General features: G+C 44.8%; 1 protein-coding gene across 1 annotated transcript; it reads left to right on the top strand.

The window, feature by feature from the left end:
- The first annotated feature begins 12,829 nt into the window (after window positions 1–12,829).
- vps37c (VPS37C subunit of ESCRT-I) lies at window positions 12,830–98,438 on the top strand. Its single transcript, XM_061679883.1, has 5 exons — window positions 12,830–13,234; window positions 31,027–31,136; window positions 39,574–39,745; window positions 60,936–61,018; window positions 97,312–98,438. The coding sequence occupies exons 2-5, from the start codon at window positions 31,044–31,046 to the stop codon at window positions 97,927–97,929; spliced, it is 966 nt and encodes a 321-aa protein (XP_061535867.1). The 5' UTR covers window positions 12,830–13,234; window positions 31,027–31,043; the 3' UTR covers window positions 97,930–98,438.
- Window positions 98,439–118,722: the final 20,284 nt, after the last annotated feature.

Raw genomic sequence — 118,722 nt, 5'->3', positions numbered from 1 at the left:
CTGTAAGAACCTATGGGTTGATATGTTCATATAACCTGTGTTGTTATTAGTGATTCTAGCACAAGTAATTAAAGTCTATAGTGTTTTATCGAACTTATTAGTGAATGAACACCATATCACATGCATGTTAGTCAAGTGGTGTACGGCACATCGAGAAAAGGTGAGTCTGCCTCCCCCTCGCCCCCTACCCACAAGGTGAGAGGGCCGAGTTAGCGAGCCCGTCCAGCAGGGGACCCAACCAGGGGGACACCACCAACCACCCAGGACCCAGGGAGGTCTCGAGCCCGACCGAAGCGCCCTGACCAGTCCCAAGAGGAGGGGCATGGGAACCGGACAACCACGCCCAACTTCCACCACCCACCCAGCGAGCCCCACCGCTGCCACCGCCCCCATCAACCCCGGAGAGCATGGGGGCCCCAGCCACCAACAGGGCCCAACACAGGAGCCAGCCGCCACCAAAAAACAAACAAACAAAAAAAACGGTCATAGTGAGCCCAAGTTAAGCGCCCGTCGTGAGAAGGGTTGGGCATCGAGAATCAAGAACTGTAACACCGACGAGTGCCTGCGACACCGCGAGACAACGCCCCTACGAACCCCGTCACAACCCACTGCAACGCAAAGCCACCACTGCAAAGCACCAGGTCAATGCCAAGTGCCCCCTGCCGGCCCAAAGACCAAAACAAACCGAAGAAAACCAGAGCGTGCCAGATGACCCCCGGAGTGGAGTCACTGGAGTTCACACAACAACAAGTAAAAGAACTAAGATTAAATAATACTGCTCTTCGATCAAACATAATGTCAACGTCAGCGGAACTCCAAACTCTTAGACTGGAATATACAATCATGAAAGAAACTACGTTGGCCATTCAATCACGAAGCCTGCACGACAATCTCATTTTCTCGGGCATTCCAGAAAATGCCCCGGAAGACCCAGAGGTGCAGATTAAAAAGTTCATGCTGTCCGCGCTCAAGCTACAGCGAGATACAGTCGATAAGATTACCTTTCACCGTGTCCACCGATTGGGAGGCCCTCTCCCAGGAAACCGACCACGTTCCCTCATTGCAAAGTTTCAGCAAAAAGTGTTCGTGAAATCAAAAGGTCGTGAGCTCAAAGGGACTTCGTTTGGAATGAACGACCAGTTCCCCAAGGAAATCAACGAGAGGCGTAAAATCTTGTACCCATTGATGAAGAATCACCCTGAGAAAGGCAAACGAGTGTGGCTAGTTGTCGACAAGCTATATGTCGATGGCCAACTGTTTCGTGATGCCAACGTCATGCCCTGGCTCTTCTAGATAAGTACTTCTTTCAATCTGTTGTCGTTATGAATTGTCAAAAGTGTATTGTAGTTTGTGTCATTCTTTCCACTTTTGCGAAGATACAAAAAAAAAAAAAAAAACTGAATCACGCATGCCACCAGCATGAATTCTCACTCCTATCTATTTGCTTTCCTGCTGTGCTTGTTTCCACACACACTAAACACACAAGTCGCTCAAAACTCTTCTTGTGCACTACAAACAACCATTTCATTTTTCAACACCGCTTATCCTGGTTAGGGTTGCGGGACGCTGGAGCCTATCCCAGCTGACTTCGGGCGAAAGGCGGACTACACCCTGAACTGGTCGCCAGTCAGTCACAGGGCACATATAGACACAGACAACCATTCACAATCACATTCACACCATCACTGAGTGGGAACTGAACCCACGCTGCCTGCACCAAAGTCAGGCGAGTGTACCACGACACCATCAGTGACTACAAACAACCACCACACACCATATTATCCCCTTGTTACTGTTTGTTTTCTATGTTCAGTGTTTGTTCGTTACCTTTCTTTGTACCCTGGCTTTGCTGTACTTAAATATAGCATCTTTATCACCCTCTCGAAATAACATTTGTCAACATCAAAAAATCTCCCGAAAACTGTCAAAAAAAAACAACAACAAAGAATACACAGTACCCAATCTATTTAAAATGATGATACACGTACCCATTATATGTCACGCTTAACTTTTGTGTCATGGAATGTCAATGGCATCCGATCGCAGGCAAAGAGAATTAAGATCATGGAAACTTAAAACAGACCTCCTTCTATTGCAAGAAACGTAACTTATTAAGTCAGAATAAAAATGCCTCATTGACTCTAATTTCACTCAGGCTATCTCTGGCTTTTATAACAGTCGACAGAGGACTCTCAATACTAGTCCATAAACGGCTACTTTTTACAATAAATAGTACAGTAGCAGATCCAGAAGGCCGATACATAATTATACAGGCTACAATATTTAACAAACTTTATACAAACTTTATCAATGTATATGCTCCTAATAAAGATGATCCTGCCGTTTTTCAGATGGTCTTTTCACACTTGTTATACTTGTCAGGTAATTCTACAATTATCATAGGAGGTGATTTTAACTTCATGCTAAATCCCATAATAGATTGCTAATATCTAAAAACTAGCAATCAGCCACAATGCCCTAATATACTAGAGGAGTATATGGACGAATTTGGTCTTGTAGACATATGGAGGCTGAAAAACCGTACTAAAAGAGAATACACAGTTTTCTCGTCGTTTCACCGCTCTTTCTCAAGAATAGATTTTTTTCTTCAAAAATAATTCGGCAGCTCAAAGAATTACTCCCAAAATACATCCAATCATCATCAGCGACCATGCACCAATTTCTCTCAATCTAAAAACTGAGTCAAGTTTGGGAGCTCCACCAACATGGCGCTTCAACACGTCCCTGTTGAAGATATAGATTATTTCATGAGGAAGGAACTGGATGAGTTTTTTTAAATTCAACGACTCCCCAACCATATCCCCATCTCTGCTGTGGGAAACCCAGAAAGCTGTATTGAGAGGGTTATCCTCTCCTTGAGCCGTCATCTTATCATGGTGGAGGGGTCTGTATGTCCCAATGATCCTAGGAGCTAAGTTGTCTGGGACTTCACGCCTCTGGTAGAATCACCCATGGCAAACAGGTCCTAGATGAGGGACCAGACAAAGCACGGCTCCAAAACCCCCTATGACGAACAAAATGTATGGATCTAGGTTTCCCTTGCCCGGACGGGGGTCACTAGGGCCCCCCTCTGGAGCCAGGGCTGGAGGTGGAGCTCGAAGGTGAGCGCCTCGTGGCCGGGCCTGCACCCATGGGGCCTGGCCGGGCACAGCCTGAAAGGATAACGTGGGTCCCCCATCCCATGGGCTCACCACCTGTGGGAGGGGCCATAGGGGTTGAGTGCAGTGTGAGGTGGGCGGTAGCCGAAGGCGGGGACCTTAGCGAGCCGATCCCCGGATACAGAAGCTGGCTCTAGGAACGTGGAATGTCACCTCTCTGGCAGGAAAGGAGCCCGGGCTGGTGTGTGAGGTTAAGAAGTTCAGAGTAGATATAGTCTGGCTTGCCTCCACACACGGCTTGGGCTCTGGTACCAGTCGTCTTGAGAGGGGTTGGACTCTTTTCCACTCTGGAGTTGCCTACAGTGAGAGGCGCCGAGCTGCTGTGGGTATACTTATTGCCGCCCGGCTCGGCGCCTGTACGTTGGGGTTCACCCCGGTGGATGAGAGGGTAGCCTCCCTCCGCCTTGGGGAACGGGTCCTGACTGTTGTTTGTGCCTATTCACCAAACAGCAGTTCAGAGTACCCACCCTTCTTGGTGTCCTTAGAGGGGGTGCTGGAGAGTGCTCCTGCTGGGGACTCCATCGTTCTGCTGGGGGACTTCAATGCTCACGTGGGCAATGACAGTGAGACCTGGAAGGGCGTGATTGGGAGGAACGGTCCCCCCGATCAGAACCCGAGTGGTGTTCTGTTATTGGACTTATGTGCTCACCACGGATAGTCCATAACGAACACCATGTTCAAGCATAAGGGTGTCCACACGTGCACTTGGCATCGGGATACACTAGGTCGCCGTTCGATGATCGACTTTGTGGTCGTGTCATCGGACTTGCGGCCACATGTCTCGGGTGAAGAGAGGGGCGGAGCTATCAACTGATCACCACATGGTGGTGAGTTGGTTAGGGTTAGATGTCGGTCCGACGTGGCAGGCCCAAACGTATTGTGAGGGTATGGTGGGAACGTCTGGCAGAATCCCCTGTCAGAAGGAGTTTCAAATCCCACCTCCGACAGAACTTAACCCACATCCTGGGGGAGGCGGGGGATATTGAGTCCAAGTGGACCATATTCTGCGCCTCTATTGCCGAGGCGACCGACCGGAGCTGTGGCCATAAGGGAGTCGGTGCCTGTCAGGCTGTGCCCGGCCAGGCCCCATGGGTGCAGGCCCGGCCACGAGGCGCTCGCCTTCAAGCTCCCCCTCCAGCCCTGGCTCCAGAGGGGGGCCCCAGTGACCCCCGTCCGGGCAAGGGAAACACTGTGTATCGTCGGGATGGGGCGCTGCTGACCTCGACTCAGGACGTTGTGAATCGGTGGGGAGAATACTTCAAAGACCTCCTCAATTCCATTGACATGCCTTCCCATGAGGAAGCAGAGTCTGGGGTAACTGGGGCGGGCTCTCCTATCTCTGGGGTTGAGGTCACCGAGGTGGTTAAAAAGCTCCTCGGTGGCAAGGTCCCAGGGGTGGATGAGATTCGCCCAGAGTTTCTCAAGGGTCTGGATGTTGTGGGGCTGTCGTGGTTGACACGCCTCTACAACATCGCGTGGACATCAGGGACAGTGCTTCTGGGTTGGCAGACTGGTGTGTTCCAACTACAGGGGGATCACACTCTTCAGCCTCCCTGGTAATTCAGGGGTGCTGGAGAGGAGGGTCCATCGGGAAGTCGAACGTCAGATTTAGGAGGAGCAGTGTGGTTTTCGTCCTGGCCATGGACCAGTGGACCAGCTCTTCACTCTTCATCAGATGATGTAGTTCTGTTGGCTTCATCAGGCTGTGATCTCCAACTCTCACTGGATCGGTTCGCAGCCGATTGTGAAGCGGCTGGGATGAGAATCAGCACCTCTAAATCTGAGACCATGGTCCTTAGTCGGAAAAGGGTGGAGAGCCCTCTCCAGGTCGGGGATGAGATCCTTCCCCAAGTGCAGGAGTTTAAATATCTTGGGGTCTTGTTCACGAGTGAGGGAAGAATGGAACGGGAGAACGACAGGCGGATTGGTTCAGCGTCTGCAGTGATGCAGACTTTGTATCGGGCCATTGTGGTGAAGAAGGAGCTAAGCCGAAAGGCGAAGCTCTCGATTTACCGGTCGATCCACGTTCCTACCCTCACCTATGGTCACGAGCTGTGGGTCGTGACTGAAAGAACAAGCGGCGGAAATGAGTTTTCTCCGCAGGGTGTCCGGGCTCCCCTTAGAGGTAATGTAAGAAGCTCGGCCATCCGGGAGGGGCTCAGAGTAGAGCCGCTGCTCCTCCGCATTGAGAGGAGCCAGATGAGGTGGCTCGGGCATCTGTTTAGAATGCCTCCTTGACACCTGCCTGGTGAGGTGTTCCGGACTCGTCCCACCGGGAGGAGACCCCGGGGACGGCCCAGGATACGCTGGAGAGACTACGTCGCTCGGCTTGCCTGGGAACGCCTCGGGATTCCCTCGGAAGAGCTAGAGGAAGTGGCTGGGGAGAGGGAAGTCGGGGCTTCCCTGCTGAGGCTGCTGCCCCTGCGACCTGACCTCAGATAAGCGGAAGACATTGGTTGGATGGACGGCTGTTTTGAGAGGTCGAATCAGATCATACACTTCGTATAAGAAAAAACAAGAACAAAAATTGAAAAATGGAATTGAGGAAAAAATTAAACACCTCACAGAAGAATATGCAATTAATCCAACAACCACGCTTAGAAACCAAAGGCAAAACAATTAGACGTTATCTTATCAAAAAGAACAGATTTTCTACAACAGTTAAGATACACGAACTTTGAGTACAATAATAAATCAGTAAAATTCCTTGCAAACCAACTTCAGCGCAATAAAGAAAGTCATTAATTACAGCCATTCAAGATTCAAAGGGCAACTGCACACAGTCACCGCTAGAAAAAAATAGAAATATTTTACAATTGTTATGGCAGTTTATACATATCTTCAAACATCCCAGACCAAAAAGAAATTGAAACTTTTATTAAGGATCTAAACATTCCTCAATTAAATACACAAATTAAAGACAGCCTTGATGTTCCTTTACCATCACAGAATTACATAACGCATAAAAAAATATGTCACTGATGGTGTAGTGGTACACTCGCCTGACTTTGGTGCAGGCAGCGTGAGTTCAGTTCCCACTCAGTGATGGTGTGAATGTGAGTGCGAATGGTTGTCAGTGTCTATATGTGCCCTGCGACTGACTGCCGACCAGTTCAAGGTGTAGTCCGCCTTTCGCCCGAAGTCAGCTGGGATAGGCTCCAGCGTCCCGCGACCCTAACGAGGATAATCGGTGTTGAAAATGGATGGATTAAAAAAATGCGATCAGGACGAGCGCCTGGCCCGAACAGAATCTCCGTTGAATTCATTCAACGTTTCTGGCCAATACTAGCGCCTCTATTTTTCAGAACAGTCAAGGAGATAAACGATAAAGGTCAAATTAATAGCCATATGAACACAGCTTCAATTAAATCATTACTAAAATCAAGCAAAGACCCCACTCTCCTGGCTAATTATCGGCCCTTATCACTGATTAATGTAGATATCAAGATTATCTCGAAAGCCCTTGCAGCGAGACTTGAAAATGTACTCCCGTCGATAATCCACTATGAGCAGACAGGCTTCATTAAAGGTAGATGTTCCACAAATAATGTCAGACATCTGTTAAATTTAAGAAGCATGTCAAAGCGTAAAAATCTAAACGCAATCATCATGTCACTTGACGCAGAGATAGCTTTCGATCAAGTTAACTGTTTGCAGTACTTACAAAATTTGGCTTTGGAGATTCATTTATACATTGAATAGAAACATTATACAATTCGCCGAAAGTGACAGTCACCACAAATAGGATTATTTCACAAAGTTTTACTTTACAAAGAGGAACTAGGCAAGGATGTCCACTCTCACCAATGCTATTTGCAATATTCATCAAACCTCTTGCTGCCGCTATACGTCAGAATGCTAATAGTAAAGGTGTCTCCTTGCGAGTGACAGAACACAAAATCAATCTGTATGCTGATGATATTCTTCTTTATTTACAGGAACCCAAGTCATCTCTTCAGGCAGTCTTCAATCTCATTAAAACATTTTCACAAATATCAGATTACGCTATCAACTGGACAAACTCAACAGTACTCCCAATAACAGCAAACTCATGGACTCCTGCAGATCAAATCCCAGATTACCCTATTGCTATAGGAAACATTAAGTATTTAGGTGTTAACATTTCACCAAAACTCACAGACCAAATCAATCTAAATTCCACATCACTTCTGGAAAAAAATCTCATCTGATTTAAAACGCTGGAATAACCTATATCACAACTGGGAAGAATAGCCACAATAAAAATTCAAACCTTACCTCAAATAAATTATTTATTCTCAATGATTCCATTGAAACCCACATTTAAATGGTTTCAAAAATGAAATTCTGCTTTAATAAATTTTCATTCAAAAAATAAGAAAAATAGAATTAGTCTATCCACTCTTCAGAAAAGTAAACAGGAGGGAGGCCTAAATGCTCCCAACTTTAAACACTATTTTTAGCTAACCAATTACAATACATCATCAAATGGTTGCACCACAATGAGGAGTGTGATTCTTGGCCAGAATTGGAACAAACAGATTGCAACAATATCAAACTACCAACACTCCCATTTATTTCTACTAGTCTTAAACGCCATAAATCTTTCAAGAATCCAATAATCGCATCCACCTTAACGGCTTGGTGGCAGGGTTTAGAATCGACATGATCTCAATTAGCTCCCAGTATGCTCTCCCCAATCTGTCATAATCCAGATTTCGAAAATCAATAATATACCCCTTCATTTTAGCACATGGGAACAACATGGAATTGACCACCTACAAAAACTATTTAACAATAATGTTTTTAGGACACGTGATGAACTGTTCCAAGAATTCCAAATAACAGGCAGAAACTTTCTTTAAAACAATCAATTAACTCATTCCCTGCCAGCCTTCCCAGTTAATGTGGCTATTTGATTTCTAAAGCCGTCAATGGCAGTGAATGTGTTAAATATATTTTAGTAGTTATCATTTAGATATATTTTAGTAGTTATCATTTATTTGCTTAGCTTGCATTAGTATTTTGCATTAGTAGCTTGCATTAGTATTTTGCATTAGTAGCTTGCATTAGTATTATGGACAATATTTAGATAGAAAGATGTCTCGCCTTCAAGAAGATGACTCAGCAACATTTGATAAATCCAACAAGCAGCAATTAAAAAAAGAATACCAACATGCCCTAATTCAATGCACTTGCCAATCAATAAATGGGAAGAAGACCTTTCCATGTCCGCTGACCGTAACTACTGGATACAGATATGTAACAATACGTTTAGAATGACAAAAAAACATAAATTTACAGCTTATACAGTATAAAGTTCTCCATAGAACACACTTTACTCAGTACACTATGCATAAAATGGGTTTCTCTCCATCTAATATATGCGTGCAATGCACCAAACATACCCCAGACACCTATTTTCATGCTATATGGGAATGCACACCAATTCAATGCTTTTGGTCTTCGGTAACACAAAAATTCTCTTATATTTTGAATTTCAGGATTCCACTTTCCACTTTGTAAAGTGAAACTTTGTGATGTGACCCCATTTCAGAATCAGAATCAGAATCATCTTTATTTGACAAGTATGTCCAAAACACACAAGGAATTTGTCTCCGGTAGTTGGAGCCGCTCTAGTACAACAGACAGTCAATTTACAGAACACTTTGGGGACATCAAGACAAAAAACAATTGTGCAAAAAGATGCAGAGTCCTCTAGCACTTAGAGCAGTTCGAACGACTAATATTGCAATAGTCCGGTGCAATGACCATTGTGCAAAGGGCGCTGAGACTTCAAGGAGTGTATGCGGTTTAAAGTGACGAGTAGTGCGATCATCTGGGACAATGTTGGTTGTGCAAATGTTACAGATACTCCTCAATCAATGTGCAAATGGGGCAGATACTACTCTGGCATGAGTGGCCAGTATATGCAAATAGTGCAGCATGGCGAGACAACTACAGTGAGTGCACGAGTAATACATAATTGGCCCCACAGAAATGTGACAACGAACTCAAGTAAAAAAATTTCCAGCTTGTTGTAATGGAATTATAGGTCAGGTGTTTAAGAAGTTGTGGTGACAGTTGCTTTGGGAGAGTTGTCTAACGAATATATGAGTCAACGAAGCCAAATTTGTGAAGTACATCAAAAAGAAGAGACCAGTTTGTCAAAAGCTTTTTCTGCATCTAGTGACAAGACAATCATCTTTAGGTTATTACGCTTAGACCTACTTTTTAGGTTTATCAGTCGCCTGACATTATTGGTGGAGCTCCGTCCTTTCATGAAACCTGTTTGGTCAGAATGTATTAACGACGGGAGAATTTTTTCTAGTCTGTTGGCTGAAGCCTTAGATATGAGTTTGATGACTTTTTATTAATCAGTGACAGCGGTTGTTACTTAGCTGGAAGAGTGGGGTCTTTCCCTGGTTTCGGTAGTAATTTTATTGCCGCTGTATTCATATGACCTCTAAACAGGCCTTTATCTTTTATCTCTATCACCATTCTGAAAAACAGTGGTTTTAGTATACACCAGAAATGTTTATAGAACTCAGTGGAAAAACCATCATTGCCTGAAGCTCTTCCTGTTGGCATATCGTTTAAACCCTTATGTAACTGAGGGTTAATGGGGCATCTAAAAACGTTTTACTTTCTCAAGTTAATTGAGGGATGTTTAGGTTATTGAAAAATATCAATGTCATTTTTATTCAGCTTATTATGGGACGAATATAAACTACTGTAGTAGTTGTAAAATGTCTCAATAATATCCTGTGGTGATTGAGTAAATTTACCATTTGAATTTTGGACGGATGTAATTCGTGTTTTTCTTTATTACGTTGAAGTTGGTTTGGGTTGAAATTTTCCTGATTTATTATTGTGCTCGAAATTAGTGTATCTAAACTGTTGTAGTAGGAACTCCGTTCTTTTTGATAATAATCAAGTTGTTGTTTAGCATTATAAAGTTGGTTCCTAAATTGGTCTGTCAGAACTTTGCTCATGTTCCGGGGGAGGCGGGGGACATCGAGTCCGAGTGGACCATGTTTCGCGCCTCCATTGCTGAGGCGGCCGACCGGAGCTTTGGCCGTAAGGTGGTCGGTGCCTGTCCTGGTGGCAATCCCCGAACCCTTTGGTGGACACCAACGGTGAGGGATGCTGTCAAGCTGAAGAAGGAGTCCTATCGGGCCTTTTTGGCATGTGGGACTCCTGAGGAAGCTGATGGGAACAGGCTGGCCAAGCGGAATGCAGGTTTGGTGGTCGCTGATGCAAAAACCCAGGCATGGGAGGAGTTTGGTGAGGCCATGGAGAAAGACTTCCGGATGGCTTCGAGGAAATTCTGGTCCACCATGCAGCGTCTCAGGAGGGGGAAGCAGTGCACCATCAACACTGTGTATAGTGGGGATGGGGCGCTGCTGACCTCGACTTGGGACGTTGTGAGGCGGTGGGGAGAATACTTCGAAGATCTCCTCAATTCCAACGACACGCCCACCCATGAGGGAGCAGAGTCTGGGTTCTCTGAGGCGGGCTCTCCTATCTCTGGGGTTGAGGTCCCCGAGGTGGTTAAAAAGCTCCTCGGTGGCAAGGCCCCGGGTGTGGATGAGATTCGCCCGGAGTTCCTCAAAGCTCTGGATGTTGTAGGGCTGTCCTGGTTGACACGCCTCTGCAAAGACAGTGTCTCTGGATTGGCAGACTGGGGTGGTGGTTCCCTCCTTTTTTAAAAATGGGGACCGGAGGGTGTGTTCCAACTACGGGGGGATCACACTCCTCAGCCTCCCTGGTAAGGTCTATTCAGGGCTGCTAGAGAGGAGGGTCGGTCGGGAAGTTGAATCTCAGATTCAGGAGGAGCAGTGTAGTTTTTGTCCTGGCCGTGGAACAGTGGACCAGCTCTTGGCAGGGTCCTTGAGGGTTCATGGGAGTTCGCCCCAACCAGTCTACATGTGTTTTGTGGACTTGGAGAAGGTGTTCGACCGTGTCCCTCGGGGGGTCCTGTGGGGGGTGCTTCGGGAGTATGGGGTACCGAATCCCCTGATACGAGCTGTTCGGTCCCTGTACGACCCGAGTCAGAGTTTGGTCCGCATATCCGGCAGTAAGTCGGACTCGTTTCCGGTGAGGGTTGGACCCCGCCAAGGCTTCCCTTTGTCACCGATTCTGTTCATAACTTTTATGGACAGAATTTCTAGGCACAGCCGAGGCGTAGAGGGGGTACGGTTTGTTGGCCTCAGTATTGCATCTCTGCTTTTTGCTGATGATGTGGTTCTGTTGGCTTCATCAAGCCGTGACCTCCAACTCTCACTGGAGCAGTTCGCAGCCAAGTGTGAAGCGGCTGGGATGAGAAACAGCACCTCCAAATCTGAGACCATGGTCCTCAGTCGGAAAAGGGTGGCGTGCCCTCTCCAGGTCAGGGATGAGATCCTGCCCCAAGTGGAGGGGGGGGGGGGGGGGGAGTATCTTGGGGTCTTGTTCAGGAGTGAGGGAAGAATGGAACGGGAGATTGACAGGCGGATCGTTGCAGCGTCTGCAGTGATGCAGACTTTGTATCGATCCGTTGTGGTAAAGAAGGAGCTAAGCCGAAAGGCGAAGCTCTCGGTTTACCGGTCGATCTACGGTTCCACCCTCACCTACGGTCACGAGCTGTGGGTCGTGACCACTGCTCCTTCGCATCGAGTGGAGCCAGATGAGCTGGCTAGGGCATCTGATTCGGATGCCTCCTGGACGCCTCCCCTGTGAGGTTTTCCGGGCACGTCCCACCGGGAGGAGACCCCGGGCACGACCCAGGACACGCTGGAGAGACTACGTCCTTCGGCTGGCCTGGGAACGCCTCTGGATCACCCCGGAAGAGCTGGATGAAGTGGCTGGGCAGAGGGAAGTCTTGGGCGTCCCTGTTAAAGCTACTGCCCCCGCGACCCGACTTCGGACAAGCGGTAGAAAATGGATGGATGGATATATATCCATCCCATCCATCCATTATCTGAGCCGCTTATCCTCACAAGGGTCGCGGGAGCGCTGGAGCCTATCCCAGCTATCATCGGGCAGGCGGCGGGTTACACCCTGAATTGGTTGCCAGCCAATCGCAGGGCACACATAAACAAACAACCATACGCACATCACATTCACACATACGGGCAATGTAGATTCTTCAGTGAACCTACCATGCATGTTTTTGGGATGTGGGAGGAAACCGGAGTGCCCGGAGAAAACCCACGCAGGCACGGGGAGAACATGCAAACTCCACACAGTCGGGATTGAACCCGGGTCCTCAGAACTGTGAGGCTGACGCTCTAACCAGTCGCCCACCTTGCCGCTTTTTTATATATATATATATATATATATATACACACACACACACACACACACACTTTTTATGGAATTTTCTAATTATGTTTGGTTTTTTTTGGTGGCTCTTCCTTGGCTCTGTTTTGTTTCGCCTCCCTTTTCTATAAAGTTATGTCGAGGGAAAAAACGCACAGGACTGTACCAATATTATTTCGGTAAAAGAATAAAAAACAATAGCACACCTTAAAACAATAACTTTTGCAAGTGTGTCAATACAAAAGCTTACAAAATCATGTAAACACGAACTGCCACTCATGATTGCTTTCCATTTCTGTTTCTGAAAGCCTTTCGAACACACCCCCATGTACACAGGAACATGGATTATTCTTAATATGGCCGCGGTTTCTGTTGATGTGGAGCGAAAGTTTCCGTTTTGATCAAATAGCGTGACATTGCCAGAATCGTTCCAAGTCGGGCATCCTTTGATCCGAAGCAGTCGTATACGGACACTCCCAAGCTTCAAACTGATTGTCGGGAACAAGCAGCGTTTTTTTTGGGGCTCCCCATTGATCACCCAACCTCGGGCTTCCTTCTAAGTTGATGGTCGCAGTCACTGACATTGCTGAAATTTTATTGGTGAAATCGGACATGACTTGATTCGTCAACCAGGTTGCCGCATCAGAAACGTGGAAAGCGCTTGTTTCAGTCAGGACAGAACGGCGTTCATGTGAACTTGCCTGACTGGGACTCTCTGGTGTTGGATGTCACTCCCAGTCAGTATACGGCGGAATTTGCTTTCCTAGCACCGTGTAAGTACTGTACCAACATTTTATATCGCTCTCGATTACCCACGACTAAAGCTGTTCTCAAGATATAGTCTACATTCTGTCTTGAAACCTTGTCTTAAGTCGATTTGGACATTTTTAAAGACTTCAAAAATTGAGCATCAATACGAAAGAGCAGAGCCGCTTACCAACAATGTGATCATTCTTTTCTGGTCCCTGGACAGTGGGAGGTATGTGACCCATTTGGAAATTCTGCACAAATACAGATGCAGAAAATGTCGTCTGATCGTCATCTAAATAAGAAGAGAATAAAACATCAAGAATAAAGAATAAACAACCAGTGGCTCATTAAATGAATACCACACAAATAATTATGTTTTCATATTTTTATACAGGTACATCTCAATAAATTAGAATAGGGTGGAAAAGTTCATTTATTTTAGTACTGATACGTTATATAGGTTCATTAAACACTTGGGAAAATACATTTCAAAAGGCAAATTCTTGCCAAATTTCTATATTACAAATCGTTGCCATTGTTTCTTGATTGTTTTGTAATATCTGGTTTCTAGAGATGCTCAATTTTAGGTTTTCGTTTGGTGTAAGCTATAATCATCAAAATTATACTTAAAAAAAAACAAATCATGAAATATTTAACTCCCTGTGTGTAGTAGTGCATTGCTATCATGAGTTTCACTTTTTGAATTGGACTACCTAATCAAATTAAGCTTTTGACACTATGCTAATGTATTGAGATGTACATGCAAACATGCATAACATGCAAACATTCACAGGGCAGGGAGGAAAAATTAAGTGAACACTTTGTTTGAATAACTGGTTGACCCTCATTTGGCAGCAATAACCTCAACCAAACATCTCCTGTAGTTGCAGATCATACATGCACACTGATCTGGATGAATTTTGTACCATTCATCTTTCCAAAACTGTTGCAGTTCAGCAAGATTCTTAAGGTGTCTGGGGTCAATAGCTCTTTTGCGGTCATGCCACAGCATCTCAATCGGGTTGATGTCAGAACTTTGACTGCGCCACTCTAGTATTTCTTCTTCTGAAGCCATTCTCCTTGTTAATATGCTTCTGTGTTTTGGTTAATTGTCCTGTTGCAACACTCGTCCTCATATGAGTGTCAACTGTTGGACAGATGGCCTCAAGTTCTTCCACAAAATGTCAATGAACTTGTGAATAGGGCTGGGCGATATGGCTGAAAAATTTATCCACAATTGTATTTCATAGTCTATTGATAATTGATATATATATTTTTTTTCAAAATAAGGAACCAGAGAAAATGGCTGAATTTAAAATCCAAAACCAAAGCATTATGATATGAGTTTTTTAAAAATCTTTTTTTTTTTTTTTTTTTTTAAAAGAACGTGTGTGCTTGTACGTACAATTCCAATGAAGTTGGGACATTGTGTTAAACAAATAAAAACAGAATACAATGATTTGCAAATCATGTTCAACCTATATTTAATTGAATACACTACAAAGCCAAGATATTTAATGTTCAAACTGATAAACCTGATTGTTTTTAGCAAATAATCATTAACTTAGAATTTTATGGCTGCAACACGTTCCAAAAAAGTGTCCTCAGTTCCCAAACATATATTGAATGTTGTGAAAAGAAAAGGTGATGTAGCACAGTGGTAAACATGACTCTGTCCCAGCTTTTTTGGAACGTGTTGCAGCCATAAAATTCTAAGAGGCAGAGAGGTTGTGATGAACAGTTTATTGAAACAAAGGGAAATGTAGATGGTCCTTGAGGTGCGCTGGCGGGTTGTTGAGGCAGAGAATGCGTGGCAGGCGGTGACGAGGACAGGCGGCTGGCTTGGCGGTGTAGGTGCAAGAATTCACTTGGTGAGGAACACAGAGGGAACACACTTGAAGAAGCTGCAATATTCTGGCGAGGATTTCTGAGTTCAGGCAGGCCTAAAAGCAGGTGGTAATGAGGGCTGATTGGTGACAGGTGCGTGGCCGAGGAAGGTGCTGGAAAGAGAGAGGGTGTAAAGCGCCACCCAGGCTCCAACACTAGTACTTCAGGGCAGCTCATGACAGTCCCACTAAAAGCATTTTACCTGAAGAATACAAAAGCTTAATTTGATTATTAATTATAATTTTGGTTTATTATCAAGAAAACCATGGAAAATGGCTTGAGCAAGATAGCAGAGCTTTATTAAACTCTTGAGCTTTTTTTCGTTGTCAAGAAACTGAAGAAGCAAGGGGTATAAGATTTTTTTCCATGGCTATATTATTTATTTCTGTATTTATATGTACTGTACTCAACTTCTCAACTTCTTACATCAAGCCTTCAAGCTTTTTATTCAAGCTTTTATGATGCAGTATTATTGCATATGACTGCATTTGAGTTCTCCCATTGTAAACAATACATGTGCACCTACTCAGTGGCCGGCGATGACTTCTAGTCGTTGTATACGGCGCTACGACACTTTGAAAAAGTAGACCTTTATCCTCCACTTAGATAATAAGTGGTTTTCCTTTTGCATTCGGTGGATCTTCTCAAACTCCCCGATTTCCGGAGTGGTCTCCGACGAGGAGTTAACCCTGTATCCGGGTTAGAGCTGGGCTTCCGTGTGGTGCGCACCCGTGCTAAGTCCTCCCACGTTATCGATGCCATCGATCTCCTGCTGGAAACACTGACACTCGTGTGCATGGAATGAAAAGTTTCCCTAACAGCACAGGAGAATCCACTGCATATAACATAATTTTTTCTCACATAGCCTTGTGAGCTGCAGACTCTGAGGTTACGTCCTGGTGGATAACGCTAATGCTTGCTAAGGTGACTATAGGAGGCAGGAGCTAGTCGGCAGTTTGATGCCATTTCATTCTCCCGGGTCCCACACACTCGGGCGCACACAACTTGTTGGAAGGCAGGCAGTCATTGGCTGACTATCGACTTTTTGGGCACTGTCCTTTTAAGACAGCATTTGAATTCAGCGCTGTTGGGTAAGTTATTATTTTTTTGAACTACCGGTACTCCAAAAAATGGTACCGTGCTATTTTTTTATGTATTTATTTTTATTATGTCAAAATACCTTGGTATGGTACTGGTACACTGTCAGAATTAAGGTGCTAAATTTGTACCTTTGAGGGTCTAATGGCTTGTCACTGTGGCAGTATCCTCAACGGTACACCTATTGACCCCTTAACCAGGGTACATATTGGGACCCTTACGATTTGTACCCTTAGAGTACATATTTGTCTATCTTCTTCTTGTTTTCCTTTGAGCTTGTCCCGTTCGGGGTCGCCACAGCGCGTCATCCTTTTCCCTGTAAGCCTATCTCCTGCATCCTCCTCTCGAACACCAACTGCCATCGTGTCTTCCCTCACGACATCCATCAACCTTCTCTTTGGTCTTCCTCTAGCTCTCTTGCCTGGCAGCTCCATCCTCATCATCCTTCTACCAATATACTCACTATTTCTCCTCTGGACGTGTCCAAACCATCGAAGTCTCCGCTCTCTAACTTTGTCTTCAAAACATCAAACCTCGGCTGTCCCTTCTCACGCACTAGAATTCTATTGAACAAGCTGGTCAAAAACTCCACAGCCACCTCTCCTAGATGCTTCCATACCTCCACAGGAACGTCATCAGGACCAACTGCCTTTCCATTTTTCATCCTCTTTAGTGCCTTTCTAACTTCTCCCTTACTAATCATTGCCACTTCCTAGTCCACCACACTTGCCTCTTCTACTCTCCCTTCTCTCTCATTTTCCTCATTCATCAACTCCTCAAAGTATTCTTTCCATCTAGCTAGCACACTGCTGGCACCAGTCAACATATTTCCATTTCTATCCTTAATCACCCTAACCTGCTGCACATCCTTCCCATCTCTATCCCTCTGTCTGGCCAGCCTGTATAGATCCTTTTCTCCTTCTTTAGTGTCCAACCTGCCATACATGTCATCATATGCCTCTTGTTTGGCCTTTGCCACCTCTACCTTTGCCCTGTGTCGCATCTCAATGTATTCCTTTCGCCTCTCCTCGGTCCTCTCAGTGTCCCACTTCTTCTTAGCTAACCTTTTTCCTTGTATGATTTCCTGTACTGTGAGGTTCCACCACCAAGTCTCCTTCGCTCCTTTCCTGCCAGAAGATACACCAAGTACTCTCCTGCCTGCCTCTCTGATCACCTTGGCTGCAGTGGTCCAGTCTTCTAGAAGCTCCTCCCGTCCACCGAGAGCCTGTCTCACCTCTTCCCGAAAAGCTGCACAACACTTGTCCTGTCTCAGCTTCCACCACATGGTTCTCTTCTCTGCCATTGTCTTCCTAATCTTCCTCCCCACCACCAGAGTCATCTTACACACCACCATCCTATGCTGTCTAGCCACACTCTCCCCTACCACTACCTTACAGTCGGTAACCTCCTTCAGATTACATCGTCTGCACAAGATGTAATCCACCTGCGTGCTTCTATCTCCGCTCTTGGAGGTCACACTATGTTCGTTCCTCTTCTGGAAAAAAGTGTTCACTACAGCCATTTGCATCCTTGTTGCAAAGTCTAACACCATCTGTCCCTCCAAGTTTCTTTCCTGGATGCCGTACTTACCCATCACTTCTTCATCACCCCTATTACCTTCACCAACATGTCCATTACAATCTGCACCAATTACGACTCTCTCTGTCTGGGATGCTCAAAACTACTTCGTCTAGCTCCTTCCAGAATTTCTCTTTCACCTCTCGGTCACATCCTACCTGTGGGGCATAGCCACTAATCCCATTACACACAACACCCTCAATTTCAAGTTTCAGACTCATCACTCGATCTAATACTCTTTTCACCTCCAAGACATTCTTAGCCAACTCTTCTTTTAAAATAACCCCGAATCCATTTCTTTTCCCATCTACACCATGGTAAAATAATTTAAACCCTGCCCCTAAACTTCTAGCCTTACTGCCTTTCCACCTTGTCTCCTGCACACACAATATATCAACCTTTCTCCTAATCATCATGTCAACCAACTCCTGAGATTTTCCTGTCATAGTCCCAACATTCAAAGTCCCCACATTCAGTTCTAGGCTCTGTGCTGTCCTCTTCTCTTTCTGCCGAAGAACCCGCTTTCCGCCTCTTCTTCTTTGACTTTGACCCACAGTAGCTGAATTTCCAACGGCGCCCTGCAGGTTGACAGCGGCGGTGGCGGACGTTATTAACCCGGGCCATGACCGATCCGGTATGGAATTCTTTGGATGAACGCTCATATTTGTTTGGCAAAGTTTTAAGCCGGATGCCCTTTCTGACGCAACCCTCTGCATTTATCCGGGCTTGGGACCGACCTACAGTTTGCCCTGACTTGTGCCCCCCATTGGGCTACATATTTGTCTATACAGGGTACAAATTAAAAGGGTACATATTGGGACCCTAATTTGTACCCTCATGGTACATATTTGCCCACAAAGGGATAATTTTAATGGGTAGCACATCAGCCTCACAGTTCTGAGGACCCGGGTTTAAAGCCGGTCTCACCTGTGTGGAGTTTTCATGTTCTCCCCGTGCCTGCGTGGGTTTTCTCCGGGTACTCTGGTTTCCTTCCACATCCCAAAAACATGCATGTTCATTGAAGACTCTGAATTGTACGTAGGTGTGAATGTTTTTTTGTTTATATATGCCATTTGATTGGCTGGCAACCTGTTCAGCCTGTACCCCGCCTCCTGCCCGCAGTTAGCTGGGATAGGCTCCAGCATACCCGCGACCCTAATGAGGATAAGCGGTGCAGAAAACTGATCGATGGATGGATAAATTGTCCTCACAATGGTTTGGGGTAAGTGACCACAATGTCTTAACAAAGATCATATGACAACCTATTGCTTTTACAGTATATCAAATTTCAATATTGGCTACCAAAAATGCAAATACCTGGTTGATCCTCTGGTAGAATCCTTCCCTTGCTTCATTGTACATTTTGGCCAACTGGGTTTTTCCTTGAACCAGATTGACAACCTTTGGCACAACACTGGTAAAACCCTCTTTCATGAGCCGGTAGAAGTTTACAGATGATGTGTGGATCCTGTCAACTTCATCATACAACTGTAAAGAGATGGGAAAGTCACTTCATCACAACATTCATGCTGAAAGACAGTATAAGCATTACAACAGATTTGTTCTTCTCTCTCAATAATGTGCTATGTAATGATATACAGTCCAGTCCACTGACATCTAACTCAAAACTATTGCAATTCGACTAGGGAGACACAGATACAGAATATCAGAGGGTAAATAGTAATTAGGTACTTGTATTATCACACCAAGGAACTTTGAGCACTTATGCATGGTAGGTTATTTGACAACTCTAAATTTCCCGTGGGTGTGAATGTGAGTGCAAATGGTTGTTTGTTTGTATGTGCCCTGCAATTGGCTGGCAACCAATTCAGGGTGTACCCCGCCTCCTGCCCGATGATGGCTGGGATAGGCTCCAGCACGCCCGCCACCCTCGTGAGGAGAAGCGACTCAGAAAATGGATGGATTGATAAAACTTTTCATGTTGGGGCTTCAATAAACTTGGATCACTACAGACTAGCAGTATTTTGTGGTTTCATTGTGCTATTTGGACGATTGAATGAACACATTGACCTTAAATATTTTTACTAACTCACCTACCCCCCACCCACCAGCCAACCCCAAGGAACTCCATCACTGTTTTGAGTACTCCAAAATTTTACTGCACCATCCATTAGCATTGTCCCAATGAACTTTTCATGTTGGGGCTTCAATAAACTTGGATCACTACAGACTAGCAGTATTTTGGGGTTTCGTTGTGCTATTTGGACAATTGAATGAACACATTGACCTTAAATATTTTTACTAACTCACCTAACCCCCCACCCACCAGCCAACCCCAAGGAACTCCATCACTGTTTTGAGTACTCCAAAATTTTACTGCACCATCCATTAGCATTGTCCCAATGATCCTAGGAGCTAAGTTATCTGGGGCTTTATGCCCCTGGCAGGGTCACCCATGACAAACAGGTCCTAGGTAGGGACCAGACAAAGCACGGCTCAAAGACCCCTTATGACGATGACAAACAATGGACATGGGTTTCCCTTGCCTGGACGCGGGTCACTGGGGCCCCCCACCGGAGCCAGGCCTGGTGGTGGGGCTCGAAGGCGAGCGCCTGGTGGCCGGGCCTGCACCCATGGGGCCCGGCCGAGCGCAGCCCGAAAGGGTAACATGGGTCCCCCTTCCCGTGGGCTCACCATCTGTGGGAGGGGCCATAGGGGTCGGGTGCAGTGCGAGCTGGGCGGTGGCCGGAGGTGGGGACCTTGGCGATCCGATCCCCGGCTACAGAAGCTGTCTCTAGGGACGTGAAATGTCACCTCTCTGGCAGGGAAGGAGCCCGAGCTGGTGTGTGAGGTCGAAAAGTTCCGACTAGATATAGTCGGACTCGCCTCCATGCACAGCTTGGGCTCTGGTACCAGTCCTCTCGAGAGGGGTTGGACTCTCTTCCACTCTGGAGTTGCCCACGGTGTGAGGCGCCGAGCAGGTGTGGGTATACTTATTGCCACCCGGCTCGGCGCCTGTACGTTGGGGTTCACCCCGGTGGATGAGAGGGTAGCCTCCCTCCGCCTTAGGGTGGGGGGACAGGTCCTGACTGTTGTTTGTGCCTATGCACCAAAAAGCAGTTCAGAGTACCCACCCTTTTTGGAGTCCTTGGAGGGGGTGCTAGAGAGCGCTCCAGCTGGGGACTCCATCGTTCTTGGGGGACTTCAATGTTCACGTGGGCAATGACAGTGAGACCTGGAAGGGCGTGATTGGGAGGAACGGCCCCCCGATCAGAACCCGAGCGGTGTTCTGTTATTGGACTTCTGTGTTCATCACGGATCGTCCATAACGAACACCATGTTCAAGCATAAGGGTGCACACGTGTACATGGCACCAGGACACCCTAGGTCGCAGTTCGATGATAGACTTTTTGGTCATGTCATCGGACTTCCGGCCGCATGTCTTGGACACTCGGGTGAAGAGAGGGGCGGAGCTGTCAACTGATCACCATTTGGTGGTGAGTTGGCTCCAATGGTGGGGGAAGATCCCGGTCCGACGTGGCAGGCCCAAACGTATTGTGAGGGTCTTCTGGGAATGTCTGGCGGAATCCCCTGTCAGAAGGAGTTTCAACTCCTACCTCCGACAGAACTTTGCTCATGTTCCGGGGGAGGCTAGGGACATCGAGTCAGAGTGGACCATGTGCCGCGCCTCCATTGCTGAGGCGGCCGACCGGAGCTGTGGTCGGTGCCTGTCGTGAGGCAGCTGATGGGTATTGGCTGGACAAGCGGAATGCAGCTTTTGTGGTCGCTGAAGCAAAAACTTGGGTATGGGAGGAGTTCGGTGAGGCCTTGGAGAAAGACGTCCGGACGGCTTCGAGGAAATTCTGGTCCACATCCGGCGTCTCAGGGGGGGAAGCAGTGCATCATTTACACTGTTTATTTTATGGACAGAATTTCAAGGCGCAGCAGAGGCATACAGGGGGTCTGGTTTGGTGGCCTCAGTATTTCATCTCTATTTTTTGCGGATTATGTGGTTCTGTTGGCTTCATCAAGCTGTGATCTTCAACTCTCAGTGGAGTGGTATGCAGCCGACTATAAAGCGGCTGGGATGAGAATCAGCACCTCCAAATCTGAGACCATGGTCCTCAGTCGGAAAAGGGTGGCGTGCCCTCTCCAAGTCTGGGATGAGATCCTGCAAGCGGAATGCAGCTTTGGTGGTCACTGAAGCAAAAACTCGGGCATGGGAGGAGTTTGGTGAGGCCGTGGAGAGAGACTTCCGGACGGCTTCGAGGAAATTCTGGTCCACCATCCGGTGTCTCAGGAGGGGGAAGCAGTGCACCACCAACACTGTGTATAGTGGGGATGGGGCTCTGCTGACCTCGACTCGGGATGTTGTGAGCCGGTGGGTAGAATACTTAGAAGAACTCCTCAATTCCACCGACACGCCTTCCCATGAGGGAGCAGAGTCTGGGTTCTCTGAGGCGGACTCTCCTATCTCTGGGGTTGAGGTCACCGAGGTGGTTAAAAAGCTCCTCGGTGGCAAGGCCCCGGGGGTGGATGAGATTAGCCCGGAGTTCCTCAAGGCTCTGCATGTTGTAGGACTGTCCTGGTTGATACGCCTCTGCAACATCGCGTGGACATCGGGGACAGTGCCTCTGGATTGGCAGACTGGGGTGGTGGTCCCCCTTTTAAGAAAGGGGACCGGAGGGTGTGTCCCAACGACAGGGGGATCACACTCCTCAGCCTCCCTGTTAAGGTCTATTCAGGGGTGCTGGAGAGGAGGGTCGTTCGGGAAGTCGAATCTCAGATTCAGGAGGAGCAGTGTGGTTTTCGTCCTGCCCGTGGAACAGTGGACCAGCTCTACACCCTCGGCAGGGTCCTCGAGGTTGCATGAGAGTTCGCCCAACCAGTCTACATGTGTTTTGAGGACTTGGAGAAGGCGTTTGACCGTGTCCCTCGGTGAGTCCTGTGGGGCGTGCTTCGGGAGTGTGGGGTACCGAACCCCCTGATGCGGGCTTTTCGGTCCCTGCACGATCGGTGTCAGAGTTTGGTCCGCATTGCCGGCAGTTATTCGGACTTGTTTCCGGTGAGGGTTGGACTCCGCCAAGGCTGACCTTTGTCACCGATTCTGTTCATAACTTTTATGGACAGAATTTCAAGGCGCAGCAGAGGCATACAGGGGGTCTGGTTTGGTGGCCTCAATATTCCATCTCTGGTTTTTGCGGATTATGTGGTTCTGTTGGCTTCATCAAGCTGTGATCTCCAACTCTCACTGGAGTGGTATGCAGCCGACTATAAAGCGGCTGGGATGAGAATCAGCACCTCCAAATCTGAGACCATGGTCCTCAGTCGGAAAAGAGTGGCGTGCCCTCTCCAAGTCTGGGATGAGATCTTGCAAGCGGAATGCAGCTTTGGTGGTCACTGAAGCAAAAACTCGGCCATGGGAGGAGTTCGGTGAGGCCATGGAGAGAGACTTCCGGACGGCTTCGAGGAAATTCTGGTCCACCATCCGGCGTCTCAGGAGGGGGAAGCAGTGCACCACCAACACTGTGTATAGTGGGGATGGGGCTCTGCTGACCTCGACTCGGGATGTTGTGAGCGGGTGGGGAGAATACTTCGAAGAACTCCTCAATTCCACCGACACGCCTTCCCATGAGGGAGCAGAGTCTGGGTTCTCTGAGGCGGACTCTCCTATCTCTGGGGTTGAGGTCACCGAGGTGGTTAAAAAGCTACTCGGTGGCAAGGCCCCGGGGGTGGATGAGATTCGCCCGGAGTTCCTCAAGGCTCTGGATGTTGTAGGACTGTCCTGGTTGATACGCCTCTGCAACATCGCGTGGACATCGGGGACAGTGCCTCTGGATTGGCAGACTGGGGTGGTGGTCCCCCTTTTTAAGAAAGGGGACCGGAGGGTGTGTCCCAACGACAGGGGGATCACACTCCTCAGCCTCCCTGGTAAGGTCTATTCAGGGGTGCTGGAGAGGATGGTCCTTCGGGAAGTCGAATCTCAGATTCAGGAGGAGCAGTGTGGTTTTCTTCCTGGCCGTGGAACAGTGGACCAGCTCTACACCCTTGGCAGGGTCCTCGAGGGTGCATGGGAGTTCGCCCAACCAGTCTACATGTGTTTGTAGACTTGGAGAAGGCGTTTGACCATGTCCCTCGGGGGGTCCTGTGGGGGGTGCTTCGGGAGTATGGGGTACCGAACCCCCTGATACGGGCTGTTCGGTCCCTGTACGACTGGAGTCAGAGTTTGGTCCGCATATCCGGCAATAAGTCGGACTCGTTCCCGGTGAGGGTTGGACTCCGCCAAGGCTGCCCTTTGCCGCTGATTCTGTTCCTAACTTTTCTGGACAGAATCTATCGGCGCAGCCAAGGCGTAGAGGAGGTCCGGTTTGGTGGCCTCAGTATTGCATCTCTGCTTTTTGCTGATGATGTGGTTCTGTTGGCTTCATCAAGCCGTGAGCTCCAACTCTCACTGGAGCAGTTCTCAGCCGAGTGTGAAGCGGCTGGGATGAGAATCAGCACCTCCAAATCAGAGACCATGGTCCTCAATCGGAAAAGGGTGGCGTGCCCTCTCCAGGTCGGGGACGAGATCCTGCCCCAAGTGGAGGAGTTCAAGTATCTTGGGGTCTTGTTCACGAGTGAGCGAAGAATGGAACGGGAGATCGACAGGCGGATCGGTGCAGCGTCTGCAGTGATGCAGACTTTGTATCGGTCCGTTGTGGTAAAGAAGGAGCTAAGCCGAAAGGTGAAGCTCTCAATTTACCGGTCGATCTTCGTTCCTACCCTCACGTATGGTCATGAGCTGTGGGTCGTGACCGAAAGAACGCGATCCCGGATACAAGCGGCCGAAATGAGTTTCCTCCGCAGCGTGTCCGGGCTCTCCCTTAGAGAGAGGGTGAGAAGCTCGGTCATCCGGGAGGATCTCAGAGTAAAGCCGCTGCTCCTCCGCATTGAGAGAAGCCAGATGAGGTGGCTGGGGCATCTGATTCGGATTCCTCCCGGACGCCTCCCTGGTGAGGTGTTCCGGGCACGTCCCACCGGGAGGAGACCCCGGGGACGACCCAGGACACGCTGAAGAGACTACGTCCTTCGGTTGGCCTGGGAACGCCTCGGGATCCCCCTGGAAGAGCTGGATGAAGTGGCTGGGGAGAGGAAAGTCTGGGCGTCCCTGCTAAAGCTACTGCCCCCGCGACCCGACCCGGATAAGCGGTAGAAAATGGATGGATGGATAGTCCCGCAATGCATCATTTCAGCAGCAATAGTGGATACAAATTTTATGTCTCAAAAGTACAAGTGGTTTTGGTATCATGAGTCATCAAGAGTCTGAAAAAAAGTGGTATCAAACATACATAGAAATATATGATCGCCTAATATAATTACATATGAACAACAAATTGATGGATAACTAGTTTTGAAATCAGAAGCCAATAAAAAAAAATGTTTGTTCAACTATGACTCAGTTTTATTGTAAAAGTGGAATTTGTTACAAAGAAATGCTTACAATATCTCAATGTTACCAAAAGTGAAGAAAATCATCAGTTTTGGTATTTTAGCAAGAGACATGAAGTTGGACGTACATGATTTGGTTTTGCGGGCCACTTAAAATCATGTGGCGGGCCGGATCTGGCCCCCGGAACATCTGTGTTTGAGTTGACATCTGTGAACTAAAGAATTCCATACCGGATTGGTCGTGGCGCGGGTTAACAACGTCCGCTCCCAGCACCGTTAACCTGAAGGGTGCCGGTGGAAATTCAGCTACTGTGGGTTGAAGACGAAGGAGAGGTGGAAAGAAGGTTCTTAGGCAGAAAGAGAAGAGGAAAGCACAGAGCCTAGAATTTAATGTGGGCACTTTGAATGTTGGGACTACGACAGGAAAATCTCTGGAGTTGGTTGACATGATGATTAGGAGAAAGGTTGGTATATTGTGTGTCCAGGAGAGCAGGTGGAAAGGTAATAAGGCTAGAAGTTTATGGGCAGAGTTTAAATTATTTTACCATGGTGTAGATGGGAAGAAAAATGCAGTAGGGGTTATTTGAAAAGAAGAGTTAGCTAAGAATGTCTTGGAGGTGAAAAGAGTATCAGATTGCGTGATGAGCCTGAAACTTGAAATTGAGGGTGTTATGTGTAATGTGATTAGCGGCTATGCCCCACAGGTAGGATGTGACCTCGAGGTGAAAGAGAAATTCTGGAAGGAGCTGGAAGAAGTAGTTCTGAACATCCCAGACAGAGAGAGTCGTAAATTGGTGCAGATTGTAATGGACATGTTGGTGAAGGTAATAGGGGTGATGAAGAAGTCATGGGTAAGTACGTCATCCAGGAAAGGAACTTGGAGGGACAGATGGTGGTAGACTTTGCAAAATGGATGGAAATGACTGTAGTGAACACTTTTTTTCCCCAGAAGAGGCACGAACATAGGGTGACCTACAAGAGCTGAGGTAGAAGCACGCAGGTGGATTACTTCTTGTGCAGACGATGTAATCTGAAGGTTACTAACTTTAAGGTAATGGTAGGGGAGAGTGTGGCTAGACAGCATAGGGTGGTGGTGTGTAAAATGACTCTGGTGGTGGGGACGAAGATTAAGAAGACACAGGTAGAACAGAGAACCTTGTGGTGGAAGCTGAGAAAGGAAGAGTGTTGTGTGGCTTTTTGGGAAGAGGTCAGACAGTCTCGGTGGACAGGAGGAGCTTCCACAAGACTGGACCACTACAGCAAAGGTGATCAGAGAAACAGGCAAGACAGTACTTGGTGTATCTTCTGCCAAGAAAGGAGAGAAGTAGACTTGGTGGTGGAACCTCACAGTACAGGAAATCATACAAGGAAAGAAAAAGTGGGACACTGAGAGGACCGAGGAGAGGATAAAGGAACACATTGAGATGCGACGTAGGGCAAAGGTAGAGGTGGCAATGGCCAAACAAGAGGCATATGATGACATGTATGCCAGGTTGGACACAAAAGAAGGAGAAAAATATCGATACAGGTTGGCCAGACAGGGATAGAGATGGGAAGGATGTGCAGCAGGTTAGAGTGATTTAAGATAGAGATGGAGATGTGCTGACTTGTGCCAATAGTGTGCTGGATAGATCGAAAGAATACTTTGAGGAGTTGATGAATGAGGAAAATATGAGAGAAGGAAGAGTAGAAGAATGTGGTGTACCATGAAGTGGCAATAATAAGTAAGGGGGAAGTTCGAAAGGCATTAAAGAGGATTAAAACTGGAAAGGCAGTTGGTCCTGTTGACATTCCTGTGGAGGTACGGAAGCATCTAGGAGAGGTGGCTGTGGAGTTTTTGATCAGCTTGTTTAACAGAATTCTAACGGGTGAGAAGATGCCTGACAAATGGAGGTAAAGTGTGCTGGTGCCCGTTTTTAAGAACAAGGGTGATGTGCAGAGCTGTGGGAGCTATAGAAGAATAAAGTTGATGAGCCACACAATGAAGTTATGGGAAAGAGTAGTGGAGGCTAGACTCAGGACAGAATTGAGTATTTGCGAACAACAGTATGGTTTCATGCCTAAAAAGAGTACCACAGATCCATTATTTGCCTTGGGGATGTTGATGGAAGAGTATAGAGAAGGTTCAGAAGGAGCGACATTGTGTCTTTGTAGATCTAGAGAAAGCCTATGACTGAGAGGAACTGTGGTACTGCATACGGAAGTCTGGAGTAGCAGAGAAGTATGTTAGAATAATACAGGACATGTATGAGGGCAACAGAACAGTGGAGGTGGGACTGCATCAGGGATCAAGGGGAGACTTGCTAACCATCAAGGAGGCTACTACGGACTATCTTTCACCAATTTACGCAAATCCGCTCAGTTTTTTCCCCGAGTTACTCACCACAGCAGCATCCGCGGTTTTCGGCGCATGGAGGCGGCACCACAGAGGGAACCGAGCCGGCATCCAAGTGAAGTTCCGCAAGAGAGGATACAGATTGTCGTTCCCGTCGATCCACCTCGCGAATGTACGTTCCCAATCCAACAAAATGGGCGAGCTTCATCTTCTGTTAAAGACCAGTAAAGACTTCGGACGTTCCGCCGGCATGTGCTTTACGGAGACCTGGTTTTGCGACGCTGTTCCCGACGGCGCCGTCATGCTTCCCGGTTTTCATCTTCACTGAGCAGATCGTATCACGGACTTATCGGGTAAAACAAAAGGCGACAAAGGGGGAAGCTCTCCGGAGTGCAGGTGAAGCTCCGTAAGAGAGGGTTCTGATTGCCTCTCCCGTCGATTCACCTTGCAAATTTACGCTCCCTACCCAACAAAATGGACGAGCTTCATCTTCTCACAAAGACCAGTAAAGACTTTGGACGTTCCACCGCCCCGTGCTTCACGGAGACATTGTTTTTGTGAACACGTCCCTGATGGCGCTGTAATGCTTCCGGCCTTCCAAATTCACCGGGCAGACCGCGTCACGGAGTTATCACGGAATTCAAAAGGCGGTGGGATATGCTATATATCAACGGAAACTGGTGTACGGACGTCACGGAGCTCAGCACACACTGCAGCCCGCATTTGGAGTCGCTGTTTTTGAACTGTAAGCCATTCTACTCGCCTCGTGAGTTAGCATCATTAATTCTCGCTGGCGCCTATATCCCGCCTCAAGCTAACACGAACGCCGCATTGCTAACGCTCGCCGAACAAGTCAACAAAATTGAAAAAAAACCCACCCGGACTCACCCCTCATTATTCTCGGGGACTTTAACAAAGCTAAACTCAACCACGAACTCCCTAAATACAAGCAGCACATCGACTGTCCTACCAGGGAAAATAATATTTTAGACCACTGCTATACTACGAAAAAAAACTCATACCGTGCTATACCTTGTGCCGCCCTGGGCTCGTCTGATCACTACTTAATTCACTTAATACTGACGTACAGGCAAGAACTTAAATGCGTGAAGCCTACAGTGAAAAAGTGGACCAATGAAGCAAAGATGGAACTTCAAAGCTTTTTGGACAGCACAGACTGGAGTGTCTTTGAAAATTCAGCTGGCAGCTTGGATGAATATACGGACACTGTCACATCCTATATCAGTTTCTGTGAAGATGTGTGTGTACCAACAAAGTCATTTCGCACATTCAATAACAACAAGCCGTGGTTCACTGCCAAACTTGAGCAGTTTTGCCAAGCTAAGGAGGACGCATATCAGAGCGGAGACAGGGTCCTGCATAATCGAACTCGAAACCTGCTGACTAAAGAAATTAACATTGCAAAGAGGAACTATGCAGCAAAGTTGGAAAAACAGTTTAGCGCTAACGACTCTAAATCAGTCTGGCATGCGTTCCAATCACTGACTTAATTACAAGCGACGATCCCCCCAAGCTGAGAACAGTAGCACACTAGCCAACGACTTGAATACCTTCTACTGCAGATTTGACACTTTCACACCCCACACCCATCCGGCCACACCCCTGACCACAATCACACCTCTGACTTCTGCGTTTACCATCCACGAACAGGATGTGAGACGCATCTTCAAACAACAAAAGATTAACAAAGCGGCAGGCCCAGAGCATGTGTCCCCATCCTGCCTCAAAGTCTGCGCGGACCAGCTCGCGCCAGTCTTCACTTAGATCTTCAATAGATCTCTGGAACTGTGCGAAGTACCATACTGTTTCAAATGCTCCACCATCATTCCAGTCCCCAAGAAACCTGCAATCTTTGGTCTAAATGACTACAGGCCTGTTGCCTTGACATCTGTGGTCATGAAGTCCTTTGAACGTCTCATGCTGGACCACCTCAAGAGTGTCACAGGTCCCCTGCTGGACCCCCTGCAGTTTGCCTACCGAGCGAACAGGTCTGCGGATGATGCAGTCAACATGGGACTGCACTTCATCCTTGAACATCTCGACTACTCGAGGATCCTGTTCGTGGACTTCAGCTCAGCTTTCAACACCATCATCCCTGAACTCCTTTCATCCAAGCTTCTCCAGCTCAGCGTCTCACCTGCCATCTGCCAGTGGATTTACAGCTTTCTGACGGGCAGGACACAGCAGGTCAGGCTGGGGGAGGCCACCTCATCCATACGCAGCATCAGCACTGGGGCGCCCCAAGGTTGTGTCCTCTCTCCGCTGCTCTTCTCTCTCTACAGGAACGACTGCACCTCAGCGCATCCGGCTGTCAAACTCCTCAAGTTTGCAGAAAATTAAAAGTGAGTAATGAGGTGAGCACTAAAACCATTGTAGCCTCCTGCAGAATGCCTTGCGGGCGGCATAGTTTTCTTCCAGATTTGTTTCTATCGAACATTGTATCAAACATTTTCTGTCGTTATCGATCATGTGTCTATCGCGATACATATTGAACTTTATTTATCGCCCAGCCCTACTTGTGAATTCATTTTTCTATTGATGATAGTAAGCTGTTCGGGCCCTGCGATGGAAAGCACGCCCATACAATGACACTCCCTCTGCTATGCTTCAGCATGAGGATAAAGTTTTGATGTTGGTGTGCTGTACCATTTTTCCTCCACACATGGTGCTGTATGTTCCTCCCAAACAACTGAACTTTGGTTTCCTCTGTCCACAGGATATTTGCCAGTAGTGCTGTGGAACATGCAACTGCTCTCCAACAAATTTCAAACATTTTCTTTTTTTTTTTTTGGACAGCATGGCTGCCTCCTTGGTGTTATCCCAAGAATCCCATTCTGTTATTTAATGTTATCTGTGGTAGATTTGTCAACACAAATGTTTGTATGTGCTCGTGAAGTCTTCAGCTGACACTCCAGGGTTCTTTTTTTACTTCATCGAGCATTCTGTACTGTGTTCTTGCAGTCATCTTTACAGGATGGCCACTCTTTGGAAGAGAAGCATCAGTGCTGAACTTTCTACATTTGTAGACAATTTATCTAACTGTGGACTGAAGAACATCAGGAATTTTATAACCTTTTCAAGCTGTATACAAGTCAATAATTCTTAATCGTAGGTCTTTTGAGAGCTGGTTTGAGCGAGACATTGTACACATCAGGCAATGCTTCTTGACAAGTGCCAATTTTAAACTAGTGTGTTTTCTCGTGGCCAGAGCAGCATACCTCCAATTTTTTTCTCATTGATTGGACTTCAGGTTGGCTCACACCTGACTCTGATTAGCTCTTAGAGAATCCATAGAATAGACGTTGATTTACCTTTCCTCCCTGTACTGTGAATGTTTACGTTTTATTTTCAATACAAATACTCTATGAAAACATATTATTGTGTGGTGTTAGTGCTTAAACTAACTCCAAAAATGGTTTACTCTTGTGATTTAGATGATCAGACATTTTATGTTCAATTTATGCAGAAATTTGAACATAATTTTTCTTCCTACTGTATGATGAATAGCAATCCTGACAAATCAAATGGAGAGGATTCTAGCCCTGAGCCAATCAGAGCTACAGGAACTTCTGGATAACCCGGAAAAGGTGGAATCAATGGCCCAAGACTCTGATGAGGTGAGAGCTTAGATTTATGTCAGAAGTCACTCAAACTTGTTTGTGTATAATGTAAACACTTTTCAGAATATTTTAACGGAACGTAATATCAGCACATATGATTTGAAGAGAATCGGGAAAAAAATATATGTTAATATAAAATACTCACAACTTTGTACTCTTCCTCATAGAATGAAACATATATATATAAACATATATATATAAACACACAAACATATAGAATGATTGTTGAAACTTTAGTCTTGGCAAATCAACTGCTTATGGTACAGCAAATCAACTGCTTATGGTACAGTTCGGCACTTCATACTGTTTGGCTTCAAATCAATACAAACAGTTCTCAAAATCTCAAAGCTGGACCTATAAAGTTGACACAATGACACAGACATCAAGGCATACATTTGGAATATTTCTGCAGAGTCCGTGAAATATCTAAACAGACATTTTACCTTCAGCTAATGAAACCCAGAATGGAAGTCCACATTGCAGTAACTCTCAAACACCAGCGGGTGTTGCCAGTGTCCCAGCAATTTTCCCCCAGTGGGCGTTTGGCGGCGGCTTGCGTGCATGTTTTAATATTAAACGAATAGTTCATTGCTGTATTTGCGTTCCTGAAAAAGGCGGTGATAAACATAACTCAACGTCCGGGAGTAATAGTTAAATCTGTGGTATATCTAACTAAAATCTATCGTTGTCGATTGGTCTCAGCTTGTTCTTATTGGAGGGAGGATCTCCCAACCTTTTGGTCGCTCTGTCACTTCCAAAGAAAGAAAGGAGTCTCTGAAGACTGGCATCCAGATTTGACGGGAAGCTGCTAATTAGTTTAAGGTCCAGCTCGCAAACATGAGGCGCCATGTTAATTGAAGTAAATATGGCCCCTCGCGTAGGTCTCGTCATGACGCATTTGTGGCGATTTCAAGGATTTTGTACAACCAGAGCCAACATTTTCTTACATTTATCAGTTCTAACGCATCTTCTTTTCGCCCGTTTTCTATTTCTTCATCCGCTGTTGCCGTTTTGTGGCGTGTCTGTTTTGTCGAACAGTCGTGGCGTTTGTTGCCTTTTGATGACGTATAAGTCGGATGCGCGCCCTGTAGGGTCCATACTGCACTCGTGACGGAAACATATCTGATTTATATCCACATATGAAAGAGGCCTGGGTCTAAAATGAAAAAATCAGAGTTGTACTGTTCAGATTGACATGAACAAAATTGGAATTGACCTGCAGTGTAAAGATAGCCTGTGTCAGCAGCTAACAAGCTAAGCTAACCTTGTGAGCTTGAAAGTCTTCAACATGCTGGGAAAATACACACGTACTGTAGTGTCTCGGTTGCTTACTCTGGTCCATGTTTAGTGTGCTATACACCATGTCATCAAACAGCACAATGATTACTTGTCACCCTTTAAATAAGCCGACTGACTATTACAAGTTTGAAGTCACCTGTGATGCTAATTAGAGTACACACCTTGTTTGAACATTATTTTTCTGTATTTTTGTCCAGGCTTGTTTCATGAGTTTGTTTTTAAAAATAATTCTGTTGAACCAGAATTAAAAAGCAATGTCTGATTTTCATTGGTTAATATTCATCCATCCATCCATCGATTTTCTACCGCTTATCCGAGGTCGGGTCGCGGGGGCAGTAGCTTTAGCAGGGACGCCCAGACTTTCCTCTCACCAGCCACTTCATCCAGCTCTTCCGGGGGGATCCCGAGGCGTTGCCAGGCTAGCCGAAGGACGTAGTCTCTCCAGCGTGTCCTGGGTCGTCCCCGGGGTCTCCTCCCGGTGGGACGTGCCCGGAACACCTCACCAGGGAGGCGTCCGGGAGGCATCCGAATCAGATGCCCCAGCCACCTCATCTGGCTCCTCTCAATGTTGAGGAGCAGCGGCTCTACTCTGAGATCCTCCCAGATGACCGAGCTTCTCACCCTATCTCTAAGAGAGAGCCGGACACCCTGCGGAGGAAACTCATTTCGGCTGCTTGAATCCGGCATCTTGTACTTTCGGTCACGACCCACAGCTCATGACCATAGGTGAGGGTAGGAACGTAGATCGACCGGTAAATTGAGAGCTTCGCCTTTCGGCTTAGCTCCTTCTTTACCACAACGGACCGATACAAAGTCCCCATCACTGCAGACGCTGCACCGATCCGCCTGTCGATCTCCCGTTCCATTATTCCCTCACTCGTGAACGAGACCCCAAGATACTTGAACTCCTCCACTTGGGGCAGGATCTCATCCCCGACCTGGAGAGGGCACGCCACCCTTTTCCGACTTAGGACCATGGTCTCAGATTTGGAGGTGATGATTCTCATCCCAGCCGCTTCACACTCGGCTGCGAACTGCTCCAGTGAGAGTTGGAGGTCATGGCTTCATGAAGCCAATAGAACCACATCATCTGCAAAAAGCAGAGCTGCATTACTGAGGCCACCAAACCGGACGCCCTCTACGCCTCGGCTGCGCCTTGAAATTCTGTCCATAAAAGTTATGAACAGAATCGGTGACAAAGGGCTCCCGCTGGGGACTCCATTGTTCTGCTGGGGGACTCGAATCCTCACGTGGGCAATGACAGTGAGACCTGGAAGGGCGTGATTGGGAGGAACGCCCCCCCCCGATCAGAATCCGAGTGGTGTTCTGTTGTTGGGCTTCTGTGCTCATCACGAATTGTCCATAACGAACACCATGTTCAAGCATAAGGGTGTCCACACGTGCACTTCGCACCAGGACACCCTAGGTCGCAGTTCGATGATCGACTTTGTGGTCGTGTCATCGGACTTGCGGCCGCATGTCTTGGACACTCGGGTGAAGAGAGGGGCTGTCAACTGATCACCACTTGGTGGTGAGTTGGCTCCGATGGTGGGGGAAGATGCCGGTCCGACGTGGCAGGCCCCAAACGTATTGTGAAGGTCTGCTGGGAACGTCTTGCAGAATCCCCTGTCAGAAGGAGTTTCAACTCCCACCTCCGACAGAACTTTATTTTCAGATACTGTACATAAATGTCCTTAATTATCCATCCATCCATCCATCCATCCATCCATTTTCTGAGCAGCTTCTCCTCACTAGGGTTGCGGGCGTGCTGGAGCCTATCCCAGCTATCATCGGGCAGGAGGCGGGGTACACCCTGAACTGGTTGCCAGCCAATCGCAGGGCACATACAAACAAACAACCATTCGCACTCACATTGACACCTACGGGCAATTTAGAGTTTTCAATTAACCTACCAAGCATGTTTTTGGGATGTGAGAGGAAACCGGAGTGCCCGGAGAAAACCCATGCAGGCATGGGGAAAACATGCAAACTCCACACAGGCGGGGCCGGGGATTGAACCCCGCTCCTCAGAACTGTTAGGCTGATGCTCTAACCAGTCGTCCACCGTGCCGTCCTTAATTATTATTAAAAATAAAGGTAACTTGTGCAAATTTATTTCAGAAGTGGGTGTCAAACTGTTAGCCTTTTGCATAACTCGGTACCCAAAAACTAGCTCTTTTGTTCAAAAAGGTTGGTGACCACTGCAGTCCATATTGAGTTTAAGATGATAATTTCTATTAACCCTCCTGTTATGTTAAGGGTCAAATTGACCCGTTTGAAGATCTAGGAAAAATAGTTAAAAGTATTTTTTCAGCATGAAACTTCTTCTAGTGCAATCAACATATAAAATGAAAATGGTTCATCTCACATATTTGCAACCACCCCCTGCATGTTTGTATCACAGAGATACTGTTCGGGTCAATTTGACCCACCAGTCAAACTGGAGGTAAAAGGGTGTCAGAAATTTCAGCGTATTTCTTTCTTTGTAACTGTGAGACTTAGTCTCACTCACACACACTCACACAGACACACACACACAAACACACACACACAAGTGCGGTGACTTTTGACGGGAACCATTTTTGTTCTCCACCCACATTCAGTGGACACTCAACAGGGGAGGGGCAAAACATATAAAGATTCTCTGCATGGGAGTCCTACCAACATTACACTCTGTCAGGCAGACCTTTCCAAAATGAGCAACAGAAGCAAAATGATGACAGTCCAGAAGGCTTTGAAGGCATCTTTGATCATGACAGTGAAATAGAGGAAGATGTGTCTGAAGATGAAGACTGTCTTGAGCTAAATTCTGATTCTAATGATTCTGATTTCGAACCAGATGAGGGAATTGATATTCCTATTCCTCCAAGCAAGACAAGAAAATGGTGAAATACAGTGGTCTTCATCCCCAAATATGTCAGTCAATCTTCCATGTTTGCCTTCACAGACACCACAGCCCTAGTGTCTTACTGCCCCAAAAGGGGAAAAGATTTTGTGCTCATGAGCGCTGCACAAAACTGCTGAAATCAGCCCAAGAGAGGACCAAAAACCAAGCATGATCCTGGATTACAATGCCACCAAAGGGGGGGTAGACAACTTGGACAAAGTAACACGGCCCTACAGCACCAAGCGAATGACTGCGCGCTGGCCATTGGTCATCTTTCATAACATGATCAATGTATCGGCTTATAATGCGTTTGTCATCTGGACTGAGATCTTTCCTGACTGGAATGTGTCAAAGCTCTACAAGAGGCGCATCTTTCTCGATGAGCTGGGGAAGGCACTTGTGACACCACCCATCCAACGGAGGCAGCACCTGCCAAGGACCCCAGCCGCTGCACCCACAGTGAGGGAGATCCAGGAGAGGACTGCACCTTGTACACTAGAAGGTGAGGTCAGTGTGCATGTCTGTGTATAAGTGTATGAGAGTGTGTTGTGTGTGTCTTGGGATCACCAAAAAGACACCATAGTAAAGTAATCATGGTCCTCTTGTTTCTCGGTTGCTGCTGGGGGGGAAAAGGAAGAGGAAGAGGTGCCATGTCTGCAGGCCATCTGATGATGTCAAGACAAGCATGACCTGTGCGAAATGTGCAAAATTAATTTGCACAAAGCACAGTGTGATGACATGTCACTCGTGTGTTGTGTAGATGTACAGACAGACACACACACCTTGTTATATTGCTATTGCTTGTTATTTTGTTCATTTCTGTTTCACAAACAGTGCATGTCTGTCAAACTAAATTTAAATGTTATGTTTAAATTTTATGTAAAACTATTGTGTTTATATGTTGGTCTTTCAAAAGTAATAAAGTGGTGAAACAATAAAAAAAAGTTTGAACATGTTTTTTTTAAAATGAAAAAACGAGTGAATTATCCTAATTAAACCATTACGTGTGAGAGGTAAGGAACACGATTGCATTAAATATTGATAGAATAGTTAGTAATGGAGTTATTAATGAAATATTAACAACGCTTATTGGGAATCTTTTGGTTTTGGACATCTTTTGAATAATTAAACATGCACCGGGTCAACTTGACCCGGGAACATCATTGATGTCCCTGACAAATGAACATAACAGGAGGGTTAAGTGATGTGCCTGCTGTGTCCAAAATCTGTTTCTTTTGGTTTGCTTCATATGATATGATCTCCCCATGGGTTTCTGGGGATTTGTTGAAACATGTCTGCCATCTGCTGTATGGCAAGTGTTAGGCTAGCTCAGAAAGGCACCCTGACTGATGGATTTACTTTAGTCCCCATACCCAGCCCATACTTTAGTCCCCATACCCAGCCCATCAACAAGTTCATGTGTACTGAACTACCTGGTTCTCTGATCAAAGAAGAGAGACTTTGCAGACCGCTACAAAGTCCCCTAGACAACAGTCAGCCAGATCGTTATATCGTAAAGCAACTTTCTGTACACTGTACTCTGTTCAGTGAGGAGTGAGGATCTGGATACCCCAGGAGCAGAGAGAGAAACATATGCCAGCAGCTTTTGAGGACTACTCTGACACTATTGCCATCCTTGACAACACTGAGTTGAGGTGAAATTCAGCTACTGTGGGTTGAAGGCGAAGGAAATGTGGAAAGCTGGCACTTAGGCAGAAAGACAAGAAGAAAGCACAGACCCTAGAACTGAATGTAGGGACTTTGAATGTTGGGACTATGACAGGAAAAGCTTGGGAGTTGGTTGACATGATGATTCGGAAAGAGGTTGACATTGTGTGTCCAGGAGGGCAGGTAGATGGGCAGTAAGGCTAGAATTTTAGAGTTAGGGTTAAAAATACTTTACCATGGTATAGATGGTAAGAGAAATGGAATAAGGGTTATTTTAAAGAATTAGCTAAGAATGTCTTGGTGAAAAGACTGTCAGATCGAGTGATTAAGCTGCATCTTAAAATTGAGGGTGTTATGTAAAATGTGATTAGTGGCTATTCCCCACAGGTTGTTGCCCATCCCTACCTCGAGGTGAAAGAGAAATCCTGGAAGGAGCTAGATGAAGTAGTTGTGACTTCCAGACAGCGAGAGAGTCGTGATGCAGATTGTAATGGACATGTTGGTGAAGGAAACAGGGTTGAAGAAGAAGTGATGGGTACATTTGGCATCCAGGAAAGGAACTTGGAGGGACAGATGGTGGTCGACTTTGCAAAAAGGATGGAAAAGGCTGGAGTGAACACCTTCTTCCAGAAGAGGCAAGAACATAGGGTGACCTAAAAGAGCGGCGATAGAAGCACACAGGTGGATAACATCTTGCTCAGACGATGTAATCTGAAGGTAGTGACTGACTGTAAGGTAGTCCCTATGCTCGACAGCATAGGGTGGTGGTGTGTAAAATGTCTCTGGTGGTGGTTGGGAGGAAGATAAAGAAGACAAAGGCAGAGCAGAGAAGCAAAGCAGAGTTTCCATTTTTAATTTACCATAATGCTGGTTGAATGGGGTAATCTGGGAGTATAGATTTGGCATGTCTCTTGATTTGAGTAATCTCTTCAGGAACCTGAACTGAAAATATGTGACCTTCCCTTACAGTCAGGCTGGGGGGGTTAAGATTTTTTTTTTTTTTTCCATCAACCTAAAGCACTTAGATCGAACAATAACTACTTCTAAGTCCTTCTTTAAAACTGTTTTACAAAGGATTATAATTCAAGACACTGTGTTACAGGAAAAAAATGGCAAATATGATGATATATAAGGTAACATTAGCACTCGGCACCAAGGTAATACATGGTAAACAATAAAATAAACTGTGTGCTTACCTTCACAGTTACTAATGTAATTTGCCATGTACAGCCTTTGTCCTTCCTGGCAGCTAAGGTGGATAAACTGGCTTGCGTCGTTGAGGGAAATAGGCGTCAAGTCTAGCAGTGATCTTGTAAATATGGAAGTATGTGTGGTGGATATGTCCTTTGAACCAGAAAGTGTGTGGCATAAGGCCCATGATCGCAAGCTTTACTATTTAATCCACAGTTACAGTTATTGTTGTAAACCAAAACACGTGTATGCTTTATATATGGTATTTGCATGGCTTGGTACCGACTGCCCGGCTATGTCGCTCACAAAAAACCCGGAAATTTACTTCCTGCAGTGTGTGAAATCTTATTTTTACGACGTCATCCTCCATGAAATGAGCCCGACACAACACAATTTTGGTTCCAAAATGCTTGGGAATGTTTCCCAAAATAAATTTAAGCCATTCCTAAACTACTTTCAGGTTAGCAGGTGATGCAAAGCTTTGCACAAAGATGCAGCCACGTTGTCGCTTTTCCATTGTTCCTGAGATGATGACAAAGTGGACACGCACTGGAATAATGAGTGTCGTTTCTATGGCATAACAACGGCGAATTCAAATCCACCTCAGTTGCCAGCAGTTTGGTGTTCAAAGGCTTTTGCATTCAATTGACAAACCACATAATGTCTAACTTAAACAAGACTCCATCCTTCCATCCATCCATTTTCCATACCACTTATCCTCATTAAGGTCGCGGGCGTACTGGAGCCTATCCCAGCTGTCTCTGACAAGAGGCAGGGTACACCCTGAACTGGTCGCCAGCCAATCACAGGGCACATATAAACAAACAACCATTCACACCTACAAGCAATTTAGTCTTCAATTAATCTACTGTGAATGTTTTTGGAACGTAGGAAGAAACCGGAGTACCCAGAGTTAACCCACGTGGGCACAGGGAGAACATACAAACTCCACACAGGCAAGGCCGGATTTGAACCCGGGTCCTCAGAACTGCAAGGCAAACGTGCTAACCAGTTGTTCACCGTACTGCCTGGTCACAGACCCGTTTTGATCGTTATGCATAAAAGTGGGGGAAAAAATGGATTTTGATGCTACGGGACTTTTAATATCCATTGTGGCACTGACTATGTAATGAAAAAACAGAACTAATCATTGTTATTTTCCAAGTGCAATAAGTATTCCAAGTATTTTTGAACCTAACTGTATTTTACTGATCCCACAAAGAAACAGCACGACATTGTACTTAGCCTCTCCCCTCCGTATCGATTTTCTTTCAGTGTACACTAGTTTATCAGTTCATGTTGATAATTTTACAACACTGTTGCTTTGTATGTAATAGAATGCAGCAAATGAAGTTCAAATTCCCTGTTTTCTAAAATCCCACCGCAAAGATCCAGAACATCCAGTTGGAGAGAGAGATGGCGTTGGCGTCAAATCGCAGCCTTGCGGAGCAAAACCTGGACATGAGGCCACACCTGGAGTCCCGAAGAGAGGTTCTGGTGGAGAGATACACGCAGCTCGAGGCTATCAGAGACACCTACAGAGAACACTACTCCATTATAGGTATGCACAAGTAAAGGACGGAGTGAAGGACATCCTGAAACTATTTACAGAGCTTCACTGTTTCCACATTTTATGTTACAGCCTTATTTCTGGATGGATTTAATAAAAAATTTCCCCTCAGAATTATACACATAGATTAAGAACTCACATGTGTGTAATCTACAATATAACTGCATTTTCCATGAAGATATTTCTATAATCATATGAGTGTTGTTTGAAGCTTTGAGGAAATAAAATATGTTTCTATTAGGGATGTCCCAAGCCGATCATGTGATCGAACATCAGGGCCTATCTTGAGATTTTCAGGTGATCGAAATTAGGTGAAAAAGATCGATTTTATTCATTTTCTGACATTTCAAAGGTCACAAAGTTATAAAATAATCCCAAAATACAAAGAGGTTACCAAATGGAACAGTAATAGGGTCATTTTATATTACACAATGTAACTTGTCAGTTATCTTTTTTAGTAGCGGTATAGAGTGACTGTAACTTCAGCCTTATGGGGGGCACAAGCCAGTGCAAATTGTAGGCCAGTCCCAAGCCCAGATAAATGCAGAGGGTTGCATCAGGAAGGGCATCCCTCTTAAAACTTGGCCAAACAAATATGAGCATCATCCAAAGATTTCTGTACCAGATCGGTCGTGGCACGGGTTAACAAAGTCCACCACCGGCGACGTTAACCTACAGGGCGCTGGTGGTAATTCAGCTACTGTGGGTCGAAGACCAAGAAGAGGTGAAAAGCGGGTTCTTAGACAGAAAGAGAAGAGTAATGCACAAAGCCTAGAACTTAATGTGGGAGCTTTGAATGTTGGGACTTGGGAGTTGGTTGACATGATTATGAGGAGAAAGGTTGATATATTGTGTGTCCAGGAGAGCAGGTAGAAAGGCAGTAAGTCTAGAAGTTTCGGGTTAGGGTTCAAATTATTTTACCATGCTATAGATGGTAAGAGAAATGTAATACGGGTTATTTTAAAGTAAGAGTTGGCTAAGAATGTCTTAGAGGTGAAGAGTGTCAGATCGAGTGATGAGGCAGAAACTTGAAATTGCTCGTGTTACGTAATAATGTAATTAATGGCTATGCCCTACAGGTAGGATGTGACCTAGAGGTAGGGTTGGGCATCGTTTTGAAGGAACCTGTGTTTTAAAATCTCCTAACTTCCGTGGTTCTAAGCGTGTTCGTTTTCGTGAAAGAATGTCGTTCACAACAATGTATAAAAAACAACCAATTTATTCCTGAAAGAGGAGTCTATACATTTTGCAGAGCTCTGGGTTCGTAACTACCCCATCTTATCCTTAGCAGATACAGTAGTAGAACAAAACTATCTGACTCTCCCCCAGACTTATACAATGTTTCAAATAGGGTTAGGGTTAGGGTTAGTGTTAGTCTAACCCTAACCCTGGAATCGCTGTCGTCTGATTGGTCCGTAATCTGACGTCATCGTTGTTCGGCCAAATGATGACTATTTGATCTGGGTCCAGACGTCGCCTGCCGATGTCTCCTGCATTCAATGTTTATAGTGGCTCCCGCAGTTCCTTTCATCTTTGCCATCTGTCTCCAAATACCCCCTGATGGGGGCCACATACCCCCCGCTGGGGGCCTTCCTGCAATATACTCCTATACTCCAATACACATTCTCTTCCAAACTAGTTAGAATTACATATTAGAATATAAAGTATTCTATATTCCCTTCAATCCCCCAAGTTGATCTTCTGATAATCAGAAGATCAACAACCCCTATACCTACTAACTATTTCACTACAATGCTCATTATTCTATTCTTAGCACATCAAAACTAAACAATTTAAAGAGAGCTTATACCGGTATCGTTCAATGGACCGAGCGATTCCATGGCCACCCTGTCCTCGTCCAGGGACAGCAGCTGATATTGGCCGTAGGGGTCCTTACCCACAAAGGCCTTGAGGACAATTCTGAGAACCAGGTTCCTGAGACAAGGGATAATACAACATCCACAAATAGCAAGCACAGCCATGACAATTATGGTTGTTGTTGCCAACGTCAGTATGAGACCTCTCCATTTACCAAACATCCTATTAAGCAGGCTGTAGAAGGGGTTGTCCTCCACTCCAGACATTGATTTAAGTTTAACAGACATGGCTTGCAAACCTTTCATGGCTCTGGTGATCTTTCCGTTTGGCGCCGTGTTATTGGGGATAATTGTACAGCAATGTCCTTTAATTCGAGAGCAGGCACCCCCTTCTTCCGCTAACATACTATCCAGGACCAACCTATTTTGGAATGTCATGAGAGATGTAGCTGATAGTTGCTCATGGATGCCCTCCGCTAGTTGGGAGGTGAAATTCACCAATCTTTGAATTTGGTAATGGTGGTAATTTATGAAATCAACATTTTTATTCGGAGTTACCCATATAAAATACTCTCAAGACCTGCGGAAATTTGGCAGCGAGCTTTATACTCATCCGGGACACCTCTGGGAATTCCAATGGCATCCAGGTAGGTGGGGTCTTCACCTTCTTCCCAAGCATTTCCGCCCACATTGAAGCCACTGACCATACGGCGGAAACGGTTCAAGCTGCCCCACCAGTCACGCTCCCATGTGAAATCCGCCATTTGAGTGAGTTCCTGCTCAGAGAAGGGCTTAATCACTGTGGGAGCTATCATAGAGACCAACGCACAAGTGCCTATCCATTCCCCGGGTAGGAAGTCCCACAACAAACCACCTCCACACATCCACCACAAATCAGACCTCATCTTACTTAATTGGGCCGCATCATAATATTCAATGAAAAGCGTGAAATTACAAAACTGTGGATCTAGGTGGCCCATTGATCGGGAAAGTTTGTTATTTGGGCCCAAAGTTACCTTACTCTTTTTGTGTGATACAGGGAAGGGAAGGGACCATATTGACATCATAGAGGGGAGCACCTTTCACCTTCGTCAGAGGATAAACCTGATCCCAGTGCTGGCACTCACCCTCCAGGTTGTCATTAGTCATCAGCTGGTAGGCACAGGTCAATTTGAACTTAGTTGCAGCAGTATAATTCTCCTGGACCACAGGGTTTACAATCCAATTGAGGTTATTCATCATAGCACAAACAAGACAGTCTTTTTGATAGATTTTGACTGCGTCCCTACCTTCCACAGTAATTTCCTTAAGCCAATAATTACCGAGATTAATTCATTATTCAGGTCATATCTCGTAACTTTGGAGGTTCGAAAAACCACTGGATCTGCATTTTTTTTTTTTTTTTTTACACTGGTACTTTTGCAAATTTTTTCATTATCGGACAAGATGAACTTTGTGTCGGACGTCGCCAATTAATAAAAATATGTCCTAGGGTATCGGCCCCTGAGACATCTATACCCAAGGTCAACAGTACGGGATGTCTGTCCCCCGGGGTAACCGAGTGCATACTACCTCTTTCCAATTTGATCCTGTCCTTCCACCGCCAATTTCTATTCTTCGTCGGCTCCCAGTATCCCGGTTTCGAGTGGGTAATCACCTGCTTGCAACTGTAACACAAATCCACCTGCTGGTTCGCTTTGAACCTATGGTTCACCGGATACCGGCCAGCTCCCGCATGTCCTGTACTCAAAGCGCACAAGTAAATATCGTATCCCGCCGGGTCGCCCCAGCGTGCACAATTTACCACCTTACACAATTCAAATTGGTATACCGTCTTTTCCCCCCATGTGTAATTCTAGGGCCCCTGTTGGCTTCACGGCCCTCTTTGTTACTCGTTCTCCTTGTATTGAAGGCATTCCAAAATAGATTCCTGTAACTATAATCAGGGAGATCACCAGAGTCATGATTATAACCTTCTTTGACCAGACATACAGGATGTACATATTTCCCCCTATGTTAAATGACTAATTTAACACCAAAACACAGTATCCACACACAACCCCATACACAAACCAGCAGGTCGTCTCCTTCCGTCGGAGAGGCCCCTGACTAGACCTGCAAACATTAAATTAATCACTACTCTGCAAACGATACCCGTGCCAATTGACTACATAATTCCTGTATACATACTCCAGAGAAGGGACAAGTCGGCAATTGTCACCCAACATTGATATTATTTCCCAACCAATTGTTAATTTGTCTCACAAAAGTGTAAATGTCATTAAACCAAGAATCACATAAAATCAGCGTTAAGTCAGCACACCAACATCCTGCAATACAACAATAACACTATCAAGCTCCATCCTCCTGGGCGTCCTGTAAAATAATGTTATTTCAACAAATCAGTCATTCAACAGTCTGTAGACCGCATTCTCTCGTCAGTCACCCGGTCCTTTGGTAACTAAAGGTCTATAGTCTCTTTCACGTGATCACATCCTTCACTACTCCTGTCAGCCAGCTCAGTAGTGCTCCATTTCTGCTTTTAATTAAGACGACACAAACACTAACCACAAAACATAAACAATTAACATGACACAACAAGCGAGACTTCACAGACAATAACATTAACCTGGACCCAGGAGTGAATGTCATCTCACATACACCACACAGACAAAACTGAACACAGCACACTTATTGGTTGAACCATAACACCTAAACCACTACAGACCAGGCTTCTATCCATATCATTAATTAAACGATCCTATTGTAAATCTCCTTGGCCTTTGCAATACCATAAACCTGTAAAACTCACACACGCCTGTCATAAAGCTGCCCCCATCCCCCAGCTGAGGACACCTGTGTCCTGTCATAAACCATTTGGTGCACCCTCACTTCAAGTGCTCTTTTAAGCACTCATCCATTTTCTGAGCCGCTTCTCCTCACTAGGGTCGCGGGCGTGCTGGAGCCTATCCCAGCTGTCATCGGGCAGGAGGCGGGGTACGCCCTGAACTGGTTGCTAGCCAATAGGGCACATACAAACAAACAACCATTCGCACTCACATTCACACTTAAGTGCAATTTAGAGTCTCCAATTAATCTACCATGCATGTTATTGGGATGTGGGAGGAAACCGGCGAAAAGCCACGCAGGCACTGGGAGAACATGAAAACTCCACACAGGCGGGGCCGCTGATTGAACCCCAGTCCTCAGAACTGTGAGGCTGACGCTCTAACCAGTCGTACACCGTGCCGCCACTCTCTAAGCAATATATCAAATCCCATTCACCAGCTCAGATAGCAACTTGGACGTCATTTATTCAAACTCCGAAGCGTTTTCTTACACCAAAAACTTCCCGTACTGTTTTCAGGCTTTTATCCCAGGCAAGCAGAGCCGCTCTGGTCCGCTCTGCTGACCCGGAAAGAGAAAGTCACGATGCTACTCTGGCTTGATCCCATCCGTCGGGTACACGCCTAAATTTATCTATTATTTAATTTATCTTCCAGAATATCATATGCATACCTATTTATACATACAATATGTATGCCTTATTTATTTAGTTAATAAATATAATGGGTACCCTTTGAAGCACTTTATAACTTTTTACATATATAGTCATATAATTTCATTCATCAAAGTTCTAAGGTTTACTTTATATATGTACACAATTTATAAAACGTATCGCACCGAATATTTATACCATTCACACTTAGTCCACGTTTTTTTTTTTTTTACAATAGAGGCCTGCGCAGGACATGTTTGGGACAAGTAGAATCACTTGTCCGATCTGATGACTAGTGGAAACTCATACGTCGAAATATAATGGTTAACCAGCGCTTTGTCGACAGACGGCACGTTTTCTTTTGCACAAGGATAGCCTTTGGGCCATCCAGATAAAGTGCCGACAATTATTAATAAGTACCTTATGCTTTGGGCTGGGACCACCATTGGCGGTTCGGTCCATTACCACCACATAAATTCGGGCCTCGGCCCATCTCAGTGTGTCAATTCCCTCTTCGTTGTAGGGCAAACACTGAAATCTTGACATATATCACAAAAAAACACAACAATCTTTTACCTTACACAGAAGATCAGGGTGCCAACAAAAGCGCAGCTTGTTCAGCATTGACACATAACTTTCCTGTAGGTAACATCAGTCTCCTAGGTTCTCCTTATCATCATACAAACCACAGCTTCTCCTTGTCATCATACTCAGCACCTGTCTCTTGCCACTTACGCTTGTCTTCCTTTGGCGCCTCCTCCTTCATCATCCTTTCGATAGCCTGCTATTTCTTTCGCCTTCGCATCCGCTGCGCCATTCCCCTGGGCTACCAGAGTGCCCGCTTTCGCCTGTCCTGGACACTTGACCACAGCCACCTCCACCGGCCTATCAATAGCCTCACTCAGTCGTTGAATCAGCTCTGCGTGGGCCACTGGGTCACCAGTGGTCGTAACAAAACCCTGTCGCCTCCATGCAGCCAGATCAACAAACAAACATCCTACCACATACGCCGAATCAGAATAAATCGTAACACACTGACCTTCAGATAACTCTAGTGCCCTGCACCTGGCCAGCAGTTCTGCAGCTTGAGCGGAGGGTTTCATAACATCATTTATGGACCAAAGCGTTGGGATTTCAGAATTTGGGTTTCAGTGATATCTTCTATGGCCTCTTGCTTACAAGGATACTACGGCACGTTAACAAAAGCAGTCGGGTTTACCTCGAATGTTACCGGAGTCACGGATGTACACAGACCCCTCGGACCACAGTGAGTCCGGCAGCGAGCTCAACAGCTGTGCGGCGTCCTCATGGTCCGAGAGTTCTCAGCCATGGAATCGCGCTAAAGTCACATGCTCCAACATTCCTCCGTCCACCATGGTACCTTGAATACAAAACCATTCAGTACTAGGAGAGTACAACACATTTGGTATTTGATCTTGTTGCCAATCATTTGCCAAATGGCATTTTCTCACCATGCCACCATGGTACCTTGAATACAAAACCATTCAGTACTAGGAGAGTACAACACATTTGGTATTTGATCTTGTTGCCAATCATTTGCCAAATGGCATTTTCTCACCATGGGTCCCAGTTCTCTGGCTTTATGACCTAATGCTAGTGCCAGTGATGTGTGGAAAAGATGTCAAGTTTATCATAAACCACTCACTCTGCTCTGGTGCCAAGGTGGACGCAGCCGCCACACCTTGTTTCCCTATGTAAATTCCTGTACTATTGAGCCTCCAATTTTCTTCCTGTATCGACTCAAAAGCTTCCCTATAAACAAAATCGTCATTTTTTATCATAAAACAGTGTGAGATGGAGAGGGTCACTTGGAGGACGGTAGGGGGCAAGAGAGTCAATCCAGGGCTTCCACCGCAGGAAGGCCGAGTATACTCCGCCTCCCTCCTTTGTTTCAGGTTTTAGTCGGGCGCAATATATGTCAGCAGTTGCTTCCGGAAGTTCATGTTGTATCATGTTCCATCCGGAGGACAACTTCTGTCCACAGTTCATCATGGTCCCATCGGGGAACCGTATCGTCAGTCCATCCGGGCTACAAAGGATGGTAGCCCTGGTCTTGATAAGCAGATCTCTGCCCATCAGGTTCACTGGAGCCCTTTTTTCATGAGGACAAACTGATGTTCATGTGTCTGTCCAGCAATTTCAGTCTTTAATGGTGTCGTAATCGGCAGATTCATGGGCACCCCTGCACAGCTCATTCAGGTGGTTGTCTTCCCTTAGCCGGGTTCAGAGGCTCCGTCTTTCCTCCGTCCCCTGGCTCCAGGCTCATTGGGCATTCGGACCTGTCCTCATCGCAGTACTACTGGCGAGATGGCTCTTGTTGCTGTGGAGCCTGCTGCGGACGCTGTTGCCGGGCCGCGCCCAACTCTCCCTCGTGAAGCTTTGTAGCCTCCTCTTTGAGGTGTGGTCTCTCCGGGTTCCACTCAATTGAAGCACGCTTGGTCCGTTGGAGGTCGGCAAGGGCTTCCCCTGCGTCCGTTGGTGTACTCTGTCACGACTCCCGCCTCGTCTCCTCGTTGACCCCTGCGCCATCCACATCTGTTTCTCTGCTTCCATTTTAATTTATTTATTTATTATTATTTTTTATGGCCACTTTACGGGCCTGGGCCAATTGTAACTTCAAAAGTTGTTCCTGCATGTCCTTTACCTCATCTGATGATTTGTGTTTTCTGTTGACAAAAAGTTACAAATGGTGTGACATATGACAGTTAAAGAAGCTATCTCCCCCTTTCATGAGGTCAGGGTCTTTAAAAAGTTCAGTCCTAACTTCAACCGGCAAGGTGTCAAGTAAAGCTATTCAATAAATAACATTTGCCTCCCTTAAACGGGAGGGATGTGACCCGGTCTCATCTGTCCAAATACTTATACAATTTTCGAAGTGAGAACTGGGATCCATGAGAGGTTTGACGTCCAGAAGCTTCGGCACCGTTGGGGAAGAGGACGGGAACATGTCGCGGATGACTGCAAACACTATAGGAGCAAAAGGGACAAATTAAATTTCAGGTTCGACATTATTCAGACCCAACCGTGTCAAAATATCATCCGATTGGTGAACCGAAATGCAACAGGCGCGCATCAGTCTCACTATGTCACCACACGCCAGGCTCATGCCGTCCGTCAAACTTTTCAGCCCCTGGATCCAAATTACACCAACAGCAGCCAGTCCGGGAAGCCGCTTCTGTAAAAACGCAACATTTTTTAAAGACAATTTGTATATTTACCCACCTCTTTGAATGCGGTGACGTCACTGGGGCCGTTTTCGGAAAGGTCCGTAAATTGTATTTAGCGGGGGAATTTGTCGCTCTTTTCTTTTTTTTTTTTTGAACAGCTGTAACAGCTGCCATGGCAGGTCACACCAGACAAATCTCATAAATGTTTCTTCTCAATTTTTCACTCTTCTATTTTCTTATTCAACCTTCAATTCTCTCTCCACCCTGCAGCATCCAACTTTTCCTTCATCTTTTTCCTTTCAGAATAACCTCTCTGTTACGTGAAACAACTTACATTCCTTTTTCTTTTCCACTTTGCCCACACACTTCTTAATCCTGTTTGTTTCTTTTTCTGCCTTTTTCTTTCAATCCACAAATCCGACACATATCACATTCATTACCTCGACACTCGACTGTCCAATTCACAACCCCGAGTTTTGGTGGCACACTCATCTTATTCTAAATCGGTTTTTGGGGGTCCCAAAATCCCCAACGTCTACCGAAACGTTACAATTTGAAACCGCGTCCGATTTCAAGTCAGTCTACGACGGGACAAGTAGGTACCTTGTTACCCTACTTCCAGGATTTTCTCTGATCCTGGTCTGTCAGGTCCCTTGTTACCCTGACGTCAGGTCCTCCGTTACCCTGACTTTAATTATGCAATTTTAACAACACAACGTCTTATTAACTATAGACAACAAAACAACTGTACCACAAGTCTCCCAAATTTCGTAATTTCCAATGCGCAGAATTTGTGATATACTCAAACAGGCTTTCGCTCACCTTTTTTATTTCGGTGCACCGGGGAGATTTGCAATCCAACTGAATTCCTGTCCGCTCCTCTGTCTTTTTATCTATTGTTCCTTCAGGATCACGTCAGGGTCACCATTTGAAGGAACCTGTGTTTTAAAATCTCCTAACTTCCGTGGTTCCAAGCGTGTTCGTTTTCGTGAAAGAACGTCGTTCACAACAATGTATAAAAAACAACCAATTTATTCCTGACAGAGGAGTCTATACATTTTGCAGAGCTCTGGGTTCGTAACTACCCCATCTTATCCTTAGCAGATACAGTAGTAGAACAAAACTATCTGACTCTCCCCCAGACTTATACAATGTTTCAAACAGGCCGGTGTGGAATCGCTGTCGTCTGATTGGTCCGTAATCTGAAGTCATCGTTGTTCGGCCAAATGATGATTATTTGATCTGGGTCCAGACGTCGCCTGCCGATGTCTCCTCTCCTTTACCTACCCACCGATAAGGCACAAAGTTTATGTTTGTGATACTGTGAGACAAAGTTAAAGTGGAATTTGTCGCAATTCATTGTAACGTAACGTTGCTTGTTTGACCTTTGGTGAAGTTTTAGCTCAATGTTAAGCTTTTTTTTCTGTCATCTGCTCTTACGTTGGTTTGAAGACTAAAATAAACGCTAAAATCCATCAGTGCAAAAGTGCAACCAACCGTTTACCTTGTTAACTGCCTCGATGTTGGCATAGACATATTTTATTGTTTCACTCACTCAATTGACTTGACTGAAGTTCCGTGTGGCATAGGCTGAGGCTTGGAGCGGGAGGGAGAACGTCAGACATCTACACCTCGTGAAAGTCTCCTTTGCACAAGATAATCTTATTCCAAGTGTTGCACTGAGGCGATTGGTCATTTATTTTCACAAAGTTAAGACACACTTTTATTTGCTGCCACCATTGAGCACAAGCGCGTCTTCGTGCGCATTCTTCTTCACTGGCTTTCGCAAATCTCTTCTTTGGGGTCGGCGGACTGCAAGGCATCGAAACCGGAAACCAAAATTATAAAATTTGAACGATTCTGGGAGAACCGGAACGTTAGTCCCGGTTCCAATTTGTTCTCGATACCCATCGCTACCGAGGTGTGAAAGAAAAATTATGGAAGGAGCTTGACGAAGTAGTTCTGAGCATCCCAGACAGATAGAGTCATGATTGGTGCAGATTGTAATGGACATGTTTGTGAAGGAAAACAGGGAAGAAGTGATGGGTAAATTCGGCATCCAGGAAAGTAACTTGGAGGGACAGAAGGTGGTAGACTTTGCAAAAAGGATGGAAATGGCTGAAGTAAACACTTTCTTCCAGAAGAGGCAGGAACATAGGGTGAGAGCTGAGGTAGAAGCATGCAGGTGAATTACATCTTGTGCAGACAATGTAATCTGAAGGAGGTTACTCACTGTAAGGTAGTGAGTGGTAGGGGAGAGTGTGGCAAGACACCATAGGATGGTGGTGTGTAAAATGACTGGTGGTGTTTGAAAGGAAGATGAAGAAGACAAAGGCAGAGCAGAGAACCATGTGGTGGAAGCTGAGAAAGGAAGTGTTGTGTGGCTTTTCGAGAATAGGTGAGAAAGGCTCTCAGTGGAAAGGAGGAGATCCAGAAGACTGGACCATGACAGCCAAGGTGGTCAGAGAGACATGCAGGAGAGGGCTTGGTATATCTTCTAGTCGGAAAGAGGAGAAGGAGACTTGGTGGTGAAACCTCAAAGTACAGGAAATCATACAAGGAAAGAGGTTAGCTAAGAAGTGGGACGCTGAGAGGACTGAAGAGAGGAGAAAGGAATACATGGAGATGTGACAGAGGACAAAGGTAGAGGTAGCAAAGGCCAAACAAGAAACATATGATGACGTATGCCAGGTTGGACACGAAAGAAGGAGAAAAAGATCTATACAGGTTGTCCAGACAGAGGAATAGAGATGGGAAGGATCTACAGCAGGTTAGGGTGATGAAGGATCGAGATGGAAATGTGTTGACTGGTGTCAGTAGTGTGCTGGACAGATGGAAAGAATACTTTGAGCAGTTGATGAATCAGGAAAATAAGAGAGAAGGGAGAGTAGAAGAGGCCAGTGTGGTGGACCAGGAAGTCGCAATGAATCGTAAGGTGGAAGTTAGAAAAGTACTTGGTGCTTATGACATACAGTGCCAACAGAAAGTATTCACACCCCTTCACATTTTCCACATTTTGCTGTTACAGACTGAATCTAAAGCTGATTTGAGTAAAGTTTAAAAAAACAAAAACATCTACATAAAATATCTCACAATGACAAAGTAAAAACATTTTCAGACATTTGTATGAATTTATAAAAAATATAAACATTCAAATATAATAGGTACATAAGTATTTACACACATTGCTATGACACTCAGATTTAACCTCAGGTGCATCTGATTTCCACTTATCATCTTTGAGATGCTTCTACAACTTGAATGGACTCTACAGTGGGTACGGAAAGTATTCAGACCCCCTTAAATTTTTCACTCTTTGTAAAATGGCAGCCATTTGCTAAAATAATTTCAAAATCAGACAAGATGGCGTCAACCAGTGTGGTCGCCTCAGTTACGCGCTCTCTAGTATTGTTTTTGTGTTTTTCGTTCGTCTTTGGAGACATTACACGACTCACTTACACAAGGGGAGACTTGCTAACCATCAAGGATGCTACTCCGGACTTTCTTTCACAAAATTTCACAAATCCGCTCAGTTTTTTCCCCGAGTTACTCACCGGAGCGGCGACCGCGGTCTTCGGCGCATGGAGGCGAAGGCGACGCCACAGTGGGAAGCGAGCCGGCATCCAGGTGAAACTCTGCAAGAGAGGATACAGATTGGCGTTCCCGTCGATCCACCTCGCGAATGTACGCTCCCTACCCAACAAAATGGACGAGCTTCATCTTCTGATAAAGACCAGTAAAGACTTTGGACGTTCCGTCGCCATGTGCTTTACAATTGAGGTTGTACCCGATGGCGCCGTCATGCTTCTGGGCTTTCATCTTCACCAGGCAGACCACGACATGGAATCATCGAGGAAAACAAAAGAAGGCGGGATATGCTTCTATATCAACAAAAAATGGTGTACGGACGTCACAGAGCTCAGCACACACTGCAGCCCGCATTTGGAGTCGCTGTTTTTGAACTGCGGATGATGGAGTCAACATGGGACTGCACTTCATCCTAGAACGCCTCAACAGTGCAGGGACCTACGCAAGAATCCTGTTCGTTGACTTCAGCTCAGCGTTCAACACCATCATCCCTGAACTCCTTTCCTCCAAGCTTCTCCAGCTCAGCGTCTCACCTGCCATCTGCCAGTGGATTTACAGCTTCCTGACGGCCAGGACACAGCAAGTGTAGGCTGGGAGAGACCACCTCATCCACACTCAGTATCAGCACTGGGGCGCCCCAAGGTTGTGTCCTCTCTCCGCTGCTCTTCTCTCTCAACACGAACGACTGCACCTCAGCGCACCCAGCTGTCAAACTCCTGAAGTTTGCAGATGACACCACTGTCATCGGCCTCTTCAAGGACGGTGACGAGTCTGCATATCGACAGGAAGTGGAGCGGCTGAAGCTGTGGTGCGACCGACACAACCTGGAGCTGAACACTCACAAGACTGTAGAGATGATCGTGGACTTCAGGAGGCATCCTTCGCCACAGCTGCCCCTCACGCTGTCCAGCTGCCTCGTGTCAACTGTCGAGGCCTTCAAGTCCCTGGGAATTGCAGTCTTTCATGACCTGAAGTGGGCGATCAACATCAATTCCTTCCTCAAAAAGGGCCAGCAGAGGATGTACTTCCTGCGGCTTCTGAGAAAGCACGGCCTGCCACAGGAGTTGCTGAGGCAGTTCTACACAGTAGTCATCGAATCACTCCTGTGTTCATCCATCACAGTCTGGTTTGGTGCTGCTACAAAAAAGGACCAACTCCGACTGCAAGGGACAATCAAAACTGCTGAAAAGATAGTCGGTACCCCCCTACCCACCATTGAGGACTTGCACGCTGCCAGAACTAAGACAAGAGCGTGCAAAATCCTCTCGGACCCTCCACACCCCGGTCACCAGCTCTTTTGGGTCCTTCCCTCAGGTAGGTACTATCGATCAATGCAAACTAGAAACTAGCATACATTCCAACAGCTTCTTCCCTCTTTCAATCAACTTCTTAAACACCTAACCTACAATTCCACTGCAACATGCGGGCAATTTTTTGTCTTTTTGTCTTGAGTTTGTTGTCACATTTGTGCTGGACCAATTATATATTACTCGTGCACTCACTGTAGTAGTCTCACCACGCTGCACTATTTGCATATCTGTTGTTGACCAATACTGGCCACTCATGCCAGAGTAGCACCTGCTCCATTTGCGCACTGACTGAGGAGTATCTGCAACATTTGCACAATCAACATTATCCCAGATTATCATACTACTCGTTTGAAGTCTTGGGGCTCTTTGCGGAAATGTCATTGCACCGCACTATTGCAATATTACTCATTCGAACTACTCTAAATGATAGAAGACTGCATCTTTTTGCACAATTGTCAAAAAAAGGACCCGCATTAACAGATAACTTCTTCTTTTCCTTTCGGCTTGTCCCGTTAGGGGTCGCCACAGCGCGTCATCCTTTTCCATGTAAGCCAATCTCCTGCATCCTCCTCTCGAACACCAACTGCCATCATGTCTTCCCTCACGACATCCATCAACCTCTTTGGGCTTCCTCTAGCTCTCTTGCCTGGCAGCTCCATCCTCATCATCCTTCTACCAATATACTCACTATTTCTCCTCTGGACGTGTCCAAACCATTGAAGTCTGCTCCCTCTAACTTTGTCTCCAAAACCTTGGCTGTCCCTCTGATGAACTCATTTGTAATTTTATCCAACCTGGTCACTCCGAGAGCGAACCTCAACATCTTCATTTCTGCCACCTCCAACTCTGCTTCCTGTTGTCTCTTCAGTGCCACTGTCTCTAATCCGTACATCATGGCTGGCCTCACCACTGTTTTATAAACTTTGCCCTTCATCCTAGCAGAGACTCTTCTGTCACATAACACACCTGAGACCTTCCTCGACCCGTTCCAACCTGCTTGGGCCAGTTTCTTCACTTCCTAACCACACTCACCATTGCTCTGGATGGTTGACCCCAAGTATTTAAAGTCCTCCAACCTTGCTATCTCTTCTCCCTGTAGCCTCACTCTTCCCCCACCACTCCTCTCATTCATGCACATATATTCTGTTTTACTTCGGCTAATCTTCATTCCTCTTCTTTCCAGTGCATGCCTCCATCTTTCTAACTGTTCCTCCAGCTGCTCCCTGCTTTCACTGCAGATCACAATGTCATCTGCAAACATCATGGTCCACGGGGATTCCAGTCTAACCTCATCTGTTAGCCTATCCATCACCACTGCAAAAAGGAAGGGGCTTAGGGCTGATCCCTGATGCAGTCCCACGTTCACCTTAAATTCGTATGTCACACCTAAAGCACACCTCACCGCTGTTCTGCTGCCCTCCTACATGTCCTGTATTATTCTAACATACTTCTCTGCCACTCCAGACGTCCGCATGCAGTACCACAGTTCCTCTGTGGGTACTCGGTCATAGGCTTTCTCAAGATCTACAAAGACACAATGTAGCTCCTTCTGACCTTCTCTGTACTTTTTCATCAACATCCTCAAGGCAAATAATGCATCTGTGGTACTCTTTCTAGGCATGAAACCATACTGTTGCTCGCAAATACTCACTTCTGTCCTGAGTCTAGCCTCCACTACTCTTTCCCATAACTTCATTGTGTGGCTCATCAACTTTATTCCTCTATAGTTGCCACAGCTCACCTTTGTTCTTAAAAATGGGCACCAGTACACTTTTCCTCCATTCAGGCATCTTCATAGGGAGAGCCATTAGCCTCACATGGAGAAAACATGGAACAGTGGTGAACCTTCCCAGGAGTGGCCAGACTACAAACATTACACTAAGAAAACAGCAATGACTCAACCAGGAGGCCACAAAGGAACTCAGTACAACTTCTCAAGAACTGAAGGCCTCCCTTGCCTCAGTTAAAGTCAGTGTTCATGACGCAACAATAAGGAAGAGACTGGGCAAAAATGGCATACATGGCATAGTTCCAAGGCAAAAACCACTGCTGACCAAAAAGAACATAAAGGCTCATCTTACTTTTGCAAAAAAAAAACATCTGAACACTTTTGGTAGAATATTATATGGACTGACAAGCTGAAAGTTAAGCTTTTCTGAAGGTGTGTGTCTCTTTACATCTGGCGTAAATGTAACATAGCATTTCAGAAAATGAAGATCATACCAACAGTCAAACATGGTGGTGGTAGTGTGATGGTCTTGGGCTGTTTTTCTCCTTCAGGGCCTGGTGAACTTGCTGTGATTGATGGAACCATGAATTCTGCTCTTTAACAGAAAATCATGGCGAATGCTCAGCCATCAGTTTGTAACCTTAAGGTGACACTTGGGTTCTGCAGCAGGATAATGATCCAAAACACACCAGCAAGTCAACTTCTGAATGGCTTAAAATAACAAAATGAAGGTTTTGGAGTGGCCTTGTCAAAGTCGAGACTTTAATCCGATTGAAATGCAGTGGCATGACCTTAAAAAGGCCGTTTATGCTGGAAAACCCTCAATTTTTGCAGAATGCAAACAATTCTCAAAGCAAAAGTGGGCCAAATATGTCCACAGAGATGTGAAAGACTTATTGGCAGTTATAGGAAACGCTTGATTTCAGTTGTTGCTGCTGAGGCTGGCCCAATCAGTTATGAGGTTTAGGGGGCCATTACTTTTTCACACATGGCCAGGTAACTTTGAATATTTTTTTTTTCCTAAATAAATAAAATCCCCATTTACAAACAGCATTTTAAGGCCACTTGGGTTATATTTGTCCAATATTTACATTTGTTTGATGATCTTAAACATAAAAGTGGGGAAACTATGCAAAAATATAAGAATTTGAGAAGGGGGCCAATACTTTTCCACAGCACTATCGGTGTGGAAAAGGTTACAAAGCCATTTCTAAAGCTTTCCTGCGAGCAAGAGTGAGAGCCATTATCCACAAATGTCGAAAACATAGAACAGTGGTGGACCTTCCCATGAGTTGCCAGCTGACCAAAATTACCCCAAGAGTGCACCAACGACTCATCCAAGAGGTCACAGACGACCCCACAACAACATGCAAAGAACTGCTGGCCTCAGTTAAGGTCAGTGTTCATGACTCTTTTGCATTCCTGCTTCCTGACCCAGCCAGCTGGCCTATTTTCACAAGACACAAGAAACCTGGTTCATTTCATCTGGAGCCATGAATTGATTGCAACTCTCCTCATAACTGGCACAGCATGATTGGGGGCGAAGGAAGTGATTGATGACTGTTGAACAATGGAACAAGATCACCCCCCCAGTGGTGATTTGAGACACTGCCTATGGACATTAAAATGACATTGAAGAATTCCCACGCTTGTAACAAACAAAACAACCTTGATGTCTGTATCATTAATGTCAGTTTTACAGGTCCGGCTACGAGACTTTAAGAAGTCTTCCTCTTGATTTGAAGCCAAACAGTACGAAATGATATTGTATTGAACAATGAGTAGTTGATTTGCCAAGACTAAAGTTTAAACAATAATTTTATATGCTCGATCTATGAGTGAGAGACAGTTTCAAAGTTGTTGTTTTTTTAATATGATGAGTCTCAACTCTTACTTAGGGCGTGGCTCACGTAGCTGGAACAAAATTTAAACTGGAAACCCGATTCGATGGTTGTGGTCTTTTCCTCCGCCTCAGTTGGCACACAAAATCCATCAACCCTTTGTCTCGTGCTCTCTTTGCTCTCTGCTCTTCATGGCTAACATCTCTTAAGCTACGGGCCGGCTTAGGTCAATCCCTCCCCTTTTCTTTTTCTTTTGTTGTGTCACCAAATGGTGCGGGCGACCTCGGACCACGACGGCGACGCTGTCCCAAGCCTGCCGTGCGGCTTCCATCCGTTTTCCCAGGAAGTCACTTCTGCCATTCTTAACAGTTACGCCCGCAGTTGAGAGCAAGAGCGGGGTCCGCAACAAGTTCAAATGGCAGGAAACGATACGAGCGCACCCCCAACGTGACAACAACTTTCTTTTTGCATCTCTTGTTTTTACTTTTTGTGCTGCATCTTCAACTAAAGCTGCCTCCGTTCCTCCTGAGACAACTGAGAAAGACCAGACCCGGCTACCGTCATCATGAGTAAAACATTGCAGTGATTACTAGAAAGTACAAATTGGTGCATAGTAATGTCTTTCACCCTATATCTTCTTCTTTATGAATGTTTATCTGTACCTTGTGTTTTTGTAGTAAAGTCCCTCTGCATTGTTCCCTGTAGTTACCTGTAGATTTAATTACATTTTCTATAAAATTCCATTTCCTGTTGTGCTTTGTGTGTGTTTGAGTGAAACAGTAAAACTGCTGTAATGAAGCACTCTTATTTCATCTACGTAACAGCCTTTTAGATTGATAGAGGTTGATAGAGGTTTTTTCGTCACTTTTCCTAAAATTTACGAATATAAAAAGAGCCGTGGTGCCCGATACGAGACAAAGATAGTTTGATTGTAACGTTAAACGTACATCAAGCTACACTGGAAGTAAACACAGGCGTTCACGTTCCTAAATTAATTACGCTTTTATCAAAAACCAATAAACGAAAGAGACTGGGGCAAAAATGGCCTGCATGACAGAGTTCCAAGATGAAAACCACTGTTGAGCAAAAATAACATTAAGGCTTGTTTCAATTTTGCCAGAGGACAACTTGATGATCCCCAATACTTTTGGGAAAATACTCTTTGGTCTGACGAGACAAAAGTTGAACTGTTTGGAAGGTGTGTGTCCCATTACATCTGATGTAAAAATAACACCACATTTGAGAAAAAGAACATCATAACAGTAAAATATGGCGGTGGTAGTATGATGTTCCCCCGTGCTCAACAAAAAAATATTCCTTTCCCACTTGTCCTGAACTTGACTGTGTTCATCGCTAACCTTTGTCTTCACGTCAGGTTTTGAGAAAGCCATGACGGTCACTTCGGAATAAATTTGCAACTAAGTTAAGTTTTGAATTCGTGTCACTAAAACTTGTCAGCAAACACCACCGGAAGCTGTCGCAACTCGCAAGATTGAGCTACGGAAGCCCATAAGTGACAGAATACGTGAACTACATACAGTAAAACACCCAGGTCAATGATTGACGCAACGGCTCAGCAAAAAGGTGCGTGTGAGAAACACGGGCGGGCCGTACTATCAATGCATTTTGATGCCAAGGAGGGGGCCGAGGTAGACGTTAACTCCAGAGTCACACGCAGACTCTAAACGGATTAACACAATAAACTATCTTCAACAAGACGCAGACATTTGCTTTGCTATGCTGACGCTAAGTGAATCACCTCTGATTCACAACTCTATATAGTTTTCGGTTTATAGTCCGTAATGGTATGAATAACTCACCACAGACTCCTGGTGTCACTGCTGTCACTGAAGCAGTGGGCGATCTTCCTGGAGTACTCTGTCTTGGCCTCCCTGATGCTACAGGACAGATTGGCTCTGGCTGTCCTCTGGCCATCCTCATCCCCAGACCTAAAAGTCGCGTTCCGAACCTTCAGATTGGCATGGACAGTGATGGATTTAGTAGTGGTGATATCATCCATGCACTTGCTGATGTAGGCAATAAAAGTCTCTGTGTACTCCTGAAGGTCTTTGATGGAGTTGTAAGTGGCAGCCTGTTTGAACATGGTCCCGTCTGTAGGGGCAAATGTCTTTAAGTGCCTCAAGGGACCCTTCTGGCCACACTGTTTCCTAACTGGTTGGGAGACTTTAACCAGTGGTCTGTAAGCCACGAGGCTGAGTTACTGTCATTCTTATAATCCATCTGACAGTCAACTCTGGAATATTTAAGAGTGAGGAAATTTCACGACTCGACTTCTTGCACAGGTGGCATCCTATCACAGTTCCACACTGGAATTGACTGAGCTCCTGAGAGCGACCCATTCTTTCACAAATGTTTGTAAAAACAGTCTGTATGCTTCGGTGCTTGATTTTATATACATATGGCAATGGAAGATATAACACCTGATTCCGATTAGTTGAATGGGTGAGTGAATCTTCTTTTTCTTTCGGCTTGTCCCGCTAGGGGTCACCACAGCGTGTCATCCTTTTCCATGTAAGCCTATCTCCTGCATCCTCCTCTCGAACACCAGCTGCCATCATGTCTTCCCTCACGTCATCTAGCAACCTTCTCTTGGTCTTCCTCTCGCTCTCTTGCCTGGCAGTTCCATCCACATCATCCTTTTACCAATATACTCACTCTCTCTCCTCTGGATGTATCCAAACCATCGAAATCCGCTCTCTCTAACTTTGTCTCCAAAACATCGAACCTTGGCTGTCCCTCTGATGAGCTCATTTCTAATCCTATCCAACCTGGTCACTCCTAGAGAGAACCTCAACATCTTAATTTCCACCACCTCCAGCTCTGCTTCCTGTCGTCTCTTCAGTGCCACTGTCTCTAATCCGTACATCATGGCTGGCCTCACCACTGTTTTATACACTTTGCCCTTCATCGTAGCAGAGACTCTTGTCACATAACACACCTGACACCTTCCTCCACCCGTTCTAACCTGCTTGGCAATATAGTGTACGCCAAAAACACATCTTTTATCCAAGATGCATAATGAATTGGAACAACAGTCATTCAAAAACTAATAACAACAACTTTGGTGATGATAACCCAAACCAGAAATTTGCAAATGGGTTGTCCTAAATAACAATTAAAAGGACACTTCTCGTCAATTTTACCCTCATCCCATTCAAGCGCTGCCTTGTATAGTCGGCTATGTGCATTTATGAATGTCCCTCGCCGGTTGTCTGCATGCACAGGGATTCAGTATTCTTTCTAATCCCTACGACAATCTGATTAATATATTTTTCCGTGATTCTGCATGTACAGTTGTGATGTATATTGATCTTGTCCCACACACACACACACACACACCGCACCTGGCATGAATTATGACGCACTACGGTCGTGATATAAGACTCGTATATTTCCTTTCGCTTTCTTTTTTTCCTTTCGCTTTCAAGGCTTGAATCTTACCAACTAAAAATGCCTCTTTGCTGTGCTGTATGTATTCCTGTAACGTATGCAGTATTTGCTCATTCCTTTGTATGGTTGTTTTGTGCCACATTCTGTAATTTAACTTTTAAATTAATGATAAATGATTAGCATGACTATTATGCTGTATGTTGTTGGTTTCTTTGTTTAGCAAGCTTTCCGATGACCAACCTTTTCGGATAAAGATAACGAAAGTTAGAAAGTTTTGGATCAGCCACTTCTTATGGGGTGAAAAAAACCTCCACCCATTGGCCGATGTGTCAGACAGACACCCTTTTAAAGGGAAATAGGGGCGCAGTTTCTGTAAATAGGAAGCCGTGGGCACGAGCCCGTCATTTAGAATAAATTCTGATTCATTAACATAGGTGCAAAGAAAAATTGGCCGGTGTGCACGTGTCATGAATCCGATGGTAACTTTATGGATGCAAAGTGAGAACATTTCAAAGCATTTATTAGTGATATGAGACCCAATACGTTTGGCCCTGCCAGGTCAGACCAGCATTTTCTCCCACCATCAGAGCCAACACACCACCAGGTGGTGATCAGTTCACAGCTGTGCCCCTCTCTTCGCCTAGATTTCCAAGACATATGAGCGCAACAATTCTTGTGTGCTGTGTGAAGTTACACATTTTCATTGCTTTTTAAAAATGTACTAACCATTCTTCGGATGCGATCAGATTTTTTTCTTCACTTTTTATTTCTCCATTTTTTTCTCGACTACCTGCACAGAGGGGAGAGTTGGCCAGGTGTCTCCAGAAGCATTGTTCTCCAGACTACAGACAGAGGTCAAAAAAGCAGAAGCTGAGTCAGAGGTCAGTGCCATACTACTCAAATACAGTGGTACCTTGACTAATGTGTTCCGTGACCAAGCACAAAACTCAATTTACTTTTCCTGTATGTTAAATCAGTATTCCCCATTGAAATAATTTGGAATTGAATGAATTTGTTCCAGCCTGCAAAAACCACCACAATTTTTTTTGTTTTTGATTTAAAAAAAATGTTTTAAAAATAGCACGGTATTGTATAAAAACATTAGAAAAGAGAATGTAAAGAAATAGGTTTCTATAAACCATAATTACTGTACATTGGAACAAGCCGGGCGTCACATCAACAACTATGCTGTGCCACCTTTGCACTTTGAAGAATACAGTTCTGTGAAAATGAATAGCCACTCTGGAAATAATTTCAGACACTTGAATATTGCAAAATCTCAGTCAACAGCATCAGTTTGAAAAAGGCTGGTTTGGGGGAACCCTTTTGTTCATGCACTGCCACAACTTTTATGTATTTTTATGTAAAGATTTCCAGGGCAGGGGATAACTGCACTTTCTTAAAAGTTCGCACTTCAATTTGCATGGTGTGATGAGTCGTGAGGTTATGAGGAGTTCCTGATGGATGTGAAAATGTCCGGGAATTTAAAATGATTTATCCCCTCTTTGAGCCATCACCTTATCGTTGTGGAGGGGCTTGTGTGTCCCAATGATCTTAGGTTCAAAGTTGTCTGGGGCTTTATGCTCCTGGTATGGTCACCCATGGCAAACAGGTCCTTGGTGAGGGACCAGACAAAGCATTGCTCAAAGACTCCCTGTGATGAGAAACCTTTTTGGAAGTTTTCCCTTGCTCGGAGATGGGTCACCGGGGTCCTCCTCTGGAACCGAGCCTGGGGGTGGGGCTCGATGGCAAGCACGTGGTAGCTGGGTCTGCACCAATGGGGCCCGGTCGGGCACATTCTGAAGAGGCAACGTGTTACCCCCTTTCCACACCACTTGTGGGAGGAGCCAAGTGGGTTGAGTGTAGGGACCTTGGCAGTCCGATCCCCGGCTACAGAAGCTAGCTCTTTGGATAGGGAACGTCACCTCTGTAACAGGGAGAGAGCCCAAGCTGGTGTGTGAGATTTAGAACTTCCAACAAGACACCCGGGCTCGCCTCAACACACAGCTTGGGATCCTGTACCAGTCTTCTCGTGAGAGGTTGGACTCTTATCCACTCTAGAACAGAAGTGACATCAGCCCCAAGTGTGCATGTTTTTAAGTCCATGTTAAAAACTCTTCTTTTTTCCCATGCTTTTTAGAGAATTTCCACTTTTAAATGATATTTCTTGCACTGTATGCTGTTTTAATAAAACAAAAAATTCCCCTTTGTTTTAAATGTTTATAAGCTGTTTTTTATTTGTGTTTAAATGCTTTGATTCATGTAAAGCACATTGAGTTACCTTGTGTATAAAATGCGCTATATAACTAAATTTGCTTTGCTGAGAATTGCCCACGTTGAGAGGAGCCGAGTAGGTGTGGGCAAACATATTGCCCCACAGCTCCGTGCCTGTACTTTGGGGTTTACCCCAGTAGATGAGAGGGTACCCTCAGTCCACCTTCGGGTGAGGGGAGGGGTCTTGACTGTTGTTTGTGCCTATGCACCAAACAGCAGCTCAAAGTACCCACGCTTTTTGGAGACCTTGGAGAGGGCGATTGGGGGGAATGCTTTGTTATTGGACGTCTGTGCTTGTCCCGTACTGTCCATAACGAAACCCATGTTCAAACATAAAGGCCTTTTCAGACTGTATTTGGCAAAGCATTTGATGCCCTCAACATGTCAGCGCATTTTTACGTGACGCCGAGCGTCGCCTCAATGCAGAGAGCGTCTGACGCTCAGCGTCGCGTCATCGGATAGAAAAATGGTGAGGCGGTGAAATCAAAAACCTTATCCAATGGGAGTGGGTCTGGTGGACTGATTTTTGAGTGCTATTTTGGTGGACTTGCACTGTAAAGGGCAAGGGAGAAATAGAGGAAGGCATAATAATTGCGCAGTCCCACATTTCAAACATTAGGCCAATAGGAAAATAATATACCAAGACGTAAGAGGCTTTCAACTCCCTTTCAAAGCTGAAATACACTTCGAAGTGCTCTTCCTGGAACTAGAAAGCTCATGCAAGATGGCGCCTACCAGTGTGGTCGCCTTGGTAACGCGCTCTCTAGTATTGTCTTTGTTTTTGTGTTTTTCGTCCGTCTTTGGAGACCTTACACGACTCACTTACACAAGGGGAGACCTGCTAACCATCAAGGAGGCTACTCCGGACTTTCTGTCACCAACTTTGGAAAATCCGCTCAGTTTTTTCCCCGAGTTACTCACCGGAGCGGCGTCCGCGGTTTTCGGCGCATGGATACGGAAGCGGCGCCACAGAGGAAAACGAGCCGGCATTCAGGTGAAACTCCGCAAGCGAGGACACAGATTGGCGTTCCCGTCGATCCACCTCGCGAATGTACGCTCCCTACCCAACAAAATGGACGAGCTTCATCTTCTGTTAAAGACCAGCAAAGACTTCGGACGTTCCGCGGCCATGTGCTTCACGGAGACCTGGCTTTGCGACGCTGTACCCGATGGTGCCGTCACGCTTCCCGGCTTCCACATTCATCGAGCGGACCGCGACATGGAATCATCGGGGAAAACGAAGGGCGGCGGGATATGCCTCCATATAAACGAAAAATGGTGTACGGACGTCACGGTGCTCAGCACACACTGTAGCCCGCATCTGGAGTCGCTATTTTTGAACTGTAAACCATTTTACTCGCCACGTGAGTTTGCATCGTTTATACTGGCTGGAGTCTATATTACACCGCAAGCTAACACGAACGCCGCATTGCTAACGCTCGCCGAACAAGTCAACGAAATTGAAAAAAAACACCCGGACTCACCCCTCATTATTCTCGGGGACTTTAACAAAGCTAAACTCAACCACGAACTCCCTAAATACAAGAAGCACATCGACTGTCCTACCAGGGAAAATAATACTTTAGACCACTGCTACACTACGGTAAAAAACGCATACCGTGCTATACCTCGTGCAGCCCTAGGCTCGTCTGATCACTGCTTAATTCACTTAATACCGACGTACAAGCAAGAACTTAAATGTGCGAAGCCAACAGTGAAAACAGTCAAAAAGTGGACCAATGAAGCCAAGATGGAACTTCAAAGCTGTTTAGACTGCACAGACTGGAGTGTCTTTGAAAATTCAGCTGGCAGCCTGGATGAATATACGGACACTGTCACATCCTATATCAGTTTCTGTGAAGAGGTTTGTGTACCAACAAAATCATTTTGGACATTCAACAACAACAACCCTAACCCTAACCCTAACCCTGGTTCACTGCTAAACATCACTGCTAAACTTAAGCAGCTTCGCCAAGCTAAGGAAGATGCATATCAGAGCGGGGACAGGGCCCTGTATAATCGAGCTAGAAACCAGCTTACTAAAGAAATTAACATTGCAAAGAGGATCTATGCAGCAAAATTGGAAAAACAGTTTAGCGCGAACGACTCAAAATCAGTCTGACGTGCATTCCAATCGCTGACTAATTACAAGCGACGATCCCCCCAAGCTGAGAACAATAGCACACTAGCCAACGACTTGAATACCTTCTATTGCAGATTTGAAAAGGACAGTTACACTCCACACACCCACCCGGCCGCACCCGCGACCTCAACCACACCTCTGACTTCTGCGTTAACCATCCATGCACAGGATGTGAGACGCATCTTCAAACAACAGAAGATTAACAAAGCGACAGGACCGGACCATGTGTCCCCATCCTGGCTCAAAGCCTGCGCGGACCAGCTCGCTCCAGTCTTCACTCAGATCTTTAACAGATCTTTGGAAATGTGCAAAGTTCCATCCTGTTTCAAACGCTCCACCATCATTCCAGTCCCCAAGAAACCTGCAATCTCTGGTCTGAATGACTACAGGCCTGTCGCTTTGACATCTGTGGTCATGAAGTCCTTTGAACGTCTCGTGCTGGACCACCTCAAGAGTGTCACAGGTCCCCTGCTGAACCCCCTGCAGTTTGCCTACCAAGCGAACAGGTCTGCGGATGATGCAGTCAACATGGGACTGCACTTCATCCTAGAACACCTCGACAGTGCAGGGACCTACGCGAGGATCCTGTTCGTGGACTTCAGCTCAGCGTTCAACACCATCATCCCTGAACTCCTTTCAACCAAGCTTCTCCAGCTCAGCGCCTCACCTGCCATCTGCCAGTGGATTTACAGCTTTCTGACGGGCAGGACACAGCAGGTCAGGCTGGGGGAGGCCACCTCATCCACACGCAGCATCAGCACTGGGGCGCCCCAAGGTTGTGTCCTCTCTCCGCTGCTCTTCTCTCTCTACACGAACGACTGCACCTCAGCGAGCCCGACTGTCAAGCTCCTGAAGTTTGCAGATGACACCACTGTCATCGGCCTCATCAAGGACGGTGACGAGTCTGCATATCGACAGGAAGCGGAGAGGCTGGAGCTGTGGTGCGGCCGACACAACCTGGAGCTGAACACGCTCAAGACTGTAGAGATGATCGTGGACTTCAGGAGGCATCCTTCGCCACAGCTGCCCCTCACGTTGTCCAGCTGCCTTGTGTCAACCGTCGAGACCTTCAAGTTCCTGGGAATTACAATCTCTCAGGACCTGAAGTGGGCGAACGACATCAACTCCGTCCTCAAAAAGGCCCAGCAGAGGATGTACTTCCTGCGGCTTCTGAGAAAGCACGGCCTGCCACCGGAGCTGCTGAGACAGTTCTACACAGCGGTCATCGAATCAGTTCTGTGTTCTTCCATCACAGTCTGGTTTGGTGCTTCTACAAAAAAGGACAAACTCCGACTGCAACGGACAATCAAAACTGCTGAAAGGATTGTCGGTACCCCCATACCCACCATTGAGGACTTGCACGCTGCCAGAACTAAGACAAGGGCGTGCAAAATCCTCTCGGACCGTCTGCACCCCGGTCACCAGCTCTTCCAGCTCCTTCCCTCAGGTAGGCGCTACCGATCAACGCAAACTAGAACTAGTAGACATTCCAACAGCTTCTTCCCTCTTGCGATCAACTTCTTAAACACCTAACCTATAATTCCATTACAACAAGTTGGCAATTTTTTGACTTGAGTTCGTTGTCACATTTCTGTGGGGCCAATTATGTATTACTCGTGCACTCACTGTAGTTGTCTCGCCATGCTGCACTATTTGCATATACTGGCCACTCATGCCAGAGTAGCATCTGCTCCATTTGCACACTGATTGAGGAGTATCTGTAACATTTGCACAACCAACATTGTCCCAGATTATCGCACTACTCGTCACTTTAAACCGCATACACTCCTTGAATTCTCACCGCCCTTTGCACAATGGTCATTGCACCGGACTATTGCAATATTAGTCGTTCGAACTGCTCTAAGTGCTAGAGGACTCTGCATCTTTTTGCACAATTGTTTTTTGTCAATGTCTTTATGTCCCCAAAGTGTTCTGGAAATTGACTGTCTGTTGTACTAGAGCGGCTCCAACTACCGGAGACAAATCCCTTGTGTGTTTTGGACATACTTGGCAAATAAAGATGATTCTGATCTGATTCTGATGAATAAGATTAATTCAGAGATGCTGCCGCAAAATTATTATTATTATTATTATTATTTTTATTTTTTTCTGCTGCGTCACCTCCTTCTCCTTAAAATAAGGAAAGTTAGGGCTTTCTTTTCAAACAATGACAAACACATATTGCCGAGTTGCGGTCTACTAAGCAGGGAGAACCGCCCAACTTCCTTCTAGGCTGTTACGTCACCACTTCCAAATATGGGATGGCTGCACCCCTGTTGCCGTCGTCGTTCCGCTCTGACGCGGGCTCCGTTGGTGGGGGAAAATGCCCGTCTGACCTGGCAGACCCAAACTGCTGGAAACGTCTGGCAGAGTCCCCTGTCAGGAAGAGCTGAATCTCACACCTCCTTCAGAACTTTGCCCCTGTCCCGGGGAAGGCAAGGGACATCAATTCCGAATTGGCCATGTTCATTGCCACCATTGTTGAGGTGGCCGATCGGAGCTGTTGCCATAAGGTAGTTGGTGCCTTTTTTAGCAGCAAACCCTGAACCTGTTGGTGGACACCAGAGGTGAGGGATGGCGTCAAGCTGGAGGAGTCCTGTCGAGCTTTTGTGGCCAGTGGGAGTCCGGGGGCAGCTGATGGGCCAAATGTAATGCAGCTTTGGTGTTCGCTGAGGCAAAAACTTGGGCGTGGGAGGAGTTTGATGGGGCCACGAAGAAAGACAAATGAGGCTGATGAAATACTGTGTTGCTCAGTACTGACACCTACTGGATCTAAAAATCATTGATGGTAACTCAAGTTTTAAGTCCGTTTTATTTTATATCTTGATCTACGTTTCAAATATCTTTGATTCCTCTAAAACCTAGCTTTTATTGATCCATGTAATACAATTGAGAACTGATTGCCCAAGATGGGGCCTACCCGTGTGGACGCCTCGGTTACACGCTCTCTAGTATTGTTTTTGTTTTTGTGTTTTTCGTTCGTCTTTGGAGACATTACTCGACTCACTTACACAAGGGGAGACTTGCTAACCATCAAGGAGGCTACTCCGGACTTTCTCTCACCAACTTGCCCAAATCCGCTCAGTTTCTTTCCCCGAGTTACTCACCGGAGCAGCGACCGCAGCACAGAGGGAAGCGAGCCGACATCCAAGTGAAGCTCCGCAAGAGAGGATACAGATTGGCGTTTCCGTCGATCCACCTCGCAAATCTACGCTCTCTACCCAACAAAATGGACGAACTTCATCTTCTGATGAAGACCAGTAAAGATTTCGTAGGTTCCGCCGCCATGTACTTTACGGAGACTTGGCTTTGTCAGGCTGTACCCGATGGCGCCGTCATGCTTCCCGGCTCGTGAGTTCGCATCATTCATTCTCGCCTGTGTCTACATTCCGCCTCAAGCAAAAACGGACGCCGCACTGCTAGTGCTCACCGAACAAGTAAATGAAATTGAAAAAAAAACACCCGGACTGACCCCTCATTATTCTCGGGGACTTTAACAAAGCTAAACTCAACCACGATCTCCCTAAATACAAGCCGCACATTGACTGTCCTACCAGGGAAAATAACATTTTACAACGCTGCTATACTACGCTAAAAAACACATACCGTGCAAAACCTCGTGCGGCCCTGGGCTCATCTGATCACTGCTTAATTCACTTAATACCGACATACAGGCAAGAACTTAAATGCGTGAAGCCTACAGTGAAAACAGTGAAAAAGTGGACCAATGAAGCAAAGGTAGAACTTCAAAGCTGTTTAAACTGCACAGACTGGAGTGTCTTTGAAACTTCAACTGGCAGCCTGGATGAATAACGTAACAACGTAAACATGCCAGCGTTATGTCAAATCATGCTATAACGTTTCGGTGTGTGTGAAGTAATTTAATTACAATAAAGTAATTCAATTACAGTAAGTTAGCACCCATTATTTCTGTGATCTTGTAATGTTGGAAGGCACATATTTTACAATTGGAAAATCTCACGGCACACCAACAGACAAAAATGTAACAAAAAGTAGATACACAGTAATTACTGTATGACCTTCCTGCCATCTAATAGAAGAGCATTTAGTCTGTCACTATGCCTCACTGGCATAAATAGAGGAACAAAGATACATTATGTCTTGTAAATGAATAGTTTTCTGAGGAGTGCCGTGGGTATATAATTTCCCACATTACTCCTTCTTCAGTGTGCAACTTGGCAAACAAGTCATCATGTGCCTCTTTTTTGGCCTTTGCCACCTCTACCTTTGCCCTACGTCGGATCTCAATGTGTTCCTTTCTCCTCTCCTCAGTCCTCTGTGTCCCACTTCTTATTAGCTAACCTCTTTCCTTGTATGATTTCTGGTACTGTTAGGTTCCAACACCAAGTCTCCTCCTCTCTTTTCCTGTCAGACAATACACCTACTAGTACTCTCCTGTCTGTCTCTCTGATCACCTTGGCTGTAGTGGTCCAGTCTTCTGGAAGCTCCTCCTGTCCACCGAGAGCCTGTATCACCCCTTCCCGAAAATCCGCACAACACTCTTCCTTTCTCAGATTCCACCACATGGTTCTCTGCTCTGCCTTTGTCTTTTTAATCTTCCTCCCCACCACCAGAGTCATTTTACACACCAGAATCCTATGCTGTCTAGCCACACTCTCCCCTACAACTACTTTACAGTCAGTAACCTCCTTCAGATTACATGTAATCCACCTGCGTGCTTCTACCTCCACTCTTGTAGGTCACACTATGTTCCTGCCCCTTCTTGAAAAAAGTGTTCACTACAGCCATTTCTATTCTTTTGGCAAAGCCTACCACCATCTGTCCCTCGATGTTCCTTTCCTGGATGCTGTACTTACCCATTAATTATTCATCACCCCTGTTTCCTTCACCAACATGTCCATTATAATCTGCACCAATCACGACTCTCTGTGTCTGGGATCCTCAGAACTATTTCGTCTAGCTCCTTCCAGAATTTCTTTTTCACCTCGAGGTCACATCCTACCTGTGGGGCATAGCCATTAATCACATGAGACACAACACCCTCAATTTCAAATTTCAGACTCATCACTCGAGCTGATACTCTTTTCACCTCCAAGACATTCTTAGCTAACTCTTTCTTTAACCCCTACTCCATTTCTCTTCCCATCTACACCATGGTAAAATAATTTAAACTCTGCCCATAAACTTCTAGCCTTGCTGCCTTTGCACCTGGTCTACTGGACACACAATATAGCAACCTTTCTCCTAATCATCATGTCATCCAACTCCAGAGATTTTCCTGTCATAGTCCCAACATTCCAAGTCCCCACATTCAATTCTCGGCTCTGTCCTTTCCTCTTCTCTTTCTGTCCAACAACCCGCTTTACACCTGTCCTTCGTCTTTGACCCATAGTAGCTGAATTTTTACCGGCGCCCTGCAGGTTAACGGTGCCGGGGGCAGACGTCATTAACCAGGGCCACGACCGATCAGGTATGGAATTCTTTAGATGAACGATCATATTTCTTTGTCAAAGTTTTAAACCAGAAGTCCTTCCTGACGGCCTACAGTTTGCACTGGCTTGTGCACCCCAGCCGTCCACTGTGCCGCCTCTTGAGGACTTAAACAAAGCTAAACACAACCACCAACTCTTTAAATACAAACAGCATATGGACTGTCCTACCAGGGAAAACAACATTCAAGACCACACGCTTTACCACGCGAAATTATGCATACCTTACCTTGCTATCCCAGTGCACCTCTGGGCTTCTCTGATCACTGCTTAATTCACTTAACAAACTTAATTGTGCGAAGCCTATGGTGAAAACCAATGTGGAGTGGACCAATGAAGCAAAGATAGAACTTCAAGGCTGTTTCGACTGCACAGACTGGAGTGTCTTTGAAACTTCAACTGCCGCCCTGAATGAATATACGGACAGTGTCACATCCTATATCAGTTCCTGTGAAGATGTGTGTGTACCAACAGACGTTCGGCACGTTCAATAACAGCAAGATGTGGTTCACTGCCAAACCTAAGCAACTTCGCCATGCTAAAGAGGGCACCTGTCGTAGTGGGGACAGAGCCCTGTCCTATCACGCTAGACATCAGATGACAAAAGAAATTAACATCGTAAAGAGAACTTATGCAAAAAAGCTGGAAAAACAGTTCACTGCCAACGACTCTTAGTCAGTCTGGTGAGGATTAAAATCGCTAACCTACTACAAGCGACCATCGCTCCCAAGTGGAGAACAAAAGAGGAGTAGCTGACGACTTGAACACATTCCACTGCAGATTTGAAAAGGACACTTTCATACCCCACACCCACCCAGCCATAACAAAGGCAAATTGCACCTCTGACTTCTCCATTGAACAGAACGTTCATGAACAGGATGTGAGACGCATCTTCAAACTACAAAAGATCAACAAAGCGGTGGGCCCAGACCTTGTGTCCACATCCTGCCTCAATGTCTGAGTGGAATAGCTTGCTCCAGTCTTCACACAGATCTTCAATAGATCTCTGGAACTGTGTGATGTACCATCCCATTTCAAACACTCCACCATCATCCCAGTCCCCAAGAAACCTGCAATCTCGGGTCTGAAGGCCTGTTGCCCTGACATCTGTGGTCATGAAATCTTGGCACCGGAGCGCCCCAAGGATGCATCCTTTGCCACAGCTGCCCCTCACCCTGTCCAACTGCCCTGTATCAACCGTCAAAACCTTCAAGTTCCTGGAAATTACAGTCTCTCAGATCCTTAAATGGGAGACCAACATCAATTCCATACTCAAAAAGGCCCAACAGAGGATGTAGTTCCTGCGGTGTCTGAGGAACCACGGACTGCCACAGAAGCTGTTGAGGCAGTTCTGCACAGCAGTCATCGAATCAGTCCTGTGTCCATCACAGTCTGGTCTATTGCTGCCATGAAAAAGGACAAACTCCGACTGCAACAAACAATCAGGACTCTTGTATACCGCCCTACCCACCCTCGAGGACTTGCACGCTGCCAAAACTAAGACAAGAGCAGGCAAAATCGTCTTAGACCCTCCACATCCTGATCACAACCTCTTCCAGCTGCTTCCCTCAGGTTGGTGTTTTCGGTCAATACAAACTAAAACCAGCAGACATTCCAACAGCTTTTTCCCTCTTGCCATTAAATTGTTTGAGGCTAAGTGACTCTCCGTAGTGTGTTTTTATGTTTAAAAAGTATTTATTGTCAAAATGGCTGTCTATTGTCGTACTACAGCGGCTCCAGCAACTGGAGACAAATTCCTTGTGTGTTTTTGACATACTTAGTGAATAAAGAGGATTCTGCTGTGTGTGTGTGTGTGTATGTGTATATATATATGTGTGTATATATATATATATATATATATATCCATCCATCCATTTTCTGAGCCGCTTCTCCTCACTAGGGTCGCGGGCGTGCTGGAGCCTATCCCAGCCATCATCGGGCAGGAGGCGGGGTACACCCTGAACTGGTTGCCAGCCAATCGCAGTATATATATATATATATATATATATATATATATATATATATATATATATATATATATATATTCAACAATGTACAAGAGGCATCTGTGGGAAAAAAATAAACAAAGAAAAAAATTCTCAGCCCGTATATACATTTGAACAAAAAGTGGCATATCCAAAATGTATACCCTCCTTAATCATAAATGGATCAGCTATCAGCTATTTGAGCAAACACACGGTTCCTATAATTGCTGACCACTCTTTTGCATGTCTCCACTGATATATTTGCCCATCCATCTTTAGCGATTAGCTCCAACTCTTTCCGGTTGGAGGGTCACCTAGCCATCACCCTGATCTTCAGCTCTCTCAACAGAATCTCAATTCGATTCAAGTCAGGACTCTGTCTGGGCCACTGCAAAACGTTCATGTTTTTGTCCGCTAACCATTTCTTCATCACGTTTGCTCTGTGTTTTGGGTTGTCATGCTGAAATGTCCACTGGTGCCTAAAGCTATCTTTCTCTGCAGATTGCCCAATGTTGTTGTTGAGAATCTTGATGTATTGGTCTTTCTTTCATGGTGCTGTTGACTGTGATTTGGTTCCCTGGTTGTCTGAAAAACATTGCCAAAAGTGTTGGGTTCCCACCCCCATGATTCATAGCGGGGATGGTGTCCCCTTTTTTAACCAAATAAATCATACATCATTGTGGCCAAACTATTCAAATTTTGTTTCATCTGACCATAAAACAGAAGACCAGAAATTAACATTCTTTTTTTTTTTTTTCCTTCATTTGCAAAGGCCAAGCAGTCTTTCGAATGCCTTTCCGGGAAAAGTGACGTTTTACTTGGTCTGCGTCCGTGGAGCCCATCAGTGTGCAATGTCTGTTGGACTGTCTGCCTTGAGACCTTACCGCCAGCAGAGTCCAGATTCACCAGGACGGCCTTGGTGATGATCGGTTCTTTTTCTCCTCTCACTATCCTCCTGGCCAGCACAGGTGTCACTTTTGGCTTCTGACCACGTCCTCTGAAATTTTCCACATTTCAGAACGGCTTGTATGTTTTTTATAATACTTTGGACGGTCACCACTGGAGCTTAAAAACATTTAGATATGACCTTATAACCCTTTCCTGACTTGTGAGCATCCACAATACGCAGCCACGGGGTGAGCACCTTTGTCTTTGCCATGACTGTCCACAAACCAACTACTGAGAAATGCTGTTTTTTTACCTGTTGATTAAAATAGATGTTCCTAATCAATGAGGAAAATTAGGATCCTTTAGAACAGCTTGACCTATTTAGAATGGTATTGAACTTAACAGGTGAAAAACAGCAGTTGGTTTGTGGACAGTCATTGCGCATTGTGGCTGCTCAGTCAGGAAAGGGCTATAAGGCCATATCGAAATGTTTTCAACTTCCTGTGGTCTACAGTGCAAAGTATTACCAAAAAATGCAAGACGTTCCACACAAGGGAAAATCTCAGAGGACGTCGTCAGAAGCCAAAAATGGCACCTCTGCTGGTCAGGACGATAGTGAGAGAGATGAAAAATAATCCAAGTATCACTACCAAGGCTACCCTTTTGAATCTGGGCTATGCCGGTGACAACATCTCAAGACAGACAGTCCAACACACTGCTGGGTTGCATGGACACAGACCAAGGAGGATGCCACTTCTCCAGAAATGGGATTCGAAAGCCCACTTGGCCTTTGCAAATGTTTATTTGTTCAAAGATTTCTGGTCTCCTGTTTTTTTGGTCAGGTGAAACATAAAATTGTTTGGCCACAGTGATGTACCCTTTATTTGGTGGAAAAAAGGGGACTCCTTCAACCCTAGGAACACCATCCCAACTTTCACACATGGTGGTGGGAACCTAAAGCTTCGGGGGTATTTTTCAGCCAATGGACCAGGCAACCTAATTACAGAAAAGGACACCATGAAAAAAGAACAATACATGAAGATTCTCAACAATGGCATCGGGCAGTCTGCAGAGAATCTTTGCCTTGCACACCAGTTGACATTTTAGCACAACAACAACCCAAAATACACTCAAAAGTGGTGAAGAAATGGTTAGCAGACAAAAACATAGTTTCGCAGTGGCCCAGCCAGAGTTCTGACTTGAATCCAATTGTGACTCTGTGGAGGGAGCTAAAGATCAGGGCGATGAGAGAGACCCTCCAACCTGAAAGTATTGGAGCTGATTGCTAAAGATGAATGGGCAAAAAGGTCAGTGGTAGGGCTGCACGGTTATGGCCAAAATAATAACCACAATTATTTTGATCAATATTTGAATCACTATTATTAATCACGATTATTCCTCGTTAGGGAAAATTTATTTTTATTGCACAAACAATATAGAACAGATTTCAGTGTTCACTATCCTCCTGGCCAGCACAGGTGTCACTTATGGCATTCTGATCACCGTCCCCTGAGATTTTCCGCAGTGCAGAATGCCTTGTACTTTTTAATAATACTTTGGACTGTCTACCACTGGTCCTTGAAAACATTTAGCTATGGCTTTAGAGACATTTCCTGACTTGTGTGTAGCCACAATCCGCAGCCGCAGGTCCGTAGTGAGCTCCCTTGTCTTTGCCATGACTGTCCACAAACCAGCTGCAGACAGTTGTTGTTCTTCACCTGTTAAATTGATTAAAGTAGCTGTTTCCAATCAATCAGGGAAATTAGGATGCTTTAGAACAGGATGAACGATTTAGAATGGTATAGAACTTTTACCGTTCCCATAGACTTTGACAGTTTGCTAAGGGCATGAATAATTTTGGACATGCCACTTTTTGTTCAAACGTAAATAAAAGCTACAAATTTTTTCCCCCCCCAAAATGATGCCTCTTGTATATCTTTTTAATCTTCTGGCAGATGCCTGTGTCATTTGCAGTCAAGAAAAAATATGATGGTTGAATAAAAGTAATCTCGGGTCAAAATTTACCAAGGGTACGAATAATTTCGTGCTTGACTGTATCTCTCTCTCTCTCTGTCTGTCTGTCTGTCTGTGTAGCTTTCTTTCTGTATGTCTCCATCTATTTATCTATTATTTAATCTATCTAGCTAGCTAGCTACAGTATCTATTCATTCATTCACTGTCTTGTACAGGCAAGTACGCAGTGTCTCTCCCCACCACATGCCTATATTGACGCTGGCCCGCTCTTACCAGTGCAAATTAAAAAGTGACCCAAAAACCTCACCCTCGAAAATGACCAAAGACTGCATATTTTAGTTTAAAACTAAAATATTTTTATCACGGAAACATCCCTGAGAAAGGATGTTGTGATGCAAAAGGAAAAACCGTGACTGGCTCGCACTTGACTGCTAAAAAGCGACACCAAGGGAATGGAATAAGTGCTGACTATTTGGACTGTGTTCTTACATGGAAAAGGATGTGGCGACCCCGAACGGGACAAGCCAAAAGGAAACGAAGAAGAAGAATTTGGACTGTGTTCACTTGACTACTTCATTTTATATAACATTTACAAAGTGTGAGTTGTCAACTCATCTAGACTGCGAGTGAGGAAGCTAGCGACCCCGCACGCACCTTGTAAATACTGGTAAGCCTTTCTCCTCCTGCCGCAACTCACCACCAAGCTTTTCTTTTTACACACCACATTATCAATATCAAGTAATACATTGGTCACAGGAATAAAAAAAAAAATGTTGAGTGAAGACCATGTATAATCGTCATCTCGAAATTACGAGGGTGTGTGCATGCGTGTTTGTGTGTGTGGCGGAGGTATGGGGGAGTCCTATATGGAATAGGACCCCCCACCCCTGATTTCCTGGTTAATTTGTCTCTTTTTTCCATTTCACTCATTATAACACTGATTAGGCCTCCACGATTATGGCCAAAATAATAATCTCAATTATTTTGATCATATTGTAATTTACGATTATTAATCAGGATTTTTCCTCGCGTTAGGGAAAAATATTTTTTTTTTATTGCACCACTTTTCAACAAACAATATGTAAATAGTTTTCAAAACCAAATTAATCTTTAAATAAGACTAAATTATGGATAATTAAAAAATGTAGATCTACCAAGGGCTAACTGAATAAATTACTATTCCAAAGTGCTTTCACAAATTTCAACTTAATGGAAGCAAATGCAGTTTATACATAAAAGGCAGTAACATTAAGCTGCAAGCACCGACTTTTGATTTGAAAATCCCCGGTCGCAAACCACAAAGAACTGGACAGTTGTGATTTCCCTCTCTATTTACTCCTGGGCCTTCATCGGAGTTTCCAATCTCCTAACCTTTATGCCACCTTTTTTTAATCTTTTGGACTGCGTCAAGGAGAGATGAAAAGGTGCTTCCTTTTGAACGTAGGAAAGAACAGCACTGTTTCAAATTAATTAGGCTCCATTTTTCCTACCTGACATCGTGTGACGCCGAGTATTGCTGACGTGAGTCTCTAAGTTGCGGACTTTACATGCACAATATTTACTTAATAAAATGAAAGATGTCTTAAAATAATCCACATATTCTGAACATCTAAACTATTTCTACAATGATTCAAAAATATATAGGTATTCTAAAATGAAGTCAATGTATTAGGACCATTAGGACACAGCGAAAGCCATTTAAACCTTGGATATATGTACTCTTGTATTTTTGGATTACTGCCTTTTTGCCACTGTACAGTCGTGCTTACCATTGGCATCGATGAAGTTTTAAGTATTAAATGTGGAATATCTTATGAAGAAAATGAATCAAGTGAAGCAATATTTTTCTATACGAAACTTGTTTGATAGTGTTCGATATATTTCTCTGCTGCTGCTTCCAGGACACTAGGACACACACACTAGCTTTTGTTTTTTAAAACTGACCACGCTATGTTACGAATACCACCACAGACATACTGATAACATTCAGGCTGAGAGCAGGCGAGAACCGGTTTGCTAAGGAGCTGCTGAGGGAACTCACTGTTAGGTGAAAAGGGAAGCCACTCGGCTTCCGGATCCCACGAGAGAAGGACGAGAGATCAGCGCGCGCCGTATGATTCAACTCGATCATAGCCTTGTAAATCTGTATTGTTGAGTTTGTTGAAAAAAATACTCAAAAGAAACGTTGAGTGTATCAGGATTGTTATTTGGAAACAAGATTACCAGCAAACATTAAAAGAACCGGGAGAAGGAATTCCATCAAGGACTTTTTACTTGCAAGCTGGCTGTGTAACTCCCGGGCCTCGCCGAATTCCTTCCAAAACAAAATAGCAAATGATGAATATTTTTTTATGGACAGATGAAACAAAAATAGAGCTTTTTAGCATTGCACACAAACAGTATGTTCGCAGACGGCACAATGAAGCCTTTAAGGAAAAGGACATCCTGCCAAGAGTCAAGCATGGTGGAGGGTCAATAATGCTGTGGGGCTGCATCTGGTCCTGTAGACCTTGACTGTATCACAGGTATCATGAAATAATAAAATCATCAATAGATTCTCGAGCAAAATGTCTTACCCACTGTAAGAAAACTTTGAGGTTTGAGGCGAAGATCATGGCTCCTCCAGCAAGACAAACACCCAAAGTACACTAGTGTTGTTTTGTTCAGAAGAGCAAATCTTTTTAGTGAACTGAACTGAATCAGTTTATGAAATAATTCATTCTTTTACCTTGGCCGCCGCCGTGAGGCGAGCAAGTTGGCTGGGAGCGGAAACGGAACTGCTGAAGTGTACTGTCACTCACTTCTGAATCTTCAGCGAATGACCAATGAGCAGCCAGCGTGCAGGCGGGGGCGGGACTTCATCAAATGTACTGCCATGTGATTCGCGATTACCCAGCATTGTCAGTCACTTCTGTGAATGACCAATGAGCAACGAGCGTCGGGCAGCGCTGTGCAGGCCAGGGAGGGACCTAAGTGAACTGAATGTACTGGAGAACTGAAGAACTGAAGAGTGATTCGTTCAGGGGAGGGACTTAATTGAACTTGTGTACTGAAGAACTGAAGAGTGATTCGTTCAGGGGAGGGACTTAAAGTGAACTCCGATTGCAATGACGTTTGGTATATATGATCTGATTTGACTTGAATAACAAGATAAAATTTTCAGGAGAGGTAAGTCTGGGCGTCCCTGCAAAAGCTACTGCCCCCACGACTCGACCTCGGATAAGAGGTAGAAAATGGATGGATGTACAACTTTCGATAATCATTTCAAGATGTATATATTTTTACAAAACGTAATTTCAACATAGGTCGCCATTGTTTTTTCGTCGCAGTGCATTCTGGATAGTGACGTCGAATGGGGATGTTCCTGACGCCCGGAGTTTTTAGCAGTAGCCGCAGTAGCAGGCCCTGGCAGCAATGAACGCTGTTCAGCCATTTCAGTTCGAGCCAGAGCTCGATTAGCAATGCTTTGCGCACGCTAATAATGGTGGCGACAGTGTATCAAATTATGGTTGAAACAAAATAGTTTTTTTTAACTTATAGGAATACATTATAAACGTATACCACTGTATTTCAGTAGTAGAGGTCAGTAGTTGTAAAATTAAATGTATTTGTCATTTCAATCGGAGCTCACTTTTAGTGAACTGGTGTACTGGAGAACTGGAGTGATTCGTTCACGGGAGGGACTTAAGTGAACTGGTGTACTGAAGAACTGAAGAGTGATTCGTTCAGTTAACCTATCGTTCGCGATCCATTAGACATGAGTGATTCGTTCGGTTCACAAGCAGCCATTTCTTCAAGCTAGACTAATGTTGAGTCAGTCAAGCACATGAAAACAAGCACGCATATTTAAAATAAATGTAAATTAATAATAAATGTATATACGTACACATATCATTCCCTCTGTCTCTATTGCGATTATTAAAGCTTTTTGTTTCATAATAATAATAGTACTAATAACAATAATAATAATAATACATTAAACTTATATAGTGCTTCTCAAGACGGTCAAAGAAGACGCTTTCCACTAATCAGATGACAATAATGGTAATGTGAGTGAGCAGGTAGCCCGGGTGGTGGGGGCTGGTGTCAGCGATGGTGTCCAACACGAGATCACGAGAGCCTATCAGGGGTGGGAAAACTACGGCCCGTGTGCCACATCCGGCTCGTTGACCATTTAATCCTGCCCACCAAATATTGGTACAGAATCGCCCAAATCATATCAAAATCATGACTGCATTCATTTGACCTTGTCCTGTAATGCCGAGTGGTTCCACCAGGTTGTGACCAGGTTGGTTCCACCAGGTTGTGACCAGTGGTTCCAACAGGTTGTCCTGTAATGCCCAGTGGTTCCACCAGGTAGCGCAATAGGTACAGTGATACATTGACTTGACTTTGGCTGTTCTATTTTTACTCTGCTACTGCTCTGAACCCTTCTTCAACCATGAGTGAGCCAAAGCAAAGAAAAGTCGACAGTGAGTGCCGAGTGTTTAATATAGAATGGACTACTAAATACTTTTTCACTGAAGTCCGGTCAAAGGCTGTATGTCTAATTTGTTAAAACATTGCGGTTTTAGAGGAATATAACATCAGCCGTCACTTTTCTACAAAGCATGCTGATTATGCTAACAGACAATCAACGCAGGAACACATGGCTACGGCTCAGCGGTTAAAATCAAGCTTGCAGGCTCAGCAAAACGCCTTTATCTGACAAACTGCCATCCAAGATTCAGTCACACAAGACCCTGAAACAGGGCCACGGGAGCTGCAGATGGAACTGATTGATCTCCATTGTGACACTGTCTTAAAAGAGAAGTTCAACTCTCAAACTGGATGAGCTTCATTAAGCGCAGACAAATTTCAAAAAATCCAGAAGGTAGCACAGAGGATGCTGGTGGTGTTTGGTTCTACATACAGTGGGTACGGCAAGTATTCAGACCCGCTTAAATGTTTCACTCTTTGTTATAGTGTAGCCATTTGCTAAAATCACTTAAGTTCATTTTTTTCCTCATTAATGTACACACAGCACCCCATATTGACAGAAAAAAGGGAATTGTTGACATTTTTGTAGATTTATTAAAAAAGAAAAACTGAAATATCACACAGCCATAAATATTCAGAACCTTTGCTCAGTATTTAGTAGAAGCACCCTTTTGAGCTAATACAGCCATGAGTCTTTTTGGGAATGATGTTTTTCAGAGCTGGATTTGGGGATCCTCTGCCATTCCTCCCTGCAGATCCTCTCCAGTTGTGTCAGGTTGGATGGTGAATGTTGGTGGACAGCCATTTTCAGGTCTCTCCAGAGATGCTCTATTGGGTTTAAGTCAGGGCTCTGGATGGGCCATTCAAGAACAGTCACGGAGTTGTTCTGAAGCCACTCCTTCGTTATTTTAGCTGTGTGATTAGGGTCATTGTCCTGTTGGAAGGTGAACCTTCGGCCCAGTCTGAGGTCCTGAGCACTCTGGAGAAGGTTTTGGTCTAGGATATCCCTGTACTTGGCCCCATTCATCTTTCCTTTGATTGAAAGCAGTCGTCCTGTCCCTGCAGCTGAAAAACACCCCCACAGCATGATGCTGCCACCACCATGCTTCACTGTTGGACAGGTGAGGAGCAGTGCCTGGTTTTCTTCACACATACCGCTTAATATTAAGGGCGAAAAGTTCTATCTTGGTCTCATCAGACCAGGGAATCTTATTTCTCACCATTTTGGAGTCCTTCAGGTGTTTTTTTTAGCAAACTCCATGCAGGCTTTCATGTGTCTTGCATTGAGGAGAGGCTTCCGTGGGGCCACTCTACCATAAAGCCCCAACTGGTGAAGGACTGCAGTGATGGTTGACTTTCTAGAACTTTCTCCATCTCCCGACTGCATCTCTGGAGCTCAGCCACAGTGATCTTTGGGTTCTTCTTTACCTCTCTCACCAAGGCTCTTCTCCCCCATTGCTCAGTTTGGCCGGACGGCCAGCTCTAAGAAGGATTCTGGTCGTCCCAAGCGTCTTCCATTTAAGGATTATGGAGGCCACTGTGCTCTTAGGAACCTTAAGTGCAGCAGAAATTTTTTTGTAACCTTGGCCAGATCTGTGCCTTGCCACAATTCTGTCTCTGAGCTCTTCAGGCAGTTCCTTTGACCTCATGATTCTCATTTTCTCTGAGATGCACTGTAAGCTGTAAGGTCTCAATATGGGGTGCTGTGTGTACATTAATGAGGACAAAAATTAACTTAAATGATTTTAGCAAATGGCTGCAATATAACAAAGAGTGAAAAATTTAAGGGGGTCTGAATACTTTCCGTACCCACTGTATGTGTGTGAACAGACTTTTAGTGTGATGAACACCAACAAAACATCCTACAGATCCCAACTGAGTGATGAACAGCTCAGATGTGCCACAACAAAACTAACACTTTGATGCACTGGCAAAAAAAAAAAAAAAAAGGTGATCAACAAAACAACACTGTTCCCATTAAAAGTAAATCTAAGTATTAACACTACAAGGCCTTTTTTTGTTCGTTTATTTTTTATATGTAAGCATCTGGTCCTGGCTTAGCCCGCCGGTCAAATTTTAAGTCAATGTGGCCCCTGAGCCAAGACGTTTGCCCACCCCTGGCCTAGCTGGACGTCTGGGAATGCTGAAAGATGTTCGGTAGCTGAGTTCGCATCACGCATGTTCAGAAGTCACAACCGAAGCTGGGTGTTTGAGAGCTGGCTGAGAGAGAGAGAGAGAGCGAGAGGTAGATGATAATTTAGCTTTTTTTTTCCTTTTTCTCCCCGCCTTTCCTAGTTTACAATACGTGACAACAACAACCTCGGTGAACGTGTTAAGTGAACGTGCACCTCAGGGATGGACCATTAACTGAATAAGGAAGCACTTGAATGAGTTTGTGAAAAAGAACTGAACGATTCGGTGAACGAGTCTTTTGAACAAATCTTTTTAAAGAACTAATTTGAATGATTCAGTACACTCAAATGTACTGCCGTGCCCATCACTAAAGCACACATCCAAAGGCACAGGAATGGTTGAAAAGAAAACAATTGACTGTTTTAAAATTGACAGCATTCAGTTCTGATCTCAATCCAATTTAAAATCTTTGGGGGGAGCTGAAAGCTGCCAGTGAGGAGAAGAACCTTGCAAATGTTCAAGCGCTTGGACAAATTGCAAAGAAAGAGTGGGAGAAATTACCACCTGAGAACTGCATAAAGATGGACGTAAGAAACGTTTGGAGGCTGTCATCGCTCCCAAAGGGTGTGCAACCAAATATTAATGTGTGCCAATATTGCTGCACATTGTTTTCATTTTTTATCCTTTGAAATTACAATATCTAAGTTGGAAAAAACACTTTTCTTTGTTAAATTACTTTAGACCAACAATTAAAAGATCTCGATGACGTTTGTTACATTTCTATTTCTTTCTTAAGATATTATACAGGTTATGCAAAAAAATTAAGGGGCCCCAATAAAAGTGAGCAAGACCGCATATCACCCCCTGGCGTTTGTCTTCGTATGTTCAGTTTTCTGAATAAATATTATAGGGGGGAAAAAAAATTCTCTTTACTCTCTACTTTGGACCTCCAATGAAAAGATCCTGATATGTTAGGTACATTTCTGTTTATTTCTGAAGATATACAGGTTATGCAAAAAATGAAGGGATGCCAATAATGGTGAGCACGACACGGTACCCCATAGTCCCGAAGCACCCCCCACAGAACCACCCGGGGGACACGGTCGAACGCCTTCTCCAAGTCCACAAAACACATGTAGACTGGTTGGGCGAACTCCCATGCACCCTTGAGGACCCTGCCAAGGGTGTATAGCTGGTCCACTGTTCCACGGTCATTGCCCGTGTGAGCATTGAAGTCCCCCAGCATAACGATGGAGTCCCCAGCGGGAGCGCTTTCCAGCACCCCCTCCAAGGACTCCAAAAAGGGTGGGTACGCTGAACTGGTGTTTGGTGCATAGGCACAAACAACAGTCAGGACCCGTCCCCCCACCCGAAGGCGGAGGGAGGCTACCCTCTCGTCTCCAATGTACAATATACCCACACCGGCTCGGCGCCTCTCGCCGTGGGCAACTCCAGAGTGGAAGAGAGTCCAACCCTTCTCGAGAGGACTGGTACCAGAGCCCAAGCTGTTCGTGGAGGCGAGTCCGACTATATCTAGTCGGTACTTCTCGTCCTCACACACCAGCTCGGGCTCCTTTCCTGCCAGATAAGTGACTTTCCACGTCCTTAGAGCCAGCTTCTGTAGCCGGGGATCGGATCGCCAAGGTCTCCGCCTTCATCCACCGCCCAGCTTGCACTGCACCCGACCCCTATGGCCCCTCATATTAATATAAAATACTCCCAACTTTGTACTCTTACTCATCGATCAAGTAAATAGAATGATTGTTTAAACTTTATTCTTAGCAAATCCACAGCTTATGGTTCAATGCAACACTTCATACTGGTTGGCTTCAAATCAAGACAAACAGTTCTCAACATCTTGCAGCTGGACCTGTAAAGTTGACACAAATGACACAGACATCAAGGCATACATATGGAATATTTCTGCAGAGTTCGTGAAATATCAAAACTGACATTTTATCTTCACTTAACGACACAACGAATGGAAGTCCACATTGCAGTAAGTCTCCAACACCAGCGGGTGTCGCCTGTATCGCAGCAATTGTTCACAGTGGGCCTTTGGGTGCATGTTTTAATATTAAGCAAATAGTGGGTATTTATGTATGTATTTCCATTCCGTTGTCGATCTGTCCAAGCTTGGTCTTACTGGAGAGAGGATCCCCCAACCTTTTGGTCACTATCTTCAAAAGACGGAAAGATGTCTTTGAAGATGAGAATCCAGATTTGACGGGATGCTGCTAGTTAGGTTAAGGTCGAGCAGGCGTCCTTTACTGGCCGTCTCGCACAGCAGGGTCGCAGGGGGACTGCAGTTTATCAAGTTGTTGGTGGGGGGCTTGGAGTGACTACCGAGCCACAGTCACTACATTACTTCCTAGCTTGACACGGGCCATAGGGGTCGGTTTCAGTCGGAGCTGGGCGGTGGCCGAAGGCTGGGACTTTGGCGATCTGATCCCCGTTGACACTAGTTGGCTCTAGGGACGTGGTTGGCTCTAGGGACGTGGAATGTCACGTCTCTGGCAGGAAGGAGCCTGAGTTGGTGTGTGAGGTTGGGAAGTTCCGACTAGATATAGTTGGGCCCACCTCCACACACGGCTTGGGCTCTGGTACCAGTCCTCTTGAGAGGGGTTGGACTCTCTTCCACTCTGGAGTTGCCCAAGGTGAGAGGCGCCAAGCAGATATGGGTATATTTATTGTCCCCCCCCACCCCGGCTCGGCGTCTGTACATTGGGGTTCACCCCGGTGGACGAGAGGGTAGCCTCCCTCCGCCTTCGGGTGGGGGGACGGGTCCTGACTGTTGTTTGTGCCCAGGCACCAAACAGCAGTTAAGAGTACCCACACCTTTCGGAGTCCTTGGCGGGGGTGCTGGTGAGTACCGCTGCGGACTCCATCGTTCTGCTAGGGGACTTCAATGCTCGTGTGGGCAATGATAATGAGACCGGGAAGGCCGTGATTGGGAAGAACGAGGTGGATAGTTAAAAAGATGGTTAAAAAGCTCCTCGGTGGCAAGGCCCCGGGGGTGGATGAGATTCGACCAGAGTTCCTAAAGGCTCTGGATGTTGTGGTGCTGTCCTGGGTGACACGCCTCGTCAACATCTCATGGACATTGGGGACAGTGCGTCTGGATTGGCAGACTGGGGTGGTGGTCCCCCTTTTTAACAACGGGGGCTGGTGTGTTCCAACTACAGGGGGATCACACTTCTCAACCTCCCTGGTCGGGTCTATTCAGGGGTGCTGGAGAGGAGGGTCCGTCGGGAAGTCGAATCTCAGATTCAGGAGGAGCAGTGTGGTTTTCGTCCTGGCTGTGGAACAGTGGACCAGCTCTACACCCTCGGCAGTGTTCTCGAGGTGGCATGGGAGTTTGCTCAACCAGTCTACATGCTTAGTGGACTTGGAGAAAGCGTTCGACCGTGTCCCTCATGGAGTCCTGTGGGCGGTGTTTCAGGAGTATGGGGTACCGAACCCCCTGATACAGGCTGTTCGGTCCCTGTACGACCAGTGTTAGAGTTGCTGGCAGTAAGTTGGACTCGTTTCCGGTGAGGGTTGGACTCCGTCAAGGCTGCCCTTTGTCACCGATTCTGTTCAGAACTTTTATGGACAGCATTTCTAGGCCCAGGCGAGGCGTAGACGGGGTCCGGTTTGGTGGCCTCAGTATTGCATCTTTGCTTTTTGCAGATGATGTGGTTCTGTTGACTTCACCAAGCTGTGATCGCCAACTCTCACTGGAGCTGTTTGCAGCCGAGTGTGAAGCGGCTGAGATGAGAATCAGCAAGTCCTAATCTGAGACCATGGTCCTCAGTTGGAAAAGGATGGAGTGCCCTCTCCAGGTCGGGGATGAGATCCTGCCCCAAGTGGAGGAGTTCAAGTATCTTGGGGTCTTGTTCACGAGTGAGGGAAGAATGGAACGGGAGATTGACAGGCGGATCGGTGATGCAATCGGTCAATTGTGGTGAAGAAGGACCTAAGCCGAAAGACGAACCTCTCAATTTACCGTTCCTACCCTCACCAATGGTCACGATCTGTGGGTCGTGACCGAAAGAACAAGATCCCGTATACAAGCGGCTGAAATGAGTTTCCTCCGCACGGTGTCCGGGCTCTGTCTTAGAGAGAGGGTGAGAAGCTTGGTCATCCGGGAGTGGATCAGAGTAGAGCTGCTGCTCCTCCACATTGAGAGGAGCAGCAGCATCTGATTAGCATGCCTCGTGGACGCCTTGCTGATGAGGTGTTCCGGCCATGTCTCACTGGGATGAGACCCCGGGGACGACCCGGGACAGACTACGTTTCTCGGCTGGCCTGGGAACGCCTCGGGATACCCCCGGAAGAGCTGGAGGAAGTGGCTAGGGAAAGGGAAGTCTAGGCTTCCCTGCTAACGCTACTTCCCCCGTGACGCGACCTCGGATAAACGGAAGAAAATGGATGGATGGATAGCTTGACACTTGTGCATCTTCAGGAAGTATGTAAACCTCGTCAGGGGTCTGTTGCTTTAAATATTGATCCCGTAAAGGATTGTGGGTCATGTAGTTCCTTTCGTTAAGGTTGTTCAGAGTCACTAATTAATACCACAAAACATCAAAATAAGGCTTTAGACAACGGACAAGGAAAACATTCTCTCTTTGATAATACATTGTGACCAAAAAGGTTTTATTAAAAGACGGCGCTCCACCCACAATGTCAGGCGACTGATAAACCTAATAAGGATGTTTCAGCGTAACAATCTAAAAACAATTACCTTTTCGCTAGATGTAGAAAAATATTTTGACAAAGTTAACTGGTCTTTTCTAGTTGCAGTACTTCGGTGATTTATATGTTCACTGGATCGCAACATTATACAACTCACCCAAAGCAGTCACCACAAATGGAGTCACATCACAGTTTCACTTTACAAAGCGGAAGTAGACAAGGATGCACACTCTCACTAATTTGCACTATTTATCGAACCACAGGTAATAGCTATACGGCAGAACACTAGTATTAAAGGTACTCCTTTGTCAGAACACAAAATCCTTCCTTACGCAGATGATATCCTTATTTTGAAGAACCCTAGTAATCACTTAAACCGATTTTAACCTTGACATTTTCGAAATTATCAGAATATGCTATCAATTAGTCCAAATAAAAACTTCCTATAACGACTAAGTCATGGAATCCTGCGGCCCAAACCTTCCTATTTCAACCGGAAATATAAAATATCAAGGCATTAATACCTCAGCAAAACATAGGGGGTTAAATAATCTAAATCACATACCTCTACTGGATAAAAATCTGTGATGATTTAAAACGTTCCTATCTTGCCTTCCTATCTCACTTTTTGGGCGTATAGCTAGGGTAAAAACGAAACCTTTACCTCAAATTAACGACTTATTTTTAATGATCCCATTCAAAACCCAGGTTAAAATGGTTCCAAATGCTGGACTCTGACATTTTAAAATTTTTCTCTAAAAATATGAAAAATAGAATTAGCCTCTCAACCCTTTCAGAAAAGTAACACAGAATGGCGACTTGACAGGCCCAACTTCAAACACTTTGTCAGCTTGGTGGAAAAGTCCTGAAACCCCACAACCTTAGTCACCACCATATCATTCCTCCCCAATCTGGTACAATCCCGATTTTGAGATTAACAAAATACCCCTTTACTGTAGCACATGGAAACAGTGGAATTAACACGTCAAAATAACGCATTCATGACGTGAAAGCTAATTCCAAGAATTTTAAATTAGAGGTGGTAACTTCCTTCAATACTATAAAGAAAAGCAATCCTAAAAAGATTCTCAACACACGTGAATACTTTAGGACTACGCGTTTTTGTTTAGAAAATACTCCCATAAAACAAAAAACTCCTTTTAAAAGTATACAATTGAATCTCAAGTACGAATTGAATACACTTACCAATCGCAAAATGGGAGAAAGACGTCTCAGTGTCTACTGACAATGATTATGGGGCGCAAATCTGCAGAAATGCATTCTCAATGACAAAAAAAACCAAAGTAATTTACAGCTAGTCCAGTTCAAAATACTCCATAGATCACACATTACGCAATATAGTATGGATCAAATGGGCTATTCAAAATCAAACGTATGCACTCATTGTACTGAAAACGCTCCAGACATTTATTTTCATGCTCTTTGACATTGTACGCCTGTACAGCGCTTATGGTCAGTAGTTAAACAGAAACTCTCCTCAGTTTCAAACGGTAGGCTTCCAATTTCTCCTAATCTTTGTCTTTTGGGTGATTTAAAAGGTATAGATCTTCCAAATAAACATGCTTAACCAATACTTGTAATTCTAGTAATCGCTAAAAAAACAATATTGTTAAACTGGAAAGATAAACAAGCTATCAATGGCAAAATCTTGTCATAGATTATATAACACTAGAAAATATCTCTGCTAAACGTAATAACAAAATGCATAACTGGAAGAAAAACTGGTCAGCTTTCATTAAAATGGTGAACCTTGAAGCTTGATTCTTGTTTGCCTGGGAAAGAACGTCATACAGAAATGTAATGTGACCAAATTATATCTTCTCATCGTAGACTCCTGTTCACGCCGTAGGGTCACGTGGGGGGTGTTGGTCCGGTACCCATACCCCTCCCTTTGGGTTAGGGCTGCGGTGCTTTGCTTGGGAAGGGGACAGTCCTTGGGAGTAGGTGGGTCCCCTTCGGGATGAGCTTGCTGGCTTGCCCCCCCCCCTTGTGGGTGTAGGGAGCCGGGCCCAGCCTTCCTCAATGTGCCGGCTCAGCAACTCCGGAAACTACTTGACTGACATGCATGTGATATGCTGTTCATTCACTAATAAGTTCCATAGACACGCTATCAGGCTTTATTTGCTTGTGCTGGGACCACGAATAATAACAAGTTATATTAAGATATCAACTCACAGGTTCTTACAGGTGTTTAGACACCATTAAAAACCATCCCACCGCACCACTCATCAGTAGCACTGCCTTGCTGATTTCCCACATGCTGTCATGACCTCCCCTTCTCTGTCCTCTCTCATCTTGTTCTATTGGTTAGTTGTGGCACATCCTCACCAGGTGCCCCCCCCGTCCAATCCACAAATAAGAACACAATGTGACTGCTGTAACGTTACTTGTGGTCAAATATCTTGACTAACTCTTGCTCTGCTGTGGTTTGCACTCCTCTTCCCCTTGTCCGTTCTGTCCCTCGTCTGTCCCCTGAAACCCTTTTCTGTACGGCTGCATTTTCAATAAACATCAGAATAATTAAAAAATAAGCAGAGGGAGTATCTCAAACCCCCGTGCTTCGCAGCAAATGTGTTGCAGCACAAAAAGGCATACAGATCCACCATTCTGCATGGACATGCAGCTGAACAGGACAGGTAAAAAAAAAAAAAAAAAAAAAAAAACGTGAATCCGAAGAGGGCCTCAGCATTTTCCACTGCGGTCAGGCCACCCTACAGCCATGGCAGCCTCTACAACTATTGTTTATACGATGCATTATGCTAACATGCAGCCTCTTTGCTAATCTGTTTCGAGTGCCAACTTCAAAATAATGACCGCACATATTAATTCATTGGGCATCAATGCCATTTTAGACTTTTATTTTGAAGTTGGTACTGGAGCGCGTTGCCGGTGTGCTACCGTAATCCTTAGTATGAACAATCCTTGTGGCGGCTATCTTAACTTAAAACTTTTCGATGGCAGGTAGGCCTGACCCCAATCATTGTTCATACAATGTCTTGAAAGTCGAATCTTGGATTCAGGAGGAGGATTGTGGTTTTCATCCTGGCCGTGGAACAGTGGACCAGCTCTCCACCCTCAGCAGGGTCCTCAGAGGTGCATGGGAGTTTACCAAACTAGTCTATGCGCACCGACCAACACCATGATACTCTATGGCAGTGTCGTAACACTTTGTGGCACAGACTTGTGGCACAATACTGCATACGGCCGGCGTGTGGGTGTGTGTCAATCATAGATGTTGTTTTTGTGGATTATTTATTTATATACTGGTATTTATGTATTGCAAGGATAACCCCATGGGATGCATCGTCTAATTTTCAAGAGGGTCCTTTCAACACATACAGATAATCACCAATATACAACCCCAATTCCAATGAAATTGGGACGTTGTGTTAAACATAAATAAAAACACAATACAATGATTTGCAAATCATGTTCAATCTATATTTAATTGAATACACTACAAAGACAAGCTATTTAATGTTCAAACTGATCAACTTTGTTTTTAGCAAATAATCATTCACTGAGAATTTTATGGCTGCAACACGTTCCAAAAAAGCTGGGACAGATGGCATAAAAGACTGAGAAAATTGAGGAATGCTCATTAAACACCTGTTTGGAACATCCCACAGGTGAACAGGCTAATTGGGGACAGGTGGGTGCCATTATTGGGTATAAAAGGAGCTTCCCTGAATTGCTCTGTCATTCACAAGCAAAGATGGGGCGAGGTTCACCTCTTTGTGAACAAGTGCGTGAGAAAATAGTCTAACAGTTTAAGGACAATGTTCCTCAACGTACAATTGCAAGGAATTTCGGGATTTCATTATCTACGGTCAATAGTATCATCAAAAGGTTCAGAGAATCTGGAGAAATCACGACATGTAACCGGTTAGGCCGAAAACCAACATTGAATGCCCGTGAATCCCTCAGGCGGCACTGCATCAAAAAACGACATCAATGTGTACAGGATATCACCGCATGGGCTCAGGAACACTGCAGAAAACCAATGTCAGTAAATACAGTTCGGCGCTACATCCGAAAGTGCAACTTGAAACTCCCCTATGCAAAGCAAAAGCCATTTATCAACAACACCCAGAAACGCCGCCGGCTTCTCTGGGCCCGAGCTCATCTCAGATGGACTGATGTAAAGTGGAAATGTGTTCTGTGGTTCAATGAGTCCACATTTCAAATTGGTTTTGGAAATTGTGGACGTCGTGTCCTCTGAGCCAAAGAGGAAAAGTCGACCTGTTATGGACGCAAAGTTCAAAAGCCAGCATCTGTGATGGTATGGGGCTGTGTTAGTGCCAATGGCATGGGTAACTTACACATCTGTGAAGGCACCATTAATGCTGAAAAGTACATACAGGTTTTGGAGAAACATATGCTGCCATCCAAGCAACGTCTTTTTCATGGACCCCGCTGCTTATTTCAGCAAGACAATGCCAAACCACATTCTGCACGTGTTACAACAGTGTGGGTTGGTAGTAAAAGAGTGCGGGTACTCGACTGGCCTGCCTGCAGTCCAGACCTGTCTCCCATTGAAAATGTGTGGCGCATTATGAAGCACAACAACAGAGACCCCGGACTGTTGAACAGCTGAAGCTGTACATCAAGCAAAAATGGGAAATAATTCCACCTACACGGCACGGTCGACGACTGGTTAGAGCGTCTGCCTCACAGTTCTGAGGTGCAGGGTTCAATCCCCGGCCCGGCCTGTGTGGAGTTTGCATGTTCTCCCCGTGCCTGCGTGAGTTTTCTCCGGGCACTCCGGTTTCCTCCCACATCCCCAAAACATGCATGGTAGGTTAATCGACAACTCTAAATTGCCCGTAGGTGTGAATGTGAGTGCGAATGGTTGAATGTTTGTATGTGCCGTGCGATTGGCTGGCAACCAGTTCAGGGTGTACCCCGCCTCCTGCCCGATGATAGCTGGGATAGGCTCCAGCACGCCCGCGACCCTAGTGAGGAGAAGCGACTCAGAAAATGGATGGATGGATGGAATTCCACCTACAAAGCTTCAACAATTAGTGTCCTCAGTTCCCAAACGGTGATTGAATTTTGTTAAAAGAAAAGGTGATGTAACACAGTGGTAAACATGACCCTGTCCTAGCTTTTTTTGGAAGGTGTTGCAGCCATAAAATTCTACGTTAATGATTATTTGCTCAAAACAATAAAGTTTATCAGTTTGAACGTTAAATATCTTGTCTTTGTCGTGTATTCAATTAAATATAGGTCAAACATGATTTGCAAATGATTGTATTCTGTTTTTATTTATGTTTAACACAATGTCCCAACTTCATTGGAATTGGGATTGTACAAAATAATAAACGTAAATTAAATCCTAACGCACCTACACACACAAACAAACATAATGCTCTCCTAAGCTTAGCCTCCCACCAACTCGCCAATATTTTACTATATGCATGTACAAATACAGCGGCTGAAATAAGTATTTAACAAGTCGCCATTTTTCTCAGTAAATATATTTCCAAAGGTGCTATTTCATCAGTAATCCATACATACAAAGAAAGTAGAACAAATAAGATCAGAAATTAAGTCATGTGTAATAATGTGAAATGACACAGGGGAAAAAGTATTGAACATGCCAACTGGCATTTATTTAATACTTTGTACAAAAGCCTTTGTTTGCAATGACAACTTCAAGACGCCTCCTGTATTGAGAAACTCGTCGCATGCATTGCTATGGCCCATTCCTCCACACAAGCATTCTTCAAATATTGAAGGTTCCGTGGTCTTCTTTTATGTACCTTGAGTTTCAGTTCTTTCCGTAGATTTCTGATTGAATTCGAGTCAGGTGATTGGCTGGGCCATTCTAGCAGCTTTTTTTTCTTGGCAGCATGTTTTGGATCATTATCCTGATGAAAGGTCCACCCTTGTTTCATTTTCATCATTTTCTCAACGACAGCAGATTTTTGTCAAGAATGTCTCGGTAGATTTGCCCATTCATCCTTCCTTCAATGATGTGAAGTTTACCAGTACCATTTGCTGAAAAGCATCCCCACACCATCATGTTCCCACCTCCGAACTTCACTGTTGATATGGTGTGTTTAGGGTAATGTGCACTGCCATTTCTCCTCCCAACGTGGTGTGCATTATGGCATCCAAAGATGACCAGACCAGACCAGACTATGGTCTCCCAGCATTTAACTGCCTTGTCCAAATGTTGTTCAGCAAACTTTAAACGAGCTTTGACTTGCTTTTTTCTTTTCAGCAATGGGGTCTTGCATGATGAGCGTGCATACAGGCCATGGTGATGGAGTGCATTACTCACCGTTTTCCTTGTGACAACAGTACCTGCTCATTCCAGGTCTTTTTGAAGCTCTCCACAGGTGGTCCTTGGCTCTTTCTTCTGATTATTCTTAGCACACTTCTGTCAGAAATCTTGCGAGGACCACCTGATCGAAGCAAATTTATGGTGGTATGATTGGCCAATACCATTGTTATGTTTTGCAACAATTACTTTGCGACGGTCTTGAGACAGCTCTTTGCTCTTCCCCATCATGAGATGTGTCTTGATTCACACCTTTGCAATGAGACCTTTTTGTAGGCATCAATTAGGACTGAACCAACTGATATTCACTTGCACTGAGAAGGGGCTGGATTGCTCTTTGATTATTGATCGATATTGATAGATTTTAGGTGTTGTCTTGGCTTTCCATGCCTTTTTGCACCTCCCTTCATGTGTTCAATACTTTTTTCCTGTGTCATTTCACATTCTTACACACAACTTAATTTCTGATCTTATTTGTTCTAATTTCTATGTATGGATTACTTAGGGTTTTCCCCAAGATCTGGTTAAATTTACAGGTCAATCGCACTTTTGGAAGTCGACCCTTTCCAAAAAAAATTTAATATCATGGAAAAGTTCATTTATTTCCATAACTCCATTCAAAAAGTTAAACTTTCATAGATTATAGATTCAGGGCCCACAATTTAAACAATTTCAAGTATTTATTTGTTTATTTTTACATAATTTGACCTTCCAGCTCATGAAACCCACGTACTCAAGAATTCAAACATTAGAATACTGTGAAGAAATCAGCCCAAATTTTGCAGGCCATTAATGTTTTAAACTGAATATCACACACTAATCATCTACTAAATTTAAAGCACCTGCACAGGTTTCCCCAGGTGTCATTAAATTGCTTCAGTTTGGTTCAATAGTCTCAGTTGGGTTCAATATGAGGAACACTGCAGACTTGACAACTGGCCAGAAGAGCATCGATACCCTCCATAGGATGGGTAAGCCACACAACGTTCATAGAGTGCAATGTCCAAGCATATCAACGGAAAGTCTAGTGGAAGGACAAAAGGTGGCAGGAGAAGATGCACCAGCAAAACAGATGACCATGGGCTTCAGTGGATTGTCAGAGAAGATTCAAGAATCTAGCAGACATCCATAAAGAGTGGAATGAGGCGAGAGTCACAGCTTAAAGAAAACACCACATTCAGACGCATCCAGGAGATGGGGTACAACTGTCTGGTTCCTCGGGTCAAGCCACTTCTGAGCCTAAGCCAACATAGGAGTTGTCTCAACTGGGCCAAGGAGAAGGACTAGACTGTTGGCCAGGGGTCCAAGGGTCCTCTTTTTCGATGAAAGTAAAGTGTGCCTTTTCATTTGGGAATCAAGGTCCAAGGGTGGCGGGCACGGTGGCCGACTGGTTAGAGCGTCAGCCTCACAGTTCTGAGGAGTGGAGTTCAATCCCCGGTCCCGCCTGTGTGGAGTTTGCATGTTCTCCCCGTGCCAGCATGGGTTTTCTCCCGGCACTCCGGTTTCCTCCCACATCCCCAAAACATGCATTAATTGGGGACTCTAAATTGCCCGTAGGTGTGAATGTGAATGGTTGTTTGTTTGTATGTGCCCTGCGATTGGCTGGCAACCAGTTCAGGGTGTACCCCGCCTCCTGCCCGATGATAGCTGGGATAGGCTCCAGCACGTCCGCGACACTAGTGAGGAGAAGCGGCTCAGAAAATGGATGGATGGATGGGTCCAAGGGTTTGGAGGAAGACGGGTAAAGAACAGAACCCAAGCTGCTTGAGCTCCAGTGTGAAATATCCACAGTCAGTCATGATTTGGGGTGCAATGTCCAGTGCAGGTGTTGGTAAACTTTGCTTTCTTAAATCCAAGGTCACGGCAACAGTCTACCAGAATGTTTTAGAGGACTTCATGATTCCTTCTGCGGAGGATATGTATGGAGTTGCAGATTTCATCTTCCAGCAGGACCAGACTCCTGGCCATACCGCCAGAAGCACCAAAACCTGGTTGCCAACTTGCCGGATCTAAACCCCATTGAGAATCTATGGGGTATTATCAAGAGGAAAATGAGGGGCACCAGACCCAAAAACAAAGAAGAACTGAGAGCAAGCATTCAGGAAATCTGGACTAGCATAACTCCTAGGCAATGCCACAGGCTGATTGCCTCAATGCAATGCCGCATCGATGCTGTGATTAAAGCAAAGGGATTCCCAACCAAGTATTGAAGATTAACATATCGTTTTGAAACTACCATATTTTGATTGATTTAATGTGCCCCTAATTTCTCTTTTTTTTTTTCTCAAAAAAATGAGAAATGTTGAATTCTTCACAGTATTCAAATTTTTTGAATTGTTTTAAGTCCAGTTTAAAAACTTTTTTTCCCCCTCATGCTTTTTAGAGCATTTCTACTTTTAAATATTTATTTCACTGTATGCTGTTTTAATTTTATTTGTATCTTTTTTTAAATGTTTATAAGATGTTTTTTTGTTTTTAAATGTTTTTAATCATGTGAAGCACATTGCATTACCTTGTGTATGAAATGTGCTTTATAAATAAATTTGCTTTGCTTTTACAGGGGGGCAATCACTTTTTCATACTGGGTCATGTGGGTTTGGATTTTTTTTTCTCCCTTAATAATAAAAAACATTTTAAAACTGCATTTTGTATTTACTTGTGTTGTCTTTGGCTAATATTTAATTTGTTTGATGATGGGAAACATTTAAGTGTGACAAATATGCAAACAAAAGAAAAGAAAAGAAATCAGAAAGGGGGCAAACACTTTCACACCACTGTAGGTCATTTAATGTGGCTTCAAGCTACACACTAATGTTTAAGGTATTTGTTCATGTTGACGTCATTCTGTAACTTGTGTGGCTTGTATTACAAAGTAATGTGTGTGGTTAAGCTAATGGTCTTTTCGTACTATGGATAAGTGATATTACTGCCGCTGCTGAAAGTAACTAAAAAGTTACTTGTAATCTAACTCAACAATCGTGCTGGAGACAATGTACTTACATGGATCCAGATCATACACCACGTTTTGAAAGTGGACAAATAGCAAGCCCTTTTGGAGAAAGCTTCACTCAGCTCTTTGTGATTTATTGGGATATGCAATCCCAAAAAGTTGCCTGGTTCTACCGCTACCTGGGACATTTGGAAGAAGATGTGCATGATCAGTACCTTGTCAACATTCTCCTGGTGGCTGGGTAAAAGGCAATAATAAACAACTGGCTTGAGACTGAAGCTCCATCATTCCAATAATGGCTGTTAATAGCAGACAATATACAAAAAAACTGGGGGAAATTACTAATATTCAGGGAAAAACATGTTTATGAATGGACCCTAACCACACACAGGCTCTGTTCTTTTTTCGTTTTATACTCCTCCTTTCTATGAGATTTTATTCACAAATGTGAACTAAATCAAAAGTGGTGGATTCAAGCAACCGGCACCCAGCTGCTGCTTGATCGGGGAAGAGACAGGGTGAGCATTTGTCTCTGCGCAGCCTGCAGCGGCCGGGCCCCCGCTTGGTGCTGAATTGAAGCATGTTATCTAGATGTATGTATGAAGTGTCGATGGTAAATGTGTCCTGCAATTGACATTACTTCTCGCAGCTAGCCAGCTGCATTCTTCATCTAAGCACAAGCCGCTAATTACAGTATGGCTGTGTGGCCGGCTGGTGACGTTGCTGGGTCAGCACAGGGCCGTAGCTAGTCATCTGGGGGCCAAGGCTAAGACCCCCCCACCCCGTTTAATTTTGACAAACTGTGAGTTATGAGCTTTAGGCCATTTTTTCCAGCATTTCAAATCTGTTACAAATATATCACAACTTAAGTTAGCCTACTAATATTTAGCACCAAAGATTTTTTATATCAATGTCCCTTTACTACCGGTGTCAGAGTTTGGTTAGCATTCCCGGCAGTAGTTTAGATTAATATCCAGTGAGGGTTGGACTCAGCCAAGGCTGCCCTTTGTCACCGATTTGGTTTATTCCCTTAATGGACAGAAATTCTAGGCTCAACATAAGCGTTGAAGGGGTTCGGTTTTTCGACCTCAGCATTGTGTCAATGGTTTTTGCAGATGATGTGGTTCTGTTGGCTTCATCAAGCTACAATTTTCAATACTCGCTGGAGCATTTTGCTGCCATGTGTGAAGCGGCTGGGATGAAAATCAGCACCTCCTAATCTGAGGCCATGGTCCTCAGTCAGAAAAGGGTGGAGTGTTCTCTCCAGGTCGAGGAGGAGATCCTGCCCTAAGTGGAGGAGTTCAAGTTTACTTGTTCACGAGTGAAGGAAGAATGGAACAGGAATGGTGCAGTGATGTGAATGCTGCATCGGTCTGTTGTGGTAAAGAAGAAGCTGAGCCGAAAGGTGAAGCTCCCTATTTACTGGTTGACCTACTTTCCTACCCTCATCTATAGCCACAAGTTGTGGGTCGTGACCAAAAGAAAAATATTTTGGGTACAAGCAGCCGGAATGAGTTGCCTCCGCAGGGTGTCCGGGCTCTCCCTTAGAGATTGGGTCAGAAGCTGGGTTATTCGAGAGGGGCTCAGAGTAGAGTTGCTGCTCCTCCGCATAGAGAGGAGCCAGACAAGGTGGCTCCCGCATGGAGGAAACCCTGCTCACCCAGGACCCGACCCTGGATACCCAGAAGAATATCAATGGATGGATAGATTGATGCCTTTTGTATTCTATGCATTTGGTTTTTCCCATTAGGGGTGGCCAAAGTGAGTCATTCGTATGATTTGTTTGGCATTAGCAAGATGGAAATTATTAACAATAACTGGTAGGAGGAATTGGACCAGGTTTGTTTTTGCAGCTCTGTTATAAACAACAATGTGCACCTCTGTCTACAGGTTCTTGCTGATGTATTTCTGGATGGCTGTCTACAATTGGACTCATTCCTTGACCGCTTCCTTGTTCTTCGTTGCCTTGCTCATAAAAGACGTGTGCGGATAGAGAAATTCCAGGAGGCCATGCTACAGAAAAGAGAGGATAACCCCAAGGCTATAAGGTCATCACCAGGCATCAGCCAAGGCCCTTCTGTCGATCAGTGGAATCCACATACCACAACAACAACTCAACAGAAACAAGGAAACACCAAATGCCAGACCTCCAGCGACTTTGATGCCTCCCAATCTCTGTCTTCATCTGGTGACGGTTCCTGTGATCTCCCCTACCTCCAATGTCTTATCTCTCCTTCCAATGCTCCCCCACCATTTACACCTTTGGCAACAAGCTCTGGCCCAGTCATTCCTTCATCACAGGTACTATCATATGCAGGCTCATCTATTGCCCCAGCAGGGAGCTACACTGGCCCCGGGCCAGCATTCAGACCTCTGGCTTCAGCCCCCTGCCCTTATCCAACTCAGTTGTCTTTCTCTGTCCCAAACCCGGCATCAGCTTTTGGCCAATACACACCACTTCACCCCCAGAGCAATACCGCAGTATACCCAGCTTCATATAGTGATTGAGGCTATAGTTAGTTATCCAACCAGGTCTGCTTACTCCAATTCTCAGTCACCAGTTGAAAGACCCATTTGCAGACCTGGATATGGAGTACCCCAGCCATATTCTTGAAAATATCTACTTCTCCTCTTTCCTAATACTTTTTAATTTCACATACTTTATGCACCCTTTCCTGCCAGGCTTCTCAGACTAATTATTTCCCCCTCCTCTTTCTGTCAACTACTGTCTTTTCCTCAACTTTCATATTTTAGATTGTTATTCTGTCTTAATATTATAACGTTACTTTTCTTGATTCTCATCACCCCCACACCTTAGTCTCAAGTTGTTTGCGGTCCTTATAGTACTTGTCCTCCCACACTTCAGCTTGCACTACTCCCCTCTCTTGATGTATAGTTGTGAGTTTGTATGATTCTTTGTTTTTTTTGTTGTTTGTGTTTTTTGGGAAATTATAACATGTGCTAGACCTGTTCCTATGGCAGATCGAAAGTACCAAAAATAAATGTGTAATTAATTATTTCACAATTTATTTTATTACTTCAATATTTAATTATTTGACTATTTATTTAATTTTGTCACCCCTATCCCCTGTGAATTTTGTGCTTCTTGAAATAATTTTACCTTTCATTCTCGCTCCCATCAAACTCTGTGGGTGGGCGCTGAGCCGGACTAGCACTGATCCAGTCACAAACTCTTGTGTGAGCCTGCGTGATTTAAAGATCAGAGGACAAAGATGTGAAAAAATTTCTTGATAACTCTAACCCTTTTACAAACCACAGCTTCAATTTTTAAGTGATGATATAGCGATATACAGCAGTTAAATCGATAAATATGATTCATAATGCACCTTCTGCTTTTTGCATCTAGCGCCTTCCGGTCTTCGGCTCTATCCAGCGCTGTGACATATCACTAGCCAAACAGCCTGTTCATTCGCCGTTGTGTGCTATTGTTCCCGTCCTTGTAAATTTGTTGTTTGATTTAGCGATTTCACAATGTTTTATTGTATGACATTTGGTTGTACAAATGGTTCAGGCAGTGGCAAGAGTGAAAAAGGAATACGTGACCAGTGGGAAAGTCAATCGACAGGAAGAAATGTGGTCAGCTATGGGTGCCTAGCAAGCATTCCAATCTCTGTGCTGATCACTTCAAACCGGCGTGTTTTGAGAAAGACTTAGCAGAAAGCATTGGATACACGTGTAGTTAAGCAGAGGCTGAAACCAGCTGCGGTGCCAACTATTTTTTCTAGGGTTATCGGGACCGCAAACGCCAGCAAGAAAACTAAATCTCGCAGCCCCCATGGTGCAGCGGCGAAGCGTCCCAGACAAGAGGTGAGGATTTCCTTGTATATACCTATGACTCTATTATGGGTATTATTCACTGGGCAGTAGGAAAAAACGCCCCTGCTTACTTCAACATTGTCTTGTTGAAATAAGCAGGGGCGTCAATGAAAAATATGTTGCTTGGATGGCAGCATATGTTTCTCCAAAACCTGTATGTACTTTTCAGCATTAATGGTGCCTTCACAGATGTGTAAGTTACCCATGCCATTGGCACGAACACAGCCCCATACCATCACAGATGCTGGCTTTTGAACTTTGCGTTCATAACAGTCCGGATGGTTCTTTTCCTCTTTGGCCCGTAGGACACGACGTCCACAATTTCCAAAAGCAATTTGAAATGTGGGCTCGTTGGACCACAGAACACTTTTCCACTTTGCATCAGTCCATCTTAGATGAGCTGGGGCCCAAGCAGCCGGTGGCGTTTCTGGGTGCGATTGATAAATGGGTTTTGCTTTGCATAGTAAGAGTTTCAAGTTGCACTTACGGATGTAGCGCCGAACTGTATTTACTGACATTGGTTTTCTGAAGTGTTCCTGAGGGTATGTATATCCTTTACACATTGATGTCGGTTTTTGATGCAGTGCCGCCTGAGGGATCGAAGGTCACGGCCATTCAATGTTGGTTTTCGGCCTTGGCGCTTACATGCAATGTTTTCTCCAGTTTATCTGAACCTTTTGATGATCTTATGGACCGTAGAAGATGAAATCCCAAAATTCCTTGCAATTGTACTTTGAGGAACATTGTCCTTAAACTGTTCACTGTTTTCTCACGCACTTGTTCACAAAGAGGTGAACCTCGCCCCATCTTTGCTTGTGAATGACTGAGCAATTCAGGGACGCTCCTTTTATACCCAATCATGGCACCCACCTGTTCCCAATGAGCCTGTTCACTTGTGGGATGTTCCAAACAGGTGTTTGATGAGCATTCCTCAACTTTCTCAGTCTTTTATGCCATCTGTCCCAGCTTTTTTGGAACGTGTTGCGTATAGAGTGTTGCGCACTGTGTTTGGCAATTGCAACGTCATTTCTAGTAGCCTTTGCGGTGGATAGAATAACTCCACCTCCAGCTTCGGGTGTGTTTGGGGAGTGGTCAATACGTGAAATAAAAACCAAATTTTTAACTAAACTGCAGTTGTCCACTTGCTGTAAATGATGCGCTTTGTCCAATATTAGATAACATATAAAGAGTGCAAATATGATTTTTAACTGACCCCATAACATCTTTGTCCTCTGACCTTTAATGAAATTTTATGAAAGACATGGATTTCACAGTGACTACAGCGCCCAGTATGTTTCATGCGTTTCATGTGTGAGTTAATTTTAGTAATGACATTTAATGTAGATGCAGGAATATCGGACACGGAGCATATGGTGTACAAAGCGGAGGTATTTATGGAATTTTGTGGGAGTTATAGGAGGTTTTCTATATTTTTAGTGGCCAAGGTTTGATTTTTGATGAAGTTATTTGGACCCTTTGCATGACATAATTGGTAGCAGAGGTGATTTTCTTCGACCAGACATTTTTAGAACCCTTAAAATAAAACTGACATCACACAGTGACTGTCATGGGGTGACATATTTGAATGAAAGGCACAGAATTTTGCTGAAAATCTTATCACTCAATCTCATGATAAAGCAAAAGGTATCCTTTAAAACCTTAACTTGAACGCATGAATAATATTTTATGTTTAAGTACCAGTACCACTAAACTGGGCCTGTCACCGAGTTGACAATGAATTAAATTATAGGGATGTAACAGTATTCATGATATCACAAAATTAAAAGTCTTGTCTCGGTAAAAAAAATGAGCCATTGTGCCCAAAATTTAGTTTTGGCTCAGCTATACGCAGCCACACCACTTAGACAGGCTGCTACAGCCAGGCTACAGTGCTGCACTTCCTCATGAAGAACATAAATGCGCCCGATTAGATGCATAACCCATGTGACCATGTGGGTACGTCACAAAACTGCACTGATTCGCTGACTGGCCCATGTGACCGAAAGGCTGCTGCGCCGGTCTGAGCGCCGCATCGCAATCGATTGGCCAAGAGTCGCCTGGTTGTCCGTGCCGGCCTCTGTCCTAGCAAACACTCCTACAGACCGGGATCGGCTGCTAGTGGACCTCCGATTCGTGAAGCCGCGTTCGGCCAGCGCCTGCAGCCACCAGGAAGCCCCACGAGCCGGCCTGCCGCAGGCCGCCGCCACCACTCCCCCTCGAAGAGATGATCCACCGAATTATTTAAGCGCATTATACTAGGAGCACTCGTTAGTGGTGTGGTGTTTATCTGAAGTTGAAAGTCGCGCGTGAAAGAATATCACACGGAGAGATATTAACAATTCCGAATCCCTGTTATAACATATCCCTCCACCATTCCGTTACAGTAGTCGCAAAAAATTTATAAAATAGGTCCACGCCATAGAGAGAAAGAAGAAGAATAATCACCACCTTTATTGGCATGAACATGCATGCAAGCAAACGAAATTTGTTCTCTGCATTTTACCCATCACAGTGAACACACACAATTGTTAGTGGATATATCACTGCAAAAATAAATCTGACATACTTCCCCCATTTCAAATAAAATGTCCACATTTCAAATTAAAACATGTTACACAGGCTGCTCTGAAAAATAAATCCTACAATATCACTAAGCGGAAGAAGAGAAACTAAGGATTCCCATGCCTTAAAGAGTGTTCCTACGTTTATGGCTGAATTTTTGGACTCAAACAAAGAAATCACTGTTAGTAGGCAGTATAAAATTTCAAATGTTATAAATTAAAAAAAATATGACACGTAACACTGTTAACTGTAAATACTTTTGAACAGGTTGGAAACTTGAATAGGACTAAATGGAACAGTCCTTAAATGGTTCAGGTCCTATCTGGAGGAAAGGAGTTATTTTGTAACCATTGGAAGTGTTCAATCTCATCAAATGGCAATGACCTCTGGGGTCCCTCAAGGGTCAGTTCTTGGACCCCTCCTGTTCATCCTGTATATGCTACCCATGGGTCAAATTCTTCAGAACTTTAATTTTGACTATCATAGCTATGCAGATGACACACAGTTATATCTAGCAGTGTCTCCAGATGACTACAGTTCAATTGAGGTGTTGTGTCACTGTCTAAAACAGATAACTGGATGAGCCAAAATTTCTTCAATTAAACCACAACAAAACTGAGATAATTGTTTTCGGTAATAGAGAGGATTGCTGTTAGTAAATATCTGAAAAACCAAAGACCAAGTCCGAAACCTTGGTGTACTGATAGATTCCAACCTGACTTTCAACAGTCATATCAAATCAATTACTAAAAGTGCCTTCTACCATCTGAAGAATATATCCAGAGTGAAGGCTTGCATGTACCAAGCAAACCAGGAGAAGCTCATCCATCCTTTTATCTCAAGTAGACTTGACTATTGTAATGGTCTTCTGACTGGACTCCCCAAAAGAGCATTAAACAGCTGCAGCTCATTCAGAATGCTGCAGCTCAGGTTCTGACCGGAACAAAGAGGTCAGAGCATATTACTCCAATTTTAAAGTTTTGACACTGGTTCTGCTACTATACATGACTAAATGGTTTAAGTCCTGAATACATGTAATACATGCTAATGGACTATAAACCCAGAAGGGCTCTAAGATCAACAGACTCAGGTCAAATAGTGGAGCACAGAGTCCAAAGCAAACGTGGTGAAGCAGCATTTAGCTATTATGCTGCACACAAATGGAGTAAGTTGACAACAGAAGTAACTGTCAGCCCCAAGTGTGAATGTTTTTCAGTCCAGGTTCAAAACTCATCCTTTTTCTCATGCTTTTTAGAGCATTTCTACTTTTAAATGATATTTCTTGCACTGTAGGCTGTTTTAATTGTACTTTTTTCCCCTCTTTGTTTTAAATGTTTATTAGCTGTTTTTATTCTTTATTTTTAAATGCTTTTAATCATGTAAAGCACATTGAGTTAGTTACCTTGTATATGAAATGCACGATATAAATTTGCTTTGCTTTCAATTAGTGAACAGACAATTTCTCAATGGACAGTTTTGTTATTGTGAACATAGCATGATTACTACTGCAGCAATAATACTGTTTTTGAGGTACAGGATACGAACGTAAACATTGGATAGAAGTGCATGGTAATATATGATTAAAAGCTGTCTTTTTCACAAAAACCTGTGGAAAAACACACAGAAACTACTAAAGTCCTTGAGAAGGACTCTGCCAGCAACGAAAAGAGTTTTTTCCCCCCCAGTTCTCCTGCTTTTGCTTCTTTGACGCACCTGTACTGTGACTATTTCTGCAAAACCATGAGTCTTATTGCAATACCATGAGCGTTCCCACAATATCGCAATAAATATCGTAGCATGAGCTTAATACTGTTACAAAACCGAACCGTGAGATATAGATATTGTTTCATCCCTATTAAATTCCTCACCTTAATTATCCATCCATCCATCCATTTTCTGAGCCGCTTATCCTCACAAGGGTCGCGGGCAGGAGGCGGGGTACACCCTGAACTGGTTGCCAGCCAATCGCAGGGGACATATAAACAACCAACCATTCACATTCACACCTACGGGCAATTTAGAGTCTTCAATGAACCTATCGTGCATGTTTTTGGGAGAACTGTGAGGCTGACGCTCTAACCAGTCGTCCACCATGCCTTAATTATTATTTTTATTTTTTTTGCAGTATGCCTGATGCAATTTGAATAGTCCTTTAAATTACATCATATAATCGATGTTCAAAGTATTGTTTTCTCAAAAAAAAAGAAAAGTTTACATTATAAAATAAAAAATTTATGTTAGTGTCATGGAGTGACAGATTTATTCGAGACAGATTGCTCATGAAGTATACATATGTTGGGCCTAGTACACACAAATATTTTTCCACTCTTAAAAGATGTATTTTTTTTTTTTTTTTTTTAATCTGCGACAGTCCCCAGACATAAAGATAAAAAAAAATTAGGCATTCAACAGTTTTAGTCATCATGCGTTTGGTGTGCTCCAAGAATCTCAACAGAGCAGACAACACACAAAGATTCTGCTGTACTGCCAAACTGGCTCGCATGCTCACACGGGATCTCACAAACCTGAAGAAGAAGAAACATTTCTGGATATGCGCCTATGTTTCTCAAGTGTTGCTGTCGCCGGGAGCATTCTGAAGTGGCCTTGTTCTCCAAAAAATACGTCTTGGCGTCAGAGGACCCCATTTTTAGACACAAAACAACATCGGATAAGACATTTTTGTTTTCATTTACGGTTGTTTCCGTGTTCGTCAAGTCTTCAGTGCTTCTTTGTTTGGTTCCATTCTGTTTCACGTCACAATTCACGGTGTCAAGACTTGGGGTTTAGTTTTAGTCGTAAATATCGAACCCGTTCAACAGGCGCTGACCTGTTTCAGACCCTAAAATTGGGACGAATCCACTCCGCATACACATCACACCTAAAGACAATTTCACAGGATAATCTAATAAGATTTCAGATTGTCTGGCATTTGAGATGCTTGGGAGGGAAGGGGCAAAATCGGCACAAAAACAGCCTGTGTGTACCAGGCCTTTGACACTATTCAAGGTGGCAGCATTATATCACACCTATTGTTTAGTCGACGTTTGAAGAACAATTTCCGGGCGGAAATACACTATAAAATACACTTCTTTTTTTAACAGTAAAGACAAACGAGCATATCGGTAAAGACAAAAAACACCTTCATAAAAATTGTGTGAGTTGAAAAATGTATTGTTGCCCTGCAAACTGCGGCTAAAAGTGCACAAATGATTCTAAGTACTCATTCAACCCATTACACTTGTCTTTATAGAATCCTAGTAATGGTAAATACATTCAATAGTTCGGACACTTTCACAAATTCATAATTTTCATATCTCAGAAATAGCACAATTAATTTTGCTGCCTGATATTGTGTGAATGCAAAATGGCTCCCTCATCCTGGCACTTCAGCACACAAAGACCCCGGGCATATTGCAACAACATAATGAGGCTCTTTCCAGGGGCATTAAAGGTAAAGACACAGAAGGACTGTTTGTAAAAGAACCGTGAAAAGGCACTAAGACACTAAGAAGCATTTGCCTACAGAGATGAGGTGGAGCGGCTGTCCACATGGTGCAGGGCCAACAACCTGCTCCCTAACACATCTAAGACCAAAGAACTCCTCATAGACCACAGGAGAAAGAAGACCTAGACACCCACCAGCGGGGACTGTGTGGAGAGGGTGGCAGACTTCTGCTTCCTGGGAGTCCACATACTGTAGAGGAGAGCCGATCCTGGACCCTGAACACCTCTGAGCGGCTGAAAAAGGCCCAGCAGAGACTGTACTTGCTGAGAATACTCAGGAAGAATAACATCACACAGAGACGACTGGTGTCTTTTTTTCTGCACCTCCATTGAGAGCATATCGATGTGCTTTCATGTGCATATGGTACACAGTGGCTCAGAATACAAAGACACTGCAATAACCACCTTCAATGCCAAAAAACAATAAAAAAGGGTCACGGGAGTACTGGAGCCTATCCCAGCTATCATCGGGCAGGAGGCGGGGTACACCCTGAACTGGTTGGAAGTAAATTCAAAGGACTCTTTTTTTCAATGCATGTGCTGGAGTCACGAAGCAATTGTGACGGCAATAGGCGGCATAAATGATCGCCTCGATCAATTAATAGGTGTCCTCACAAATATCAGTGGTTCATTAAATACACTGGTTAACAAATTAATTCTGACTCCTTGAAATCAAATGTTGCCGGGCATGAATTGTTCATCAGTGCTAATTATTCGTGTGTGTCTGGTGTGCAGATTTATGAGAACAGTTTCCCAGCATCACCTCTAAGTGTCGCCAAAGCACCAAAAGCTGCAGAAGCGTGCGTACGCCAGCCATGCAGTTGCCGTGATGGACCGCACATTTCCATGGTCATGCCACTCTTGATACATCTGAACTTTACTGTGAAAAAGAACGGAGGCCACGTTTTTGTGCATACGCACCTTTTGTACATGAGGCCCCAGGGGAGCCAAACACCAGCTACTGATTGACAGGGCAAGCGCCCAAGACTGTCAAACCTTGTGTAATGTCAAAGATTACGATCCCCATTTGGTGGGTCAAATCCAGACTCATTCATTCCTTTGAGGTTCGGTTGATTCAATGATAAGAGGGCCACCTGGTGGACAAAAAAGTGACACCAAATATAGGGAAGTGGAAGTAACTGTACTCTTGCAACCTTAGTGAACCAACCGCCCGGACTGTTATGGAAGCAAAGTTCAAAAGCCAGCATCTGTGATGGTATGGGGCTGTGTTAGTGCCAATGGCATGGGTAACTTATGTAAGTTAATGTAAGTCTGTGAACGCACCATTAATGCTGAAAGGTACATACAGGTTTTGGAGAAACATATGCTGCCATCCAAGCAATGTCTTTTTCATTTTGCTTATTTCAGGAACACAATGCCAAACCACATTCTGCACGTGTTACAACAGCCTGGCTTCGTAGTAAAAGAGTACTAGACTGGCTTGCCTGCAGTCAAGACCTGTCTCCCATTGAAAATGTGTGGCACATTCCACCACATTCCAAAAGTTTATTGAATGTTGTTAAAAGAAAAGGTGATGTAACACAGTGGTAAACATGACCCTGTCCCAGCTTTTTAGGGACGTGTTGCAGCCATAAAATTCTAAGTTCATGATTATTTGCCAAAAACAAAGTTTATCAGTTTGAACATTAGATATCTTGTCTTTGTAGTGTATTCAATTAAATATAGGTTGAACATGATTTTCAAATCATTGTATTCTGTTTTTATTTATGTTTAACACAACGTCCCAACTTCATTGGAATTGGGGTTGGAGATATATTAACGTGTGTGCCGGGCGGCTGTGGCAACGCTGGGGTTGCGTCGCGGCTTTCTCCTTCTGGGTTAACAGAGCTGGTCAAACGAGGCTCCGCGTGCGCGGGTAAGCAGCCTGGAAACAGTGACGGAGATGTTTTCGTCAGAAAAGGCTGTTGACGTTTTGTGTAATCGTGGATGTGTTATGGCGCCTTTACAGCCCGGTCGAAGGAGCCCGATGTGAGTCGGGGCGATTCCAGTCCGCTTCGGGCTGTACACGGAGGTTGAATGATTGCCGTGAAAGTTAACTGTCTGAATGAGGTATGGATTGTACGGTATGAGCGTGAGGTGGAGAATAATACGTGGACGAGTGTATTTTAACGTTTTATGAGTGAATCACGTGTTGTGTATGTGCGGGATTTCATGAGTGTGCGCGGAGAGACGGCATTAGCAGCTAGTTGGCTAAGTGTTTTCAACTGTTGGAATGAATGTGGCTAAAAGTGTGTGTAAACTGAGAATTGCTTGGTGTAAAGGACAAAGACAAAGCACGGCTCCAAAAACCCCCTATGACGAGTACAATAAATGGATTCAGGTTTCCCTTGCCCGGACGCGGGTCACCGGGGCCCTCCTCTGGAGCCAGGAGGCAAGCGCCTGGTGGCCACATCAAGGCTCTGGATGTTGTAGGGCTGTTCTGGTTGACATGCCTCTGCAACACCACATGGACATAGGGGACAGTGCCTCTGGATTGGCAGACTGGGTTGGTGGTCCCCCTTTTTAAGAATGGGGACCGGAGGGTGTGTTCCAACTACAGGGGGATCACACTCCTCAGCCTCCCTGGTAAGGTCTATTCAGGGGTGCTGGAGAGGAGAGTCCGTCAGGAAGTTGAATCTCAGATTCAGGAGGAGCAGTGTGGTTTTCGTCCTGGCCGTGGAACAGTGGACCTGCTCTACACCCTTGGCAGGGTCCTCGAGGGTGCATGGGAGTTCGCCCAACCAGTCTACATGTGTTTTGTGGACTTCGAGAAGGCGTTCGACCGTGTCCCTTGGGGGCTTCGGGAGTATGGGGTACCCAACCCCCTGATAAGGACTTTTCGGTCCCTGTACGACCGGAGTCAGAGTTTGGTCCGCATATCCGACAGTAAGTCGGACTCTTTTCCGGTGTGGGTTGGACTCCGCCAAGGCTACCCTTTGTCACCGATTCTTTTATGGACAGAATTTCTCGGCGCAGCCGAGGCGTAGAGGGGGTCCGGTTTGGTGGCCTCAGCATTGCATCGCTGCTATTTGCAGATGATGTGGTTCTGTTGGCTTCATCAAGCCGTGACCTCCAACTCTCACTGGAGCAGCTCGCAGCCGAGTGTGAAGCGGCTGGGATGAGAATCAGCACCTCCAAATTTGAGACCATGGTCCTCAGTCGGAAAAGGAGAACAGAGAGCCGCGAAACCTTGGGGCTCTCACCAGGATGCATGTACAAATGGATAAAAGGTGATTTAGTTTGGCTTTGTGTCATTGTTCATGCATAGTCCCCTTGTCACCCCCGTGACAAGGGGACGCAGGGAGCAATTCGCAACCTTAATAGGATAAATGCTTTTCCTAGTTAACAGTTAACCTTAAGTAGATGTCCTGGAGCATTGTAGGATTTCTTTGACCAATTAGACATTTTCCAAATTGTAGATAATATGTTACAAATTTTCTTTGGGCTTTTGAAGGTTTATTGCCTAGTGTCACTTATCGCATCAATGTTTTGTAATGAACTCATAAAGAGCTCATTAAGGAGGGTTATGTAGTGTATTTTTAATAAGCATCTGAAGAGAGACATTTTCACAGTATAGTAGTATGTCTGCAAAAGAGTGAGTGCTGCAGCTATTTCTCCAACTATCTACGTCAAAGAGGGCAATTGCATTCCTGAGACCAAATGCCTAACCAAGAGATCTCTCCTGCAGTTTACAGGGCAATACGTCCTCTGGGTAAACTAAGAGACGAGCTCTAAACGGACACTGCTTGTGTAATTTCACAGATTACGATTGCCATTTGGTGGGTCAAATCCAGACTCATTCATTCCTTTGGGGTTCAGTTGATTCAATGGCCACCTGGTGGACATACATTGACACCAAATATAGGTAAGAGGAAGTAGCTGTACAATTCAAATCTTAGACAACCTATCAGGCATATGGGCGGTACTTACTAGTAAGCCCACAGATGCGAGACTTTGTAAAATTGTGACTGAGATTTTCGGGGCTGGGCTCAGAGTGAATCTGTCCATGAAAACAGCTGTTCAGACACAAAGGCTTGTTCAATAAACCTGATTTAGCCCAACGGCCTGTGTCTCTGAGTATTCTTTGCTACCACTCGACGTGAACGCTTTCTCAGACGCGGAAATTCACCTCAATTGCCTACAAAAAGGTCTCATTGCCAAGGTTTGAGTCAAGACACGTCACAAGGAAAACAGTGAGTAATGCACTCCGCCGCCGTGGCTTGTATGCACGGTCATCATGCAAGACCCCATTGCTGAAAAAAAGCATGTCAAAGCTCATTTAAAGTTTGCTGAACAACAGTTGGACAAGCCAGTTAAATACTGTGAGAATATAGTTTGGTCGGATGAGAGCAAAATTGAACATTTTGGATGCCATAATACACACCACGTTTGGAGGAGAAATGGCAGTGCACATCACCCTAAAAACACCCTACCATAGGTGAAGTTCGGAGGTGGGAACATGATGGTGTGGGGCTGCTTTTCAGCAAATGGTACTGGTAAACTTTCAACGTTATTGAAGGAAGAATGAATGGGCAAATGTACCAAGAAAATGATGTGGCGGGCCGCACCTGGGCCCTGGGCCTTGAGTTTGACACTTGAGGTGTACTGTATTTGAAACAATCTTGCCTTTGTAATAAGTGGTATTAGTAATTGCTCTCCCCACATTCCATTGGTAGGGTCAGAGTCCTTATGTTCGGGTTAAAGTCTAGGTTAAGGTCCTGGATTAATGTCCTCAGGTTCGAGTCCGGTGAAAGACTGGTTTACAGTTCCCGGGTTGGAGTTCGGTTAGAGGTTCAGGTCAGTGTCAGGTTCAAGTCCGATAGTCAGGGGTTTGGCTCCCCAGGTTTGAGTCCAATAATCAGGGATTCGGGTCCCCAACAATTTCGAAGACGTTCGAATATTGTAGAAAAGTGAAGCGCTTCTAACGGTTATTGGAAAATGGAAAGTGGGAAAAGCAAAAAAACAGTACGGCCAAATTACCAGTGTACACATCGCCTGTTATGTCTCGTATGAGAGTCGAATATGGAGAGAAGTCTGTGGAATGCGTGGAGATGTGGATAAATGAATGTGGTTTCCCAGCAACAGGGAGCCTGTGCACAACTAAAAAAAAAAAAAAAATGAAGTTGGTTGAGAAAGAACAAAGAATTAGTCAAGGATTTGGAACTTTGAGATAAAACTGTCAAATGTCTGGGAATGTGGTTGACTGTTAGATTTAGATGTGAACACGGACAGACGCTTTCGGACAAAACGATGTGTCGGCAAAGTTTCTGATAGCTGTGTATCGCCTGTGGTCTAATCTGTCCGACTTGGCCAAGGGGTGAATGTCAGATTGTGGTCGCGAGCTGGGTTCCACGGCGGCCTCACCTTATGACAAAGATCAAGAAGAGTCCAATCTCTAAGAAGACCAACACAACCACCTCCCGCGGCCCACAGCACGCCCCTCCACACGCAGCATTTCCCCCTCTTCTCGCACAGCCTGCTGCATTGTCACAACAAGAGCAGCCGACTCCCTCCCACACCGCCAGGCCATGCGGCGATAGGGAAGCACCGCTGAACCAGATTTGAGGAGGTCGAGGCTGGGAGCTGAACATGGGAGGGGACGCGGACGGTGCAGAAGATGCTTTCATTGTGGAAAGAAGGGCCATTGGATAGACATTGGATCAGAGACTGTCCGAAGGAGGGGGGGGGGGGGGGGGGCTTTTGGACACTCATGGTGGTGATCGATGATGTGGGACTCAGTTCGTCTGACCTCTGGCTGACCCCTGGTAGCCCCAAAGACAGAACAGCGCTGAACTACTGATATACAACACTGCTGTTTCTTTTTATTTTTCTGCAATGAAGACGCGCTTGGCACGGATAACACTGCTCCGCTTAGGCTAGTTATTTAATTTACAGTCACCACCAGACATTCATATACACGCTTATGGAGTTCATGTATGCAACTATGAAGTATAATTGATAGACCTCTTTGAATTAGAAAGATGTCCTCCCCCTCTCCAACACCAGTCCAAATCGACAGAATTAGCATTATATTTCGATCTCTCACCGCTGTTGTTTGTTCTTTTGTTTTTGTTTTAGTAAGAAATGTAGAAGCATTTTGTGACTTGTAATTGTCTGAGGATCTATTCCCCACGTTAGATGTTGTAGATGTTCGATCTGGGACCTAAGGTGTCACAGTTTGGAACTGCTCGAACATATCTACACTAGATCGGGGATGGTGTAACTTGGCTTGGGGCCTAAGAAAAGGTGATCGAGGAATCACCTGAAATGTAAGACGATTTGTAATTTTTCAAGGTTTCGAGAAACTATTCACTCGTGGATGTGTGGTCTGGGAAAAAGAATTAAGAATGCATATTTTGAATTGATGATTGAACATTTTAAATAGGTTTATTACTTTTTGGTTCTAGATAAATCCAAATTCTGGTTAAACTCATGGTTAATTCCACTTCTATGAATAAATTAACACAAATGTGAAAAGCAAAATGTTAACAAATGTTTTATAAGGATTGTTATATGCTGGGCGGCACGGTGGCGACTGGTTAGAGCCTCAGCCTCACAGTTCTGAGGACCCGGGTTCAATCCCCGGCCCCACCTGTGTGGAGTTTACATGTTCTCCCCGTGCCTGCGTGGGTTTTCTCCGGGCACTCCGGTTTCCTCCCACATCCCAAAAAAAAAAACATGCATGAATTGGAGACTCTAAATTGCCCGTAGGTGTGACTGTGAGTGCAAATGGTTGTTTGTTTGTATGTGCCCTGCGATTGGCTGGCAACCAGTTCAGGGTGTACCCCGCCTCCTGCCCGATGACAGCTGGGATAGGCTCCAGCACGCCCGCGACCCGAGTGAGGAGAAGCGGCTCAGAAAATGGATGGATGGATGTTATATGCTGCAATCTGCAGTCATGACTTTGCGCAGCTGTGTTGTTGTTGTTGTTATTTTTTTTAACGTTGCGTTGTCTGTGTGTATATGCGGAGCTGTGTGTCTTATGTGCACATTTCTCTTGACGGAGCAAACTTCAGCGCGATTAGAAGAATGCAAGCCTTTGGTTATCTGTCGCCGCACAGCTAATTGGGCACCTTTTCTGTTTAACTTTGTCAAAGAACAGATTTTTCACAACACGCACACGTGCTTTGCATCACGTCTTTATTACGAATTGAACTTTATGTGCAATGTTCTTTTCCGCTTCCTTGACATTTCCCAAGTCCCAAGTCAAATCCCACGGTTTGGGCTATAAGCAAATATCAGGTTAATCAGGAACTATCGCCGATTCAATTGAACCTAAACTGCCCATCCGCCAACACTGCCAGCCTCCACTTCGCACGGACGCTGTTGACGATACTTGTCCAATATTGGAGTCGATACCCCTTGGGGAAAATTCCTAACCACTTTTTAGTTGTCGAGAATGTTTTGGTTTTTTTGTATTTTGCTAAAGTGAGCATGGGTGGGATGATGGGTCACTTTATCAAAATTGCACATTTGTGCACATTTGTCATTACGTCAACATGGTATGATATAGTGTCTGTCCACATGCGGTATACATATTACAAATTATACAAATGACAAGACTTGTAGACTATAGGTTGAAAAAGGAGAACAGGGGCCTTACTGAAATTCTTAGCTGATACGGGCACACAGTCAGCAAAGACATTTTAACTGTCGTTTGAAAAACAAAATTTCTAAATTTCAAACCCCCCAACCTTCAGATGAAAAAAAAAACTAATCATGGTACAGATTTTACGTTTGGGCACGACAAATTGTCGCAGGTCCTGGATCAGGAGTTATGCTTAACTAACCTGGACAAAAAATGCTGAGGCAGATTTTATCCAACGGAAGAAAGTCCTTCGATTGCCGGACTACTCAAAACCCTTCACTTGTTATTTACATGACCTCTTGTTGACAGACAGGTTTTTGGGGTAAAGGAAAAGTACCTAGCTGGAGATTTTGTTCCACCCACATTTTCGTAATGTGTCTAGAGCATTTTTTATGTATTTACATTGAGTAATATTTTGATTATCAGTCTCAAAGATAATGATAGCATACAAATGTTATATTAGTCTAATGCTGATAATGGGTCTGACCATATTGACGCTATACTGATAATGTATATAATGAAATAACGATCAATGCGCTTACAAAATACTGTCTATATATGGTAGACATGTTTAAGTAAGAATTGAAGCAAGTGGTAGTAGCACAATTAACCAAAATTATTCTCAGAATTTTATTACGTGAGAGAGAGAGAGAGAGAGAGAGCAAGAGAGAGTCCCGTCCAAAAGTATTGAAACCGTAATGTCAATTCCTTTGTTTTTGTTGTAAACTGAAGACATTTCCGGTTTCAGATCAAAAGGTGTATTCACTCTTCACACATTTCTCATTAGGAGGTGGTATTCCCTTTGCATTTTATACCAGGCCGATTTGTATTTCTAAAATGCTAACTCTGTCACCAATACTCTGAGTATTGCAAAATTGTCAAGCGTAACAAAAAAACTTGGCCAGTCTAAGACCTTCCATTTTCCCCCCCTGATTAAGTTCTTTGTTGTGTTGGCAGTGTGTTTTGGGTCATTAAAATCTATCTTGTTGCATGATGAAGCTTCTCCGATTAGTTTTGATGCATGTTTCTTGAAATTGCCGGACAAAATGGTTTGCCAACCTCCACAGTGGAGGGGTGAAGCTATTTATGTAGGTAGGTATCTGCATTCAACACCATCATCCCCGAACTCCTCACCACCAAGCTTCTCCAGCTCAGCGTCTCGCCTGCCATCTGCCAGTGGATTTACAGCATCCTGACGAGCAGGACACAGCATGTGACCCGACCCCGCTCCGCATTCGTCCAGCGGCCGCCGCCCAACCCTATTGCCTGGCCCCTGCATTACCATTGGCTTCGGCACCGTGGCCGTCCGCCTGAATGGCCCTGTAAAGACCCTGGTGCTTGGCGTCCTGGGCGACCTCCTGAACCGCTCAGCCAAGCACCTCACCTCGGGTGGCCTGGATGGCCACCAGACTGACCTGAGGGGTGGACTCTGATTTGATTGGTATCTGTTGTGGGACTTTTTTCAGTTTTCCCTTTTTGAAGATTAAATATTATTTTGAGACTCCCGCACTCCTGCCTTGCCTCCCTACTTCCCTGCAATTGAGTCCACCATGTTCTTGCCTTGCGTTACTCGCCCCCGCCCTAACCACGTACGTGACACCCCCACTTACCGAATGCTCACTGCCCCCACCTACGCAAATGTATCCGCATGTTACCTGTGCTTGTATGTTTAACTCGTGATATATTCCCTTGTCTTCCATTCCCATGTTTTTTCTATGCTGAACTCAAATACAACATGTTCAATACCTCAATACATAATACCTCCTAACACAACTTCATTTTACCAGCAACACAGGAAGAAAGTTCCCATTAGACATAATATTTCTGAGAGTTATCTACCTTTCGCACACACGTATCGATGATAGACTCACACAGATTGTCCCACGTTAGACTGATCACAATTGTACACTTATCATTAATATCCATCCATTTTCAACACCGCTTATCCTGGTTAGGGTCGCGGGACTCCTCCGACCCTTGTGTGGATAAGCGGCTCAGAAAACGGATGGATGGATTACATCACGAAATTAAAAACTGATTTTTTTCTTCACACAAGAAACCCATTTGTCAAAATCAGAAGAAAATGACCTGACTTAAATTTCAGTTAGTTCTTTTCAGCTCACCATAACGGCAGACAACAAGGAGTCGCAATACTAATTTATAGTAGACTACTTTTTACACTAAATAGCAAAATAATTGACCCAGAGGGCCGATACATAATTGTTCATTCAACTATATTTAACAAATGACACACATTAGTTAGTGCATACGCCCCTAATATTGATGATCCAACTTTTAGTCACACACTTTCTTCACATCTGACCAATTTGTCAGCTAATTCAACAATTATTATAGGTGGTGACTTTAATATAGTACTTGATCCAACCATAGACCGCTCAAATAAAAAAAATTCAAAACGATATTCAATGAATATATGCACGATTTCGGACTCCCCGACATATGGAGAATAATTTCTTTTTAAAAATAAAAATGGAATACATTTACATATTTTCTTCAGTTCACTGCTCCTTCTCGAGAATTGACTACTTTGTCACAAATAACTCATTTGCTCAAAACAGTACTTCCAAAATGCATCCAATAATAATTAGCGATCATGCTCCAATCTCTCTCTGCCTCAAAGTTGAATCAAACATGATATGTTCTCCAACCTGGTGCTTTAATACTTCTTTACTGTAAGATCCAGAGTTTGATATATTTGTAAGGAAGGGATGGGAAGATTTTCTAGATATAAGATTTTTCGAAATATAATTTTCTTCTTCAAATTTCTTCTGTATTCTTCTTCAAAATTGTCAAATTCCCGAGACAATGCCAGTACATGAGCTGGTTGTCATTCGATTTTTTTTTTTTTTTTTTTACATTTAATTTTCCCTCCTTCCTTAACACACCAACATTGCCTAAACAGGCTACAGGAACAGGACAAAAGTTACAATTAACAAAAGAAAAAAACACACGTAATAATAACAATAAAACATAACAATAAGAGAAGTCCCATTTCCAGGCATATCTCTTTTTCTCGTGTCACTCACTATTTAAATTCTTGTATGTAGTCAATTTTTCCCATTTCTGATCTCCTTGAGTTCCCTGCAGTTTCATACGAAAAGTCCATCATCTCCATCACACAAATTTCCTCCACAATTGCCATCCATTGATCCTGGTTAGGTGGGTCCACATTACACCGTTTTCTAGTTTTTACTTGCCACGAATAGAATATTCACCAAATATTTATCAACTGGCATGTATCCGTCCTTCACTGAAGTCATTCATGTTTTGGGTTTTGCAGTTGAAGGGGAAATTATACCGCAATATCTTTTGGATTGTGATGTGTATTCCTTTCCCAAAAAGTGTTATTTTAAGGCATTTCCAAAAGACGTGCGCATGATCTGCATTCACTTCGCCACAATCTCTCCAACATACAAAATTGGTTCTTGAGTATTTTATTTTTAATTTTGGGTGTAACAAAGAATCATATTACATTTTTCCACAAAAATTCCCTCCATGTTTGTGAACTTGTGGTTGATTGATGAGCCTTCCGCAATAATCTATTGCTTGTAAAGATCTATAAAGGTCATAATTCTCTAGCTCGTACTCATTTTTCAAACCTTCGAAACCTTTAAATTCCCCATTTTTCACCATGCTGTTATTCCCTTATTTGTCCACCACTTAAAGCCCTTATCATGGTCGTTTGGTTTGAAGTTTTTATCAAATGCCACCCATTTTAATTGAATTATATCATCAACGGTGGCCGACTGTTTAGAGCGTCTGCCTCACAGTTCTGAGGACCGGGGTTTACCGCCTGTGTGAAGTTTGCATGTTCTCCCCGTGCCTGCGTGGGTTTTCTCCTTAGTCAGAAAAGGTTAACGTTAAAAATCCCATGTTAAAAGCCCTCTCCAGGTCGGGGTTGAGATCTTTCCCCAGGTGGAGGAGTTCAAATATCTTGGGGTCTTGTTCACGAGTGAGGGAAGAATGGAACGCGAGATCGACAGGCAGATCGGTGCAGGGTCTGCAGTGATGCGGACTTTGTATCGGTCCGTTGTGGTGAAGAACTAAGGCGAAGCTCTCTATTTACCGGTCGATCTACGTTCCTACCTTCACCTCTGGTCACGAGCTGTGGGTCGTGACCGAACGAACAAGATCCCAGATACAAGCAGCCAAAAAGAGTTTCCACCGCACGGTGTCCAGCCTCTCCCTTAGAGATAGGGTGAAAAGCTCAGTCATCCGGGAGGAGCTCAGAGTAGAGGCGCTTCTCGTCCGCATTGAGAGGAGCCAGATGAGGTGGCTCGGGTATCTGCTTCGGATGCCTCCCGGACGCCTCCCTGGTGAGGTGTTCCGGGCACGTCCCACCGGGAGGAGACCCCGGGGACGACCCAGGATACGCTGAAGAGACTACGTCTCTCGGCTTGCCTGGGAACGCCTCGGGATCCCCTCGGAAGAGCTCGAGGAAGTGGAGAGGGAAGTCTGGGCTTTCCTGCTGAAACTACTGCCCCCGCGACCTGATGTCGGATAAGCGGAAGACAATGGATGGATGGAGGATTGATGGATGGATAAACTCTGAATCGGATATCCATCAAATTCTCTTTCCATTCCCTTCCACATGGCTGAATATTTTGGAGTGTTCAAACAACCTATACACCTGAATTGAGCTGTGTGGTAGTATTCTTTCAGATTCGGGAGAGCCATACCTCCTTGCTCTTCTGGCAATTGTAAAGTTACATATCTCACTCTGGGGTGTTTGCCTCCCCAAATAAATCTTGATATTGTCCTATCCCATTTTATAAACTCTGCTTGTGGGACCTCTACTGGCAAGGATTGGAACATCCTAGGCAATATATTCATTCCGATTGCCTCAATCCGTGAACTAAAAGCCATTGTTAGAGTGGACCATCTCTCTAGATCCATTTGAATTATCATAATCCGCCTCGTACAGACCAGATCGATCTTTGGTCACATGTATCCCTGAATATTTAATTGTTTTCTGGTTCCATCCATCCATTCTCTGAGCCGCTTCTCCTCACTATGGTCGCGGGCGTGCTGGCGTCCTCTTCTACGACCTCCTTTGTATGTGCCATAGAATAGATTCCTGAAGCCAAATTTCCTAAGTTTCTCATGTTCCAATTGGGATAAATGTGTCTCTTGTAACATTACAATTTGTGCTTTTTCTTTTTTTAATTTGGTCATAACCTTTGCTCTCTTTGCTGGCATACTCAAGCCATTTACATTTAGCGATACTATTTTGATATTGCTCCCGATTTTTAACTTTTTTGTTTCATGCTCATGTGTGCTCCCCAACAAGAATAAACCAAGTAACTATGTAGACAGAATCTGACAAGAAAAATAACTGGGATATGTTGTTTCCAACATATCCCAGTGCCCCTGCTACTACATGGAGAGGAAGACCTGAAGGCCTCTCCCTAGACCTAACACTATCGTTTGGTCTGCCGGTTGCATCTGCTTTAGGCTATTAGGTTTAATACGTTACATTCAAACTCACTGTATATCGAGAGCAAGAACACCAAGTGGCTCCCTGTATTCACTCCACCCAACCCATTCTCACTATATCACAATTCCACGGTTTACCCAAGTTACGCTTTTTTTTCCCACCAATGTACCTTCAATCCTGGGCAAGGCAGGTCTTATTTTCTCCTGCATTGTTAAAATGTGTCCTTCATTCGCTGCGTTGCCTTTCCTCTGTCTTTCCGACCATCAATCGTCACCACTCTTTTCCAGCTGTACCATGGTCCAAGACCTGCTTCTTCGTGTCGCCTGTGTTTGACCCTCGTCGTCCGGTTTAT

This window comes from Phycodurus eques, chromosome 6, assembly GCF_024500275.1.
Source record: "Phycodurus eques isolate BA_2022a chromosome 6, UOR_Pequ_1.1, whole genome shotgun sequence".
Taxonomy (NCBI): domain Eukaryota; kingdom Metazoa; phylum Chordata; class Actinopteri; order Syngnathiformes; family Syngnathidae; genus Phycodurus; species Phycodurus eques.
The sequence above is the reverse complement of the archived record's forward strand: the minus strand, read 5'-3'. Positions and strand labels throughout refer to the sequence as shown.

Bases quoted from the DNA above. Each gene is read 5' to 3' on its own strand.
- vps37c (XM_061679883.1), top strand. From the start codon at position 31,044: ATGGAGAGGATTCTAGCCCTGAGCCAATCAGAGCTACAGGAACTTCTG. The intron at 31,137-39,573 runs GTGAGAGCTTAG...CCCACCGCAAAG, and splicing joins TGGCCCAAGACTCTGATGAG to ATCCAGAACATCCAGTTGGA. The intron at 39,746-60,935 runs GTATGCACAAGT...CTACCTGCACAG, and splicing joins AGAACACTACTCCATTATAG to AGGGGAGAGTTGGCCAGGTG.